Source organism: Doryrhamphus excisus, chromosome 3, assembly GCF_030265055.1.
Source record: "Doryrhamphus excisus isolate RoL2022-K1 chromosome 3, RoL_Dexc_1.0, whole genome shotgun sequence".
Lineage (NCBI taxonomy): Eukaryota > Metazoa > Chordata > Actinopteri > Syngnathiformes > Syngnathidae > Doryrhamphus > Doryrhamphus excisus.
In genome coordinates this window covers 8,323,413-8,467,591 of record NC_080468.1, presented here as the reverse complement: position 1 = coordinate 8,467,591, position 144,179 = coordinate 8,323,413, and the positions used below count along the sequence as shown (strand labels likewise).

At 40.5% G+C, this 144,179-nt stretch overlaps 8 protein-coding genes across 15 annotated transcripts in view; 3 read left to right on the top strand and 5 right to left on the bottom strand.

Annotated features, from left to right (window-relative positions):
- The window catches only part of LOC131126485 (receptor-type tyrosine-protein phosphatase S-like), a 90,428-nt gene extending 76,761 nt beyond the window's left edge, over positions 1-13,667 (bottom strand). The window contains exon 1 of the mRNA XM_058069090.1: positions 13,370-13,667. The gene's annotated coding sequence lies outside the window, so the exon portion shown is untranslated. The remainder of the gene's footprint in view (positions 1-13,369) is intronic.
- Positions 13,668-18,017: 4,350 nt separating this feature from the next.
- Positions 18,018-20,727, bottom strand: fem1a (fem-1 homolog a). Its single transcript, XM_058068822.1, has one exon. It carries the CDS (start codon positions 20,484-20,486, stop codon positions 18,633-18,635), a length of 1,854 nt encoding a protein of 617 aa, XP_057924805.1. The 5' UTR covers positions 20,487-20,727; the 3' UTR covers positions 18,018-18,632.
- Positions 20,728-22,520: 1,793 nt separating this feature from the next.
- On the bottom strand, positions 22,521-27,409 carry LOC131125746 (C2 calcium-dependent domain-containing protein 4C-like). The gene is made up of 3 exons (XM_058067583.1): positions 27,132-27,409; positions 25,273-26,039; positions 22,521-23,490 (listed from the first exon to the last, which is right to left on the bottom strand). Exons 2-3 carry the CDS (start codon positions 26,008-26,010, stop codon positions 22,939-22,941), a joined length of 1,290 nt encoding a protein of 429 aa, XP_057923566.1. The 5' UTR covers positions 26,011-26,039; positions 27,132-27,409; the 3' UTR covers positions 22,521-22,938.
- A 19,823-nt stretch (positions 27,410-47,232) lies between these two features.
- LOC131125728 (phospholipid hydroperoxide glutathione peroxidase-like) lies at positions 47,233-51,362 on the top strand. The gene is made up of 7 exons (XM_058067550.1): positions 47,233-47,357; positions 47,912-48,006; positions 48,309-48,453; positions 48,644-48,795; positions 50,481-50,505; positions 50,596-50,655; positions 50,774-51,362. Exons 1-7 carry the CDS (start codon positions 47,292-47,294, stop codon positions 50,804-50,806), a joined length of 576 nt encoding a protein of 191 aa, XP_057923533.1. The 5' UTR covers positions 47,233-47,291; the 3' UTR covers positions 50,807-51,362.
- A 162-nt stretch (positions 51,363-51,524) lies between these two features.
- Positions 51,525-68,629, top strand: LOC131125727 (phosphatidylinositol 4-phosphate 5-kinase type-1 gamma-like). 8 transcript variants are annotated; one of them, XR_009129055.1, is made up of 18 exons: positions 51,525-52,541; positions 56,514-56,539; positions 57,986-58,075; positions 58,249-58,379; positions 58,464-58,581; positions 59,378-59,530; positions 59,890-60,189; positions 60,294-60,502; positions 60,573-60,656; positions 60,816-60,864; positions 60,980-61,064; positions 61,179-61,355; positions 62,965-63,112; positions 63,192-63,260; positions 63,348-63,852; positions 65,998-66,032; positions 67,363-67,430; positions 67,501-68,629. XR_009129055.1 is itself a non-coding variant. In XM_058067546.1 (18 exons), exons 1-17 carry the CDS (start codon positions 52,454-52,456, stop codon positions 67,413-67,415), a joined length of 2,331 nt encoding a protein of 776 aa, XP_057923529.1. In that variant the 5' UTR covers positions 51,525-52,453; the 3' UTR covers positions 67,416-67,430; positions 67,501-68,629. The 8 variants fall into 8 exon arrangements, 6 of the variants coding, with proteins under 6 accessions (XP_057923529.1, XP_057923528.1, XP_057923527.1 ...); XR_009129056.1 differs by having other exon boundaries at positions 67,360-67,430; XM_058067546.1 differs by lacking the exon at positions 65,998-66,032 and adding an exon at positions 66,340-66,385.
- Positions 68,630-78,982: 10,353 nt separating this feature from the next.
- LOC131125658 (ephrin type-A receptor 4-like) lies at positions 78,983-112,685 on the bottom strand. Its single transcript, XM_058067402.1, has 19 exons — positions 112,506-112,685; positions 111,369-111,436; positions 107,234-107,431; positions 106,897-107,007; positions 105,244-105,598; positions 93,263-93,418; positions 91,835-92,341; positions 87,123-87,247; positions 86,848-87,007; positions 86,659-86,770; positions 85,770-85,828; positions 85,526-85,639; positions 85,271-85,456; positions 85,133-85,194; positions 84,847-85,056; positions 84,337-84,513; positions 82,211-82,398; positions 81,937-82,116; positions 78,983-80,100 (listed from the first exon to the last, which is right to left on the bottom strand). The coding sequence occupies exons 1-19, from the start codon at positions 112,660-112,662 to the stop codon at positions 79,983-79,985; spliced, it is 3,243 nt and encodes a 1,080-aa protein (XP_057923385.1). The 5' UTR covers positions 112,663-112,685; the 3' UTR covers positions 78,983-79,982.
- An 18,281-nt stretch (positions 112,686-130,966) lies between these two features.
- Positions 130,967-131,994, top strand: LOC131126161 (eotaxin-like). The gene is made up of 3 exons (XM_058068405.1): positions 130,967-131,039; positions 131,115-131,223; positions 131,847-131,994. The coding sequence occupies exons 1-3, from the start codon at positions 130,973-130,975 to the stop codon at positions 131,956-131,958; spliced, it is 288 nt and encodes a 95-aa protein (XP_057924388.1). The 5' UTR covers positions 130,967-130,972; the 3' UTR covers positions 131,959-131,994.
- Positions 131,995-138,394: 6,400 nt separating this feature from the next.
- LOC131126554 (eotaxin-like) lies at positions 138,395-139,711 on the bottom strand. Its single transcript, XM_058069212.1, has 3 exons — positions 139,563-139,711; positions 139,362-139,476; positions 138,395-138,617 (listed from the first exon to the last, which is right to left on the bottom strand). The coding sequence occupies exons 1-3, from the start codon at positions 139,618-139,620 to the stop codon at positions 138,395-138,397; spliced, it is 396 nt and encodes a 131-aa protein (XP_057925195.1). The 5' UTR covers positions 139,621-139,711.
- Positions 139,712-144,179: the final 4,468 nt, after the last annotated feature.

Sequence of the window (144,179 nt, the reverse complement as noted above, 5' to 3'; positions counted from 1 at the left end):
ACGCTTCCTGTGACCCTGCAACCTCTAGGCGAGTGACACTTGCAAATGCACGCACACCCACAGGGGCACACACACACGCGCCAAAAAATAAAACTAAAAAACACACACATAAACATAGCAGATGGCAAAGCATCATGGGGGAGATTGGCAGCCTCTCTCTGTCGTACTTTTCTCTCTTTTAAAACACACAAACTTGAAGATGCACACATACACACACACACACATACACATGAATGCACACAGTGAGGATCAGAGACACAGGATGAAGTACGGCTTACTGCAGGCACGAGCCGTGTAGCCTCGGTTACATTTTTAGGAGTGAAAATAAAATATCTAAGACTCCTCTCTAACAAGAAAACACACCTGTCACTCAAATATGGAGAATTTTTGCCCTGCATATAAATGAATGTGGATGCCTCAAGCACACTCCTGTCTTTCGTAATGTTGTAAAATTCCTATATGAGGGCCATAAATTCTTAATTTGCATATAACATTTGTTTCAGTACACCTGAACAATCTAATAAAATACATCATATAAGAGCTCTATCACAAATCTGCCATTAAAAATTATGGATTATGGATTATTATTCCTGATTCTCTCGTAAATTTTGAATGCTAATTAAGAATCTCATTCATTGTCTGTGATCACTCTCCAATACATGCCATTTTTGTGCAGTACTTTTTACCATTTTTACATGTATTTATTGCAATACATTATTTTAAAAGTTTATATTCCATAACAGGGGTGACACTACTTAATGCCAAATAAGCCCCTCTACCTGCCCACACGCACAACCAAAACTTTAAATTATTGTTATTTATTCTAAATTATTCAAATTATTTGTACAAATTACTGTTTTCGCTGTACATTGTTGTTCATATTTGACGTAATCTATTTATTATTTATTATTTATTATATATTATATATTATATATTATATATTATATATTATATATTATTTATTATTTATTATTTATTATTTATTATTTATTATTTATTATTTATTATTTATTATTTATTATTTATTATTTATTATTTATTATTTATTATTTAATTTACTGCTGTGTTATTGTGCAATGACAATAAAGAAACTCTATATCTAGGGGTATCCAAACTACAGCCTGTGGGCCAAATGTGGCCCACCATCCAATTTTAACTGACCCGAATCCAAGTATAAAAATATAATTGACTATGGCCCGCTCATTAAACACTATGGAACGACTGTAATGGTGAAATGGTGAATATGCGTGGATATGCTTCCTTGAGGCTGAATCGGTGGGCAACGTTACTTCCCGTCGCAGCACCTTCCTCTTTTCTTCTTCATGTCCACGGCAAAATAATTGTTGACTGCGGTTGCACAAAATCCTTGAACTGCCACAAACGTACAAAGAGAGACATGTTTGCTTCCGCAAACACATACTGTAAAACATGCCAACACTTGCCTACTCTGCAGTAGTTGTACCTGTAGTAATACTGTAATAGTCATACTAGTAGCAGTAACAAGTGGCAAGTTGCATGCAAAAGCAACACAGTTTTCTTTATATATATATAAAATAAAATTATATATATATATATATATATATATATATATATATATATATATATATATATATATATATATATAATGCAAATCAATCAATAATTCATACATTAATATGCAGTGCATGGATTCTTAACACCAATGGACTAATGGTTTTTATTGGACCACATTTCGTCATTCTTCATTTAGAATATCCATCCATCCATCTTCTATAACGCTTATCCTCATGAGGGTCGCGAGGAATGCTGGAGCCTATCCCAGCTGTCTTTGGGCTAAAGACGAGTAAACCCTGGACTGGTTGCCAGCCAATCACAGGGCACATATAGACAAACAACCATTCACACTCACATTCATACCTATGGATGATATGATATGTCACCAATTAACCTAGCATGTTTTTAGAATGTGGGAGGAAACCGGAGTACCCGGAGAAACCCCACACATGCACAGGGAGAACATGCAAACTCCACACAGAGATGCCCGAGCATGGCCTGTGTGTGGCCTGCACACTAACCACTCACAGCACATGGTATAAATATAAATAACAATTTCCATCAAAAATGTGCAAAATAAATCTTAAAGCAATATAAGGCTATGTAAAGAGAAAAAACATTAACATTGATTTATCTGTATTGTGTTTGAGGATACAGTAAATTGGTATATTCTGAATTATGAAGCTTTCATTTTCATTGTTGTCATCATGAACAAGCAGATTGTTTTTGTTGTTAATAAAGTGAATCATGAGAACAACATATATTTTTACGAGGCATATCCTCTGAGGCGTTCTAGTTTTTACAGCAAGTGTTTTTTTAATGACGTTACTTCTTAATTCACCATTAAGGCGTGACTAACTAGCTGGAAGATATTCAAAGTGATGGATTTATTGGGGCACTTTGCTTCATTTTAGCTACATTAAAAGTGGCATCGCTTGCTTTTTGGTGCTATTGCTTGCTTGGAGTGGCAATTGAAGATGCTATTAACCTTTCCCAATGCACAACACCAGCACGTCATTAAAATTACACACCGGCGCCGTGATTGCTTCGGACCATTTTAGCTGCTGGATTCCTTTTTCCTCCCATAAAAAAAAGCTGTGGATGTGCTTCAGCTGTTGCTCATCACAATTTCATAGCAGTGCCGACACAAAGAATTGAGCGTGAAGTCTGTCTAAGACTTCACGTTATAAAATAACACAAAATAACTCCCTTCTGCATAGCTGTTTCGCAGCCCAGCAATGAGGCAATGAAATGTACACACACTCCACTTATTGGGGTTCCAAGGTCAAAATTCACCAACACCGCAATCCCATAATGGAGGCGCCAGATGAGCTGGGCAGCAGATGGAGAGCAATAAATGTATCACCAAATGGCATAAAAGTACATATAGATAGAGAAGATTATCACAGGGGATAAGAGCAAAGCGGACACTCTAGTCTGGGAGTGTTTGTGGAAGTGAAGCTGTACTCTCCACATAAGCACAAGTGTGCAAGAATAAGTCAGATACACTAAATTTAATCATCGAGGAAGATAACATCTAATTGAAGATGCATTCTAATTAGATTATATTAGAGAAATAGGCTTCAAAATGTCTTATTTGTGGGGGTGCTGCTTTTGTACATGTTTCACTACATCATACTGAAGACATAAAGTATGATGCCTTTCATTCATGTTGTCCTGCTTTGCTCGCTACTGTTAAGCCAAGAATGAATATAAAGTGAAATTGTACGTGTTGTTGCGGGATTTCCTGGCTGGAAATGACAAAATATGTAACTTCATGTGTTGTTTTTTGTTGTTGTTTCGTTGCAGTTACTTTACTGACAACTGGTACATTTTTATATCTATCATTTATTATTGTTTCATTTGGATTGACTGTAGTGGTTAGTGCGCAAGACCTGATTTCGGAGTTTGCATGTTCTCCCCGTGCATGCGTGGCTTTTCTCCAAAAACATGCTAGTTTAATTGGCGACTCCAAATTGTCCATAGGTATGAATGTGAGTGTGAATGGTTGTTTGTCTATATGTGCCCTGTGATTGGCTGGCGACCAGTCCAGGGTGTACCCCGCCTCTCTCCCGAAGACAGCTGGGATAGGCTCCAGCAAGCCCACAATATAGATAGATAGATAGATAGATAGATAGATAGATAGATAGATAGATAGATAGATAGATAGATAGATAGATAGATAGATAGATAGATAGATAGATAGATAGATAGATAGATAGATAGATAGATAGATAGATAGATAGATAGATAGATAGATAGATAGATAGATAGATAGATAGATAGATAGATAGATAGATAGATAGATAGATAGATAGATAGATAGATAGATAGATAGATAGATAGATAGATAGATAATAATAATAATAATAATAATAATAATAATAATAATAATAATAATAATAATAATAATAATAATAATAATAATAATAATAATAATAATAATAATAATAATAATAATAATAATAATAATAATAATAATAATAATAATAATAATAATTTGGGGCCTAACTGTACATGAGTGAGGCTGGCTATGTTGTTGTTATCCATTCATTTTCATTCATTTTCTGTGCCGCTTATCCTCACTTGGATCGCGGAGGTGCTGGAGCCTATCCCAGCTGTTTTCGGGTGAGAGGCGGGGAACACCCTGGACTGGTCACCAGCCAATCACAGGGCACATATAGACAAACAACCATTCACACTCACATTCATACCTATGGACAATTTGGAGTCGCTAATTGACCTAGCATGTTTTTGGAATGTGGGAGGAAACCGGAGTACCCGGAGAAAACCCACGCATGCACGGGGAGAACATGCAAACTCCACACAGAGATGCCCGAGGGTGGAATCGAACTTGGGTTGTTGTTATATTCATTCATTTTCTACCGCTTATCCTCACAAGGGTCGCAGGGGTGCTGGAGCCTATCCCAGCTGTCTTTGGACGACAGGCGGGATACACCCTGGACTGGTCGCCAGCCAATCACAGGGCACATATAGACAAACAACCATTCACACTCACATTCATACCTATGGACAATTTGGAGTGGCCAATTAACCTAGCATGTTTTTGGAATGTGAGAGGAAACTGGAGTACCCGGAGAAAACCCACGCATGCACGGGGAGAACATGCAAACACAGTGATGGCCGAGGGTGGAATTGAACCCTGCTCTCCTAGCTGTGAGGTCTGTGCGCTAACCACTCGACCGCCGTGCAGCCTGTTGTTGTTATATTGATTCTTTATTTAGTTTATCTCAAACATGCTTCCCAATGTCACACTTGCACAATTCAACATGTCTGAAAGAGAGAAGGAAGAAGCATATCTTGTGCAACCCAACCCCCTTATGTTTGCAGGTGCTGCTCAAAACATGAAATATTTATTTTGCAACACAAGCATTGCCGTGTTTCTATGAAATATCGGCGCAAATAAAAACATTTCTGCACACGGAGTGATCACATGACAACATAATGACATTAAGATGACACATGCACGTCCACACGATGCTCATCCACCAGTAACAAAAAGACAGGGCTTGCAAACACAGTGGTTCATATAATATTCTTTCAAATGTCTTTCAGCGAGCCGTCACTACTTATTTCTCTGTCACTGCTTTCTCGTCAGAAGCACATACCATTTATGTGCAGACAGCTGCTCATTTGATGATGGTTGAGTACCTGACAAGTCTTGTCATATTCGCTTTTTCAAGGCCTGCAGAATGTGCTTAGAGACATACTATATGTACATACTAATGTCCATCTACAGTCATGATGAAGTTTTATGTTAATATCTACCTATCTAGTGTATATCTCTATGTATAGTTCTCTTCATCCTTTTTCAGAAAAATGAATGGTTGAAAGTCTATTGAGAAAACACCTCCTACACACACACACATATACTGGACAAACACCTCTAACCATGACACACTGCAGCCAATTAGTGAGCTCCTCCAGGAGCAGAACTGGACACCCTGACAACACAGAACACCTTCATCTCCCAGGACGTCATTGTCATCCTCCATACACCATCATCATACTCCCTGTGACTGCACTTCATTAACAAGGCACGCAAAACACGTATTTATTTTTTTTATATGATCTGATAGCTTGTTAAAATAATCATCTGAGTTCACAACAGTAGCCTGAAGAAATGCTGTCCACTTTTATGAACTCTAATTGGTTCATCATTCCATAAAAATCCTTGTTGGGTGGCGTTAATGTGAGCTGACATCAAGTCTTCACAGTGACTGGGATAAGAATGTTATTTCCTACAAGGATGTTAAATACAGACAAGCACCTGGCAACAAAAACTCACTACGTGATGTAATTATACAGTACATGGCATACAGTGCTGACGATTACTTTTTACCTCCTCCTGTGCTGCAATCTAGAAGCAATGATTTATTCATACGGTTTTTAAGTAAAAGATCTGCAGCAACATCAGGAGGTGCTTATTAATTTTATGTACATGTGATCTCATTCTCTCTTGTGTATTTGCGCATCCATGGTACCACCTGACAGACTTTGTCACGTGACCTGTTGCCCTATGGGAGCTCATTATCTCACCGTGACAACGCCACCGAAATCATCCATGGAACTTGACTTTGCTTTATGGTACAGACGTTCCTCACCACTTCGTACTTTGAATGTCTCCACTTTACTCCATCAAGGTTTTTCTTTAAAAAATATATTCATTTATATATTTATTCATGCTGTTATGTGGTTGTATACAGCCTATTATTATTATTATTAAATTTTACAAAGTTTTGGGCCTAAATTAAGCATTTTCATGCATAAAAATGGCTAAATTAACTAAAATACTTATAATGCCTTCAAAAGACACATTTAAAACATGAACAAACACGAGTCTAGCTTTTATATGCTAATACTGTATGATACAAGTGTAAAAGTGACTATAGGGTGTTATTTCATGTCTAGGGGGCTCTAATAAAGAATAAAAAAAACAGGTTTTCCATGCTCATATTTGATTTATAAATAAAATTTTTACTTATCAGAGTCAGGTCTGGAACCAATTAACAAGGAACTTTGTATTGGTTTAAGTTAAGATGGAGCAGAGCTATAGAATGGATAGAATAGAACGGATCCAAACGCACTACTGATGGATGGCTTTCATTCTGGCCAGGCAGAAAATGCTGGGGAAAAAAACCTGCTTAAATGCTGCACACGCAGCTTGGCCATGATGTTTTGTCACTAAGTAGCCATTGCATGACTTTCTGATGAGATTTTTGATTTTTTTTTTCTTGAGGAACGATCAAGTGGTGAATCGAATCGAAAAGTGGAGTAATGGGCTAGAAAAAATGCATTTGTCCTCAGTCTTGCTCAGATCGGATGGGAGCGCGTCCCCCTAAGTGAAATGCAGACTTCTGCTCGGATGCGTTCCACCGACGACTGCCCGTTATTTTCAGCATGTTCAAATAAATTCTTCTTCCAGCTTGTCATCCCTCAGAAGCAAGGGGAGACAGAAAAATCAGGAAATGCCACAAATAAACAGTGAGTCACATCAATTAAGTCCGCCACAGGAACGTGTGCATTAAGGCCACAAAAGGCTAAATCAGGGGTCTCAAACGTGGGCCAGATGTGGCCCGCAGGACACTAGTTTGAGGCCCCCGCCTTGATATGAAAGTTTAATGTTTAATGATATGGATGCTGTATGGTATCATGTACCCAGAAAAAAAATATTACATTTGATTAATGTTCATGTTAAAGGTTAAATAACTGTTAATAGTTATCCTCCCTATCCGTGTGGAAGTGGTAAGTTTTTGGCTATTTAAGTTTAAAGGAAATAACTTGGATGCTACCGTTTAGGTCGCTAGCTCTCTAGTTTGCGAGTTAGCATGTGTCTCAAGACCCTGCAGTTGCGCAATATGTTGTAAATAAAAAGAGTATAAATGTGACTATAGTCGTGTTTTGTCATGTCTACAGGGCTCTAATAATGCTTTGTTTATTTTAATCTGAAAAAAATAATTTGTCTACCCACCAACTATATGTGGTTTCTTAATTTTTAATTATTTGCCGTTTTATTATTATTATATTTATTTATTGCTGGTTGATTGATTTTTTTTTTATTCTTGATGTTATTTTGTGTAGAAAAATAAAAATTAAGATATTTGAGAACAGTGGAATGTTTTATTGGAGCTTTTCTTGTAGAAAATCGGAACCAAAGCAAAGTTTATTCATTTTTCTGTTTTTAATAAATGCATTTTTTTTTTTTTTTTGGAAAACCTGATGCGGCCCAGCCTTGCCCAGATCCTAGCTCCAGTGGCCCCCAGGTAAATTGAGTTTGAGACCCCTGTGCTAAATCCATTTTTTTCACAATATCGAGTGATGCATGTACTAACTCTTTTCAATTGGAGGCCCGAGTGCCAACTGCGGCCCACAGATGATACCAGACTGGCCAGAAAAAATTGCAGCATCTTTTTGTAGTCTTTAAATCAGAGAGACCACACTTCCTTCATGACTATATTGGTTTCTCTGTTTAATAGACAATCTATGGTCATGAGCAGGACAATCAATCACTCATCCACACTTTTTACCAAGCATGAGCCTTAGTAAAGAGCCCTCCGTATAAACATGCATACATTACGGATAATGCATTTTTGCCGGATACATCTCATCACTATCCGTATTCATGTTTAAGGAAAATGCTCATTATGTATTCACACTTCATACTCGGTGATTGGGCAGTCGGACACAGCGGCCGCCTCTCCCTGGACCGACTCTGCCAGCAGTGCCTCATTAATGTACATACACACTGCAATGAGTTGAAAAAAGCTATAGCCTCCCCTTTGTTAGGTTTTCTTCAGCTTGCCTCTATTTTGACACAAAATAACTCAATTGGGGTAGCATGACCGCATTTTCTCTTTGAAATGTGTTTTTGTCTTATTCCATGAAGTCATTATAAAACAGTTGTGCTACCAACAACATAAGAATTTTGTTAACTTAGCAGGACACAGACAGTGGTAACGGTAACCTGCATTGACTGACCACAAAATTAGGTGCACTTGCACAGTAGCACAAAAGCAGCATCAAGCATTCTGCATATATGGCTGACATAAGCTTGCTAAAATATTACATCCCTCTCAATATGTTGCAGTATGCACCTTGCAATCTTAAACTTGTTTCATAATGTACATGATGCATTCACAAGACAGCGGGCACGATCATGCATCAGTCATTGACAGTGTTTTTTTGTCTGATTGCTTCGGCTGGTGATATACAGTCACTTGGAAAACTGCTTATAGTATTGGATGTGGTGTTTTTGTCATGAATCATCAATCATCATAAATCATCAACTTCACAGCTCATTAAAAAGAAAGAATAAAGTCACAGTACATATATAGCTGAATAATAAACAATACATATAGCAAATTCTGATCAATCCATGTCAATTTCAGACTAAAAATAACAGATCTAAGCCACTCCATTGTCTGCTTAAACCACACCCACTTTTGGTTTATGCCCCGCCCACTCTTGAGTACAGATACGGATAGAAATAATTTAGATGGTTGAAGAAATACATACACAGATAATGGTGTACTTGCTCGTCCCTATTTTTTTTTTTTACCAACAAGTGATCTTCCTCATACATAAACAATCTTTGACTGTTGGCATTGCTAGGTTGCAACCACATCACCAAGTGGCAGTTTGCCTCACTTCCTGTGTTCAGATGGTATGCTGGAGCCTATCCCAGCTGACTTTGGGCAAGAGGCAGGGTACACCCTGGACTGGTCGTCATCCAATCACACCTCAATTCCTTGTGGCGCCTCAGTTTAACAGCACAATGTGACTCAATGCTCAATGTTAAAGCCAACACAGTAAAATGTGACCATGAAGCTTGGCGGGTGCAGCAGGTGCTCGTGAGGTAAAAGTGTCCTTGAGCAAGACACAAAACACTGAGCAGCTCCCTGTAGAATAATGAAGGCCACCTCCATCAATGCCTGCTCCGGTCGGCCCTCAGAATTGAGTGGGAAATTGTACAAAGGTTTAAGAGTATATAAAGCCCTGCAAGCATGCACATCAAGGAGTAACACGCACTATATTTCTGCAACAATCATTTCACCATGGTTAGAAGATTGGGGGATATTATATTGAGAATAATCATTTTTTTACATGTATGTATATTATTAGTTGTCTAATGGGTCACTTTCTCTGCTTCCACAAAGTCCAAGCTATTTATTTAGGGGGTCGTTGTCGTTGTGTAGAGTCGGCCCCGGTTGGCATCATACTTTCAGCTGATTCAGGTTCATTTTGAAGCTCCACTTAGAACCCCCTTAAGATCCAACAGTGCAAAATGTAAATTCTTGCAATTTTTACCAGGAGGGTATATAATTGGTGAGTGATTGTGTCCCAATTGGAGGCAGGAAGGCTAAGCCTATCCCAGCTAACTTAAGGTGAAAGGACTGGTCAATCAATTAATCATTAATTGTGAAGATGACATTGAGCCGAAACCAAACCCCAGCCAGCTGTAAGTGTCATCTAGTATGTGAACTACTACACAAGCACAATGTGTAACATACAGAGACACGCAGCCCAGAGCCAGTTCCTCATTTTAAGAGATGAAATGGCCCTCGGTGAGCTAATGCTGGCGTTTCAACCATTGGACGTCAAAAGACTAGACTTCAAAGCGGATGATGCCAGGTCTTTGTACAAGTTCTGATGAGGCATTTTGTCTTGTGCGCTGTCAGCCATCTTGTCAGTCAAGCCTAATGACTCCTGTCACTCAGGGATGTAAGTGTCAAACCCAGTCAATGGCTGCACCCAGTCGTCGTCCCATGATTGAATAATAACCACAGTAGACTACAAATGTAGCCATTTTTGCACAGAAATAACACTAAAGTTCAGCCAAAAGGTGGCAAAATCTACAGCCACTACATACTGCATGGACATAACATCCTTTTCTTTGTTTTGCGTAAGAGAAAAGATGGCGGAGGAGGAGAATGAAGATGTCTTCATATGTGTCAGCTGTGATGAAAGGAAGGGCGAATGACTGAAGACAAGAGGTGGACAGGAGAGGAGGAGATAAGAGGTTGTGAAAGAGTGTGCATAATTCATCCCATGCTGACACATCACAACCTGTGATTCATCTGGAGAAGGGCATCAAGTCAAGTCACCGTCTCCGCATCTCTCAGCCTTCACTCTTGTGCGCACGTGTGTCTGAACACACACACACGCAACCATCATGGCAAACGGCCACCTGGATTTAAAAATGGATGCTCGTGTGTCTGGAGGCCAGGAAAAAAAAAATCTTTGGTTGCAATATTAAACACCTACGTAAGCTACCTACGTAAGCTAGGTGACAAGATGTGGTGTTTATTATTGTAGTTGTAGTTTGCAGTGCTATTAATAATTATATTTTGATTATAATGACTTCAATCTTTCTTTACTTTGTCTTTCTTAATTGATTTCAGACATGCATACAATGTTACATTAATGTGCATCACATATACACATATACAATATACACTTCATTGCTACACATGTCTGAAAGGGAGCAGGAAGAAGCAAAGCTTATTAAATCATAATATTACAAATTATTTTAATATGTATTTATTTATTATTATTCATTATTATAATTTTGTTTGTGATGTGATATTTTAACTTTTTCCCTCCAAACTAATTTTGCAAAAATTACAACTTTATTCTTTAATATTTAACAAAATTAAGTATTGTTTTCTCCATTTCTGTTTTTTTGATTTTCCAACCACATTATAGAACTTATTTTACTTTTGTTTTCCTTGAAAAATGTTTCTTGTGATTATGATTTTATTTTCTCCTAATATTTTAACCTTGGAACAATATAACCTTTTCAGCAACCATTTTTTTAATTACAACTTTATTCAATGCTTCGTTTTTGTTTGAAATATTTATCTTAATATTTTGACTTTATTTTTGTAAAACTACTGCCAATTTTCCTTCATTTTTATGTTCTTGTTAAATTATATGTTTAGAATGGCCCGCATGCCAGGCTTTGGACACCCCTGCTTTAGAGTGTTGAGTCAAATCACCACAAAATCTTGTACATGTCTGTAGAATTTGAGCAATGTTGGTTGAAAAACATGGCTCCCATTTTGCCACAATATTATTAATAATCTGCACCATAACAGGGTTCATTGTGAATGCCATCTGCATTGTTTTGAGGGAAGGACGAGCAGAGCACACATAAGCACACACTTTCAAATATCCCGTGAAGGTCAATTAACATCGAGCCTTTGACACCAACCGGTTTCCTGTCTTCGTGCCGTACAGGTGACTATGCTCTTAGCATCAATGTTTTCATTCCTTTCAGGCAGAGGTTATGACAAAACGCCAGATTGGGCACGATACAGTATGTAAGACACAAGACACAGGAGAAGCAAGCAATGCTATCCAGTGAGAATGTGGGTAATAAGACTTCAATGAGGGCCTTTTCACGTGAAACCAAAGCGGCTCCGCTGGGAGTGCGTGTCATTTGGCATATTCAAGACTGGATGGATCTTAAAGTGGTGTATGCTTGAGAGAGGCGGGAAAACCACTAAGGCCCACAGTTGAACCCTGTGAAATGCTATTTGAAGGAATACACGCCATGAGTGATTTCATAGCGCTCCTGACACAATATCTGTGAGACCCAGCATCTCTGAGCTCTTGGAGGAGGCATTTCCCGACTAAAGAAGTCCTTTTGTTTCCACATAATAGACCAGGGGTGCCCAAACTTTTCCACCAAGGGCTGCATAATGGTAACATTTAAACAGAAGAATTGAACATGAACTGCTGAAATATAAAACATGGGTAGAGGATCCTACTCCTTTTCAAAAGGTGCTGAATTGTGATGTTAAATAAATGCAAATATCCACATCTCAGTCTCTCTTATTAGAAGGCAGTTGTTAGAGGAGCTGGAGTGAGGAAGGAAAAACAACCTAAAGAAAATAATTCATGTGTAAAAAATGACAGATTAAAATAATTAGATGTGGAAATGGTCTGGAACAATAACCAGCAAACACACAATGCCTGGGGTAAACTGTCCCATCTGTATGTCGGAAAAGACTCCCTTGGGTTCACCAGGATAGCACGATTCAGTCTGCTGTACACATAAAGCAGAACCACAAAAAAAAAACAAAAAACACAATAGGCACACTAAAGTTGCATAAAAAAGAAGTGAGGTAAAATATTTACTGGATATAGAAATCATGAAGTGACACTCAGCAGCTTGCATGTGTGTGTGTGTGTGTGTGTGTTGGCTGAAAACACAAGTGTGTGTAATTATAGACGTACAGGAGTTCCGTGGACACGACACCGGTATTATACACGCAGGTGGTCTTATTTTAAGCACACCCTGACAGCAGCAGATGCAGCAGCTAGTCTATTGTCTAGAAAACAGTCTGCTTAAATAAGTCCATCCACTTTGCCACCTGGTGCCAAACACACACACACACACACACACACCACACATATTAATCACTTCATTATGAGCACAATAGCACAAATGGATTAATAATAGACATGCCTCTTGAAAAGTGTTGCCATTAAAATAACTTAAATTCCACATTCTTAAATGTATATAAATATACTGTTTTTAATATGTAAATGATGTAAGAATGGTCATAAAAGGAGGTTGTCTTGCACAAATGAACAAAGGATGCTCCTGTGTGCACCGTCCCTCGTGCAGCCCAGCCAACAATAAGCACAGTGGGGAGAATGGGGGTGGGATGGAGAGGGACGAGCTCCACAGTGCCATCCAGTCTCACCCAGACTGGGAAGACCACCATGCATACAGTGCATAACATCATCCTCCGCTGGTAACACTGCAAACCATGAATAAAGAAAGCATTTGGGTGGGGGCGCTCACCTTGGTAGGAAGTGTGCCGTCTTCTTCTTCTATGCCGTCTGCGAGATTCATGTGGGTGGATTTGCAGCTGGAAGCTTCCACGGCTGGAGTGTAATCCAGTGGCAGCAGAGCTCCACTCAAAAAGGAGGGTCTGCCTTAAAAAGGTGGATGCATGTCACGCCGTCCTGCGTGTCCTCCTCTTACGCTCCTGCTGTGCCTCACCGATGCCTTCTGTGGGCAGAGGGTGGCCGGTCGGGCGGCTTCGGATACTGAAGCTGGTTGATGTCATTGATAGCTGTCTTCTCCCTTAATGCCCTCCTCCTCGTCCTCCTCCTCCTCCCCCTCCCAACTGTCTTCTTCCTCTCACACACAGGAGCTCTTCCCCTCCCCCTTACGTATGACGTGATGCACGAGAGGTCTCCAATAGCAACCGTATCCCCCATCACACCCATTACCAGCTGGCTCCCCATCGCCTCCTCTATACTGGACTGACCCTGACTCTTTTTTTCCCACAAAAGAGGGAGAATTTCTCTGCACTTTTCTCTGGGCAAAACCTGCAGAAAAACATATCGGAGCACATGGTATGATATAGTGTAATATAGTGTGATAAGAACGCTCAATATCAGGAATTAGCAGGAAACAGGAAACAAATTAGAATATTACAAAAGGATATTTTTAAAAAGCAATGTAGACTTCTCAATATCATCATTTCTATGCACTCGATATAAATAGTTTCTTTTTGCATGAATTACGGCATAATTACGGCATGACATGGATGGCTGTGGCATTGCTCAGGTGTAACAAAAGCCCTCGTTGCTTTGATAGCGGGCGTTAGGTCATCTGCAATGCTGGGTCTGGTGTCCTTATCTTCCTCTTGACAATAACATATCAGGCCAGTTTGTTGACCAGTCAAGCACAGTAACACCGTGGTCACTGAACCACATTTCTGTACCTTTGGCAGTGTGAGCATGTGCCAAGACCTGCTGGAAAATTAAATCCATATCTCCACAGAGCATGAAGTCGTAGGTTTGACCGTGGACTTCAGAAAACAGTGAACCGACGCCAGTAAATGCCATGACAGTAGTAATCATCACTAACTGTGAAAACTTCACAGTGTAGATTCTGTGCCTCTCCACTCTTCTTCCAGACACTCGGACCATGATTTCCAAATGAAATGATGACTTTGGAGCACTCAGCAACAGTCCGGTTCTTTTTCTCCACAGCACAGTTGCAATGCTTCTAATGTTCTCTGCTTCAGGCGTGACTTAAGAAATGTGACATTTGTAGGTATTGCTTGACAATCCTTTCAAGGTTGCAATTATTTATCCTTTTGGTGCACTTTAACCCGCCACTTAACTTTTGATGCTTGGATACAACACTTTGAACAACCAGATTCTGCTGCAATGACCTTTTGTAGCTTACTCTCCTTGCGGAGGGTTCCAATGAATTCTGGACATCTGTCAAATCAGCAGTCTTCTCTGTGATTTTGTAGCCTACTGACCCAGACTGAGAAACAATGTATATATAAAGTATTGTTTTGTATATAAAAGTACACCAATGACTGAGCCTGCAGGGGGGTGTTAAGCCCCAAACCAAAAGTATTTTTTATAGTATCATATTGATAGTTTAAAATGCACTGAAAATATGTTTTGTTGAATGAATATCATTTTATTGTTGTAAGTGGTTGCACGAAAATATTCTATTTGAAACTAGATACTTTTATTATGTTGACTGAACTCATAATTTTTAAGCATAGTCAAAAATTATATTATGTAACTGCTCAATTAGTAGGTTTTACAAACATTTTAATTAATTCAAACCCATGTTAAATGTACTTAAATACACTAAGTATGCTTTTTAAAATGTTTTGTGCACTTTCAAATCAATTAAATTCTCTAAATACCATCCATTTTTATTAAGTTGATTAGAATTGAAAATTTTCAGCTAATATACATCATATAGAAGCACAAAATGTGTATGCATAAAACAATTCCAAAGGCATCTTTGGTAACGACCATGCATTCAAAAAAGGTAACCATGAATATTAATTTATCATTTATATGCATTTCCAATTTCAGCATGTAAAATTAGAATTGTAAAACTATAAAAATGATTTTTGCACAAACTATTTTGGATTTTGCCATTGTTGTTACAGTCATTACATAAAAGACACACTACTATGTTGGGCTGTGTATGATGTTTTACCACATCATTTAGGAAATCATTACTTCTAATTTAACCAAGCAGCTGCTGTTTAGAAAATACTGATTTCAAAAATAATACATTTGGAAGAGCTGTTGTAGCACCATATAATTTTATTAGTTTTTAATTAAACACAAACGCATTAATTGTTAATGGTTTAGCCTAAAATATAATTTCGGGGTGACAAAAAAAGCTATCTCTGCTTATTTGAGGGTGAGGGTTGAATATAGGTCACCAGAAAAAAAGCTACAGACAAGTTGTGACAATCAGTATTAAAGGCTTTGTACATCACAGTCACGTCTAAATACAGACAAAAATCATACTCTAGTACAAGTGATTGTTCTGTTTAAAAAAACACGTCATCTTGCTTTGAGTGAGGAAAAATATTAACTGAGCCAATTGTAATGTGATATACTGTATGATGAGCCTATTGTTTGGAATAAGGCATGGCTAAGTATAATGCTTTGATGAGTGCGACATCTAGTGGACAAATGTTATACCTACATTTCACTGACACTTAAATTACAATGTTTCATAGAAGGGGTGTAATTAATATTTTAACACTGTCTAAATGTCATGATGAGCACAACCACCTGGTATTCACTCCAGGGAGTGTCAGAGGTCATGTGTTTTAACAAAAGCGTGTACACCATCTGGTGCCAACAGGACACACGGACTATTTACCTGAACAACCACGATGGCAATTTATTAAAAAAAAAGATTAACACGCTTTTTAACTTTCTGGACCAAATGAGTTGACAGTGTTGTTCATCCTTAGTCAGTAATAGGCATCTACGTCACCAGTCAACCCGTGACCTGCCTGAGTGACAAGTGTGACACTATTCCCATTTTCAGAGTTGATTCGAGGGCAAAAGATCCCTAAAATTAGAAGAGCAAACACCCCGTCTCTCCAGCTACCCTGCAGCAGTGAAACTCTTTCCACTCTATTTATACTGTGAGCACACGACTTACAAAGATCATGTTTCTGTTATTCTTTATTTCTGTATGCCCACAGTTTAAGTGAGCAGGCTGAAGCTTTTTGGTAAAGCTATGACACGCACTTGAAATGAGTTTCTAATGTTCTGATAAGCCAAACATTTTGGCCATATGATGTTGTCCTACGGATAAGTGGTTAGTGCACAGGCCACACAGCTAGGAGACCCGAGTTCAATTCCACCATCTGCCATCTCTGTGCGGAGTTTGCATGCGTGGGTTTTCTCCGGGTACTCCTGTTTCCTACCACATTTCCAAAAACCTGCATGTTAGGTTAATTGGCGACTCATGTGAGTGTGAAAGGTTGTTTGTCTATTTGTGCCCTGTGATTGGCTGGCGACCAGTCCAGGGTGTACCCCGCTTATCACCCGAAAACAGCTGGGATAGGCTTCAGCACGCCCGCAACCCTCATGAGTTTAAGCGGTAGAAAATGAATGAATGAATGTTGTGCGACGAGCACAACCATTTTCCTGCTGCCACACACACACACACAAAATGAAAAAAAAACAGCTGAAACAAACCAGCAGAGAAAGTGGAAGACAATGACACTTCAAAGCCTGAATGTAAGTTGTCCATTTCAAGCATCTGTATTTAATGTGGTGGTGCTTACAACATAAACACATAGCAAATATTCAACACCACACAAAAGAGAAACTATCTAAAGTAAGACTAAGATGCGAGTGGCCACGAAGCCATCAATTCCAAAAGTGGATTTTGAGAAGAAGTTGTAAAATGTCTTCGTGTTTTTGGATGGCCACATGTATGATTTGGACGTTAAGGCATTTCAGAGAAACATTTGGAATCAGAAGATGTAAATTAATTGTCTACAAAGCATCTCCGATGTCAAAGAAGCAAATGAGAAGTAACATTAAGTCCAATTTGTTCACAGTGATACTTTGCTTCAGTAACTTGACAGCCTGATATCAGTGTAAAAATTTAAATGTAGTCTCTCAAAATAACCTGAGGAATCCCCTGTCTCAAAAGTAACTTTGAAGCTTTGGGTCTATATCAAAGTTAGAATAGTGGCTTCTCATCACAAAGGAAACAAAAAGTCCTTTTGTTGATATTTGGCACAGTACCCTTAACCAATTCCCAAGCAGACAAAACATGTCAACCAACCAGCAACAAGAAATACAAGCAAGCAGGGCTGGTTGGGTTTGTTGAATCATCCATGGTGAATGCTTTGGACAAGCAATCACATCAAATTGTGTTTTTCATGCATCATATATGACCTGATGTTGTTGGTTACTACATACAACTAAATACAAGCATACTGTAACTTTTGGAAGGTGTTGATTCTAAATGCTGAACTATGGTGGGATCAAAGTACAGTCAAACCTCAGTTTTCGAATGCCCCCGTTTTCTGCTAATATTTTTCCTTGGTGGTTCTTGGTTCATAGTCTCAATTATCGTACAATATTACATGTAGAATAGAAAATAATAGTCCTTTAACAAACTGTTGTATTTTTACGTATTGGTATGTTCAATCTTGTGGTTTTAATAAAGATTGCTTGCTTATTTAAACCACCTTGGATCACAGACCCAACATCAAATTTCGCAGTAATTACACAATACTAAGATATCCAGTAAGGCACACTCATTTGGAAGAATAAAATGAGTTGTTACACAAATCCGTTGGACATCCTGGCAAAAAAATATTCAAGGAAGCTGATATTGTGAAAGTGCGCAAGGTGTAATTGAAACTGATATCACCAACGAACAAAGATGTCGAGAAGCGGTTGTTGGTGTGCATTCCATCCATTCTCTCCCATCTCCTTCACCAGCTACAATCCTTGATGTTAAATGTTCATTTATCCACTACATTCATCATAATTTAAATTTTAATAGTTTTCTGAATGCAGAATTTTAATTATTCTTTTTTATGGTTAATATTTTGGTATGTGTAAAAGATTTACATTATTTCCTAAGGAAAAAATGACATTTTTTTTGCTGGACCTTTTGGAACGAAATAACGAAAACCGAGGTACCACTGTCATGGTTCCACGAGTGAAGCAAGCAGAGCTTAAAAGACAAAGCGACGTACGAGGTCAAGAGAAAGAGTAATATAGTCAGGGGTCAGTGATGGAGGTCAGTGCAGCTCAATGAAAGCTTCCATCTCCTCAGAGACGAGTCCCCTGTAAGGAAGCCTGTTCTTTTCGACTGCACGAGCTGCCAGGCACTGAAGAGTGATGTAGTTGAGAGGGAAGAGAGCCGGGTGTCCAATATTGTGCTCATCTAACAGCTCATAGGCCGTCTTCCTCTGTGCATTGGTGGCGTCAAAGTGAGCCCCGGCTTTCATGAGAAGCGCCATGATCTCTGGGCAGCCATTGCAGGCAGCGATGTGCAGTGGAGTGTTGTTCTCACAGTCCCTTGAGTCGACATCAGCGCCGCACTCCAGGAGCACTGATGCCACCACCTGAGAGGGGAAGCGGCCGACGGGGTAGCGTCCCACGGACGTGGTCTCCTTATCCACAGCCATGTGAAGCGGCGAGAAGCCGGAACGGCCGCGAGGATTCAGCTTCAATAGGCGGTAGACCGTGTGTTTCTTTTGGTGCTCCTGCTCGGGGTTGCACTCCAGCTTCTCCAGTAGAAAGATGAGGTGGAGGATGATGGCGAGTGCCTTGGTGAACTGAGGAGCCTCCGGTGGGTTGTCCCTCTGCGCCACAGCTCGCTCTACCTCTCGCACGCTTTTACCCAACACTGTCATCAAATCGTGGAAGGTGATGCGTGTGGACAGGGTGCCTTTTGCACGGTCTTGTAGGACAAAGGAGAAGAGCTCTGCAAAGGACAGGAAACTTGAGGCGGTCATGGGGCTGAGTGGGTCCAGGTTGCTCTGCTGCATATCTAAAGCGTATTTCCACAGGCTGATGCATCTTTCAAAATTCCCAGAGTCAGCGTACACAGCTCCTCTGTAGCGGATGTAATACGAGGTGTCTGGGTGAGATGGACCCAGGATGCGCTCACGAACCAACAAGGCCTGCATCCTCATCTCATCAGGGTCTGTGATCAGAGCCTCCAGTTCCTCTGCACTGTTCACCTCCTGTGCACAGCCATAGGCAGGAATGGGGGGCCCAGGTGGGGGCTTGGTCAAGCAGCCAGCTTTATCCCCTGGCTGCCTCAACTCCATAGCACGTCTCCAGTACTTCATCGCTCCCAACAGATCCCTCTTCTTGTCTACAAAGGTGGCCCCAAGGAGTTCAAGGGCATCGATTCGCTCTTCTCTGGAAGTACGGGGCTGGTGGGCGAGATACTCCACAATGTTGGTGTGTCCTGTAACACTTGCAGCTAGGAGTGGTGTCATTCCATAACCATCTCTCTCCATGCGGGCGTTGCACTTGAGCAACATCTTCATGATGTCCAGGCTCCCAGACTCTGCACAGTCATGGAGGGCGGTGTTCCCTTTGACACTCTTGCGGTTGACATCAGCCCCACGGTCCAGTAGGAACTTAGCTATCTCCTTGTGGCCCTTGTAGCAAGAAATCATAAGGCAGGTGTGGCCGTGCCTGTTGGCCACCTCCATGTCAGCTCTATGCTCCACCAGGTAGCGGACGATTTCCAAGTGACCATCGAAGCAGGCAGCCCGGAGCGGAGTGGAGTTAGTTAGTGTTGCATTGTTCACAGAGGCGCCATGTTTTAAAAGCGTTTTAACCACTAGGAGGTGGCCGGCTGCCGAAGCCGCCCACAGCGGCGGGGCTCCTTCGATAGTCTCGCCATCAAAGTTCACCGAGCCCCCGAGTTCAACATTGGCCTTACAGTGTACAAGGAGATAGTCTACAACCTCTAAATGTCCATATCTCGATGCAACCAAGAGAGGGGTGCCTCCCTGTGTTTTCTCCTCGGCTAAAGCTTCAAGCTCTTGGGGAGTTTTGTTGCTCAGCAACTTCTGGATAAGTTTCAGCTTACCATCTCTGGCCGCATTGAACACCGCCGTCGTTATATCCATTGTTAAAGGCTCCGTTTTGCCTCACTTGACATCAACCCCATAACAACTTGTTTACCACCTAACAGGTAAAGGTGGCTTTAACAAGCTCGGACAAGCGACCTTAGTTCGGGTTTGTGTTCTAGCGCTCATCTTTCTTCCATTTTGAGGGTGCTGTCAAGATGGCGTTTGTGTTGCATGACAGGTCTGTGTTTACGATAGATACAAGGCATTATGGGGGATGGAGTTGTACTCTTTAGCTTTGGTAGGCTTTTTCGTCGCTTTTAAACTACATATCCCATACTGCAGTGGAATTAAATGACCTACCAGCTGATGGCTTCGTTTGGTATTTATTTACAGCGCACCCCAACGAATGACGTCATGCCTGCAGCTTTAACAGTTTACAAACGCTTTGAAGTGCTCACTATGACTGTCAACACACGAATGTGCCTTTAAAGTATTTTTTTTTTAATTCTTTATGTGTATGTATGTATTATGTGTTGGCCTAATTTATGTGACCTGAATTTTGCATATCTTTATATAAAATAAATAAATAAGACATTGCATGTGACTGCTTAGTCAGAATGAAGAACTGAAGGAAAAACAGAAATGAACGGGAAAGGCATGAGTGTCGAAAATAGTATTAGTAATAGTATTTAGACCAAAAAAGCAAGCTAGCATTATTGATTGGTAGTGCGAGTGCACATGTTAATACTTGCTATTATGCTAATGTTAGCATGATAGCACTAACACCGAACATGATAGCACTAAGTGTTTATATAAATTTCTACTCATGAAACCAAATGGCTAAAATGTTACTATGCTAATGTCAGCATGCAGAGCCTAGCATGATAGCGCTGAGTGTTAATGAAAATGCATGAACATGCTGCTGTGCTAATGTTGGAAGTTAGTGTAATGGATGCCAGCCAGTGCGGCTGTGCAAGTGTATGTTGGTAACCTCACTCACACCTTAAAGAGCTGCACTGTATTTCCGACTGACAGTTTGGGTTCTGGCCGAGCAGTCAGCGTGCTCAACTCCCAAAGAGCCTGCGTTCGAGCCTCTGTGCGAGCAGTGTGAAACAGTCGGGTTACATTAGCATGCTGGCACTTATGATAATATGATAGCACAAAGTGTTTCTACTTATAAAAACAACTTAAAATGTTACTATGCCAACGTTAGCCTAAACTACTGATAAAAATGGCAGAGTGGCATGATTTCTTGGTGGAATGGTTGGAATTGGTTGAGAAATGTGTGAATGGGGGAAGGTTGAAAAAATTCCCATTTATTTTCAATGGGAAAAATGTAGATTTTTTTTGAAAATGCTTTAATCGACCTTATTAAATTTTAATTGGAGACCCCTCTTATAAGCATTCTCAATATTACCCTTAAAGGGTTCATTGCTTTCTATTTATTTTTCTAAACAATGCTTTGTTTTCTAATCTTTCGATTATTATTTAAGTGAATGTATTGTCTCCCCTTTCAGCGTCATGAAGCCACTGATGTCATACATGTTCAAGAGATGGTCAGTAATCACTGAACAGTGTTTACTATTTTTGTCTTCATGGTTATCAACGTATAGTTCTATCCATTGACCAGTAGAGGGTGATCAGATACTTTCTTTTCTTTGTGCCATAGTCTGAAGAGTTGTGATTCATATTTTTATTGACCTCCCTTGGGTCATATTAATATTGAACACGAAATGGAACAATGCATCCATACTTAACCTGAACACACTTATCCTCCTTGTGTTTTGGGAGAGCAGACAAACAGCAATTTTACTTCGTTCTGCCCTTCATAACCGCTATAGCTGGAGCTCATCGGTAGGCACAATTCAATCAAAAATGTCTTGGCTGGAATTAAACGGGGAGTTTGAATACACAGAGACAATATTGTGTGCAAATAAGCAAGATTAAGCCCCACAAATGACTTCCAGTCTGGTGTCTCATTGGGAACCTCAGCTAAAAATATTTGAGGAAATCAAATAATGCCAGTCAGTGAAGCAAAGCTGCACTATACCGGCCGTAAAAAAACAGTCAGCCTTAGAACATAGAGCATTTTATTGACTGATTGAACAGCAGCAAGTCACTTAACAGCAGCTTCATTCAGGAGGAAATAAAATCCTGATTACAAAACCAAACTGTATATTTCAAATGCACACCAAGGCCAGACATAAACATTATGCATCACTGTAGGAATTCAAATCCCAGTTAAACAAGACTATCACAACGCACTGGAAAGGACACTTTCCAAAAATATACAAACAAGGTTTCACTAAATTGCAACCTTTACAAACAAAGTAATGGAGCCTTGGATAGTATTACTGTACTGTTTTTTGGTTTTGCTTTTTGTGTGCAAGATACAACTCCACCAGGATTCCTTCCACCAGTACCTATCAAATCTGAGGAGTGGGGTGACTGCAGGTCACTGAAGATGTGGGGCTGGTTGTTTTTCACCAAAGTCTTGTCAGGGATTTCCCTACACGCCAGCCAGCAGCTCACTGAGCATAACTTGTCGTTCCCCGAGAAGCACGTCTCTCTTCAGACTGGTTCCCTTGTTCACTACTTTAATCTTCATGGCCAGACTCTTGACTTGTGCCTGAGGCAGCGAATCAAAGAAAAAGTCCTCGTTGAACACGGGATTTCTGCTATTCTTGATAATAGTGCTTCTCTGTTTCTGCTTCTTGCCGGGTTTCAGATAGAGTGCCACACAACAGTTGATGCTCTTAAGGTCTGTCTTCCGATCAAAAATGGCCTCTGCTGTCAGCACGCGCACCCTCAGGCGTGCTGCCTCTGGATCGTAATGAGTGCTCAGCCTGAGCGTCCCCCCCTTGTGAAGGTTGATGACATGCTCGCGCTGTAAGGGGTCAGATGCTGCACCTCTCAATATGCTGCTTTTGCATCTACGGAGGGCAGGAGAGGTAGGGCATCGCATGCGGCGGCGTTGCATGTTGGGGCTGTTGTCGGCTGAGCTGCATTCATCAGTGGAGAGCGAGCTGTGGCGGGCCAAGGAGCGTTTGGCACGAGATACCTAGAAACAGACGAGGATTGGTAAATTGTGAATACGACAGAAAACGCCTGACCTGACTGATGCTACAGCACCCAGCCTGATCCCAAACACTTGGGATCCGGGAATTGACTTTATGTTTTATAGAAGTGATTTTAGCCTTTTTTTTATTTCGAATTACCTTGCCATGTCTAAAAAGTTGACTAGCAAATCTATGACGACTTGTGGTCAAACATGTAATTATTGTACCTTTTCAGTGTATAATACAGTGGAACCTCAGTTTTTGTATGCCCCCGTTTGTATAATACCACATGGCGGGGAGAATTTTGCAGCTTCACTGCTTGCTGATTGCTTATTGTCACAAGAAAAGTGTGCATGCTTTACCAAAATCTATGTATTTTGGGCCCAAAGTAAGCATTTTCAAGCATAACGTGACTAAATGAACTATATAAATGAAATAAGGCACTCAAAAAATGCATTCAAACACATTGTAGTATGTAGTATTCTTACACTGGTCACTACATGTTAGTTATGTTACATCATCCTGTCACATTGATGAGACAATGGCCTCCGCAGCAAGTCCCCAAAATAAAAAAAAAATAAACAAAGAACTCTCCCAGTGCTAGCATGTATGACTCTATATTATGTCTTATTTTCTATTACATTTTCTACATTATTGAGTAAGTGAGTGTAAAGGCAACTATAGGGATGTCAAGAGGTCTGACAAAAAAAAATGTATTTTGAAGTTTCCTTCCTTCTGTTTTTCAAGTACTGCGCCATACGATGGTAAGGTATTCAAGCGCACAGTGTATTTCTGAGTGTTTGAGGTCTCCGGGTTTTTTTTGTTTGGTTTGGTTTTTAGGACAGCTGCAAAAAAGTTGTGCCACACCTTTGAAAAAGACGAGCACAAACTATTGATAAACTATTATTAAAAAAAGACCAAAGTAGAAAGTTACAATAGGATTCTGTCAATAGGATACAATCCTGTTACAATAGGATTGCATTGTTAAATTCTTAGTTAACGCAGGTTGAAGGGGGAATGGTTTAAGGGAGACACATAACTGATGATGATGATTGCACTGCTGACAACAAGTTCACCATCCAAGAAATGTGTTTTGTGTTAATATTATTTTATATATACTGCATGCATTGCATACATTTTCCGGTTAGCATGCAATATGGCTCGTTTCTTGTGTTATTAATTCACTACGTCAATTCAACTGTGTTCTTAATGTATTTTCATCACAAAATGTCCTGTTAGAATCCTTAGCTTGCTAACAAAATGTCAACTGGAACCGTTTTTACATGCATATGCGTTTACACGCATAAAACAATGAAAAAATGAAGAAAGAAAGGGATAAATGAACATTTAAGGTTACTTTCATTGAAGATGTAGCTGTTCCCAAAGACAAAATGTGGCCGATACACAGCACCACAGGGACACCATCTCACTGTTTTGTCATGAGATATTTCAATAATTTTATATACTTTCTCTGTGTCTTTATCAAAATACTAGCACTTGCAACTTTCTTTGGCTCCATTTTGGGTTATTCAGGTGAGAAACACGATTGAATTCAAGAAATGACACATGCCAAAACAAAAAGATGGTGTCTGTTTGGTGTCTCGCTGCCATCTTGTGTCTTTGTGAACAGTCATGTCAAGAATCGCGTCTTCAGTGAATGGAAAAGTAAACTTAAATGTTGAATGTGGGGATATATATATTCCTTTTGAATTTGAAATTCATATAAACGTTTTTTGTGTTAGCATTTTTGTGTTTCATTTCTGACAGTACAAAAAAGTCCTTACCTTGGTCTTTGTCTCCTGTGTGATGAAGCGCAGGACAGACGCCGAGCGGGACAGCAGAGGAGAGTTAAAGGGTGACGATTCTGCTGAGGAACAGGTATCACTTTCTCCACCACTAAAGTAACGGTAAAGATTCGTATCCGCCGGGGCCAGATGAGTCCCCGCTTGGGAGCGCCTTTGGGAGTTTGGGGAGGTAAGAGGGCTACCTGGGTTGCTGTGGAACAGGCTCTCCTTGCGACGGGTATGGGGGGATTCCATCAGGGTGGAAAAGCCGTAGGAGGTCTGAGCCTTGGGGACATAAGGCAGAGACATTGCGGTCTGCGACTGGGGGTCTGCGTTGGTGTTTAAACCATCCGAAACTCCCGTGGTTGGCTCGTCTGCACTCTCTATCTGGATGATGTGACGGTTGGCTGACTTTTGGAGACTGCGTGTGTCCCCTGACATACGGGAAAAGAGGCGAGGACTGCATGGGTTTTTGCTGCTGCGAGCTCTGGGGCTCTGGATGCAGATGACATGGTCAGAGGAGGACGGTCGCAAGGCGGAGCAGTATTGAGGGTCGGGGGTTTCCGACTCTTCTGGTGGGCAGCAGATAAGTTTTGGGGGGATGAAGAAATCGGGAATTTTTTCCGGAGTGAGCACATTAGCGTACACAGAAACAGGAATGGCCTCAGTGGTCTGTGGGGACTGCAAGTGTGTCCCACTGCTCTCCATTGAGCTGCGGAGCTTCTCCAGTAGCCACATGTCCACTCTGATGCCTCAACCCACTTGTTCTGCATTAACACAAGAATCAATAAACAGACACAGCCGTCTGAACCATATCAATCCATCTGTCATTCTTTTCTTTATCTATCAATTCTATTTCTCTATTTTTCTGTCTCAAATTCATGAATAAATAAACAATCTACTCAGGTGTCTGACTCATTGGTATAGCTGATATATACTACATATAAATATCAAATAAATGAATATAATTTATATCTTCAAAGTACATAAAACAAATAAAAGGAACAAAACAAACTATAGTAAAAAACGATATTGCAAACTACCAAAAGAAGACCTGTCTATGCTTAATGCATTAATGATTATTGATGCATATACAACTTATTTGTATTTATTTATGCATGTAGTAATCTATTAAGATGTCTTTCTCATTGTTGCACCTGCTATATACAAATAAATGCATATAATGAATAACCTCAAAATATGTAACAAATATGAGCAATAGAATTAAAGTATAATAAAAAAATATTGCAAATTAGCAAAAAAAGAACGTCCACTACATGTATTTACTGTATTTATGAATGTATTTACGTTTAATCATTCAATTATGTATCTATTATTTAACACAGGAAGTGAAAAAACTATTAGTAATTGATAAGACAAGAATAAAGGGTAGAATGAGACGAGCTTTGCTTCTTCATACTCCTCTTCAGATGTGAATTGTTAAATTGTAATGTCCTCCACTGTAATTAAAAACAAACACAGCCTAAACAAATAAACCATTACATTACCACGATGCAATCAGTTACATGTATATGCAATTAAATAATATTGTATGGTATGATTGCATATATTTGTTAGTTTGAAAGACACCATTGTGGACTTCACATGCTTCCAAAGTAGCAATTGTAGATGTAATCAAAAGGTAAACAAATACCAAACAACACAGACTTAACTACCACACACTCAAGCATCTGACAAAGACGTCATGGAATGTGCAAAGATATAGACATTCGTCCTCTGCATTTAGACAGATTCTGCGCAAAATATGTTCAAATGAACTCTGTACGCATTGTTTTTACACAAACTGCAACAAGTGACTCCAAAAATGTCGCCTTGCACATGCCATCAGATGCACCTACTTGTTGAATTCGCTCCTTCAGAAGTACCCCACAGTTGGTCCTTCTGTTTGCCTTAAGGTTCTGTTCCAATCAGTTTGAGTACAGAAGTGGTCCAGTGGTCCACGTCTCCAGCGTGGGGGGAAAAGGCAGTTCCGAGAGGAGCGGTCGCTTTATAAGAACAGCTCCGTGATTCCCTGAGCCAATGGGGGCGTAGTGCAATCTTCTGATATTTACAATGAAACTATTCCCATTGCGCGCTTAATTCAAAAGCAACTTTAAAATGCAAATTATCTCAGGACACGAACGGTATTTCAGTGTTGTTGTCAGGCAGTGCAACGCTCCATGCTCCTTAATTGGACTTCCTGATTATGATGATGATGATGAGAATGATCAGTGAAATTATGTTGCTTACACCCTTTTTGTGTTCCCATGAAGCATTTATCATGGAAAAGAAAACCTTTATAGCAATAACAGGACTTTCATCAGGTGAAATACGGGGGAGAAATGTAAAAAGTAATTCCTTGCCACATCATGGTTCTAATTTTCTGGCTTCACACTATCATGTTTTTTTCCAAATACATCACTCAAATCATAAATCATGCCTATTATTAGTCAAGTGCATATTTAAGAAAATTTTATGTATTTTCTTGCCTAAACTAAGCATAGTCAAGTACAAAATAATATGGTATGCTTTAATTTATTTCGAACATGCACTTAATTCACAACTCCACCTCTGAAAAGAAGTAGGAAGAAGCACAGCTTAATTCTACCCCCTGTCCATGGCTAATACATTTATTCACTTCCTATATTCAACATGAGGGTCGCAGGGTTATGCTGGAGCCTATCCCAGCTGTCTTCAGGCGAGGGGTACAACCTGGCACATATAGACAAAACAACAATTCACACCTATGCACAATAGGTGTCGCCGATTTACATTACATGCATGTTTTTGGAATGTGGGAGGAAACCGGAAAAATGGAGAAAACCCATGCACGCAGAGGGAGAACATGCAAACTGCACACAAAGATAACCAAGCAGAGACTCGAGCCCTGGTCCTCCTGATCTCCGGACTATGTGGAAGAAATAAATAGTGTATTTTGATTATTTGATATTTTATATTATTTATAATTTTCACTAGTGTGCCAGAGACGGAAGGCTTTGAGGGTCAAAACGTGTCAAGTGTTCCAATGTAGAAGTTGAAGTTATAACAATTTAGTGAGGCCATGAAATAACACGGATTAACACTCATCAGTAACATGACCACTTGAGTCAGCTGAGTCAATAGTGAATAATGGAAATTGTTCCAAAATGTTGGAATGGATTAGCTACAGTATGCCTTGTGTCTATCCATTGTAGTTGAGTTTGTGATGATGTTGAAAGCCAGAGAACGTGTCCAACACGCTGAGCATTTTTGCCAGGTGTAAAACATGGAGGTGGATCTGTCATCGTATTAGTAGCAATCTCGTAGGAGTCAACTGGACCGTTTGGTATTCTGCTGGGTTTCAAGGATGATATACTGATCTTAGATAAGTGGATAAACAAAGACAACCCTTTAATTTCTTATGTGAGAGGCAACAATATGTAGCTTCATCTTTACAAGAAGATCTACAATGTACATTTTTCTTTAATACATAAAGCGTATTTACTTTTCATAATAAAAAGGCAACAATAAAATGCTCTACAACCTAACTTGATTATAATCTAAATGTAGTTTTTGAAGACAAACATTCAATAGAAACTCAAATGTCTTATTGTTTGTGCAAAGACTGGAAGGAAAAGTAGGTTTATGTAAATTCAAAAGCGCTTTCAACCATGTTTTTTGCACCGAAAATAGAGTCCATTAGAGATTAGTGAAGCCTCATTAGATTGTGGGATGATTCACCAAGTGGGCTCTCAATGCATTTAGACAATGGAATAATTACTTCTTTCAAAACACATTTGAACTTCAGGATATATGCATTTGATGTTTTATTATATAGCTACAAAATTCAATAGACTTTGTAAGTCAAGTACAGTGCTTATTTTTCCAAGGACAGAGTAGGCAATCATACATAAAGCCATGAACTATGGTATGCTTTTTTGTCTTCATTTCAGAGTGGTTAGGGTTAAGATGTATTGATTTTATAAATTCCATCATTGAGAAAGATATAAAGAAAATTCAAAAATTGAAATTGAAATGTTTCATGTTACAATTCACAATTCCACATGAAAAGGAGTAGGAAGAAGCAAGTCTCATTTAAACCTACTCCCTCTTTTCACATCAATTGCTAAGACATCCCTTCCTATATTCGTCATGTACTATTTACATTCTTCCATTGAATAAAAGCAGTTGTTTGTGAACAAACTTGTCCAATCCAAATGTTTGTGGTCTGGATAGTTAAAGGTTTCCACTTCCTGGGCTTTCATGTCCTTCTGTCTTTCATGTTATACTGTGAGTGTCATTTAATGTAGTACATGGTTTCCTAATTCCTGTTTCAGCTGTGTTGTTTTGAAATCCCTATTGGTGAACTTAATGGTACAGTTGAATGCAAGTATCGTTTTTTCTTTAAACCTCAATTTCATCTGGTTCTCCTCTGTTGAGGACTAGCCTGGCTTTTGTCCTGGGTGTAATTCAGAGTCCAGTGAGGATCACATCGGTCATTCATGCATTTTGATCCATCTCATCAATTGTATTTTTCATTTGCTCAATTATATTTTATTTTTTCCTCTTCCTTCAGAGTGGTGAGCAAGGCATCATTATCATCCAATAGTACTTCTATGTCATCCTGTAGTACCTTGATATCATTGCGTAGTGAGTAGTTTTCCTCCATAGGGGTTTTTAACCTCCTTAATGGCAACATGCAAGGCAGTACTATCATGTTGTAGTACCCCCATGTCATCTTTCACTACCTTGGTATCCTTGGACGGTGCTCTATTTTCTTCCTTAAAGTTTATGACTTCATCACCGATCTCTGAGAATCTCTTGTTGAAGCTGTTATTCTGTGAATGTACGTTTCCAATCTGTTAGTGGGTCTCTCTGACAGATAAGGCTTATTATTAGTCAAAAAACATGCATATTAAACCAAATTGTACATATTTTTCCATCTAAAGTAAGCATTAAATAGCTAATTTAACTTAAATAAAAATATTAGGTATTCAGAAGACACATTCAAAAGTGCTTTGAATGCCATGTAGTATTCAGCACTGGTCACTAGGTGTCAGTAAAAGTCACTGTAGTGTTTGGTGAGACACATACATAAGCTTGCAGACTTGCACACCCAGCAAACTTGATCAACTGAACAACAGGCTTTTATTGGGGGTTTGAATAATCACAGATGCATTGATGCATTGATGATTCAATGCATTCAGTTTTTTGTAATTAATCATCAAAATAATGACTGTTCCATATAGGTATAAGAACCAAGGAGTAGGCTCATGTGACTCAAGTGTTTGTTTTAATTGGCTGCACGTTGCGAAGATGTTGATAAATGAGGACATCTGACTGGAAGTCATCCGATTCTTCCCACACACCCAACATACTGAATAAATCATGGCAATTATTTTTGCTCCATTTAAGTCTCTGTTGCAGTCAAAGAAAGTAGCTGCAATCTTTGGCCATGACCTGCAGCAGTTGACCAATAATTGCAATGTTAGTTTTATCTAAAATATACTCTGTATTCATCTATTCATGATATAATGTTTGTATCATTTTTACTCCTATGTACTCCTGTATGAATACTCCTGTACTCCACACACCCTGGACTCGTCGACATAAAATGTCCATTTTATTTTGTGAACTTGCAGCATTTATCTCATGTAGTTGTTTGGGTGTTTGTATGTGTTTTGGGCATTTGCAGAATTTTGTGGCATTTACCTGATTGCAACATTTTTGGATTTGCAGTTTTACCTTTGCTTGTGTTTTGTGGCGCTTGTGTGTTGGTTTTGGCCACCGTAAGTCCATTAACAATATTAACAAAAGATCAACAGTCCCAAAATGGTCATTATTCTTTACTCATGCAATATTCATAGGTCATTGCGACTTCCTATATGTTTAATCAGAAAACACAAAGTCACAATTATTATGGTTTGTACTCATCCCTAACACCATTACTAACTATTCAACATTTATTACAGCTGTTTTATTTTTACTGGTTACTACTGTTTCTGGGTGGTATACAATATTTTGAGTTTGTTGCTGTGTGTGTGAGATTTTGGTGAAATAAGTTGTGTGTGATAATAAATATGAATAAAGAAATAAGGAAAAGAGTGTAAAACAATTACAAAAAATTGTACAAATTATACATTTCTGCTCCCTTTTATCCTCCCCTGCTAGGTCAAATTGACATGAGCAGTACATATGTACAGCATCCCGCAGAAGCACGTTGGGGGCTGCAAATGTTTTATACTTACTAAAAAAACGTGTTTGAAAACTCAAAAGATGAGTTTAATCCATTATAATATAATATTCTTATATGTACGTATATTACCAAACCAACCAACAAGTATATTTGTATTGCAAATCCAGCTTCTGCCATCAAGTAAGATATTGATGTAAACTGTAAAAAAGATTTGACGATTGCTACATGTTAACAATGGGACACACTACCAATTCAAATAAAACATAAGCTGGACAAATGTTATTGTGGGCAAAGCAACAACATCATTTTTTTTTAGTCGTAGTTTTGTTCTGATTATTACTGCATTTACTGCAATATAATGTACACAAAAGGCAGAAATGTTTAAGTCCACCTACACATTTCTGTAGCGTAAGCCTTCATTAGTGACAATTCACTGAATGTTCCTTGACTGCTATTAAAAGCTCGATGGGCAAAAATACTCCCACATCAGTGTGATTGCAGCTCCATCTATGACAATATGTTATTACCTTTTTTCATGGTGTGCTCCAGAAATATAATTGGAGGAAGCAATGCTGTTGCCTTGGTAGTCAAGCTCTGGCTAGACAATATTTATTATACTGGGTACTATATAAAGACAGTATGTCCACTGACTGCTGAAAGGAAAAGGGAAATCTCATGAGTGCCAAGCGCGCACAGTGCGGCGCCATGAACAAGCCGACAAGAGAACCAACGGGCTCACTCACAAAAGCACAGTAGTGTTTACACCAGGTGAGCCTTGCACAAACCACCCCAAGTGCTGTCACGGGCACAACTCTCACGGACCCACCAGAGTAGAGAGGAACCAACAAAATTAACTACTTATATTACAATATTACAATTCATTACATCCCAGTGTGCTGCTGTGAATGACAGACAATACCTCAAATAACTGCAGTATCCATTATCGAGTTTAGCGCCTAAAGATCTGGTATAGAAGGTATCGATATTTCAGTACCCCTCTGCATATCACTACCCAACTCCAAATCTTAGCTCACACAATCCAATTCAGGAATATTCGTTTGCATGATCAATCCGTTCCAGAAGGTCCGACTCTATAACCAAAACGGACAACTGAATCAATTTTTCCATATCAAATAATGAACAATTATACAATTACAAAAATACAATTATACAGAATACGATGAATCCATTCCAGAAAGCCACATTTTTTTTTTATAGTTTTATAGTTATAGTTTCAGTTTCATATACATATAAATACATATTAGCAATGTAATGACTTGTTTTGATAATGATTCGATTTGTATCCTGATTTGTGGTTGCCCATATGATTCAAGGAAGACATTGATTCATTTAATACAATACAATCCGAAACTTCAAATCAATTCAGTAACTTTTTAGCCAAAAATTCAACCAGTTAATTATTAATAATGCTGTCCTACTTAAGAATAAAGAATAAAGAGTACAAAATATTAAAAAATGCAATACAAAATCAAGATGACCAAGGGGTTGTATGAATTATTTACTGGTACTTTAAATAGCGTAATCCAAACATGCACTTTGCACCCAAAGGTGATGGACATTATGCAAATTCCTCAACAAATGAATGTGGTATGGTATCTTCAATTAGGTGTTGGCAGCTATTTGAAAGAACGGTGCAGCAACTACCAAGTAATGTGGCCTCCTTGTACCTTTTGTCGCTGAGAGGGTCGGCATGGGTCCTCCATCTTGACGACACGCTTAACAGAGACACCGAACAGGATACCGTGGTGTGGTGGGTTAATGATAATACATTTTAATAATGATGAGACCAAACTGGTAAACCAAACAGATATTTTGCATGTGAAGTACGGACTCACCACAATCACCTATGAGTTTTACTATGAGAGCGACATAGTAAATAGTGACTCCCAGTTCTAGTTACCATGCTAACATGCTGTTGAAAGGGACATTTTATGATTTAAAAAATATGCTCCAAACACAGCTGGACTCACGCAGTGCATTCATTACACTACAAAACCCGTGCCATTGTTTGCTAACCGGGAAATGTTTGTGAAGTGAGGCAACATTTTTACATACATTTTCAACAATGAAGGATCCCCACGCTAACCGAGGTTCCACTGTATTTGTATATTTTCTGAATGGAAAAGTAATTGTTCCATACTGAAGGTATTTGGGGGGTTTCCGGAACAGATTCATTGGATTTACATTGTTTCCTATGGGAAATAAATAAGGAATCCTAAACTTTGCATAAATCCACTCATCATGTTCAAATCTGGAACCAATTGACTGCGTTAAACGAGGGATTACTGTAATTCAGTAACATCCTGTTGTATCCATAGGCTTGCCTAATGTTCATTTACATATTACCCGATTTTTCTCTTTGTGGGGGACATGATTCCCCGTCAATAGGCTGCAATAGCAACTCTAAAACAACTTTTAGTTCGGGAGTCAGATTGTGGTTTTGCACGTTTTGATGGTGGAAACGATACAGGTGTACGTTGGGGGTACTCTCGCACAGATGAGACCACATGGTTGTCTTACTGTACTCTTTGCATTTTAGGAGAACCTACTTTGAAATACTCATGAAGTTTCTACTAGAACAAATGATTCCAAATGAATTTGATTGAGATTTTTTTTTTTTTAATTAAGTACACAGTATTTGCCTTAGAGTTCTGTGTAGCAGTGTGACAGCATAACTAAAAAAAACAACAACCTTACAACGGTGTTTAAACAAATAACTATTATGGTGTCTTTCCCTCAGAGATCTTAAAACCTACGAAGAAAACAGAGTGTTATCAAAGCACATGCAGGGTGGCGCAAGACTCATTCGCCATCTGCACTAAAATCCTCTTTGAGGTTCCAAGTCCATCACACCATCTGGTTTGGGACCACCAGGCACCAAGGTAAACAAACAAGAAGCGTGCGCACCGCTAAAGAGAAAGTGATTTTTCTGTGTCTGCCTTCAAACTTGTGTTGATACACTTATTTGAGGATGAGCACATATGCGGACCAAAAGAGCAGATGATCGGAGAGTACATTGTACAAGTAAACATGGTGAACACAACAGTGGACAGATGGAGATGGGGTGAAGACAGTACAAGATGGATTATGCTCAAATGTAGCACGGACCTACTGTATACCATCTGCAAGACTGTTGGGAGAAACATAGCTAATTGACAAGGAGAGATGATGTTGTTTGATTTCTTGCTTTGCTTTGAACCCAGTGCATACATTCATTCATTCATTTTTACCGCTTATCCTAACAAGGGTTGTGGGGGTGCTGGAGCCTATCCCAGCTGTCTTCGGGAGAGACGCGGGGTACACCCTGGACTGGTCGCCAGCCAATCACAGGGCACATATAGACAAACAACCATTCACACTCACATTCATACCTATGGACAATTTGGAGTCGCCAATTAACCTAGCATGTTTTTGGAATGTGGGAGGAAACCGGAGTACCCGGAGAAAACCCACGCATGCACGGGGAGAAAATGCAAACTCCAGACAGAGATGGCCGAGGGTGGAATTGAACTCAGGCCTCCTTGCTGTGAGGCCTGCATGCTAACCACTTGTGACCCGTGCAGCCCAGTGCATACCAATAAAAATTGTTTGGAGACCCGACTTTGATAAGTGAATTTCCACAAAGTAAGATCCTTTATTTATAAATGGTATATTTATAACCTTCTAAATACATATTTAAACATTATTAGAGTCCTCTAGAATTAAAATAGCACCTATATACAGTAGTCACCTTTACTCTTGTATTACCCAATACAGTAGATACACTGTAATTAGAGAAAATAAGCAATTTCCATGCTCATGTGTGTTGCAATAAATATGCTCCAGATATGTGGAGGACAGAAAGCAATGTCAGGAGGATCAGAGTTGAGTTTTAGCTTGGCGTGGGTAGCCCATGTTGTTCCGGTGATCAAGTCTGGTATGTGTCACCAAACATTAATGTAACATTACTGATACCTAGTGTAGAATACATATCCAAATTTTAATGTGTCTTCTTAATGCCTTATGTTTGTATTTTAATTTGTTGTGCTTGAAAATGTTTAATTCAGACAAATAATCTGCAAAATGTTCTTAAATATGAATTTTTTAGGTCGTATTCAACCATAAACAGGATGATTTATTAATGAACATATATTCAGAAAAACCTTGATAGAGTGGAGCTGCAAAGTTTTAATCACAACACAGTAAGGGACAACTGTATTTCCAAACTATGAAAGAAGCTTAGCTTGCTGACAAAATGGCAACCAGAACTGGAAGTTGAAGCTCAGAAATGTTAACACAAAACACATTTTTAGAGTTTAACAATTATAGTTTTACATGCAGAAAACACTTCAATACTCATACAAATGCACTTGACCTTGACAGATGTCATGATTGTTGACAGAAATATGGCAGCCATTTAATTCAATGGTATAAACTTGTATAAAAAAAAATATATATATATAGTATATATATATATATATATATGTGATGATGATGTAGCCCTTTATTCTTGTCACTTATACAGAAGTACAAGCGGAATAGTGCAATTATCCGTCAACACTTATACAACATACTATGCAGTGAGACAAGGGGTGACAGGACGAGATGATTGGGCGATGAAGGGGGGGGGGGGGGGACAACACAAGAATAGAAACACAAGTATAGAACACAAGTCAGAAATGATATAAGCTGCTGTTCTTCAAGATGTTCTACTGGATAAGAGAAACTCCCACTTTTGTCCATCTACTTTGGATCACCTCCCATTTTGTTTATTTTATGTGCATTGTGTGTGACAGCTTTTTGACAGTCAAAACTGTTGTGCAAGAGCTGAGTGATGAGTCTTCACACAGTATGCTGGCTGTAAGCTCAGCGTGACAGACAAGAAAGAAGGGAAGCACGTATGCTACGCTGTAGCAGGCAAGCCATCATCCTCATCATCATCAATAGAATTCAATCAGTGAGTGAAGTATGACAGACGCTAAGATAAGAGGGGTAAATCGGAAACCCCCACTGCGCTAAACAGCGCTAATCGGGGGTAAATGTTGAGTTGGGTTTAGTCAACTGGGAAGGTAGTCGACAAAGAGATGCCTGTCATTGTTCTTCACTGCAATATATTTAATCTTGTATATCATTTTTAATTCTCATGCAGTCTTTCAGTTGACACCACAAGTGTCAACACAGAGCTTGAAGGGAGGAGGAGGCAATGTTCCACATATTGAAAGAGAGACTGGAACTTATAAAGGCCCCTCTGAGATGATTGCCTCTATCCATGAAGATATATATACATATATATATATGTTGTACATCAAATTTAAGATATTAAGGTATTTATGATCGCAGTCAGTGGTGGTTAAGAGTACAGTGAAAGGTCGACATGAAGCCATCTGATTTTCAAAATTATTTCCCATAGGAAATAATGAAACTAGAAATAACCCGCTCCAGGTCACACTGTCACCATCATAAAAACTTTAATAACTGCACAGGTGACAATTCTTTAAGTAACATTTTCACATTCTTCCGTTATACAAGTATAACAGTAAGTTAACCGGTGCTGTCACTATAGCACATGGGGTTGCAGCCGCTGAAAATTGCAATCAGGTTAATAACAGAGCCACTGCAGATTGGATTAATCACCATTTCTACCCATTCATTATTAAAGATGCCCCTTGCTTGGGTCAGGTACAGCATGGTGGGGGCTGGGCGCTAACCTTTCAATGTGTGTATTCTGCGCTCTTTCTGCTCCGACGTTGCAAGCCATGTCTCATGCAACACACACACACACACATAATGAATACATATAAACAAAAACTTAAAACAAGAACTTAAATATGCAACCTATACATCAATGGTGTCCAGCCATTGATTTAATATTATTAATAATAATAATTTATTAGTGGCACGGCGGTCTAGTGGTTAGCGCGCAGACCTCAAAGCTAGGAGACCAGGGTTCAATTCCTCCATCGGCCATCTCTGTGTGGAGTTTGCATGTTCTCCTCGTGCATGCGTGGATTTTCTCCGGGTACTCCGGTTTCCTCCCACATTCCAAAAACATGCTAGGTTAATTGGTGACTCCAAATTGTCCATAGGTATGAATGTGAGTGTGAATGGTTGTTTGTCTATATGTGCCCTGTGATTGGCTGGCGACCAGTCCAGGGTGTACACTGCCTCTCTCCCGAAGGATAAGCGGTAGAAGATGAATGAATGAATGACTATGTTGGTTGATGGATGAATCCTTGATCTTCCTCAAGGTGGTTCTTTAAACCTATTGAGATGGTTGTTCTATCCAATAGCAAACCTTTAGGCTTTCCAATAACGTCAAAAAATATGGCCAATGTACTAGATGTCAAATCCATACATGGTCCTTTGCAATGGACTTCCGTCAAATCCTTTGAAATCATTTTGTCCTATGTCAGAGACTGACTTCTAATAATATCCCACATAGGATGACTGTGGTAGCTGAGGTCTAAGGTCAGACCCATACATGTTACTTGTCACTGTTTTACTGACCCCAATTTTGAACTGAGCTAGTGTACCTCCAGTCCATTGATTTTCAAGCCTTCCATTCATTTCATTCAAGTACCGGCTGCAATTTTCAACAGACCTTCCTCACTCCTGTTTTATGTGGTTTCTATACATAAACAATGAGTTTTGTTTCATGGAGACACATGCATTCAAAAATCTCAAGTGATAGTACTACATAAAAACTTGAGAGAGGCTTCTTTGTATTTGTGAATGTATATACTGTGAGCTAAAAGTGAGACGTGTGACACTTTCCACCACACATACTTCCACGCATGATACTGTACAAATTAGCTGTCAGGTTTTTCTTTAGGATTTTAATTTCTCTCTCTGTCTTCTGACACCCACGGATTTCTCCACCTTCAAGTGGTTTATTACTGCACATGAATCACACACCGCTTGATTCGTGACATAAACAAATAACCCCACCAGTTAATGTGGCCCTGCTATTCTGTTGGTGGTGGTGTCATACAAAGGTTCACTGTCTTTTGGTTTTTTTTTGGTCTCTTGGACCACCCTTGGAGGTACACAATGGCAGCAGTGCAGTGAGGGTGTTTGGAATGGAGGAGGACCATTGGTGGTGGTGAGACAATAACACAACACGCTTAACACCACATAGCCGGTATTTATTTATATTGTTAACACTCCTACAACTACACTTGGACACCAATCAGCCTCCAACGAGCTGAATGCAGCCAGCAAACCCTAACCAGCACACCCTTGTTGTTATTTTTTATCATTTTTTTTAATGTTTGCTGTTAAGTAAACAAATCATACTAGCACGGGGGCACACATTTGTTACATTAAAACCAACATAATCGATACCAGTGAGATCCCTCTAAAGGGAGCATATAGGTAATTAAATTATATGAAATTTTCCATGTTGACTTTGTAGTTAGCGTGTCAATTCTCCATTTATGAATCAGAATCAGAATCAGAAAAGGTTTATTGCCATGTATGATCAAACACATACTAGAAATTTGTTTTGGTATAGTAGGTGCAGACACATCTATTAAAAAAGAATGAAAAATACAAAATATACAGAATAACAGTATAAATATATGTACACAGTCTGTTTTTTGTTTGTTATTCCAGAAGTGCAGTCTGATTGTTTTTCCTAAAAGTCCAAACTGGGCGTTAATGTATTAATGTTATGCATATGAGAATGCATATTTTCCCCCCGCCACATCCCCAAAACATGCATTGCTAAGCATAAATGGTTGTTTGTATATACAGGTTGTGTTCAAATCAGCTGGGATAGACTCCACCTCAACCAGATACTAATACAGAGAAGTATAATACAGGAAGTGCATGGATGGAACTACTTCCCAAGAATCATTTTCTTGTCAAATCGGATATTCGGTTTCATCGGTTTATCATTCCCAACCCTACTATTAGGATATTTTACCCTGTACAAAAAAGGGTTGAAGACTTTTTTTTCCTCTGTTGCTAAAGCAACAAGTAAATGTCATGACCATTTCAAGCGCACTGAAGTGAAACTAAGAAGGCAGGAGAAACTATCCGCTGCGAATGCTGCAGCCAACATCTCCGCTTGTTAGCGTGCTCCATCTGTCAAGGCTTTCATATAACTCCAGATGTTGAAAAGAAGAAATGAATTCAAATGTATTTCACCTGAGTTTATAACCACACTTTCCCAACTCTGACATAGAAGGACGACCTTATTTTAGTACATGCCTCACTTTGCGGTACAGTGTTCCTTTTGATGAAACCCCCCCGGCAAACAATTAATCCTTCACTCAAATGTTATTTATAGCATTGCTAATGTGCGCCTTTTTGCTTGGTTATGGTTCATAGCCACAGGAGTGTGTAATTAACACTGTCTCATGGTGCTTTTGCGCTAATGGCTTCCACAGTCTTCCTTTCAGACTGATGTGAGCTGATGCTAATTAAGCCTCTGAAATATATTTGCCATTAAATCTCATTTAGATAGGCAAAGAAGAACAAGCATGGCAATTATGTTTTGTTTGAGTTTTTTTTTCTGTGAACCAAAGTTTTTTTTGTTAGAGGGAGTTTTTCCTTACCTCTGTTGCAAGTGCTTGCTAATGTGGGATTTAATGTATGTTTTTTTGCACTTTGATGTAACTTTTGTTAAAACTTGAATTGCCTTATATGACACATTTTGCTTATTTCTACACGCCTGTGAATATACAAAATAGCCATCCATCCATTTTCTATACCACTTATTCTCACTAAGGTCACATGGATATGTTGGAGCCTATCCCAGCTGGGCGAGAGGCGGGGTACACCCTGGACTGGTCGCCAGCCAATCACCGAGCACATATAGACAAACAACCATTCACACTCACATTCATACCTATGGACAATTTGGAGTCTCCAATTAACTTGGCATGTTTTTGGAATGTGGGAGGAAACCGGAGTGGAGTACCCGCAGAAAAACATGCAAACTCCACACAGAGATGCCCAAGTTGAGAATTGAACCCAGGTCTGATTGTGGCCTACATGCTAACCACTTGGCAACCGTGCGGCCCATATATAGAACAATACAATTTTTAAAAAATGTTGACAGTCTGATCTGCTTTTGCCAATTTACTGCACCATTGAAACCAACATGATCAAGCACTTTGGTGACAAAGACAAAGACGACAAGAGACAAGGACTCGGTATGGGACAGACATCTGTCTTGATGAGGTAGGGAGACAGAGTAGAGGGACAGATGATAGAGGAAGGTAGATGATGCTATCAGTAGGAATGAAAATGAGATATTGGTTCATATCGGTGTTGTTTCTTTCTGCCAATATAGATATCAACGCACGAGTGATGATGTATTTTACAGGGCAACAAACTTGCTACCTCTGCGGTCTGCAATTATTTGCAAGTTGGATTATTTGCCTTTGGATTGTAAATATGCAATTTGCAATGAACATATAGCAAATTGCAATATTACAGTAAAATAAGTGAAATGTGTTTATTCATTACAAGAGATGGGACCTGGCATTAATTTAAGGGAATATAAGTAAGAAAGCCAATATTGGGCATCTACCTGTTGATGTCCTCCCGGGGTATTGAAAACACCTTTGGAAAATCAAACAACCAGAGGACCTTGAAGCATCTCATCAAAAAGGTCTTGTGGGGATTTTTTGATATTTACCAGGTTAGTGCATGTAGAAATATCAGAAGTAGTATTTCAATATTTGGATTTGAGAGGCAGATTGACTGAGGGACTGTTGAGATTACTTTCCTTGACGTCCATGCTGCTGTAGTGGTCGGAATCAGTGGGGGAGGAAGAAACACAGCAGGGTGAAGACGAGGGAATGGAGAGATGGAGGAGACGACAGAATGCAACAGGCAATATTACGATTTGCAAAAGAATAGGTGGACCGAGCAGCTGAGGCCAATCTTGCTGTGAGGCAGCAGGTGGACCCGAGTTTCTTCCTTTTACTTTTGTGATGGTTTTGATCAGAGAGTGGCGTTGTGGGTCGACAAGAAAGGCTGCGGCACATGATGCCATTTCACAGTCCACAAAGTACATTTCCACCACGTAGCTCTTGCATGACTCATGTCTTTGCTGTGTTTTTTTTAACAATCTGAACTTTGAGATGTGTTAAAAAGAATTGTACCTGGGCCAATTTTCGCTCTGCTTTTTGGAGCAAGGAAGCTAAAAGGAAGAATTTGAACCCCCCCACCCCAATTTGCAGTACTTGAAAAATGTTTTGAGGGCATGAGGTGTGTTGAAAGACTCAAAACTCACAAACTGATGTACTAGTAATCCCTTGTTTATTGCAGTTAATTGGTTCCAAATCTGATATTGAGTGAATTAGGATTCCTTATTTAAAAATTGAATATTTTCATAGTTATAGCATATAAAGCAATATAATGTCAAACATTATTTAAGCCCTGTAGACATTAATATAACACCGATACAGTCGCCTTTACACTCATATCAGGAGGAGGTAGAGGTCGAGTAGGTTGGCGGTTTTATCCTTGCTCCTTCCACCCAGTCAGTGTCGTTGTGTCTCTGGGCAAGACACTTCACCCACCTTGACTCCAGTCCTGCCCACACTGCTGCATGAATGTGAATGAATGAGGAGTGAGTGGAAAATAAACATAAAATCTAATCCACTATATTACCCAATGTAGTAGGTGTAATAAAATCAAATAAGCCATTTTAGACACTCATACTGTGTGTGGATATAAATATGTTCCTTATAGGGGAGCAGAGTGAGTGGCAGACAGCAAGTGACGTCAAGGGTTTGTTCAGCAGTAGTCCATGATTTTATTTTGAATTTTTATATAATGGATTTAAACCTGCAATAAAAGCCTGTTGTTCTGGCGATCAAATCTGAAGCTGAATAATAACAATAAATAACCAACTTCTGACCAATCCATGTCAATTTCAGGGTGAGAATAATGTACGACACTGCAAATGTATCTACTTGAGTCATGTTCTTTATATTGGATAAGATTACGGAAAGATGCAGAGGATGCATTGTGACATTGCCAACCACTGGTCTGGCATACGTATTACAACAATTTTAGTCTCTTTAGGCTTTCTTTTCACCACTACAGTCTGGTCCAGAGATCAAATCACTGCAGATATTTAAAGGACTCACTCCCAAACCGAAGAGTTCAATCCACTCTTGGATGCTGAGTCATCCTAGAAGCTTCACACTCACCTGCGAGCCGCCCTGGTAAACACTGAAGGTCACGGTCTAATGAGGCCACCAGGGCCACATCATCTGCAAATAACAGACATGAGAGCCAAAGGCCTCCAAAATGGTCTCAATCAACACCTTGGCTATGCCTACAAATTCTGTCCATAAAAATTATGAACAGAATTGGTGACAAAGGTCAGCCCTGGTGGAGAGTGGACAGTGTGTCGATGTGTCAGTGTGAACAGGCATGGCTTACTGGTGGCAATGCGAAGCAGACTCCTGCTCCGGTGGTAGCGTGCTACTAGAGCTCCTCCCACAGGACACCGTAAGGCAGGGGTCTCAAACACACGGCCCGCGGGCCAAATGTGGCCCGCAGGACACTAGTTTGAGGCCCCCGCCTTGATATGAAAGTTTAATGTTAGTGCGGCCCGCGCAAGTTTGATATGGCTGCTGTATGGTATCATGTACCCAGAAAAAATTATTACGTTTGATTAATGTTAATTAATTCATGTTAAAGGTTAAATAACTGTTAATAGTTATCCTCCCTATCCGTGTGGAAGTGGTAGGTTTTTGGCTATTTCAGTAGCGCAGTAACTATAGTTCAGTAACTATATCAGTTGCGCAATATGTTGTAAATAAAAAGAGTATAAATGTGACTATAGTCGTGTTTTGTCATGTCTACAGGGCTCTAATAATGCTTTGTTCATTTTAATCTGAAAAAAATAATTTGTCTACCCACCAACTATATGTGGTTTCTTAAGTTTTTATTATTTGCCGTTTTATTATTATTATTATTATATTTATTTATTACTGATTGATTGATTTTCTTTATTCCTGATTTGTTTATTTATTTTTCATCTTATTTTGTGCAGAAAAATAAAAATTAAGATCTTTGAGAACAGTGGAATGTTTTATCAGAGCTTTTATTGTAGAAAATGGGAACCAAAGCACAGAAAAAAGTTTGTATATTTTTCTGTTTTTAATAAATGGGTTTTTTTTTTTTGAAAACCTGATGCGGCCCAGCCTTGCCCAGACCCTAGCTCCAGTGGCCCCCAGGTAAATTGAGTTTGAGACCCCTGCCGTAAGGGATGTGGTCAAACACCTTTTCCCAGTCCACTAAGCATATGTGGACCACTTGGACAAACTCCTATATGCACGCACCCTTGCAAGGGTACAAAGCCGGCCAAGTGTTCCACGACCAGGATGAAGCTGAGGTTCGACTAATTGTTTGTACCCTTCTCTGCAATAGAAAAATCTCTGGAAGAGGTTTTTCCAGTGAGTGTGATCCCAATGTAGTTGGAATAGGGGGGGCTATACACTGGTCTGCCAATCCACATTTTGTTCTCAACTTCTACACAATGTTGAAGAGACAGATCAACCAATTGAAATTCACCAATTGAAATGAAATAGATACTGAACCTTTAGGCTTTTCTTATACATGGCTCAGGCAGCATAGCCAAGGCTGTTACTGTATTGATTTCAGCAAGGGATTTTAGCGATATGGCTTTGGGATAAAGCCAGTGGGCCAATTACCTGTCAGCTGAAACACTGAATCTGAAGGAAGGTGGAAGATAAGAAGGCTGATGTGGCCCATTGAGGCTCAGCCAGGGGGAAAAAACAGCACATTCTGTTGCCTTGCCAACCAAGCCCATCAGAGCGTGAGGGTTTAATGTAAAGGATTCTCTGCCAATGTAAATATAGGTTGCCATCTGCTTTTGTGACTTTCTTTGTTTCATGTCGAAGGCTGGTGCGATATGCTTTTTTTTCATTCTGAAAATATAATTCAAGACAAAATAAAGCAAAAATAATCCTTTCCGGTGTTACAACTCCCAGCAGACTACCTTGGACGATTTTAACTGTCAAATTAAGAATGTGCTCAGGAGAAATTCTGGTAATATTTTACAGTCAATTTAATAAAAAAATATATTTTCTGACAATTAATCGCCAGCAGATTAAAGAGCCATATGCGAAGGCAAACAGCAGACTTGTTGCTTAGGAACAGTGAGAAATAACCCAAACTTTTTCGAAAGCATCTGATCTAATCCCCTCTGGTGCTGCTTGTGTGTGTGTGTGTGTGTGTTGTGGGGGTTGGGGGTGGGGGAGTTAAGTTTAGCAGAGGTGGTTTCTAGGCAACTGTTTTGTTTTTAGATTTATACAAAGCTTGTTTGTTCTTCTGTGGTTTTGGTGTCTTTGTTTATACTCATTTATCTTCTTTGTGGTTTTGTATGTATGGTATTTTGTGTAGGTTCTTCATTGATATCAATGGGAATGGGACATAAATCACTATCTTATGCATTTTTTAGCAACTGGTCAGTGTTTTTTTAATTATTATTTATAATGAACCTTGTGTGATTCTTTGGAAAGTAAATATCCACACTCAGTGGTGCTCATTATTTTGTCTGCTTATTAGAAGCCAATAAGCGGGGACATGGTTGCTCTATATGACTGAAACAATTTTGCGAAGCCACACTTAAGTCAGTAAAGCAAAGACAATATAATAAGGCAGTAGAGAACTCCCATCTTGCACATTCTCACATCATCATATGTATAGTGTGTAACGAGAATATATTGACTGCGGTGTTATACACATTCATTAACATTGGCAGCTTTTCCACTACATAACGCATTCATGCAACAGCACTTTTGCCCCTTGAACACTGCACATACACATCTCTTGAGCCTGTGCCCATTTCAGTAGGACCCCTTTTTTCATTTGTGCTCTAATTGGCTATATGAAATAATTAATGCTTTGACGTGGATGTTTCAAGTGAGAAAGTGCTGTTTTGTCATCGTACCCTAATTAAAAATTTCTGCAGGCGATTACATGACCTCCACGCCATCCAATGCCAATAGTCATGCAATATATTCCACTGCTTCCACTAACAGGGATGCTCATTTGAAGGATGCCTTTTAATTATCCCAGGCAGTCATTTACCCTTGTGTTGTATGTCAGCCTGGTCAACCCTTTTAAAACGGCCACGATGGCAATATTGTGAAGTTTTAATTAAATACAAAACAATCTCATCCAAGTTGACATCATATACACGTGCGTACACCCCCTCACAGTTCAGGCATGCAGTCACGCATGGTGGTGGTAGTCATGGTTTGGGCTGCCTGCGTCCTGCACTGGGGAAATGCAGTTCACTGTTTTGACTCTAAATGTGTAAAGATCTAGAACTTGTTGTAACCATGTATACATAAGGTCTTTCTTTCCTAAATATTGTTCACAAATCAGTCTAAATCTGTGTTTGTCAGAATTCACCATTCATAATCCATCTACCTCACAGGTGTGGGCAATAAAGATGTTGATTAGAAAGCATGATTATTGCACAGTTATTCCTTGGCCACAATAAAAGGCCACTACAAAACTGGATTACATGTGTAAAATGCACCTGTGTTATGGTCAAGGGGCCACCGTTGTGTTATGGTACAGGCAGGTGTACGTATGTTATGGACAAGAAACACAGGTGCATTTTATTGATGGCATTTTGAATGCACAGAGATCCTCTGCATCAATGTATACGGTATTTGAGGTGTTGGAACCCCCTCGGACCATTCAAATTGGAAAACTGCAGATGTGCAAAATGTCTTAACATCCACCAGCTCGACAAGTAATGTCCTCCAAGAGGAGTCAAAGAGGATTCCAGAAACAAACTGTGCACCTCTGTTGAATTGCATTCCCAAGAGGCAATGCTCAATAAGGATATGTTGACACTGTGGACATAATTTGAATATGTTCACTGCAGTGTGGTATCTTGTTTTGACAGTTATTTATACAATGGCTGTGTATTGACTTATTTTCAGAGGAATGTAAATCTAGGCTGCTTTCAAAGGTGTACACTGGCTATTTTAAGTTATATCCAAATCCATGTATCACTGGTATTGTCTCTTGTGAAGATATAATGCTGAAATGTGAAGAATGTGCACTCACTTTTGTGAGCTCCTAAATGTCAATATCATTGACTGACTGACAAGTTGAACTTACACAAAAAGCTTATTGTGAGGCATTACTTTTTTTTTTTAAATCAAGTCCCAGTTCAATATTCTGTCAATTAAATGAGGCAAATTGTCTTTTTATGTGTCACTATGTGACATCAGGTCTATTTCAATACACTGTCCTAAAATAACGGCTGGAAAAGTAGTCCTTGACCCAGTTGAAATGCCAGGACTGTGAAAGCATCATATTTAACAGAAAGTGTTAATGTGGAAAAACAAATCCCTCATCTATAGCCATTTATTATGATTTATGCATTCCTAAATGTAGCTGTGCATATTGCGATAAGGAGATTGTGAATTTGAATCCTCTTACAGGGAGACTGCGCAGGATCTCTCTTTAAATTATTTGAATCTCTTGTCCTAGTAGCATTCAAGAAAAAGCAGCGATCCTTTCTACAATAAGATAGCGTCCTCTGCTGGACAAAATGCAGAACCACATGAAACCGTAATTTTTGAAAGATTCAGTGAATCATACAGGCTAGACAGAGTGAAATTTTCCAAATAATTCACATCCTTACGTTGGCATAGCTTTATATTTCACCTTAAATCCACGGTAAATGCTGTATTTGTTTAAAGAACATTAATGCGCTGTTTTCAATTGGACATGTAGCGCCGTTAGTTTGCACATGCGCGGTGCTTTGTGGTAGGCGGGGCTTATAAATGACGCAACAGCGGTCATAAGTGTCACCAGGAGCATGTGGCTCTGGCGGTCTTCCGTGTTTTTGGGCGTGCTGGGGTGTAGAGGAGTGGTAAGAACCATGGTACGTCATTTAAACGTGATGTCTGTCTTCTTCTTTAATATTTGTAGTCATGAACATGTGTTATTACCAATGTGTCTATCCGCTGTATTGATGCTGGAGTGCTTAACAACAACTACGTAAGATTGGCTTCTATTTTAAACCTGGTGCAACAAGGAAATGCGTCCGACGTCGATACAATGTATTTTGCGATCAGTGTTAGGCCGCTGAAATTACAAATATTCCGTCAGTTAAGCATAAGGTGTTGGCTTGACTGATTGTGCGGTTGAGGACTTACGCAAAATGAATACTAATCTCTCGCGTTTGTGTAACGCTTAAAGTCAAGATTTGTGTTTGTGATTTGCGTTAGCTTGTTATGCTAGCTGGCGCTGTATTCAAGTGTACTAAAGGGAAAAAAAGAGAAGCGATTACTGTGATGCTAGTATTTCCCCTACATTTTATAGCCGTCTTTACGCAACGGTCAATTAAATTTTACTGCGCGTACTTGAACTTTAGCCCCCGTCTTACTGAAACCCACACTTCTAATTTCTTATCTTATCTTATTTCTTCACATGCAGTGTGCACAGGCGAGCGACTGGAAAGCTGCTAAGTCAATCTATGAGTTCTCAGCCAAAGATATCGACGGCAATGAGGTGTCGCTGGATAAATACAGGTATAATGATGTCATTGTGTATGATGCAATCTGTGCTAATGCTCTGACACAGGCTTACCATTTATTTATTGGTTTACTGAACTCATTATGTACACACACGCACTGTCAAATAAGATCCAGCACAAGAACTGTATCAGAATTTCTGCCTTTAGAGAGTTTAGATTGGCACTGGAACATGCTTGCTAAGATACTGCATTACCCTCTAAGCTCCTGTGTTTCTTTTTAGAATAGTCCATGTAGTATTCTACGTTATTGCTTTTTAGCTTCTTGACCCCGATATGTCTGTGTGCTTTCTCTACCAGGGGTTATGTGTGCATCATTGTAAATGTGGCCTCCAAATGAGGAAAGACCAGAGTGAACTACACTCAGCTGGCGGAAATGCACGCTTCCCTGGCTGAGAAGGGTTTACGCATCCTCGGATTCCCATGTAACCAGTTTGGAGGCCAGGTAACTTGTCATCTCAGTGGTATTATTCAAATACAGGATCAACAACAGTTTGCTGTAAACTGACTATGTATAATAGCATAGTATAACATAAGATTATGCTGATCTTTTTGTGCTGTAACCAGAGTTACACATTACAGGTCAAAACTTGCAATAATGTGTATTTTCCATCCTGATGATGATGATTTTCTAGGAGCCTGGAACTGAGGCAGAGATTAAAGAGTTTGCCAAAGGATTCAATGCAGAGTTTGACCTCTTCAGTAAAATTGACGTGAATGGAGACGGCGCTCACCCTCTTTGGAAGTGGATGAAAGCTCAGCCGAAAGGAAAGGGAACCCTGGGAAAGTAAGTTGTTTTCTAACAAATAACACCAAATGAGTCACCAAATTAGGTGTCCTATGACCCAAACTTTTCCAGCACATACACCTTCAGACATCTGACTGGAAGTCTTGTATCCCCTACATCCCGCACACTTAAACATAAACCACAAATGAGACACCTTTTGATAAATTTTATGTGGGCGTACCTCGCCTCTCACCCCAATTTAACAAGTGGTGACAAGCTGTGGTAGCTTTAGTTTGCAACAACATGGAAATGATCAGTACAATGCAACTAATGTTACATGTAAACAGAATTATAAATAAATAAATTTCTTCATAATATTAGTTTTTGTATGTTAATTCAATGCGGGACTTATTTCTGAGCCAAATGGACATAGGAGCGAATATAGCTTGGAGGATGAGGTAAAAGGAAGAATAGACCATCTCATTTAGCACACCATAAATCAGGGGTGCTCACACTTTTTCAGCATGCGAGCTACTTTTAAAATGACAGAGTCAAAATGATCTACCCACTACAAAAATGCAAAACATCTATTTATTTTCAAATGTATTGAGGATTATTTGTACGTACAATGTATGTTGATGTACCTTACATAACCAAATGAGCCAATATTGCAAAACACACATAATTAACTATTAACATTTTTTGTAATTACCTGAGTTTACTTTGATGACTTGCACTGAATTGAATCAGCCAGGGATGCATAGTCCGGACAGTAGCTGCTGATAGCCAGGTTAGCCAGGCAAACGCACTTTGAAAAAGACATTGTGAAAAAAAAAAGTCCACCTCCCATTCCGTATGGAAGTGATATGTTTTTGCCTTTTTACTTGGTCCAGCTACTTCACTCATTTTAGTGACTATAAACTTTAGCGAGGGCTTAAAATCTGACGCAATTCGCCGACTAGCTTAGCACTTTGCATTGTTGTTTACGCATGAGCGGTGACCTAAAGGTCAAAATTCAGTTGTCATCTGACTGGTTGTCCTGTATGTCAATCAAGTAACGGGGATGGATGATATGCTGACATCGTAAGTTCTGCTGCACTTAGAGACGTTGTTTGATTTGATTGGTCACCCGAAGGGCAACATTCAGTTGTCATCTGAATGGCTGCCCTGTATATCAATCAAGTGACGGCATTGATGCTAGGATGATATTTTTTTAATGTCACGCCGCGATCGACCAGTACCACCTCCGCGATCGACCGGTAGATCGCGATCGACTTAATGAGCACCCCTGCCATAAATGATCTTGAAAAATCTTCAAGATTAAACACGTTTTGAATGCACAATGTAGTCATCTAGTTTGTTAAATCTTTTATTCATATACACTCTTTGGGAACCTAGGTCCTATGAGTATTTGTTACTATTGAGCCGCTACATTGTCACACTGATATGATGTCATTGTGAAACCTAGAGTGCAAAACCATAGAGTACCATGTGTAGTAACCATCCTGTTGCTTCATTGCATTTCAGCTTTCTTTGCCCACTGTTTTGACTTGGCTTTCCAAATGTGTCATTGTTCCCCTCTAGATTTGATACCTTTGTTGTCATTTCTTCAAATAATACAATTTGGATGTGATCTTAAAGTTTAATAAGCCAAAACATCTCTCTTTAAAGTCAGTGATGATGAGTTTATGGTGTAATCTTGTCATTATCGGCTTTATAAGTGTAAAATGTTTTTCTCTTCACAGCAACATCAAATGGAATTTCACAAAGGTAATGTACTTTCAGTTTGCAGTATTACTTTTTATTTTCAGAGCCATCAAATCCTTGACTACTCACCTTTTTTTTTCTTTTCCTTTACAGTTTCTTATAAGCCGAGAGGGACTCGTGGTGAAGCGGTACGGCCCAACAGATGATCCCAGTGTAAGTGGCTGCTTTCATTGTTGATACCTTTTTTTTATTGTCTTGGATTTGTGGGACATTGGAAACGTATGCTTTGCTTTGCCAACACACCTAATGTCTTTTGCTGGTTCTTTTGCAGGTGGTGGAGAAGGATCTGCCACAGTACCTGTAGTAAAAATCCAACCATCCTCTGTGTGCATGATCACACATGGATCTCTCATATAGACTTGAGGTTGTTGGTGTGTGTGGGTGTCTGGACCAATGACGACCTGTCTATAAACCCAAATATTGGGGAGGGCAGGCCTGATGACTCAGCGTGCAACTACCCTTCAGACTTCCTAACTACACCAACATCTTAAGACTATATAAATAAACATTGCTTAGTGATCTATAGCACAACTTTTTACAAAGCCATTCCTTCTTTGCAACAAATGCAATCTTTTGTTTAGTCTCATATGATCATGCATTATGACAGCTTTGTAGTAAGATGTCATAAACTGCACTGACGTCTCTAAACTCCTGACGATGTTTGCACTGAACTCGCAGATAGATTATTGTCACTCAGGTTATTTTGTCATAGACATTTAGCTGCACTTACAGTATCACACTCATTGTGTCAGTGTTGTATTACACAAAGTTACATCTAGTGAAAATGAATTGCATCTGTTGGTTTGTTGAACAGGTATTGCGCATTGTCCCAAAATAAAATCATAGTTAAAGCCTGCCTATTTGAAAGTGGATTTATCCAGGATGTTATTTCATGTACAGACTTGGACTAGCTATTCAACTTGTGGCCCATGGAACACATCTGGTCCATGAATGACACTATAGATAGATAGATAGACTCCCTTTATTGTCATTGCACAAAAACACAGTAGTGAAATTGCCAACGAAATGTCGTTGCCTGGCTCCCATATAATAACAGACACAAAACACTATACCACCCCAGAAGGGACAGTTCTGCAGCAGAACGCTTTTGACATATACAAAGTATTTGACAAACTAGAATGTCAGAGCAGTCATGTCATGTAGAAGATCTTTGACGTGTTTTACATTATGTCCTTGAATAGAGCACTCATGTCCTTTAGAGATTTGACTACTGTAAACATATAACCATACAATGACTCCAATTTGTCAGCTATTTTTCAGACTACTTTTGTGTAGTATGTTTCTACATAATATGCTATTATTATAGCATAATATGCTATTATGCTATAATATAGCATATTTTGAGCTGAGCGAAAATGTGGTTTCTGTTATTTGTAGTTGTTAAAAATACAGACTTGTGTCTGTACAAGCTCTTCTTTTAAACCACTATTGATAACGTGGTGGTCTTATTTTTTTGGTAAAAAAAAAAAAAGAGTTACTGTCTCTTTAACTAGCATGTAACACTTGCCTGCAAAAGGAACTTTATGAGGTACATTCATAGATCAATAAATGTTTTGTACCTTTAGCTGTACAAGAAGCACAACAGTTGTCTGATCTTTGATGTGAAAATGATACCTATGCAGTACGTTAGCGTGAGGTGATGACGTCACAGCCAACCCGTCTGTAGATGTGTAACGTACCTGCACGCGCATCCGTCGCGAATGAAATGACGCGCAGCAGCAGCAGGCGGCAGCAACTATGAGGGTCGCCTCGCTCACCGCCTAATAGCTCCATATTATTATTTCGTGTGCGTGTCACCCATATTAATATACGTTCGTGAAGCTATGTCGGTTGTGGTCTTGCTTGTAGCCACCGTGACGGTGATGTGACAGCATTTCTAGCCGCATCTGTCTCGGCCAAGGACCCCCGGCGGTGCGTGCGCGGAGCTGTCATGGAGATGGAAGGACTGACTGCGGAACCCAACCGGAGGTGTGAGGAGGAAGCTGGCATCGGTCTGCAGCTGGACCTCGCAGACACCGGTGTGTATGCTGGATTGATTTTATTTTGGGAGTATTTGTTTTAGCGGTAAATGTTCACATAGGCCGCCTTGTTTCAATATTGGGTGGCCGACGATCGAGTGACAGCAAGGTAGAAGCTGGACAGGAAGTTGTGAAGTAGTTTATTGTAAAATATGAGTTGTGCATAAGAAAATACCCATTCGAGGAACCCAAGACTTTGAGATGAATAATGCATCGGGTTGTTAGATAACATTAGTATCACAATTCAAGTCACTGCTGGTGTTCTGTTGCAAGTGGCACACAGTGTCTCCTCCATGCTGCTTTGTTTGGGATGCTGTCACTCAAGACTATGAAGTTAGGACGAAAATGAAACACTGTGGGATGGACGCTGCAGCAATACTGGTTATAATTTAACCATATAGTAATTGCAATCTCCACTTGACACCTTCCTACAAGATGTAATTCCCTCTTCCTCAGCTTCTAGTAATCTTTGCAAGTCTTTTTTCCTCATCCTGCCTGCTAGATCTGATGAGTGCCTTACGTAATGCGACATGGAATTATAACATAAACCAAACACACTAATCCCCTGGTATATCAGTTCCAAGAATGGCTGTTGATATCACAGTGGGGAAAAATACAAAATACATGCACAGTATGCATAACTATATGATATTTCGGTGCAAATATAAATTAAGTATTTGAGTTACATCAATTTATTAAAAGTGCAATGTCACTGTTAATGCATATATGGTGCATAATTTCAGAGAATAAAAACAGGTCCCTTTTACAAATGGGTTTGTGTTCTGCATGTGTTGCTTGTAGATCATGACACAAAATTCTGTCTTAACCTTAATCCCATACAGACTCAGACTTGTGTGTGTGTCTTTACTCCAGGACAATCCTCATTGTTTTGCTTGACAGGCTTTTTTTTCTGCAGCGGTAATCTGCAGGTTTAGACACGTCTGTGTAACCCTTTAAGAATACTGTATCGTCAATTAAGATCCAGGGACAAGTGCTTTTCAATATCCTATTATGCAGAAACAGGTGACAAAGACAACGCAGCCTGCAGTGCTTCAACACATGAAAAACACTCAGAGGGCTGGTGTCATTATATATATACAGAGCAGTGAAAACTTTGCATTGAAAATGAGGTGTGCTGTGTGTGAAAGTTTCTATCCACTAAATAGTACACATTACTGTCACCAACATGACCGCAGTGGAACAGTACTACCCTGTGGAGTGTGTGTGGGGAAATAGTTCCCCAGCAGACTCAATCGTGGCTGGAACGCCTTAAATCCCAAACTAAAGATGTCAAAGTGGTCGCCTGTTACACCGGCGAAAGTTGGCGAAAAACTCTTGAAACTCACCTCTTATTGAGTTGTAGGGGATACTGTGTGTTGGGAGTGTGTTGTGCCACTTGTTAATCGAAGCTAGCATTTTAGGATACCTGCTGACCAGTGATGTCAGTTACTCATCACAACATTAGCTTTTTTTCAGTAACGAGTAATCTGAGGTGTTAGTTAAACAAGTAATCTGATTTAAGTTACTTATCCACAATTACTCTGCATTACTACTATTGTAGCGGCGGCTGAATAACGGTAATCAGGATGGCTGTATTCAGCAGTACTTCCTTAGAACTCTTGTCCCTTTTCTTCCAAATGCACGCTCCAACGTGCGAGCTGAACCCAACTGCCCTCCAGTGTCCACACACACAACAGCATTTCTGAACAACACAACACACCCACCAGTACACAATTTTTCAGCAAATAGAAAGCCAACTTTCAACTTCCAAGTTCAACTTTAAAAACATTACTGATGTTGCAGGCAGCCACTGTTAAGTAACTGAAAAAGTAAGTAGTAATGTAACTTAGTTACTCTCAAAATAAAGTAATCTGTAAAATAACTAAGTTACTTTTTAATTCAGTAATCAGTAGTCAGTGATCGGATTACTTTTTCTCAGTAACTGTGACATCACTGCTGCTGATATGCGCGTTCCGAGTTAAGTAAGGATGGGAGGCTAGTTAATTCTTGCACCCAGCTCATCTTAACCGTCAAGAGACTGTCGACACACACACACACAAAACACTTTTGGCCTTCAAAATCAGAGTACTGTGTGCTACATACAGTCTAATTGTGTATTATCATAAGCTTACATTAATAACACAGTTGGAATTGCATTGGTGACTCCGTCTTCAAACACGAGGAATACAATTTTGTAGCAATGACATCCTATTAGAAAAGTTAGCAAAGCTACATTCGTTTCTGAAATACTGGGCTAAATTGTCCAATGATGTATTGCATCAACAAACATAAGGCTGTTTGCATTTAACGCATGGACATTTTATTCACTAACCCAAGAAGCACACACTCTGTGGTGGTGAAAATCAGTTTAAAAGGTAAAAAACGGAATTGTAAACAATTAAAATGGGGAACAGATTTCATACTAGTTGACTTTGTAAAGGCTGAACATATGGAACAGGAATCTAATTAGATTGTGCGGGCGTACTTAATGAAGTGTCCAGGGAGCACATCATTCCTTGAATGTTTTTTGAACCGTTGACCCTAATGTTTTCATTATAACAATGTACAGTTTTCTTTTAATCCCACTATTCTATGACCTCCTCTCTTCTCTAACAGAAGCGTATGTATCCCTCTCATTAAGGCAGGTGTTCCGTTTCATGTGTCCTCCATCAGCATTCTTCTGAATATTTATAGACATATCTAGATAATGATTGTGTGGACTTTTTTGATCTTGAAGAGTAGAAGCAGGTGGAGCTGACAGTTTTTCTCTCCAACAGAAGGATTTTGTTTGAATCTGCTAGCCATTAATGAAAAGTTATTTTTGTTTTGTCGATCCGCTATCGAGCCTTGACGATGAAACAACATCTGCTACGAGCACCGTTTGCTTCAACGTAGCTTAAAAGTTCATTATCCCTACTTTGGCCTTAATCTTCACCCTGGCTTGACCTAAAAAAAAATAGCATGACGATGCAAAACAATCACAAGTAGTGTACAATGATCGGTTTCATTTCCGTTTCACTTCCACCACTGATGCTCTCTTGGCTTCTACTAGTGGAAAAGCCAAGCACCAACACAACCGTCTTGTTGGCTGCAGAGAGATGTCACCTAATCCCCTTGTGTGGTTGGTTGGCAATGTGCTTTCCAGACACCATCCAATGACAGCACTCAGATTAGGGAGGAAGTCAATCCAATAGAGTTTTACCTCTTCAGTACAAATACGACTGTAACAAGAATAGAAAACTGCAGCGGTCTGATTAGTTTGGCCAGAAATTTAACTGCTTTGCTTTTCCGTTTTGGAATATCAAATATTTGAAAAGCACATGACACTGAACTCTTCTGCTTGGTGAGTTAACTTCAAATTTGTTAGGGGTCAAGTTGATGAGGAATTAGTCATAAAATACACTGTTTTTAATATATTAAATAAATACATTAATTGCATTCAATTTATTGATTACAGTTCAATTATTGTACAAAATTCAGTGCTAACATCTACACTAATAAGCCTAAGACGTCCACTGTATTACATAACTAAACCTCTTAAAACCAGTCATTGTTCATTGCAGCATAGTTGATTTTTACTATATTTTGTAGTGACTTTGCATGGTATGGAGAATCTTGTTGAACATGGAATACTAATAAACTACATCTAATGCAGTATATTGGCAAGCGATTAGGTTAGATCCCTCAGGTCTCCTTCAACTTCCGATTCCATTTTAATTCCTGTTGGTGTATTGACCAGCTGTTCAAATACCTTTGTCCAAACATCTGATAACATTGGGAATAGTTGTGCATTGGTGTTTATCATCTAGAAACTGTGAGGTGGAAAGCAGGTGAATAAATATTTAGTTTTTTTATGTGTACCAGTTGGGTCTGAACAAATGGATGCGTTATTCCCTGCTTAAGTATGAATCTAGATATACAAATGTGGAGTTAATGTTTCCCCCATGTCTTTCTCTCCCTGCTGTTCTACAGATACAGCCAAGAAGAGTCAAATAGAGGTGAGTTTGCTGGCTGTCCTCGGTCCTCTGTGGACAAAAACAGCTTTGTGGTTTGTGTTTATGTTTTTAAACTTTTAAAAACATTTTAAAAACAGAACATCAAAGTATTGACTTGTAGGTAGTGGCTTTCATATCCTGCAGCGGCAGACGTGCATGGATGTGCCCTATAAAAGCATGGAGGATTAAAAATAAACAAATCATTTATCATGTGTCCTAGTCTCCATGTAAGTGTGCACTGATTTGAAAAATACTGTACCTGTCATTCTACATGTAATACCTCAAAATATTAGAGCGGCAAGTCAGGCTGCTGGAGTAACCAGCATGCTTTGTATGCAGTTTTGCATGTGTGTGCCTTGCAATGCAGATGGGTGATTTAGAATGGATGACTTTAGAAACATCCATGTTTTAGCGCTTTTTTATTGTTACTCACATATAATGGTAGTTCATTGTTAACCTACCAATTAGGTGCTTATTTTTTGATTGACACAATGTAAAGACTGGACAGAGTAAAAACAACAAGCTGTTCATTCACATTTTATAATGTGAGAATGGGTGAGCAGATCATTATCGGCGCTAGGAGGACCAGGGTTCGATTCCACCCTCGGCCATCTCTGTGTGGAGTTTGCATGTGCATGCGTGGGTTTTCTCCGGGTACTCCGGTTTCCTCCCACATTCCAAAAACATGCTAGGTTAATTGGCGACTCGAATTGTCCATAGGTATGAATGTGAGTGTGAATGGTTGTTTGTCTATATGTGCCCTGTGATTGGCTGGTGACCAGTCCAGGGTGTACCCCGCCTCTCGTCCAAAGACAGCTGGGATAGGCTCCAGCACCCCCACGACCCTTGTGAGGAAAAAGCGGTAGAAAATGAATGAATGAATGAATCATTATCGGCGGGGCGGGGCTGCGTCGGGCTATGGATGACGTTTAACGGGCGTACCCTCTGCAACCACTTCTGACTCTGTGAGCATGCATGTGGTGGGTGCACAGTCAGTCTCAGCACTTCCCCAGTTTGACTGTCCAATGAGCGTGCACAGTTTGCATAGACCATGACATGGACAGTGAGCGTGTACACCATGCTTGAAAAGTGCGTTTCGCACGCTGATTTTAGAGGGGGTCGGCTGAAGGCAGCGGATGTGGCTGGAGGGGCCCAGCAGAGGTGGGCAAACCAGATTTTCATTCATTTAATAATGCGAGAAGATGAGAAATAAATGCATTGTGAAATACAAAACATGAGTTGTGGTAAAACAAGAATATTGGCTTTGATTGGCTTGAAGCTATGAAAATAAATGTTACAAAATGAGTACCTCTTGGGCATTTTCATTTTGTAAAAGTATTTCTCAGTAGAAAAAACTTTTGTGACCACAGTAGTACATTTAAACTGTGTGTGTAGTGTGTACTGACAAGCACTGACAAACTTCCATGCCTTTAACTGTGGTTTTGACAGATGCCATCCCCATTTGGAACAGGCCAAGCTCATGAGAAGAAGATTGGCCACAGAAGAGTAGATGCCTCCGGAGAAACAACCTACAAGAAGGTTGGCTATCCCTCCTCTCCTCCTTGTCTTGATTACACCGGTTGTCTTTTTTCTTACTGTGTGGGATTCTTTTTATGATTCTCAAGTACTAATCCTATGCAAGCTTGACACGCCGATTTCATCAGCTGCCCTCCACCTACATGTGACTGTGTTCTCTTATCCATCGCCCCCAGACCACCTCCTCCGCCTTAAAAGGGGCCATCCAATTGGGTATTGGATATACTGTTGGCAACCTCAGCTCCAAGCCCGAGAGAGATGTGCTCATGCAGGACTTCTATGTGGTGGAAAGCATCTTCTTCCCCAGGTACTCATATGCTGTATGTAGAGTGCATATGCTAGTGTTCACAGTATCTGATTCACGCTCTTGTTATTTCTCCTTTTGTTGCAGTGAGGGCAGTAACCTCACGCCAGCCCACCACTTCCCAGACTTCAGGTTTAAAACCTATGCCCCCGTGGCCTTTCGCTACTTCAGGGAGCTGTTTGGGATACGACCAGATGACTACCTGGTGATGTTTTGTTTTTGTACGATACAAGATGATCTTGGTTTCATACGTCCAAAAAATCTGATTCATGAACATGGGAGCCTTTTTGTCGGCCTGTCCTTGAATTTTGCACATTCCGCTAATATTTTCTTGAGTATTTCTGAATTTGTATTTAATTGCGCGGTTTGTTTTCTGCGCTGGATTGTTGTCATTTGGCTTAAACATCACATACTGTATTACTTTGTGCAAAACATCAAAACTGCAGAAATGACTACGCCTACAGGCAGCAATTAAGAGTGCTTAAACTAATCACACCACTCACTTCAGAGATCTAAGCATGATATACTTAATATGATATCTGTGTAATAGTGCGTGCTCGAAATGAGATAAATATAGATATGTCTTCCCTCTGATCACAGATGATTGAAGAGTAGAAGAGTTGTCAAAGACAAGACCCCCTGCAATGCTATGCACATACACAATCCCTATAATGCAACACAAACATAATAAACACATTACACACATTTTGCATGAGAGCACGCACATTTGCATGCATGCACAAGCAGATACTGGACTCGGCTGCAGTGTTTAAGCTCACGCTGACTGACTCCATGTGCCAGAGGAAGATTAGTCGGCTAAAGCCTCCTTTTTTAAACTCAACATGGAGCAACAACAGACAGTAGACACACCGTGTAACTGTCAGCATACACCATTTTGTCTGCTGAAGTGTCACATTAATTTCTAAGACATAATGTTATGAAGACGAAAAATCAGATGTTTGTTTAGGTTTTAACATGTGTGTCTGTGTGCCCCTTTACAGTATTCTCTCTGTAATGAGCCACTGATTGAGTTGACCAATCCAGGAGCGAGCGGCTCCATATTTTACGTAACACGAGATGATGAGTTCATTGTCAAAACTGTCCAACACAAGGAGGCAGAATTCCTACAGAAGTTGCTTCCTGGTTACTACATGGTAAGTAAGTCTCTGCAAAAAACATGTACCGAAGATTAAGGAAATTCATAGTCTTGTTTAATTGTAAATATGAATTGCAACATTTTTATTGTGGGCTCATGCACATAATCTGCTTGCTCTCTATCCTACCTCCTGGTGTTGGTCTTGGTCATAGCAATGACGCCAAGCAGCAGCTTTGTGATGGTCAAGGGGTAGTAGCTAAGTATACTGTACCTTAACAGGCTTAGAACACAGCAGCATGAGCCAAGACCTTGTGGTATGTCACGCTGTCTAGCAGGTGCAAGGCCCCTGGAATGACACAAAGTGTCCAAAAAATGTCCAAACAACTAAATACTGTTACCTAAAAATGTATGTTCCAGAACTTGAACCAGAACCCTCGGACGCTGCTGCCCAAGTTCTTTGGCCTCTACTGTGTCCAGTGCGGGGGGAAAAACATCCGGGTTGTCGTGATGAACAATATTCTTCCACGCTCTGTTCGTATGCACCTTAAATTTGACCTGAAGGGCTCCACTTATAAGAGACGAGCATCCAAGAAGGAACGAGAGAAGTCCAAACCCACTTTTAAAGATCTGGACTTTTTGAGTGATGTTCCTGAGGGCCTTAGTTTGGACCAGGATACATACAACGCTCTGGTCAAAACTCTGCAAAGAGACTGTCTGGTAAGAGAAAGACAAAGAAAATAATGTCAAAGTAAGTCAAGTAATGTGAAATATACAAAAACATAATTATTTCATCTGTATTCATTGTATGTGTTCCATGCCAGGTGCTGGAAAGTTTTAAGATTATGGACTACAGTTTACTCCTTGGTGTCCACAGCAAGACACAAGCAGAAAGAGAGCGTCAGTCCCAGGGTTCTCCAGCAGATGGCGCTGATGAAACGCGTCCTGTCGGCCAGAAAGCTCTGTACTCCACTGCAATGGAGTCTATACAGGGAGGGTCCAGATGCAGGGAAACTCTGGACCGTGATGACACGTACGTTGGCCTGTCACAATGCTCATTCTAATGTCTGCAAACCATGGTAGCGTTTTCACTCTGCTTACAGAATGGGGGGCATTCCAGCTGTGGGAGTTAAAGGAGAGCGCCTGCTCTTGTTTATCGGTATCATTGACATTCTGCAGTCTTATCGGTAGGAATCCCGCATTTTAATAACATTCTTGACTAATTTAAGTAGCTAAATCAATAATGTTAACTTACAAATACGTACAAATGGATATTTGCTATACTAACATAAAACATCTGTTGTAAGAAGTTTAATAATAAGCCATGAAACTCAATTATCACACAGGTTGATTAAGAAATTGGAGCACTCCTGGAAGTCTCTCATCCATGATGGGGTGAGTAGTTTCCCCTGATGGCATTGCAATGTGCTCATTTATTTTTATATGTCTACAAAGCACAGTGCACCTACCTCAAGACATTTCTTCCCCTGTACCACCTGCACACCCTCAGGACACAGTATCCGTTCACAGACCAGGTTTCTATGCTGAGCGCTTCTACAAATTTTGTAGCAACGTCGTCTTCAAGAAGAGTTGCTGTGAGTTCATACATGTTCATTTCACATACCAGACACAACATTAACATCCAGATCCGCACTTGTGTGGCCAGTAACGTGAGTGAAAGTTCATATGAGCATTATTTGCTTTCACAGCATTGAGACCGTCTCCTTCTAAACGAGGACGAGGAGCTCTTTCCATGTTCAAGTCCAGTGCTGGTGGATCTGAGCTAAGGAGCCAGCATCCCTCACAGAGTGATGAGAAGCAAGAAAACATGGACAACCTGGAGAGCCTGCGAGGACCTCATAGCTTTGTCGTGTTGGAGGACAGTGGTAGGGACTCTCATCAAAGCTATTATTCTAATAGATAACAACATATAGATAGAATAGATCAACAGAATTCCTGAGCACCTTGACGGCCGTCAGAAGAAATACAACTGAAAAGATGTGCTGTTTTTTTTTTTTTGTCTGTATTTTGCATTGTTTCTCTCTCAGAACTTTGGCACGCTATTAACTTTAACCGCCTGCACTTGAGTGTTCCATTTTCTGTTTAAATGGGATAAAGTCAACCATTATTGATCTTCTGGAGAAAGAACAGCTCAGCAGCAGAGCAACAGCACTGCCAACAAACTAAAGAAAAGTACAGCATAACTTTCCCCAACAAGAAGTGCACGCTTTAAAATCCAAACAAACTAAATTTTTTTAAAAATGTATGCAGATTTGTTTTTTTACATACAATTTGGCCTTGCGGTAGACTCCAACAACAAAAACCTCATCAATGGAGGTAACAACACTGTGTACAAACTAAATATTTTGTAACACACTTCAGTAAAGCCCTATTTTGAACATCCAGACAAATAGGCCATATTAAATTTGAACTAAATCTCCTACCTATAAGAAATGAGTATTCCTGTCAAATACTACATAGTCCTGCCATGCATTTTAATTTAATGAATTGCAACAATAACAAGTCAATGTTATTATTTTAGATCATGCACATCTATGTCTCTTATTTTAAGTACAATAACATTCATTCATTCATTAATTTTCTACTGCTTATCCTCACGAGGGTCGCAGGCGTGCTGGAGCCTATCCCAGCTGTCTTTGGGTGAGAGGCGGGGTACACCCTGGACTGGTGGCCAGCCAATCACAGGGCACATATAGACAAACAACCATTCACACTCACATTCATACCTATGGGCAATTTGGAGTCGCCAATTAACCTAGCATGTTTTGGGAATGTGGGAGGAAACTGGAGTACCGGAAAAAAACCACGCACACACGGGGAGAACATGCAAACTCCACACAGAAATGCCCGAGGGTGGAATCGAACTCAGGTCTGTGCAATAACATAAAATAGGCAAATAACAAAAGTGATAAGATTCTGAAAACACCTCCCTGTCCTGGAGTTATTTGTGATCCATCTTCCCTGAATCTGCTCAAACCTGAAATTCTTAAATCCTCATTAATCTCATCACATTCCCCTCCAGTGAGGCAGTTTCTTAGGGCTGTTTTTTACTGTAACAAGAATGCTGGACATGGCAATCCTTTCAAGTTTTTGCCCAGTCTGCATACATTTCCATGAATTCCAGAGCTGTCATCAGCACCACTGCAATTTCTCCAAGAATCTAAGCCGGAGAAATAAAAGACTGCACTGTGCTGGTGTCCGTATGCTTTAGTTGTGCCAAGATGATCCATCAGAGGTTTGACTACTCTTTCTGTAGTCTTGTTTGCTTGGCTTCCACTGCGGTACTTGTGGAAAAAAAATAGTAAAGGGACACATTTTAGCTGACATATATTTTAGATTTTTATTCAATAGGTTTCCATATTGATGAAGGAAGATTGCCACTCAAATGATAGTAATATTACACTTGTGTAGATGTAAAATATCTTAGTGTTTTTAAGCCATTCTCTAATTATACATGTGTTGTTTGCCAATTAGGGCGAGAGCCACCCTGCACACCTCCCTCCTTTGAAGACGCCACCACAGCATCAATCGCCACCACGCTCTCCTCTAACAACTCCTTACCCACCACCCCCTTCGATACACCCGAGCACCCACGCTGCAGGAAACAAATGCTCTCACCCAAGTGAGAAATAAAATATTGACTCTTTAAATAATATTTAAAGATTATTAATTTGATTATGTATCACATTGTGTAATTTAAGGTCCCACAAAGATGTAGTTGAGGTTCACGAGAAGAAGCAGGACACCATAACAGTTGAGGTGGAGCTCAGGTACATGTGCAATTTTGGTTTCTTTCATGATTTGGTCTTGTAGTGTACATTACTGTCTATTTATTAATAACACTCCATCTTTCACAGTAAAATTCCAGCCAGCACCGAGCTCACACAGAGGACAGAAGCAACCTCGCCAGCTGACAGTCAGCCCAGCTTCATTCCTCCATCCACTCCTCCGTCTTTCAGTCCTTCATCTGCACATTCCTCATCCACCCTTCCTCCCACCTTCATCTCTTCCTCCACCACTGCTCAGTCAGCTTGCCAGTCCTCCTCCACACTTTCCAGTTCCATCCGCCCATCCACCAAACCACTCACCTCTCCATCCTCCCCCCTCACCCACATCGTCCCTCACACACAAACCCCAGTGACCCGAAATGTTGCCACTCTGCCGCCCTCCTCAGCATTTACCCCCATCTGTCCCGCATCCTCTCAGTCTTCCATGCAGAGCTCCCCTCCTCATCTTTCTGAGACTCTCCCCACTGGCGAGCCAACAGGCTCTCTAGCTGTGCAAGACTCAAGCAATCAGCTGTCTGTCTCCAGCAGCCACGACTCGTTGGACGGGGAAGTGCAGGTTTCTGATATCTACTTTGTAAGTCCTTTTCGTAGGTTTGCTTTGTTGTTTTTGTGTTTTGACAGCACAACATAAGCACATGTAATTAAACCCAAAATAATTTATTTTCTAACCACATTTTTAATTTGTTGTTGGCTATCTTCTGACACCAAGGCGAAATGATTCATAATCTTGCTCAATAGTGACATATTACATTTTCTAAAAGTATATAACACATGTAGCGCTCGTGTTTGCATGGCAGTCAAAGGTCTACTGGGCGCCACACATGCACAACTGCGACCAGTGAAACCCATCGCCACACCAGCCAGCGCCACACCCACATCCAGAGCATATTGTACGAGTCTGGCATGATTTAGATTGGTTGTCAGAAGTGGAGGGAATTTGGGGATATCAAAGTAGTTCAGAGGAGGAAAAGCGTCCATGGATTTGAATGCATCGGGCCACAGGCGCCCGCTGCCTCCCATGCACACGGCTCACCATGTCGAGCGATGAGACACATCAACCGTGGCTGCCCATCACCGTTTGTGTGTGGCACCCATAAGAGGGAAAGCCCGAAAACTGGTTGGATTCGTCAAACTGCCTGAAGGGAGCTGATCTCACATCCAAATTCTCTTTAAACAAAGTGCCTGACGCTCTAAATTTCACCAGTGATTTTCAAAAAGTGAGTCAAATAATTTTTTTTGTATTGTTTGGTTCCCCTTTCATATCATATAACCCAAGGGTCACCAGCATGCATGGTGTCCGTGGGCACTAGGAAGGTCCCCACAACCACGAGGCATCTGCAAACTTGCTTTTTATTCAGGTTTTCAGTTAATAATGTGAGAACATTAGAAAGAAATGCATTGTGAAATACAAAATGTGAGTTGAGGATACCAGTATTTTGTTAACGTTCTGGTAACGCAAGCATATTCACTTTGGTTGGCTTGAAATAAGCTATGAAAATAAATGTTGCACAAATGAGTAGCTTTTGGCAATTTTCATTTTGTAAAAGTAGGTATCACAAGAAAAAACGTTGGTGAGCATGCATAGTTATAATCGGTTTAGGGTTGGGTTAAGTTCAGGTTAGAGGTCATAGTAGGGTTAGGTTTGAGTAGGTTTAGGGTTAAGTTGGCTTTGCCTCGGGATGGGGGTTAATACAGCTTGGATAGGGGTGAGTGTTTAGAGTTTTAGTGTTTGATTTTAGGCCAGGTTAGGGTAATACCAGGCTTGTCCAAACTTTATACTTTCCCCAAAAGTTTACCTCTGTGTACAATATTGCACAAAACAAGCTTCTCTTGAGCTTGTATTGTTCCACAAAATTGCTTCTCCAAGCAAAGCACCTTACACTCACCTTGTGTAGATTTTTTATTGAGTGTGACTATAACAACCCACAATGGGGCCAAGAAAGTTACGAGTACCAGAAATTTGACAAAAAAGGTGAGAAATTTAATCTTGCCAAGATGACCTGGAAGTCCACATGCGTCTGGAAATGATTACATTGACTTACATAGTTTCCTATGGGATATATTGCAACACTTTTTATACATTTTGTTTTTTGTCTGGCCTTTTAGTAAAAATTTTGGTACAAACAAAAAAAAAAAAAAACGAGGTACCCAAGTTATTGTTATATTATGTTATTTGTTATATTATATTTGCTCTTTTTTCAACTTTACTGTTGTTTTTTCACTTATCTTGTTAAATTGTACTGTGATTAGCTAGTGACCAGTCCAGAGTGTACAGGCTCCGGCATACCTGTGATCCTAGTGAGGACAAGCGGGACAGAAAATGGATGGATCGATGTTTAATTGTATTTTTAGAATGTGCTGTCCTGGACACTCGTGGGTTAAACCCTTTATAATGGTGAATTGGGTTTCCTCAAAATGTCCATTAAGATTAAAAAGGCAAATATTTCTGAATATCCGCAATACAGCTTCTTAAAAAATCCTTATTATTCCCAGCAAGAAGATGCCCATTCAACAAATTAAAATTGACTCGAACTCAAACGTTGTCCAGGGTATGAATCATTTGAAGCTTATCTATATGTATCTGAAAAGCAGTGTATAGGTGATAATGGACAATGATTTTCAGTGTGTCAGCTGTTATTTTAATTAGTGTGCACACTGCAGTGAGTGAGTGAAAATCCATCTTTGTTGTTTTTCTTTGCTCTGCTGGGTCTCCTTGCAGTGGCCCAGTCAGGACAGCGTGATAGAGTTATGATGGTGAGATGGAGGGGGGGAGGGCGGGAGGGGTCCTGGTACGGTATGCACGCACTTAGGGGAGTTTCTCAAGCATGAGGCTGCCAGCGGTTGTCGTTTTGAATGCATCAGCAGAAAACAAAAAAAACCCCAGAAGGTTCTCTTTCCCAGCACAGCATGATGTGTTTATATCTGCCAACCTGCAGTCGTACACACAGTCAACATCACGCAGAGCTCACCATCTTTCCACCATTTGTGCTATCATGTAATTCATACAGTTTCTCTCATAAAACTGCTTTTATCACCTCATTTGTGTGTGTCCATCCATCAGTATGCAGACGGACGATATTGGGTGTACTCTCCTGTTCTTGGCCGTCGTAAGCTAAACTCTTGCTCGAGTTACACTGTAAGTCACCAGCATGTTAGTCTCATTAGTCATTAGCAGAGGTGCGGACTGGAGTCACATTTTGATGACTTTGGACTCGACAATCTCATGCAACTTGACGTGGACTTTGACATCAGTGACTCAGGACTTGACTCGGACTTTCATGTGATGACTTGAAAATACTCAGATGACTTTTTTCTTGACTTGAGACTGACTTAGACATCTTTACTTGAGACTTACATGCTTGAGACTTGCAAAAAACACTGACTTGCTTCCACCTCTGGCTATTTAGGAGGGCTTATGGGTCTTCAGAAGTGCTTAGTATGCAAAATAAACTTTTACATGTTAATGGTGTGAATGCTGAGAGACAAGCATTCAAGATAAAGCCGTGATGTCATTCACTATGCTGCACATATTTGCATGATATCTGTGAATGACTGTGATACGGTGTGATGTACTATCCTTTTATGTTCAGTATGTAGTGACAGCATCTCTCAGCATTTACACACACACTTTAAAAGGCATCTTCTGAAGGACCATCATTTGTGTGCATCATTCCAACATTTAAGATGCATTGTTAGTCTTATGTGTTATGGATGTTTGCACAGTATTGGCTTCTGTAGCGCTTTAGTGGCTTTTTTAGCACAGAGGAGCTGACTAAGCTCATTAGTGCAAGAATTAGACTTGACTCCTCGGCTCCAATGTTGACAACATAATAAAAGCTGCACACTGGCTTGTCTTTAATCCCACATGAAAGCCTCCAAATTATGACATGAAATTCAAATTGAACATAAAGAATGAGTGAACTGTGAGGTGACATATCACACACGTGCAACACGTTAATTAAAGGGAGCGGCTTTACAATATAACCTTATGTTTAGAAATCGTTTTCTAAGTCTCATTTCCTCTCATCACTCTCTTCCTCTCTCCTCAATGCTGCATTCTGCTGGCCAAATGTGGTGCCAGCAGACTCAGGAGGACCGGAGCTGTATGCATTCTCCTCACTATGGCTCAGAGAATGACTTGCCATGAGGAAGGTAAGTTTTTACTGCATTCACGCTGTGTTATTCCTTTGTGTTTATTGTCTTGTGTTTTTTTTTCTTTCAGGAGGCAGCGGATTTAATGATATTTTAATGCTGGTAACTTAAGCTGCATGTGGACTTCTTGCAGCTGTGAAACCCATCAGTTAAAAATGTAACATAACAGCATTTAGATTCATCCTTTCATGCAAATACATACATACTATATCCGTATATATGCAAGCAAAACAAGTATCCTCAAGCTTTGCTTTTGAACAATCTGAAAGAACACTGTGATTGAGTGTTGATGGCTCTGTCAGCAGTGGCTATGCAATATGGACACATATTCTGTGTGTTTATTTTTAGTAAAAGGCACAGGATGTATCATTTATTTATTTGCGCTTTTTTAAGGCACTTTTAAAATGAACATTTTACATTATTGTCATTTATATTTGTCAGAGACATATTGTCCTGTGCATTGTTTATGCACACTGTACTGTCATGTCATATTTGTCATGCCTTAGTGTCATGCATTTATATCCACATTATTATGAATGTTTATTGGGAGATATTCCCGTTTGAGCAGCAGTAGCAGCCACGGATATACTAATTTTCAAGTTAAGGGAAAAATATGCATTGTACATACAGTATAATGTACATTTATGTATGCCTGTTGATCTGTAAATAACATCATCCGAATACTGTTGGAAGAAGTAGCATTGTTGACATCATATCGTCAACTTTATTTTAGACACATACAGTACATGGTCCATAAAACATAAAAACAAGACGCAATAAAAATGTATGTAATGTGTAAGTAAAGATGCCAGTGTTTCCACAGCCTGGAGAAAAACCTGACGGAACTTTGTACAGAGTTGGTCAGACTATATTCGTATGATGCTGTTAACAGAGCATGTTAGCTCAACCCTACTAGTGATTTTATACTAATTTGCATTAACTTTCTCATGAACTCATGCAAAATTCTCCCAATAATACAGTAAACTATTTGTGCATGATCTGTATGTGCATGTATGGGTAATTGTGAGACATTTTTGTTCTGGTTGGTGTCCAAACGTTGTCGATATATTGATGTGGGACACCATCTATCAGCATGTTGACTGTGTCTGAAGTCTCACATATTGTACCTGGATGTTTGTAGTGTTAATTCAGTTGATTCAGAGAAGTTGTGTACCGAATAAAGGGCATGTTCATGGTAAGATGCTATGATCATTTTGTAGCAGGAGACACACAATTTGAACACATCAATGGAGCATAGAAATTGGCATCGGAATGATCAGTTCCAGTGTCAAACCATGACCACCATAAAACATGTATCAAGTGTCCAGACAAAGTTGTTACGTATAAATGCCATACAAGTGTAAAAAGAAGTTAAACATAATAAAATGTATAGAAAAAAATTATTTGCCTCAACTGACAACATGCATGGTCTAGTTCAGGGGTCAGCAACCCACGGCTCCAGAGCCGCATGTGGCTCTTCAGCCTCTTTGTTGTGGCTCCCTTTGCATTCATTCATTCATTTTCTACCGCTTTTCCTCACAAGGGTCGCGGGGGTGCTGGAGCCTATCCCAGCTGTCTTTGGGCGAGAGGCGGGGTACACCCTGGACTGGTGGCCAGCCAATCACAGGGCACATATAGACAAACAACCATTCACACTCACATTCATACCTATGGACAATTTGGAGTGGCCAATTAACCTAGCATGTTTTTGGAATGTGGGAGGAAACCGGAGTACCCGGAGAAAACCCACGCATGCGCAGGGAGAACATGCAAACTCCACACAGAGATGGCCGAGGGTGGGATTGAACTCGGGTCTCCTCGCTGTGAGGTCTGCGCACTAAACACTCGCCCCCCGTGCAGCCGCTTTGCAATGCTTGAAGATTTTTAAACACCCGAGTGGGGAAAATGCATGTCTTTGTAATCCAACTTTGTGTGAGACCATGAATGCATCCGAGTTCTGACTGGTGATTGGATGAACAGACAGGATGCTATTCAGTTCTCTCTCACACAGGTAAACATGAAGGAAAATAAGTAATACTTTCCCAGAGCTATTTGACAATTCTAAAAAATAAATTTGAGATAATTTAAAAAAACTGCTGCATGGGAACCTGTTTGCGGCAGAGTAAACAAATCAAGTAAGTTCACACGTACATTTATGTAAGTTTATCTCCAATACTAGCAAGAGTACTACAACTCGTCTTTTCTTATCTGAACTACTTTGATTCCCCCAAATTCCCTCCAATGTTGTTTTAAACATACTATGTTTTGCGGCTCCAGGCTATTTTTCTTTAGTGGGCAAGGGTTAAAATGGCTCTTTTCATAGTAAAGGTTGCCGACCCCTGGTCTAGTTGGACACCATGGATGGTCACTCTAGACAAAAGTATTGGGACACACTGTACAGTAAACTCTAAACCAGGAGTGCCCAAAGTGCGGCCTAGGAATAGAATCATTAATTGGAGAGGCTAATAATTTTGTGGGTTCTAAAGATATAAAAACTGATAAAAAAAGATGAAAATCATGCACACTGACACTTCGCCACACCACTTTTTCTATGTCAAATCAATGCACTGAGGAAGGAAGTTCGGGGACTGTTTAAAAGGACCAAAATACTGTATGCATTACATGTTTACATGAATGTACCTGCATGTATATAAAACCATAAAACCTTGTTGGAGGCTTTTGGAGGCGCTTTAATAGTCGTTTATATTGGTGGCATAGCTGTATCCTATTACATGCAATAGTGAGCTGTCTGTTTTTATCTATTTTTATATTTTTATAATGCACAGAAAACAGAAAAAACGTGTTGAAGTCTCACATGTAAAGGATTGTATATGATGGGCATTTTTTTTTAAAGTGCAGTTTTCCTTTAAGACTTAATGAAGGAAAAGAAGGATTACAGAACCCCGGCTTGTGCACCTGTTTGGAAACGGGCCGTCACAAAGCCGAGCTTTGATCGGCGGGAACCGCAAATAAATGCCTTTGTTCTTTCAAAGGGGACAGACACCCAACAAATAAGAGACTGTGTGTGTGTGTGTGTGTGTGAGAGCGAGACAGAGGGAGGGAGGAGACAAAAGGCGAGAGAGGCAAGCAGGCTCACATCAAGGGTTGTTCCTAGAATCTGTGAGTGGGAGATGGAGGCTCACCTACCCACAATGCCTTGCCTTCCCTCTTACAGCCCACTCAGGTTTTTCGGGAGCATCTGTCTCCTCTTTGCAGGAAGTCATCAGTCATCCGCAGCTATTCTCAGAGAGCGTCAGGAGCCAACTTGGAGTGAACCTGTAGTCAGTCTCCCTCTCATCTGATCTCCCACTTACGTACATTCACATTGTGCTTAGTAAAGTGTCACATTCTCCATGGCCTCTCTCTATGACACACACACACACACACACCGTTGTCAGAAGTCTATCACTGTCTTAAGGCACTATTTATCTTTGGCAGGCTGAAGAAAACAAAGCCATCGATTTCTAATCCTAATCCCCTCTCTACTGCCTCGCCACTATTGATCATCTATCCATCCATTAATGAGATGGAAAAAAAAAGAGTGGAGGGCTGATGAAGGACAAAGCCAACATGTCGCTGTGCGCCTCGTCTTTTGTTTCCATCCAAGCGTCTCCCTGTCACTTTCACTCACCGTGTGATGGAAAATACATGCAGGAGTAGACTTTTGAAGAGGTTTAGCAAACACAGAGCCGGGCTGCCGTGCCTAAATATTGAAAGTGGATGATATGGATGAATGCGTTCAATACACACACACTAACAGAGGATTAAATTCCAGTGCAAACAACAGTGACGGTATGTGAGGTATACTCTCTGATAATGACCCATTTCCCCTCTGCGGTGCTTCTACACCACCTCGGGATCATTTTCTCAACAACCTGATCCTAAAACAACTGCAGTGAAGCAGTGCAGTTAGAAGGTAATTGCATATAATGTGTGCCGGTCCTCGGTAGTCTGTGTCTTGCTGTGATCACTTAAAGTTAACTTTGAGCCCTTCGGGCACAAATGTAAGCACTCAGTATCTGATTCGGCCATCTTCAATCTGGAATTAATTCCCTGTTAAAATTTATCCTATCTTATAGCAATTTGAAATGAAATAGAGTGCACTACTGGCTGCAACCAGCAAAGGCGCTATCGAGTCAATGTAGCATACCATGCACTGTTGTCGGATTACGGTCATGTGTCACATGCAGCTAAATAACATGCAAAAAAGACTGAAAATAAGTCTTACTCTAAATTGTCCTATTGTTGATTGCAGGCATGAAGAAATGCACTTCATCATTCTGCGGATCTCCAAATTTTGCCCACATTTTTGCAAGTAGACAACACACACTTGCAAGTACGGCAGGTTTTGACCACGGCTTCACTGTCACACACGGACACAACACAGACTGAATTGTCAGAGGCACCGCTGGTGCTGTGGAGCTCAGGAGAATCGTGATGCGAGGATGCTGCGACCACTTTGCCTGACCGAGGAGGGGCACTCATTGTCGGACACTCTTTGTCAGAGTGGAGCTCAGAAGCCGGATGTGAGAGTGCAGCCTTTACTAACCTTGACACAACATTGGTCGTGGAAATATGGTCATTACAGGTTTTTTGTGGGACTACCGCATTCCAGACAGTGAGCACTGTGGTTCATGCCCAGTGTGTCAAAAATTAATGCTCCTTTCCCGGTGAGAGCACGCTGTTGGCGGATAACAGTTTGGCGGATATTTCACATTCATGTACACAAAAACAGTCCCGTGTGAAATGCCGTTGACAGATGAAAATATTTTCCTCTTGCTGGGAATCACCAACTCCAATATCTTCTGCCTGGGCTTGTTTCGTAAATGGACAAGCAGAATTTGGTGGAGGCCTGAGAGCCCATATAAGGAAATCCGCTCCTCTGTGACATCACAAAAGAACAGTTTTGCAACACCCTCTAAAACCGAGCTTTTTGAGCCATGCCAAACCTCTTTCAGGGTTCACTTCCAAATGTGAGAATACAACATTCTAACTACATTTATAGGTCAGAAAAAGGTCCCCTTTAACACATAATGCCACAGCTGTCACGTCCGGGTTTGCGAGTTTTGCAGTGCGACCCCAGGATGCAGAGAGCAGGACCAAAAGTGCAGATAAAAGGCTGTTTTTTAATGAAGTAATGGCAGCATCAGGATAACAAACAGCAACTACCAAACCAAAGACAATTCGTAATGAAGCCACAACGGAAAGAGCACGCACCTGAACTAAATAGGGATAATTAAATTAGAAGCAGGTGCGTGAAAAGAGCAGGAGCCAGGTAAACGGAAGGGAACAACAAAGGAAGTGGTTACCAAAATAAGGGCATGGAAACCGGAACAGAGGCAAAGAAGGAAACTAAGAGAGCTGTTGTCACAATGGGGGTGAAGCCCGCTCCTGTCTGGAAGGGCATGGATAATGTATAATTTGTATAATTTAAAATGTAGAATTTGCTTAAATATGCATTTTTATTAACTACTATTACACCATGTTCAAGCATAAAAAACGGATCATTTATTAATCCATTTGAAAAGAGTGAGGATGCATCGTTGCACCTTTGTCCCTCTGTCCATCTTTGCAACAAAATGTTTTTCTGTTCATAAAGTACAGTAAAAAAGGGCATATTTCAGACAACTGAATGTGATGAATTAATTTGAAAGCTGTGGTTATTCTGATTGGAAGTTGTCATCATTTGACAGCCCTAATACTTGCGCGAAGACACAGTTTACAGTCCAGCTCTCACCAGAGGCCACAAGCTTTGGGTAGAAACACAAAGAATTAGATCATTGATTTCCTCCATGGGGGTGGCTGATCCTTTATGCTGCTCAGCTTTGGAGCTCTGCGGGGCATCGTGCATCATCTCGTTTTCACAGCCACGACCTCCCTCCAGAAGACCTCCACGCCTTGGTGACCTGTCACCTCGTGAGGAACAAAGCATTATTCTCACTAATTTATCCAGCCTTTTTGTTTGTTTTTTTTTTAATACAGAACTCAACATAAGCAATTTCTATTATTCTGCACATTTTATACCACCATTTTTCCTGTCGCTATACAATCAGCAGACTTTCAAGCGGACAAGCAGAGCGTTGGATTTATGCAGGTAGAAATTGGGTGGAGGTCGAAATAGAGGTGGAATGAGAGTAAATATTGGATTTGTGTTTCCAAATTCATGCTAATGTTGCTAGCTGCCCGTCCGCATGTGTAAACAGGCCAGATGCTTTGTTCGCAAATGACAAGCTCATGAGGTGATAATGTGTCAATGTTGTGTTTGCACATTTTCCCCATGCAGCTTAATTGACTAGAAGAATACTGGATTACTTTCATTGAACATTGTTGTCATTTAAATACATTTTAAACCTCCATGCTCCGGCATTTACCAAACCATCCAGTTTGTTAGCATTTTCGCATGAAGGACACCTTGACAGCCCTTCACATTTAGTCAACAGAATTTATGTTGATTAATGTTGCATACATTATAGGCAACTAGGAACAGATGCCAGATACTGTAGCAACAGCAGCCATGTTATTTTAACTAAGGGTTTAGTTCAGTCCATTTGTTATGACTATTCCACTGCCTTCCACTTTCAAACAGTGACATTCAAACAAGAGTGGCATTATTTACATATTTAAGAGGTTGTCATTAGACAACATCTTCCACTGTAGGCGTGCATAAACAAATATATCCTATTTTTCTATTCAGGTTGTATAATTCATATGTATGTTAAAGGGGACCTATTATGCCCATTTTTGTCCCTTTGTATTGAGTTGTGGGCTCTTATAGTTCAGCTACGCACCATAACTCTTACAGAAAGCTTTCTAGATATTCCAGAAACTGCACCTATTCCAGCTGTATTTCCTTGGATTTTCCAAAAGGGTCTGTTTTAATTCATTCCACCCACGGCCCGCCTCCTCCATCCTCGCTCCTGCCAGTTTGAGCTTATGCAGTCTGGGAGGCGCAATTATGATTTATAAAATATTTTATACCAAATGCCAATGCCATCCTTAACAAAATTGACAATCCACATGTACCGCCTGAACTGCTCTACGTCTGTGTTTTATGTGTACTACTACTGCGCTTCTGGTTTTATTGTGTCTCTTACATGTTGAGAATGTTTGCATTTCACTGTTGTCTGTTTCTTGTGCTGGTGAGCACCTTCGTTGATTCTATTCTAGTCTATTCCACGTGTATATTCCATGTGTCATACTGCAACCAACTCTCAACCAAGCCTATCCTGATTTTCTCTGTTCAGGTTAAAGATAGATCATTTTTTTTGTTTGTTTTTGCAGCATGCCATGCCCTGTTGGTACTATTCAACCCTTTCCACTGCAAGCAATCCATAAACAAATATTTCACACTTTTCTAGTCAGGTTGTATTTCTCAAATCTTACAGATAGGTCCTTTTCAATTTGTAGACATTGCAGCATACTATGCCCTGTTATTACTACTTACTGCTAAATTTGTGTAAATTTCTATTTACTTTTTATATGTCAGTTTAAGTTATGGGTAGCCCCTATTTTTTAATTGTGGCGGGATAACAACAATGCACTGTGAATATTCCAAAGCATCATACTGCAATGCACTCTCATGATCTTTGCAATACATTGCATTGCATTGTATTAAAAACGGGTCCTGGAGGCACAGCAGCATGTCATGCACTAGTAAGACTATTTCTACACATTTTACCCTCACTTAGCCAATTTTTTTCATATGATGATTTACACTTCTTGGATTTTAATGCATTGCGTGAAAATCCCAATGCATCATATAAAAAAGTATCCTCAACCGGCAACGCAGCATACAATGCATTCTTGTTGCTAGTTCAACACACTTGGCTGTCAGTCAAGCCTATATTGATTTTTTTAGTGACACTGACAACTCACTGTTCAGGTTTTGGATAAGTCATTTTTTGTTTGAAAGATATCACTGATGTGACTATTCAATGAGTGCCTTGATAGAAAGAGTAGTAAACTCTCATGACATTCTCATGACATTATTTGGCCTCTAATCCAAACAATTGTCAATAGCATGATTTAAAAGACATATCTGATTGAGGCTCAATCCGGCTATGAAAATGTCTGTGACCCTTGTAGGAGTGATTCAAACCTTTAGCCTGAATGGACACAATGTCAGCACTAAAAAAAACTTGCGGGGAAACACCTGCTATCTGTGCTGGAGATTCCAAGCTGCCATCTGCAGTGTTTGCTCACGGACTTGTAGGATTAATGTTAATCGCAGTGGTATTCCTTTTGGGATCATGGGTAAACAATCCATGTGATGTGGAAGAGCTGGTAGCCACAACCCATATTGTTGAAATTTTCTTCTCAGTGATATCTTCACATGACTCATGCTCTGTGGACGTGATTTTAAGATCTATTAAACAAGCCTTCTGAGGGCTGAAATACTAAAATGACTAACTAAACTCTTTGCGTTTTGCATGATTTTCTAGGCCGAAATGTCAAGACCATCAGCTTTAAAATGCATTTTGCTGCAAAAACTGGCACCCTGGGGTTGTTTTTCTCCAAGTGTGTGTGATAATGACTGCAGCAGAAGAAGTCATTACTACTAGGCTAATGCGCGTCAGATGCTACCTGTCCACAGCAGCAGCAGCAGGGGAGAGCGAGCCAGGACTTGTGCGACTGGCCAGCATAATGAGAGCGACATGGCCTGTCGTCTCGGACAGCTGCTTTGCAACATAGACTGTGTGCATCTGGCTGTGTGTGTTTGTGTGTAACTTCTGATGCTGCTAGTTTGGAGGAATACACACACAGCCTTGTCAGGGCTGCCGTGGGAATGCCTGCGGCATTATGTCCGTCTTTGAGGGTGATGCTTTTAATCCTGAAACAAATCTCGAATTTGCGCTTGTGTGTCTGCGGCTGTGTGAGCGCGCCCGTGTACAAAACTCAATCTCACAGCCATTAAGTTACGGCTGGCTGTGCAGCAAAGACGCCCCGCTGCCACTCCCACATGGAAGAGCAGGCAGGATTAGCCGGATCCATACGAGTCTTAATCTGGGGACAAAAACCCACAATGGCCTCCCACTGAGACATGGAGACAGAAAGATTCAATTTGATCGTCCCTCCTCAAGACCACAAGAGTGTCTTTTGGGGTTAACATTACTACTGCTCATTCTTGCAGCGGTCAATGTGGCTTCGGGGCCTGCACGATTATCCAATTGATCGATTCCTTTTATCACAATTCGAAACACATGCAGGCACGATTTGTCACAGTGAATGCAAATGTAGACTTCAAATTAAGGGAAAACAAGAGATCACAAAACAGAATTACTATATTACCTCTCTATTTTTTTAATAGAGCACCAGGCCTCTTAAAGGTTTTTATTAACTCATTCGCTACCAAAGACTTATTTATATGATTTTTCAACTGACCACTGACCGCTCCCAGACGTATTTAGTTGTCGTTTTTTGCATGAAGAGCTGTTGATACAACTCTACGATAGAAGACAGCAGTTTTAAGCGAAGAAAAACATCCTCAGGGTGGCAGAAGTGGATTTTCTAAGAACTTGCCGTGCATCTCTTCCATTGAAATAAATGCTGCACAGCAACCAGTACGTGAAGAGGCATCTAACCTTGTTGCAGGTTACGCATTGAACGCGTGCACACACATAGTTGCATATTTTTTTTAGGATCGTGTATTTTTATCTGCTAGATTAAGTAAAATAATAACAAATTCATCATGCTTATTCTATATAATATAAAATAAATATACTTAGTGAATAATAGCTTACAAAAAAAATAATGTATGATCAATAAAAATAAGAAAAAAAATTAATAATATCAAATAAAATATATTATATATGAGTAGAGTATAAAAATGGAGGCACACAAAACTATAAAGTGTGCACAGACACAAGTTAACGTGCCATATCACAGTATCATTTTAAACACTCTGCATGGATCTTTTTTTTTTTTTAAGATCACCTTAATGAGATAACTAATTTGTCCAAACAGCTACCACCTTTTTTGTATTTTGGGAGCAGCACAGTTTGCTAAGGCAATTAATCAAGACACGGCGTCTATCAGAGCGGAGGCTACTATTTGAGGAAATATGCTGATAGAAAAAAAAAGCAATATGATTTATTTTTGCAAAACCCACCGTGCATCTGTTAATGTGCATTTAAGAGTCGAGCACAGTATGTGATGCATCATCACAAAAGGTGGCCTTTGGTCATGTGACCACATGACTATCTCATTATTGGAGAGGAGCAGTCAGTTTCCCTGCCTGGAGCCAAACGAACTCCTTCTTCTCTCTTTCTCTGTCTCTTATTTAGGCGGCATCTGCCTCATTAACCACCATCAGCATTTTGTTTCTGGAGTCATTGGGAGTGAGTCATGGGGGAGGCATGTGTGTATGTGTGTGTGTGTGTGTGTGCATGTGTGTGCATGTGTGTTTGTGCAGCCAAGTCTCATTAGGCTGGAGAAACATTGGCATATTTGCCAGACTGAAGATTCTATCATCCCTTCCTTTATGTATCAAAAGTATCCTCCAATCAGCTCCCCTGTGTGTGTGTGTGTGTGTGTGTGTGTGTGTGTGTGTGCGTAAGAATATGTGCATGGCATCATATTAGAGGACAGATGTGTGCTGATAGGACAAGTTTGCGCAGTGAACTCAGCCCAATTTATCGGGCAAAAACGTGATGCCACATGGAGACAACCCACTGCGTTTTCTTCTCCTTTTGATTGCAAGATATTTCTTTCTCTTTCTCTTTCTATCCTCGCTTTTTTCTGCCTGTCCTCTCATTCACACACAACACCAAGCGTAGCTTTAATGTTGATTGTTTTTCTTACCGTGCTGCGCTTTCATAAATAATGGTTGCTTCTACCAAAGATGAGCACTTAAGACTTAATTTGATGTATTTTTGTACACTTGTATCATAAATGTATGTATGCAAAATACTTTGTTTTTCCCTGTGCACTTAATAATAATAATAATTTCAGTACAAATAAGTGACTTAGTTTATCCCATTTTAGGTTTTGGTCCAAATTATTATTTTTTTGTTTTGGAGGCATGGCAGCATGTCATGCACTGTCGTGACGATTCCATCATGTTTCCCTGCTAACAAACCTCAACCAAATCTATCCTAATTTGCTACTGATGCTGCATATCTCAAGTCACGTTGAGGATGAGTTCTTGTTTATTTTGGAGGCAGCGTATCATGCACTGTTGTCACAACTCCAAGGTTTCACTGCAAACAACCATCCAAATATCTTTGTTCAAATTTTATACTGATATTATACATCTCAATTCAGTGGGAAAGCATGGCAGCATGTCATGCACTGTCATGACAATTGCAACGTGTTTCACTGCAAAGAACCATTCAAATAATTTTAAGTGAATTTTATACATCTTGATTCAGGGGAATCTGTCATATTTTGTTTTGGAGGCATGGCAGCATGTCATGCACTGTCGTGACAATTCCATAATGTTTCCCTTCTAACTAAGTTATGTTGACGATGAGTTCTTTTTCATTTTGGAGGCAGCGTATCATGCACTGTTGTGGTAACTCCGTTTCACTGCAAACAACCATCCAAATCTTTTTAATTTAATTTTATACTGATATTATACATCTTAATACAGGGGGACAAATAGGTGCTTTTTGTTTTGGAGGCATGGCAGCATGGCATGCACTGTCGTGATTATTCTGACACCTTGATGATTTGAATACAGATTCTATGCAATTAATATGAAAACTCTCATACTGTACAAGAATGGATTTTGGCATTTATTGCAATGCAATATGGCAGTCAATACAATTCTTCTTCACTTGGCTTCTAATTTACAATATAGAAACTACATAAAAAAAGACCATAAATAAAGAAAATATTTCATGTAGCTAATGAGAGACAAGACTTGACTTGATTCTAATGAACATGTCTAATGAAAAAAGGTTAAACCAACAGAGCTATAGAAACAAAAGCAAAAAACATTCAGTCTGTTAGTATGTAACTGGAGAGATATTCGCCTTGACTCCTCCCACTTTCACTTTGCATAATCAGAAAGTTCAAACAAACGTGTGACATTTAGACACGGGGGAGTCCATTATGTGTGAGTTTACACTGCACACACTGCACACACACGCACACACACGCACACACACTTGAATTTCCTGCAGTCTTAGCCTAATCACTTCTTCTGCACATTTATGTTCCCACAGCATGAGTAACACTAACACACACATACAATAACACACACGCACACACACATTTTCTTCAAGTCAAGCCCAAAGCAGCAAAAAAAAATAAAACTGGAAGTCGTTCTGCTTTCATGTCAGCCTTCACAAACAGATAATAAAATAATGCAAAAGAGAAGTGAATAAGAGGATGTGGCTTCAGTCTCAGTAGCAATCAGTGGCCACGACCACATCATGTTCTTAGAAAACTCCACAGGATGGAAGTCGACAAAAAAGTGCTGCTTTCTCTCTTCTTCTCGCATACTTTCATTACGCTCCTTGTACTGGTCCACTGGTGAATGTCTCCCTAAAGTGCATGGATGAGGTAAATGGAATTGTTTTGCACACAGGTGTGTATCCATCCTGTCACTCAGACGGGAACCATTGTGTGTTGCATGTGCTGCATTTGAGACAACATTTCTTGCTGCACACTGGCAAGGAGTATGTCCTGGTGGGATGGTGTGAGGATTCCCAGTCTGTCCAGTTCCCTGTAAAATAAAAGTCGAAGCACAAATCATGAGGAAAAACATTAGTGGGGCACCAATCACGTAGATTGTTGATACACTAATCCCTCGTTTATCAGTTTATTGGTCCCAGATCCGACCTTTAAAAGTGAATTTCCATGGAGTAGGATTGCACACACAAAATGTTCACAATCTTCTAAATAAAGTTTTTAACATTATTAGAACTCTAGCAATTTTAGCAACTGTTTCAGTTTGTGACTTAATTGTTACTCTGTATTAAATATTAAAGAATGAAATACTACAGCACCATCTGCTGGGTCTGTAGGGTCGTGTCCAACTCATTCAACACTCTTTTGTGGAAGAGGCAAAAAGAGGTGAGGACGCAAGTGCACGCTAAAAAACGGGCACAAGGTGGCAGAAGTGCATTTAATAAGAGCTCGGCATGCACCTTTTGCATGTAAAAACATGCTCGCCAGCAAGGAGGAAGTGAAAGAGCGTGGAGGAGTGTAGCATGCAGAAGGTTATGTATTGCATGCACACACACCTACCCGTGTGCACACTTTGGTTCCAAATTGTAGTAGTTTAGTGTTTAGTGTTAGTGTATAGTGTTATATTTATAAATAAATTGCAATTGAGAAGTAAAATAACCCTTTTTATTGTTTATGTTGTTGTTTAGATATCTGAGCTGTCAAGAAAACAAAAAAAAATGTGTCAAAGTGAAAGTTGTGCTTCTTATCTTCTCACTAAAAACTGTTTTCTCCCTTTTGAAACTCACCTATGTTGTACGGCTGACTACAAAAAAATCCGGAAAAAGGTAGAAACAAGCGTTTTTTCCTGATGAAAAAGGAGAGTCCAATCTTTTAGGTTGTATGCTAACATAGCCAGAGAACACAATATTCTGTGCCTCGAAAAATCAGTCAAAATCATCTAAAATGGCCGGTAGTGAAGGGGTTGAATTTTGTAAAATGGCTGGGATTGAATGAGTGAATGGATATTTTTGCTATATCTAGGTATTATATTTCTTCATATTGTGTCTCCAGCTATACAAGCGCCACACCCCAATTAATCGCCAAGTGCACTATCCACTTAAACTAGTGGTGTCCAAACTGCATACTAAAAATCAAAAGAAACGGGGGCCACTTGTGTTCATTCATTCATTCATTTTCTACCGCTTTTTCCTCACGAGGGGTGCTGGAGCCTATCCCAGCTGTCTTCGGGCGTGAGGCTGGGTACACCCTGGACTGGTCGCCAGCCAATCACAGAGCACATATAGACAAACAACCATTCACACTCACATTCATACCTATTGACAATTTGGAGTCGCCAATTAACCTAGCATGTTTTTGGAATGTGGGAGGAAACCGGAGTACCCGGAGAAAACCCACGCATGCACGGGGAGAACATGCAAACTCCACACAGAGATGGCCGAGGGTGATATTGAACCCTGGTCTCCTAGCTGTGAGGTCTGCGTGCTGCCTGCCACTTGTGTTATTGTTAGTTATTAGTATCAACATTTCAGCTTCTTCAGTTTACAATTTGCCTTTTTGCACATTTTTTTCTCCATATTTTTTGGTTTAATTTTATTTCTACAATGTGCCGGAGGCCAATAAAAAACATTCAAAATGGCTGCCGGGCCGCACCTTGGATAGCCCTGGTTTAAACCAATCTTTTTTCAATTTAAACCATCTTCTATGCTGTATGTACCATGGGGCAATCTGACAAGTTGGACCAATTAACAGATGCGCTCTCAATTTGTTTGTGTTCCATAAGAGATGCCTGTTGCTCTGCAGTTTATTCCCCCCCCCAGCCATTATTTGAGGAAATTCTATGAACTAAAAGATGTCCTGAAGGTGCACTTACTGGTGTGTGAGTGCCAATAGGCTGTCAAGAGTGGAGTATCCTGCTGCCACCAGGATCTCTGTATACATCTCCAAACCGATGGACTGCAACCACTCACACAGCGACCACTTGGCCACGCACATCTCTGGTAGGACCGAAACACACACCTCCGGACCCACTCCTGACTCCAATATGGTGGGTCTGTGGGTATTAGTATTAGCTATTAGTCACAATGGGGGTGTCAAGTGTGGGAATGTATTACGACAGTATGTGTTATTTCCACAAATGTGTTTACCTTTCCCCTCCGGTCCTTCGCAGAGTCCCGGGGTTGCGAATAAGTTTGTCCAGCATGTTCAAGATCTGGCTGAACGTGGGTCTCTCGGCTCGCTCTCGTTCCCAGCAGTCCAACATAAGCTGGTGCAGGACCACAGGACAGTCCATGGGAGCAGGCAGGCGGTAGCCTTCCTCTATGGCTTTTATCACCTACAGGTGGAGAATTTACACATTTATTGACTGGAAATCACAAATTGACTGAATGAATGCTAACTGCAGAGACAAAGAACATCAGTCATGTTCATGGCATTGTCGTGTTTGGACTGTTTTGCTGTAGTTTGTATAGATACGACATAACATAAGTCATAAGACATAACCATTACACAGTCAAACCTTGGGTTTCAAATTCCCCAATTTTCATATGATTCGGTTTTCAACCAAAATTGTTGCCTTGGTTATCATACACTGTCTCGATTATTGAACACTCATGCCAGTACGAGAAATATTACCTCATAATACCTGGCAGTGCTTGCTTTTACCAACATAAAAGCATCAATAGCAAGTAGAGTAAAAGTGAAATTACGACATCACTAGGCAGTACTTTCAGTAGTTTCAGCACAGACCAGAACGGTGAACAAAAGCATTGTCCATCCGGTTTGCATATCAATGAGCAACACATTAGCTATGGAGTTGTTACCATATATAGAAATTGCGCTTTCAAAAAATGAGCTTCACAAAGGATTTTTTTGAACGTTTTAGAGCTCCCTCAGAAGTGCTTTCATCAGCTCAATCACCTTGTATATAATCTCATAGCGCGTAAAAGTATATTACAGCACTGTGCCTGCACCACGTCAATGTGTGTTGGCCTTGATTTGAAGGCAAATGCAGCAAAATCTCTGTGAAGGACCAGAGGTTAAACACACACTCTTTATGCTTTGTTTGTCCACTCCTAAAATATCACAGACATGGTGCCTGTTTCATGTATTCTTCAACATCAAGGGGCTTCATTGAAGTTCACATAATTGGTCTCTGTAGGAATAAACGTTTGAACACAAACCAGTTGCACATAAATCTGGATTTGTCTGAGCAAACGGCCTGTGAGTTCTGAGTTTGTTCTATTAGTACTTTGGCTAGGAAACTATTACACTGTCAATCCAACAAGAAGCTCTAAAAGAAAAAGTTAATTCCCAGGCACGCCTTCCTGTCCCAAATACTATTAGGAACCGGTATCATGTATTGATGTATTTATATTAGGGATCGACCGATATGTATTTTTTGGGGCCGATGCCAATACCGATTTTTTTCCATCACCCTCAGCCGATGGCCGATTTTGCTTGGGCCGATATTTGTGATGGGCTTGGTAAAGTGTTAAAAGCAAGCTCACTCTATTACTTGTGAAAACGCGCTCTTGATGTGATTCAACAGTGGGGGTGGGGTACCGCGATGACGTGTGTTGCGGGGTCCTCTGCCTGACTGTAAATCATGCGGTGGAAAAATACATCGGCGAACCCACGCGCGTACCGGCCGATACCGATACAAGGAAAAAACGCAAATATCGGCCCGATATATCGGTTAATTATATATCTGAATGAAGACACTAACAGAACTTCCAACCTTGAAGAAATTATAGTATATACTGGGGCTGTCAATCGATTCAAATATTTAATCGTGATTAATCACATTTTTTGTCCACAGTTAACTCATAATTAATCACATTTTATCACAGATAGAAATCAGTATTTATCTATAGTAAGTAGGGATGTGAATCTCTTTGGTATGCGATGTGATCCGCAACTCCATGATAACTACATCAAAACACCCGGGCTTAGGTACAGTTACTGCTGTACCTGTTTTCAATCAAAAATTACTTAAATAAGGTCGGAAACGTATAAGTGGGACAAACATGCATAAGAAAAAGACATCAGCAAACACTGTATCTTATACACAAGGTACAGCCAGAGTCCATTCATGTGCCTAAAGGTACAGAGTACTCTAAAACTACCCTATGGCGGTACACCAGTACATACCACACCAGTGCTGACATATTATGGCCTTATGTACTACTATGATGTTGTTGTGTAGCATAGATTTTGCTGCTTCTTCTGCTCGTGAGAAATCTTGAAGGTTAAAGGAGCTAAAAATACTCACATCCTGGTTGTTCATGTCCCAGTAGGGTCTCTCGCCGTAAGAAATGACCTCCCACATCACGATGCCGTAACTCCACACATCACTGGCCGTGGTGAACTTCCTGTAGGCGATGGCCTCTGGAGCTGTCCACCTGATGGGGATCTTTCCTCCAGGAGAGAGGTAAGTCCCAATGGCCTCCTGGATCAATGATACAGATGCAGTGTTATTCAGTGTACTGTACATGCACTGCAACATATCTTTGACTCATGTCGGCTGGTTGGTTAGTTGGTTTGTTTGAAGTCAATTAATTCAGCCAATTAATTCATCAATTAGTGAGGGAGTGCATCTGTCAGTAAGATTTCTAGTTAGTCAGTCAGTTACTCAATTAGTTAATTGGTCATGCAGTTATTCAATTTGTTATACTGTCAGTTAGTCAGACAGTGAGTAAGCAGTTTATATATGGAGTTAACTAACCAGTCATAGTTAGATTATCAGTTATTTAGTTGGACATTTGGTCAAACCCTGTCTTACCCTGGTTGTGTATGCAGCCTCAGGGTCGTCCTCCAGAACCCGACTGAGGCCAAAGTCAGACACCTTACACACCAGGTTGCTGTTGACCAGGATGTTTCGTGCTGCGAGGTCTCTGTGAACGTAGCTCATGTCTGACAGGTACTTCATGCCTGAGGCGATGCCACGCAGCATGCCGACCAGCTGGATCACGGTGAATTGGCCGTCGTGTTTCTAAACGGTGACAGGATAAATGATGATGCTTCGACTTTGCCAATGAAAAATGTCGACATAAAGGGAATTAATGTACCCGAAGAAAAGCATCCAAGGATCCATTTTCCATGTATTCTGTAATGATCATTAGTGGTTTACCTAAAAAAAAAACCACAAAATAGTCATTAGAAGTCATTATGGTCTTACATTGTTGACGCAATTTGTAGCAACTCACATCTGGTGACAACACCCTCCAGCCTGATGATGTTGGGGTGGTCAAATTGTCCCATGATGGACGCCTCAGACAGGAAGTCACGCCTCTGTTTATCCGAGTACCCCGCCTTCAGACTCTTGATAGCCACGTACACTTCTCGCTTTCCTTGCACACGTAACCGCCCGCTGCACACCTCCCCGAATTCTCCTACACAGCAAACAGCAAACGTCAGCGCCAAGTAAGCATTTGTGTGTAGGTTTATGCGTATGTGCTAACCCATGCCGATAACTCTCTCGATGTGAATACAGCTGACGTCAATCTCCTTGGCAAACTCATGGATGGCCTGATCTGGGTCCTCGTAGGTGAACGGGTCCACATAGATCTTCACTCCTACCGAGGAGGATGATACATGTAAATTGTGTAACGGTTGCATACGTTATATAAATGTCTTTGTTGGGAGAATAGTGTGAAGTGTGCAGGTGTGGTGCAGAGCATCCATCTGTTGTGTGTGTGTGTGTACCTGGATTAAGATGCTTTTCTTCCTCCGAGTCTTGCTTGGTTTTACTGTACTTGCTCCTCCTGATAAATTAGTTACATTTAGCACACAAACAAAAAACAAATATTGTCATTTGTGCATGTTTGTGTTGACACTTTTACACAGTTCTTCTACAAAGTGATGACAATGAGAAGAGAGAGCAGCAAGGACGCGGGGCGTGAGCACATGAAAGCGTTGTGGGAAGTGGAAGGGGAGGAGAAGTAAGGGGTAGTGGGAAGGCAGGGGCAGGCCTCAAGTAGTGGGAGATAAAAGGCATTTTCCACTAAACAAAGAAACTGTAAAAAAAAAACAAACTCTTTGTGGCTGAACAGGAACAGGTGTGTATATGAATGTGCATCTGTGGGCACCTGCTCCAGCTTTGTGTGCCAGTGTGTGTGTGTGTGGGGGGGGGGGGGGGGGGGGGGCACAGAAATAGGAGGGACAGTGATGACAAATCAGGGACAAAGGGATTATCACTGTCTCCACTCTAATCCCCTTTAAAAGAGCTGCAGGTAACACACACACCCCTTATTTCACCACACAATAGCAGGATGTCTCAGAGTGATAGTGATGGATTGATCATATACATTATTCATTAAGTATAAAACCCAATGGTCACTTTATTAGACACATCTGCAGAGCAGCTGTTTAAAAATGTGGCTTTTGCAGGGACAATAATATGACACTAAATTGAGAACAGACCTCCACCATGATATGAATTAACAGCAAATTGAATGTAATTATTATGCATTTTTTTGACATTTTTATATAATTTTCCACTGAGAAAACATACAAAAATCCTTTTTGGATTGGTTTCACAGAAAAAAATCAATCATGCACATGCCTATGCATGCTTGTGTGTTTGCATGTATACCTGCGACTAATAATGAAGATGGCTGCCGATATGAGCAACAAAATTCCAACCCCGCTCACAGACAGCAGCAGGAAGGCAGAGTTGACTCCTTCTCCAATCAAAGGGAAGGGATCTGAACAGGTACAAACACACCATTTCATATTCCTTCCTAAAAACTTTTAGGCGATTCACCAAAAACGAATGTTGTACCTGAGTTGGTGGAAAATTCAAAGGGGGTGCTGAACTCCCCATATCCGGCAGCGGTGCGAGCTCGCACATGAAACACATACACAGTAAGTGGGTTGAGGCCTGTGACATCCACACTCCGAGAGAAGGTCCTCATTATGCGGTAGGACCTCTCCTTCTGATCCTGATTGGATTGGACAAAAGGACCCGCTTTTGAATGCCTGACAACAAATCCATCTGATGAAAATATTGGCATTCCAGACAACTAGCTGGACTGCATTAACCTGCCGACTGCTCACCTTCTCATAGAACTTGACCTCATATTCCAGGATGACCCCGTTGGGTTGATCGGGTTGTTGCCATGACAATGACAAAGTATGCCTGGTGACGTCAGTGACTTGGATGGACGACACTGGAGAGGGAGCTAAGACGGAGGAAGACATTAGGACTCACTGGAGTTTTCAAAATGGACTTCAATTGGAATCATTGATTCTCTCACGCAATCAAAAAGGAAAACGAGAATGAAGACCTATACATGGCACATTATGACAATGGTACTGTATCACATTATTCAAGTAACAATACCTAATGCCTATTAGTATGGCCATTAATTTCGAGTAGGAGAGATAATAACTGAGTAATTCATTTAGAATTCAATCAATTGTGTGGTATTGATTTTTGATTGATCATGTCTTGAAGGACAGTTTGCAACCAGCAGGAGCGCTGCTGATTTAGTCTCAATTAAAGAAGAACATTACGTCAACTATAGCACTCCCCCAGGCAGTAGTGTTCTACAACATTGGCATTGAAACAGGACTTCAGAACATTCAGAACTAATTATACTGTAACTTACAGTCATCCCTTGCCACATTGTGATTCCAATTTTTTGGCTTCACCCTATCATGATTTTTCAAAAATATAATAATTAATAAATAATGATGTTTCGTGGTTGATTTGTCAAAGAAATATAAGTGAATTATATGCATTTTTTGCTTTTTAGCTTCAAACTGGCTAAATATAAGATATAAGGCATAAGATATGCCTTAAGATTAAGATATGCCTTTATTCGTCCCTCAGTGGGGAAATTTGCATTCAGAAGATGCATTCAAAGCCGCAGTGAATGATATGTAATATTCTACACTGGTCAGTAGGTGTCAGTAATGTTACTTTGATATTCAATGAGACACAAAACCGCTTGACTTAATCACCTAAACAACAGGTTTTTATTGCAGGTTTGATTTATCTCACAACAGGCACAATATACCTGAACTACTACTACTACTGTTGCAGCCATAACCCACACCAAGCTAAAACTCAACTCTGAACCCCCAACATCACTTCCTGTCCACAAGATACACACACAAGCAGGAGTATTATTTATGCCTTAGATGGGTTATTTTCTATCTACAATATTGGGTGATATTATATGAGTGTAAAGGTGACTGTAGGGGTGTTATTTAGAAGGTCTTAACAGGTTGCCTACAAAAAGATTCCATTTATAAAGAAGGAATCGTACTTTGCGGATGGTCGACTCTGGAACCAATTAACTACAATAAACGAGAGATTACTGTTCTTCACTTTGCCCCATAATTGATCAAGGAAATGAAATGAGACAAACGCCCATTCCTAATCGTGAGTTAATGACAACTAAATACATAGCTAAATGTATGGTGAACCTTTCCCTACACTCCCTTTGACCCAACTCCTGGGAGTTGACCTCAATCTTATTCAGTCCTATTCCATAGAGGCAAAACACCTCACTCAATCTATAGTTCAACATCGTTCCATTTTTTTTTTTTAAACCCATCCGTCCCTTCCGCTGTTTGTCCTCTTTTGAGGCTGGTCACATGACACGCAGCCATATGGTGGTGCGGGTTGGACTTGACACATCCCAGGCATACGCTCATGTGGAGCACTCCCAGCTAGAACTTATTTCCCCGGGGCACCTCAAACTTAGCAGGTGTGCCACTTTTCAAATGCCACCGCAAAGTGAAGCCAGTTGAGATGTAATGACATGCAAAAAAGTAATGAAGGGCATGTGTGGGAAAACGCCACAAAGCCTCAGCCAACACCCTCACAACTGAAATGAAACACGCCATAAAATCTGGGTGACTGGAAGAAGTCATTTATACATACATTTATAGCTTCCTGTCGCTATTTTGCATTGCGTTTTACCATTGTGAATACAAAGCTCTTTCTATTTGTATTTAAGTCATTGATGTACAGAATATCTCCCAGAATGCTTTCTGACATCCGCTTGAGAAGACCCCTATAATTAATTCAGCTGTTGAGTGTAGGAGGACAGCGTAATAACGATGGCAACGATAACAGTGCGAGTAAAGCAAAGCAGCTCCCTTCCACAGAATGCAAAGCAACTGTTTGCACTTTTGTTCACAGTGAAATTATAATAAACAGTTTTATTTATCAGAAGATGTGGACAATAAGTCATACTCTAGCAGACAAAATCTTTCCGAAATAATTTTGCTTTAGCCATTAATTCCATTAATCAACTGTTTCGCATACTATACCATATTATACCATTTATACATATAAAAAAATGACATTTAGAATTAATGGCACCAGCCATGATGAACTCACAGCTCAGCCCAATTTACAAAAGTGACATCATCGGGGTGCTGAAGCACAGTAAATAAACACTTCTTGAGGTAGATCATCGACCTGGTTCAGTATATTATTCATCAAAATAGTAGTCATGCCAAAACTATGTGTTGCTGCTGGATGTTTGTTTTTCTTTTCCAACAGACCAAGATTTAAGACAACAATGACCGAAGTGCAAAAATCGAGAGACAGAAGGACGCCCACTCCGAGTTCTGTTTTTTTTGCAGTGATCATTTCACTGACAACTGCTTCAAAGGAACACCATAACAAGAAGCATTTGGCTTGAAAGTGCGATATAACTGCTATTAAAAAAGCAAGACAACAAAGAAGAACACAAAAGTAAGCCATGCCTTGTTTACATAATGTCTATAAACACTATTTCACAATAGCGACAAGGCTGCAAAGCATTACACATGTTATATAAACATCTTTTGACAGTGATATGTTTACTCTGGGGCGGCGGTGGCAACAGCGGCGAGCATTCTTCCCCGACATACGACCACATATTCGTACAATCAAAGAGGCTATAAAACCCCTTTATGCTCATTAAGAAGTTGATTTAAAACAACAATTGAAGGATAAGCAACTCCAGAGTCACACTTCAGGCTTAAGTTCATGTTTTACAAGTTCTCTATTTCACCGCCAAATGTTTCTTCCTCCTTGAAAACTATTGACACATCTCTCAAATCACTATAGTCACTGTAATCATCCTCTGTTCTGTACGTCACCATGTTTCTTTACCTGAGCCATAGCGACTTCCGGAAATGATGCTGACTGTGAGAGCTAGCTCCAAAAAAAGTAATTTCTGCGGATATACCGTTTGATTTAAAAAAATCTAACAACGTAGAACATACTTACAAACAACATATTTAAGCAAAGTTGATGGATCATGGCAGTGACCCTTTAAAGGCCCTATGCAGATAAGAGCACCTACAGTCTATACAGGGTGGGCCAATCGTGCAGATCGGAATTTGCAATGTTCAAGGAGGACATTTGAAGCATTTCCAAGATCAAATTGTACTTCATTCATTCATTTTCTAACACTTTTTCCTCACAAGGGTTGCGGGGGGTGCTGGAACCTATCCCAGGTGTCTATAGGCGAGAGGCGGGGTACACCCCGGACTGGTCGCCAGCCAATCACAGGGTACATATAGACCAGGGGTGCTCATTAAGTCGATCGCGATCTACCGGTCGATCGCGGAGGTGGTACTGGTCGATCGCTGGTCGATCGCGGCGTGACATTAAAAAAATATCATCCCAGCATCAATGCCGTCACTTGATTGACATACAGGGCAGCCATTCAGATGACAACTGAATGTTGCCCTTCGGGCGACCAATCAGATCAAAGAACGTCTCTAAGTGCAGCAGAACTTACGATGTCAGCCTATCATCCATCCCCGTTACTTGATTGACATACAGGACAACCAGTCAGATGACAACTGAATTTTGACCTTTAGGTCACCGCTCATGCGTAAACAACGATGCAAAGTGCTAAGCTAGTCGGCGAATTGCGAGATTTTAAGCCCTCGCTAAAGTTTATGGTCACTAAAATGAGTGAAGGAGCTGGACCAAGTAAAAAGGCAAAAACTGGACCAAGTAAAAAGGCAAAAAACATATCACTTCCATACGGATATGGAATATTATACGGATATTATGATACGGATATTATCCATGACTGATAAACATTTGGAAGTGTGCTTGAGGCTGGCTATCAGCAGCTACTGTCCGGACTATGCATCCCTGGCTGGTTCAATTCAGTGCAAGTCATCAAAGTAAACTCAGGTAATTACAAAAAATGTTAATAGTTAATTATGTGTGTTTTGCAATATTGGCTCATTTGGTTATGTAAGGTACATCAACATACATTGTACGTACAAATAATCCTCAATACATTTGAAAATAAATAGATGTTTTGCATTTTTGTAGTGGGTAGATCATTTTGACTCGGTCATTTTAAAAGTAGCTCGCACGCTGAAAAAGTGTGAGCACCCCTGATATAGACAAACAACCATTCACACTCACATTCATACCTATGGACAATTTGGAGTCACCAATTAACCTAGCATGTTTTTGGAATGTGGGAGGAAACCGGAGTACCGGGAGAAAACCCACGCATGCACGGGGAGAACATGCAAACTCCACACAGAGATGGCCGAGGGTGGAATTGAAACCTGGTCTCCTAGCTGTGAGGTCTGCGCGCTAACCACTCGACCGCCGTGCCACCCATCAAACTGTACTAATAATTGTAATTGAATAAGTCACTGTAAATGTAATAACACCTAAAAAAAATGTAAAACTTTATTTAGTACTATATCTGACACACTTCTGCATACTTTCTATAGATTAACACTTTGTTATTGCAATCTTGATGAAAGAAGTGCATATGTCCTACCTGCTTGATTAGTGGTTACAGAGACAGACACACTCTGGGTGGCCCCTTCAGCACCAGCCTGGGAGACTCCGTTGCGTGCTTGCACGATGAAGGTGTAGTGAGTGTGGGCCCTGAGCTCGCTCACCACCACCCGGGTGCCCCTCAGACCGGTCTGGCCGGGAGAGAACAGCACGTCTGAGCTGCAGGTTTGGCACAACTGAGAGCCTGAAGCTGGTCTAGTGGATTCTCTCTGATAGACGCCTCTGCCTGACTGGACTTCAGGTCCCACAATCCCTTGGTCTGACTGCATGCCCTGGCCGATGTGCTGAGCATCCGGCTGGGTGACGCTGTGATTCCAAGAGACGCCTTTGCTACTTGTCTTAGCCTGATTGCCAGTCTGACAGACGAGACACTCCAGGTTGTAGCTGATGTCACTTCGACCTCCCAGCCGGCGAGGGGGGCTCCACTCCAGAACGACAGAGGTCTCATTCACCACTGAAATCAGCTGCTGTGGAGCTGATGGAGGCTCTGAGGAGGAGGAGAGAGTAGCTTATTTAACAGAATGCAGTGAAAACTGTATGCGCCGACATCCGGCGTATTTATAGGTCTTTTTTAAACGTGTCATTTTAAAATCTTTACTAACACAAATGAGGCTGAATTTCTATAAAAAATAGGCTATTTATAACAACAATGAAGATATTCTATGTAAAAATGTATGCTCAAGCAGCTGTAAGCACCCCCATATAGTCAGAATGGTACAATCTTGATCACATGACAATGTCATATAATTCAACTACGACTATTCAAATCCTCGAATAGTCGACTATTCTCAGACACCCCTAGTTGAGACAGGAGCAGCTTTGGCATTGTGCCACCATAATTCAACTTTCTTACTTTTATTTACATTTTCTGTAAATACAGGTTTTATGAGTTGAAATGTTGTACGTGGGGGGTGAGGCTTCTGCGCGTTTATGGCATCAGACAAAAATGTTTATTGTTCAGTTTCTTTTTTGATGGGCCAACATTCTTTTCTGTGGTGTTTCTTTTTTGTGTTTGTCATTTTTCCCAAGCCAAGAGAACCATGTGCTCCATATAGGCATAATTAAGTTTTACGACTGAGGTCTCAAAGGTCTCCAACGCAGGACCTTACTGAGAGGCTTCAACAAGCAGACAAGGAAAAAGAGGACATTTATTCACATGTCAGAGATCCTTAACAGGATGTGGATGGTGGTTTAGTCATAAGTAACAGAATCACCAAACAAGAGCTCCATTTAGACAAGTGCGTGTCTGCTGCCTTTGTTTTGACGGAGGGGTGGGTGAGGGGTTAGGAGGAGGGATGCCAATTGCTTGCTTTTCTCTGCAAGAACCATGCGTTGTCTGTTTTCACAAGGGCATTGCCTCACCAGTGTGTTTTCCCATTATGACAAGTGTACCAGCGTGCGTTCTTACGGGAGCAAGCCATGGAGGGACTGTCGCTGTCAGCTCTGAAAAATCCGGAGTGGCAGTCACACACCGTCGCCCCCTCTCGGAGCGAGTAACTGTGTGGAGGACACTTGGAGCATCCTGCATCAGAGGCCCTGGACTTGTAGAAACCAGCCATACACGCTGCAGAAGACACAGATAAACATTAGTCACAACATAATAATAAAAGCCACGGGTCGTACTGAGTGACACACAAAATCATCCACATCGGTTTAATACGTGTCTCAGTGTACCGTACTGTGGTGGGTTCTAACCACAAATAAATATGCCGCATTTGTCCATCCCAAGCTGGAGCAGCACTGATGTGCCAGCAGTTTTCCTGCAGCTAATCAGCACCGATCATCAGTGAAGCTGTTAATACAGAAGGAAAGGCAGCAATGCCTCGGCTAAATCAAGCGGAAAAAGAAGACCGCAGGCCACCTACTTGATCATGTTGAAAGTGAGAAAATATTAATGAAATGAAAATATTGCAAATGGTTATTGGGTGGTGGGGATTGTGGGGGTTAGTAAACACAAAAGTAAAGACTAACTCAACCCATCCATTTTCTATACTCCCTGTCCTCATTAGGGTCATAAGTAAGCAGAAGCCTCCACTATGTCAATAACATTCAATTCAAAATCATTATATTTCATTTTGTGTGTATTTTCTTTATCCTCTCCCTCCATCTTTGCAAAACAATGTAAAGGAGTTATTACGTTATATATTATATTAATGTCTATAAAATGTCCTTTGTGTTAATATTTTTGGTTTTCTGGAACAGATTAATTGGATTTACATTAATTCCTATGGGATTAAAATTAGCTTTGGTTAGAGTCTGTTATGGTTTGAGTCAGACCTTCTGGAACGGATTAATGACATTAACTCCACTGGTCCACTGTATATCAAAACACCATCCACCTGTTTGTGTGAACATTGCAGTTCTTTCAGAAATTTTGCCAAATTAAATACCTTTACCTTTTTTCTTAATAACTTATTTTGTAAAAAGATGGATGGATTTAAAATAGATCTTTTGTGATGCCAGTCCTGGAACTTTTCTGACACACCTTTTAGGCATCATTTTCACATGATGTCTCTGTACGAATATATATGCCTGTTTACCGTCCAAGTGTTTGACTGACGTCATGTATAGCCCAGCCTACTCTTCCACTCTCTCGCAGGTACCAAAACATTCACTCATTCATTCGTTTTCTAGGAAACATTTGTATAGAATTCCTTTAACATATTGTTCTTCCTCTACAATTTGTCAATCAAAAATACAATTTCACTTTAAATTTGGCTTTGATGACAATCATTTTTGGTTGAAATGTATGTCCTGTATGAGTTCAATAATCAGCATGGAGAAGATAATATCTTGATGGAGGACAAAACTGACTCCAACTATGCAATAACATTCTTGTTGCATGAAAATCAAGTCTTCACTTGATTATTAGACTCCAACATAGCTGCTTATAGGTTTCCACAGTCAAAAAGGCACATGTATCTGCCCCAGCTGTAAGGGACAAGGGGTAAAAAACAGCATTTTACAAAAGCCATTATAATCCCAAAGGTAATCATTGTGGTGTTTTTTGTAGTATTAAGAAGCAACCTGTTGGCTTCTGGTTCTGGTTCTGTTACATTGGTTTAGTTAGAGGACAGCTCCACTGGACATCTCAAATATATCACTAGGGTGTGTTGTCAGTCTCCCGGGGCAATGACAGTCCACCCTGAAGGCAATATAATCAAAAGTGACTCAGGTCAAGTGACCCTTAACCCTATATACAGTCCCCTTTGTCTTCCATATTGAGCAGTCAGAAAGGGCAGACAATAAGATAACTGACACAAGGGAAACATCATTGCACTGCTGGATTTAAAGGACCGCATCAGAGAATGATGAAGCTTTAAAAAAAAAGAGACATTTTGAAGATGCTTTTAGTGAACACTATTGAAATGCATTAAAATCCAAAGGCAGTGCCGGCAGCCCACACGAACATAGTAAGTGACATTTACGGAAGAGAAGATATGCATAAAGAGAGGAGGGTCTCCCTCCTGTGTACTGGAGTTTGCACATTGACAATGCAACAATGCAATAAATGAGAGCGTAATTATTCTACTTGACATCCACTGGTGAAGCCAAAGAGATAGGCGAGCACGGATGCAAAGGGGCAATCTTCCTCTCTTTAATTCCTGAAGGAAAATCCTCCATTTGTTTCCCTTGCAATCATTCACCTTCTTTTTCATCATCACTCCGTATTCATCTCTCCTGGTGCTCGACTCCCTCACAATTCCAAAAGACATGGAGACATCCCGGTGGGAGTGGGAAGAGATGTGTGGAGAATGTGTGTGTTGGAGTGTTTCAATGTGCTTTATGACATGCACATGAGTGGATGAGAGGGAGGAAGTCTCCTCTGTAATCTACTCACACCGACCATCCTGTCCCATCTGTGCGAGCCTCCATAGATTTGCCCTTTCACACACTCACTCGCCCTCCCCTTCAGACTTTTCACGAGCTCCTCATTCACTTCCTGCACGCTTCCTCTACGTCCTCCACTTATTCCGCCTTGTATCGCTGAGTGGATCTAAACGTATCGCTGCTCTGTCCGTACACCAAACAACGACGGAATCACCTCCAGATTTAAACAAGCCGATAGCAAATCAGAAGAATGCAGAATACAAGACAAGTAATGAGAGAAAGGAAATGAGGAACGAATCTGCGCTGTAAAGGATTTGAGGTTTGATTACAGTGGGGGTAGCCCACAGCACGGTGCCTTTGTCTCTGTGCCACCCAATCACATATCCTCTTCTCCAGCACTGAGGTCAGAATGAGGGAAGAAGGGAAAGAAAAGAAAGCATTTGGATCCGTAAACTTCCTTCGGCACCCTCTCATGTCTACATTCTCTCTGTTGTCTGGCGGCTTTTGTTGTGGCGTTAGCAGCACTTTCAAAGTGTTTCAGGGGAGGGGGAGAAGGGAGGGGGCTTGACCTGGAATAAGAGCTCATGTGGACGTCGTTAACCCAATGTGAACCCTTTGCTACTGAGAGCTGCTGTACAACCTGCATACTAAACTGATATATGGTGATCACAATGGCTTGTAACTAGGGGTGTCGCATGGCCAGACGATGGTCATTTATGCTGATGTGTAGTTATGTAAAGACACATGCAAAATGTATTGCAGTAGAAAAGTTTTATTTAAAGAACTACAGTTCCTATAATTGTACCAAGTGCAAGTTGGATTGCAAGGTTTACAGTGTACGCAAATCACTTAATGTGTGGTTCCAATCCTGCCATTTCCTGCCACTTCTATATTACGTGTATTATCATTCACAGTGACGATGCCATAGTTCATAGTCCAGTACATCCTGTGCCTGCAAAACAGCTTTTCTCCTAAAAGAGACATATCGTAAATTTTGTGACATCTCTACTTTTAACTTGGTGATATGGTCAAAAGTACTACTTTTGGACCCTTGACAGTGGGGTTATAGAACCTTAGGAACATACATTATAGAGGTTGGATAGGGCTAAGGTCAGGGTTCTCAGGTTTTCCCATACCAAACGCCAACATGCCTTTATGCTTTGTGTTATACGCACTTGGGCAGTCATGTTAAAACAGAAACATGTTTTCCCCAAACTATCAGCTATCAGCAAACCACAGCTATCGAACAAAAAGCTATTAGACTGGTTTTCGTGACTCAACCTCTGTGATGAATGGACAGTGAGATGGGATCTACCTGTCTGTACCAATGTCCTTCCTTTCTCTAATAAGCACAGTGCGCCGTATGCTGGTGAGGCCTTCAAGGGCACTGCATATTTCTGAATATAATCTGAATCTGTGCTTATTTAAATTAAATACAAAAGTTGCAAGTTTTAGAAACTTCATAAAGAGGGTGAGAAACACTATTGAAGTAAGCATTGAGCAAGGATATGCAGTATTGTATCATAAGTAATTGGGTCCCATTGGGATACATTGTGGTGTACTACCATACATTTATAGTTTTCATGAGTGTACCTAGCACTGTAACAGAACCAACCGCAACAGAAAGAGACCGCTAGTATAGTCTTCTTTTTTCCCTTCTTTTTAAATACTAATTTTAAAATATATTTTTCATGTAACCCAAGCAGTTGTTTGGTGCTTTAGACAAATTGAGGAACGCAGTAAAGGCTTCCGTTCATTCTGGTCATGATAAAATTTGGAATAAAGCAAAGATTTCCCAGATTAAAAAAAGGTGAGAACGACAGGGATGGGGGGAGTTTGGAGAGATGAAGACATACAGGAGAAGGTGCCCTTTGATTACTATCAGCATTGTTCACATTTGCATATGCATTCTTCCTGCTAAAGTGCAAATGCAGCTTGTTACAAATTCGACTAAAAGCCTCATCTGCACATTGTATGCATGGATGTGTGTATGTGTGTGTATGTGTGTGTCTGCGTGTTTTCTCCTTGAACCCATGTTATCTGTCAACAAAGCCTTGTTCCCACCCAGCAGAGGGTTTTGGTGTAGGAAGTACCCCACGCTGCTGTGTCTGACACCTGTCTGTGTGATGGATGGATGGACGGACGCATGGAGGGACATACTGATGGATGGATGGACAGACAGATTGATAGACCCTCACTTTAGAGGGAGGGACACTGTTAATCACAGGGGTCATGCCCTGTTAATTAAAACCTACAGAATGCCGGAGGAAGGACATGATTGTTATCATTTCTCTACTTTGTGCTTTCATTTAAATTAAAAAAAATGAGCCTGTCTTCCACAGATTGGTGATAAATCTAACTCATATCTTATGTTAAAGCCTGAGGAATGCTTTCCCAGCATGTGGGAGTTTTCTAAATTTAAACACGGTAAACTGCTAGTTTAAAGAAAAATGTGTGTGTTGCCCAATGCCCACAGTGCCAACATTAGCATGTGAAAGCAAGCCCTACAACAATGACCCACCCCACCACAAAAATACCTCCCTCTCACCCGTCACAAAAAGATCACCCTCCACCTCCCCATGACCATGGATCAGGGAGTTGGGAAAGGGAAAAGGGATAATGAGAGGATGGAGCGAGTGCAGCTTGTTTGCGATGCCAGAGAGCTATAGAAGGACTGGCAACACTCCTCCACATTAACCTGGGATAGTGACACAATAGGACACACACACCCGAGTGGACACACACACATTGATTGTTATGGAAGAATCCAAGCAATTACCCCCATCTGGCTTGCTATTAACAATCACCGGTGCCATCCCAGTTTCTCCTTACTGCTTTGGCATGTGACATACTGTATGTACACACCAACTTACACACTGTTCTCATACCACACTTATGCAAGTATCAGTGGGCAGTCATCCAGATTGTGTGCACACAGACAGCAAATCAGTAATCCAACACCATCTTGAGGCCATAACGCAATGCGATAATTAAAAGTATGCCACTAAATACCGCATTCTTTTCACTCCGGCCCCTTTTAGAGGAACCTTACACGGTGCAATTGCTGCTAACTCTGATATCAACGCACAAGCGGACCTTTTCCTGTGTCCCTGCTATATATGTCATCAACACCGACACAATAGACAAACTTCTCTTCTGCCACCCGTTGTGATGAAACCAATTGTCTCTGTCTGTGAAGTACTGTATAAGTGGCACCATATGCTGTCACGCACATCAGTTGACCTCAAATGATCTAACAGCAGAATTCTGTGCCCTTGTTTGAACACTTGGTTCCGTGTGATCGGCTGATATGTCTCTGATGCATCAATTTTGTGGTATATACTCTGTAGTATGACAAGCACATCATGATGCTGACTTGCTGTGTGAAATATTTGCAAAGTTCCATGTAAAAGGCAAAGGCAGCTTATGGCCTGATCTTCTGTGAGATGTCTGATGCTGCTATTTTGCGAGATCTCTGTGTAAAAACAGGCTCCTGTCATTCTGTCGTCTCACTCCCTTTTCTCTGTGCTTGTCCAAATGCTTTCTGCTGTCAATGAGACACTGCAGGTGCGCTGGAAAGAAGCGCAAGCATGAAATCTGTCCCGATGCCGAGGATTGGGAATGCAGACTGTACACAAAGAAGCATTCCAAGCCTCCCAGGCAGTGAGCGGCCCCGGGCAGCATCAGAAAGCCAAAAGCGAGGAGGTGGAGGGGAACACACACAAGAGTAAGACAAAAAGCGGTGGGCTCCGCTTTCACACTTCAGCCATTCCCATTTCCAATTCTCTCTGTTGTTTCTCCTGCGCTCGCCTCGCGTCTCTCCGCCTTCGTTTCCGATCATTCCAGACGGATCGCAGCTGTCAAACTTTTGACGACTTCATCTAGCTCGGTCGTGACCCTGCGCTCTGTTTGTATGGGAGTGTGTGTGCTGCTGTCAGTCAAGAACGTTTGACGTCTTCATCGGGCTCAGTCGTGACCTCGGTCTTAACCAGGGGTGTAGAAAAGAGGGGGAGTTCCTGCACTCTTGTGTTTCTCAACTCGCCCCCTTTGCACCCGATGACGACCCCGGACGCCCCCTTCGGCGGGGGAGGGGCAGCTCTGCCTTCTGCTGTCACTGGCCCTTTTTCAATCCCCATATCTCTCCATTCAACATCTAATCCCTTCTTCCTTTCCACAGCTCCTCTTCTTCTACCTCCCCTATGCACGTCACCTGTGTCAACAGTGAAAATGAGCGTTTAGCATTTCACCACATTGGTTGGGGCTCCTCTTGTTTCAGGAATCAAGGCTGGGAATAGGAGGTTTGGAATTGCTTGTTGCATTAGCATCCCATAAGCATAAATCCGGAGAATCCAACCTTGGCGATTGTACTACAGAGTCTACTGAATGCTGTAAAATCTACAAAATACATCTAATGCTTTAAAAAATGGTATTATACGCATGAGTGATAAACACAAAGCTTCAGTGGTGAAGTTATTAGCTTCGAATTGCATGACAGCAACAAAGGATTTGTTTACGTATCAGCATTTTTCTCAGGGTAAAAATCCTGCAAATGTGTTATACTAAATACTGTTGCAAATGTTTTTCTACTTGATTGTCCATAACGTTGCATAATGTAAACTTTTTACCATGCTCATAATTGGCCTCCGTCACCTGCTTAAACAGGCACAATACCCCCAGTATATGTAATAGTGAGTCCTGCCACAACACATGGTGTAGTGCTAAAAATGTTATATTTTTAATGTCATATATTTTGTCACGGCTGTACATTGACCGAGTGGTTAGCGCGCAGGCCTCACAGCTAGGAGACCCGAGTTCAACTCCACCCTCGGACATCTCTGTGTGGAGTTTGCATGTTCTCCCTGGGTTTTCTCCGGGTACTCCAGTTTCCTCCCACATTCCAAAAACATGCAACCAGTCCAGGGTGTACCCCGCCTCTCACCCAAAGACAGCTGGGATAGGCTCCAGCACCCCCGCGACCCTCATGAGGATAAGCGGTAGAAAATTAATGAATGAATATTTTGTCACTAAAGCATTACAATACCAAAGCTGATAATAGTAATTTATTTACTACAAAATAAATGTGACAACAGGTTTCATATAGTAATACGCGTCTAATGTGTGTCAATGCAATATGTGTAATATGTGCTTGGCAAATACTGTGATACTGTGACATACTGGCATTGAAGCTATAGAGTAATACCTGGAGATACAAAATTAATACATTTATTGAACTTGTTGGCGGAGGAGGAGCAGAGTTTGACAGACGGCAGTAATCATACATAAGTTTACATAACTTAAAATTTCTACTTTAAGTTACCTAAGACTAAAAATTATCTTCACTTTTTTAGGACCCTTTGGTTATTTTCCCTCGAAACTCACAGCACAAAAACTCAAGACAATGAATGAGAGCTTTTCGGTACGCTATTCCATTTTGTATTTTTATTGTATTTCTGTAAAATGGGACAGAAATATTCAAAGCCTCTTTTCTATTCGTATTATGAATTTATTGTAAGTTGAGGCTTTACTGTATTTACACAGCAACAATCTAGTTATTAATTTTTGATTGTGGTTATTAAAAGTGTGCAATCTTACAAAAAGTCCATTCAGGGTTTTATGCTACCGATCTCGATACTGATCATACAAGAGAGTGAGATCGGCCGATCACTGCCGATACTAATCACATGGATTAACTGTATATTCGGTCATTTCATCAAAGTGTATGCACTATGCATAACTTGAATACAGTATATTTAAGCCCGCTTGCTTACCAAAATGGCGGTCGTTCTGCTCCATTGTACAGTATGCTCTGTTTCATGTACTTTCGGGTGAGTAGGCAGAACCTGCGCATTGCGCTCTGAAATCTTTGGTGACAGCTATTGGCATGTATCATTCTCTACCTCTATCCACAAACAGAAATGACCACAATCGCCCCCAAGCGTTTGATGGAATGTAATCGGAGACTTCCCATAGAAGTGTGTAAAATGGAGACTGAGTCACACAAAGCGGATCGCCAATATTCCACCTGAGTTGGTAGTAACATAGCCTGCATTTGGGGAATATTCTGCCTTTGCTGAGTTCCGTATGAAAGGCACAGGAATAACCACTTTATCCACTGTTAACTTTCACCTTTGACCTCTGTGTGAAAGCTTTTTTCAGTGTTTACCTCCACTTTCTACAACCCAGAATTGTATGGCGTTCAGAAGAGCCAAAACAAAACTGTTTTCCATTTTCAGTTAAAAAGTGTTGTTTTGCCAAGTTGGGTAACTACAAAACAAACCACTCCAACTCGGTGTGCTTTGAGAAAGCTCGTACAGCAGCTTGTAAAAGAAGTGGTGGATCGGTGTCACACAACACGCTGTGCTAGAAGTACACTTCAAGTAGCAGGTGTCTTTCAGCCTGTCTCTTACTCTGACAAAGTGCAGGCGCGTGAGTGGAGCAAATCCAGAAACCTTTTGACCTTGACGACGGGTGGGAAGAGAGAATGTCTAAACGTCTTCTCCAAGCTCCCGCCCCTCCCTCTGCTCTCCTCCCCTTATTCCCTCTCCGCATCATTTCAAACTTAAAATGGGAGAAAGGCGCCCGTCAGGCACTGCGAGGTCATAGGCTTCACTGCGGCGCCATTTGCTATTCACACGCACTTTGATGGATTTCCAGCGAGGCGAGCTGAGGCCGGCTAGCAAGTTGACAGGCGGCGTGAGGGGAAAAAGGCAGGAAGAGAGACGAGCGCGGCCGTCAGATAGATGGCACTTCACATCTGCTCCAGGTTCAACAGAGTCAAGGGTCTCCTCTAAATCTCGTTGAGGAGAAACATCTTTCAGACCTCAAGCTCCACCCTGCAAACCTCTTCCCTCCTTTGAGAGGAAACAAGCGGGGTGAAGGTCTTAAAGAACATTTGTCACACACACAAATTCGGCTACTTCTCATCTTATTGTGAGGAGAGAAAAAAAGCAGTTTCCACTCCATGCATTGCCAACTGGCACCAACTGCAATTCTCCCTTTATGTCCTTGTTTTTCTCTCACTCTTTCTCTCTTCTTTTAAACTATAAATTATGGCTCTGTTTGTTATACAATTAGCCTTCTGGGATAGGCTCCATAAATAAAATAGAGGGAGCTCCCCCATAGCCCTCCATTGGTCTGCGTCCATCTGTGTGCCAATAGTAAGGGGAGGGACACCAAGTTGTATAAATGTCTCCACATAAGACATATTTCGTCCAACGAACACAAACACATGCATTTAAGTCGGCGTCACCATCCCAGTCCCTTCCACGTCATCCACGCCTCATTTATGCTGGTGAGGTGTGAACAGCTTGCATATTTGCTACTGTAAAGTTCGGAGCACACTTGTATGTGACAGTTTTTGTCCAGATGGCCGGACACAATGAAACCTAACAACTCGGACTGTGCAGGGAATTCAGTATTTAGAGCTATTCTTTCTCCAGGCACAAATTAGAACTAGCAACTAGGATTTTGGGAAAAGTTACTACAAGATAGACATCATAAAAGGACAACATTTCAGAAAAAAAAGTAATACAACGCAAAGAAAAGCGGCTGCTGAACTCCTGATCTCTCGTTCAGTGATGAATATTCTGGAGTTTGATTGAGAATGAGCAAAATTTTAACTACAACCAAAGTTAAAATATTTACAAACTTGAAAATGCTCATGAAAATGGGAAAAATAGCAACAAAATGACTTAACAACAAAAACTATAGATTTGTCATTTGCTTCTATTGTTTCATCTAAATGCTCCAACTGTATAGGTGCCCAATTACAGTGGAACCTTGGTTAACATCTGCGTCTTGGTTTGCATGCACTCTAGCTACGTTGTCTGTCTATGATGTCATCAGCGGCTGACTCTAAAAACACTATACTTAGAGTTGTACATGCATAAGACAATCTTGAATACATTCATTCATTTTCTACCGCTTATCCTCCCCAGGGTCGCGGGTATGCTGGAGCCTATCCCAGCTGTCTTTGGGCGTGGTGAGGTGGGGTACACCCTGGACTGGTCGCCAGCCAATCACAGGGCACATATAGACACACAACCATTCACACTCACATTCATACCTATGGACAATTTGGAGTTGCCAATTACTAACATGTTTCAAACTCCACACAAAGATGGCCAAAGGTGGAATCGAACTCAGGTCTCCTAGCTGTGTGGCCAACTTGAATTCATATGAATGACAAATGAAATTAATTCGATACGACTCGGACTTTCTGTAACAAATTAATGACGCTAGCCAAGGTTCCACTGCATTCAACAAATAATAAATATACCAACAAGATTACAACACCTGCTCTGTTGCAAGAAATAAGATGGAAAAAATAACATATAAAAGAGGGGAGAAAAGTCTACATCAGCCATATTCAAGTATTAAAGTTACACCCACAAGGCTACCGTCATTAACACGAGACTACAAAAACACACACCTTTATCTGTTGGAAACAAATATGTCTAGAAATAAAGTGGTGTTCTGGCACAGCAATATAGTCTATTAGCCAATATAGATCGCCTAGTTGAACTGTGGGCTACTGTGAATCAACATAACAGGTTTACAACAAAGTATTGATTATTATTATATTGGTGAAATTATTAAAAACAGCACAGCAAAGTCCACATACAAGAATGTGTTCTGATTTGAATATGTTATGGACAAGATATATACTATATTACATACAATGTTATATTTAAGGGCTAATTTTATTGATTTGTATGTTTTTAAACTGTGCTTATCACAGAATTGCTAAAAAATATGATCCCAAAAATCCAGAAAAAAAGTTTACTGAAGCGTAGGAGAGCCGATTCTCTGAGTAGAGCCTCACCTCGCCTCATTTGATAACCCATCATTGAAAGATACTAATATTTTAGAGAAGAGAAAAGCTTTAGCGCAATGTTTGTTCAGTAAATATACAGTTACAGCCGGAGAACAGTTGCTTTATTGGCCCATTTCTTTCAACCATGAAAAAGCGTTGCAATGAATTCAAATTAATTTGATTCTATTTCCTTTTGTAGGGGATGAGATAAGACTTGCAGTAAACGTGCAGTACACAAAGCAAACTTTGTGTAGTAAACATGATACTACAGCTGGAAAATGGTTGAAACTATGTAAAAGCAGTGCAACAGCAATTAAATAATTCATTTGTTGAAGGGGATGAACGATGTGTTGTTATGCTTGCGTAATACACATAAAATACTTGGTTTAAACTGGGAGAAAGAAAGAAAAAGAGTGGGAGAAATGTGTTGGGAAATGTGTTAATCATGCACAGTAATATAGACAGTATGTACTGTATATCGTTATTAACATGTAGAAGTTAAAATGTGTCAAAGTGAGTGCCCAGCTGGCTGTTTACAGTAATTATGTCAAATATGTTTTACGATCAACTTGTAAACAGTGGAGTAATAATCATTGCTGTCATTTGTGATTCATTGAAATGTAGACTTGTCAGTTTACTGGGTAATGAAAGTGTGAAAAGAACAGCTGAATTAATGCGCCTTATTTGCCTCCTGCCTCTAGAATGACTCAGACCATAACCATAAAAACAAACAAGCCACTTACCTTTGCAAGCACTGCCCTTTACTTCGTATCCCGGGTTACAAAGGCATCCGCCAATAGGAACCAGCCACTCTCCATCAGCACCGCAGTACATTTTAGGTTCTTCTCTTTCCTCTGATTGGTCGACACAGGACCCCCTGACCTCCACTAGGGATGAAGTGTCAGCTCCTGTCACTGTGTCTGGAAAGGTTGCCAGGTTTCGTATCGTCAGGGGGCAGGTTTTGTAGAAAACTCGAACAGACACCAACGCAATGCAGGCGCCCACATCCTGGAACGCCAAGTAGAAGCCCTTTCTGTTGGTCACTTTTACGTCCCGCACCTCAGTGTTCAGTTTCATGATGCGGTCTCCAACATCCACCTGAATTGACAAAGTAATGATGTTCAACCACAACAACTTGGACAACAGGGCACATATAGACAAACAACCATGCACACTCACATTCATACCTATGGACAATTTTGAGTCACCAATTAACCTAACATGTTTTCGGAATGTGGGAGGAAAACATGCAAACTCCACACAGAGATGTGTAGCTGTGCGACCTGCGTGCTAACCACTCACACACTGTGCAGCCTCTGTGAGGATCATGCAGCTCTTTATTTGACAGGAGCCAATCATGAGCTATGAAAAAAAAACCTCACAATGGCTTGTCAACCCATTATAAATTGCAGGGGGTCATTACTTAGTATAACAGTCTCACCCAAGGTGCTATATAACACAGAACACAAAACTCATCACACAGCAACTTAACACTCAACATGTATACCTAATAAATACACAAACATGTACCAAAACAAGTTGAAAATGGGAAATGATAATGTCTAGTTGGTATACATTTTAAGTGTGAAGTCGCTGTGTGATGAATTTTGTCAGACAGTTGTATTGTTATTCTGTTATAATGACCCCTGCAATTTCCAATGGTTTGACAGGCTTGCCATGAGTTCACTGATAGCTTGCGCTCCACAACTCAAGGCTAAGGCCCAAGGCCAGGTTAGACACCCCCTGGGGGAGGCCCAGAATGCAGATATGGGCCACCCCGCCCTTGCATCCATAGAGCAAATCCCCCCCAACTCACCTCTAAAAATAACTGGGTAAACATAACGGGACATTTGCATTCCTGGACAAAATGTAATAGGTTCCTTGATATATGTGCCACCCTTCTATTCAGTTCGGTGGAACGTGTTTTTTGACACAGCCTCCTCACAGTGGGCCCTTTCCCATCAAAAATGATTTTCCTTTGCCCCTGATGTAAGTTAAGTTAGCTTAGCCGATTTGACAAAGGCATTTTTCATTTTTATAAAGCTGCTGTGCCTCTAATCAATCCTTCTAGGTAAAAAGGTGAAAAAAAGGTCCTAAATCTGCACAAAAATATGTTGCAACTTTCTGGACCCATGCCCCACCCCTGTACAGAATCTATGGAAATCATTCCACAATTACTGTGTAATCCTACCAACCAAAGATATAAAACAAAAACAAAACGCCACTGGCGGAGATAATTAGCAAAGACCTAGAAATATTCCTACATGTTCCATCTGAGATAAGAATGCTTGTACCACAAATAAAAACATTACAGCTAAGTGCCGCAGGAGGGTTTTCTCTGAGATAAGAGCAATTTAAAGTGAGCGTAGGCGGGAAATGAAGAACTCGCTCGTTACCTGAGTGAAGCTCTCGTCGGCCGCCACCGTGTCCACCTTAATGAAGCTGCTCTCTTTGATGAAGTTCTCCTTGTCTTCGTTGGACTCGTGGTAGTACAGATTGAATGTCTCCTGCGAGACAAAAGGGATTTAAGAAAGAGAGAGAGTTCTATTTATCTCTGTCAGTGCTCATCTTGCCTCTTTATATGATAATGAGGCACACCGAGGTAGTAAAATAGCATAAATATACATCAGCAGCAAAGAAATCCCGTATATCTTTTCATCTAATGCCTTGTCGATTTTATTTAAAGGTGCCACTCAAACCATACAATTAGAGTTCTTCAGTCTTCATCCATACCTTACAAGTGCCAGTCACTCCAGGCAGGCTGTTGCAGTCTCTCAGAGTGAACTTGACCTCCACGTAGACACGCTGAGCACCAGATCTGGGGATCCAGTCCGTCCTCAGCCAGTTGTTTTGATTGGGTTCTAAGACGTTACACACCTGGTATGTCCTGATGGGGATGTTCTTCTCGTCCATGATGCTCACCTCCTCCCACTGCCAATGAACATTCACACATTTATCACAAACTCTGCAGAACCACACACCGCGTATAGATACAGGGAAATATGCCTCTAAAGTTAGATTAGATTGCATTAAATACAACTTTATTGACCCCTTTGGCATGTGCCTTCAGGGAAATTAGGGCTCCAGTAGCAGCAAAACCGTATTCAGTCAAGTTCCAAGAACTTTGACAAGTTCTATTAAGTGAGTGGTCTCACATTCAATTACATTCCACACGCATCGCCACTTGTTATCTATATAAATTAATTTACTTAGGTTGACTTCATTCTTACAGGTGCATGACTGTTACTACTACTACTACTACTACAAGTAGTACCATTACTACTTAAAAGATTACCAGTACAGTATTGGTGAAACTAAATCTTAGCAAGGTTTTCAAATATAAGAAAATTATACAGTATAAAACATTTGTATAAAAAGTATGTTAATTAAAATGTCTAAAAATAATGATAATCAACAAAATCAGTATTAAATATTTTTATGCATTATGCATTTTTGGCCTTGTGCAAATTATACTCTGGAGCGACTTATAGTCCAGAAAATACGGTATTTTAATTTAAATAAACACATAACATGAATGAACATATATAATCAAGGTCACAAATATTTCTCTTTGACTAACAAGATATTTTTTCGTACCATGCACTAAATTCTGAGATATACAACTCGGAAAATTTGAGTTGCCACGACATGGGATTTTACTGTCCACAATTATTGGCAAATTATTGTGTTTATATGAACTAATGTAGCTCAGATTTTAGTACATATTAAAGTGGAAAAAAGTGGAAAAAAAGTATGTCCGAAACTACAGACATTATGATTAATCACTTTATTTTGTCCAAAGCATCTGCTGCCAAGTTGAGATGCTTTGAAATGATGCTGCCAGGAGGAAGGAAACCCAGGAGGAAAACAATGAAATGTGTTTAAAAATAAACCTTGTGAGCATGAAATTGTCTTTTGTAGAGTTTCAGATGCCGGCCTCTAACAGTTAATCATTTTACAAAACAGTCCACAACAGTGCCATCTGGAAAGTAGTTATATTTTCTACATTGGTGAACATAGGTCAAATGACTTAAGTAGTGATTTTAAACAAAGCCTAAAAGAATCTGCACTGCTTCCTCGTGCTGTATGGTGCTCATAGCTTCATTGACTGCAGCCATTCATTGTTGCATCGATATTCTGCAGCGGTTGCCATGCCAGTTTTTTTTTGGTCTTTTTTACAGTCACATTTCCATGCAAGTGAAGCAGGCCCAGCCTTCACTGCACCATCCATCTCAATAGAGGCGGCCACTTGCCTTGTACTGCGACCCCTCGAATGACCGCCGAGGCTACCAACTCCAAATTGGCTTTTTATTGCCACTGAATAATAATCTGCTCTCTGCCTACAACTGAGAGCCACACACACTTAAATGTGCCATGTCCAATGAGGGACAACGCGAGGGAGGGTGCATGAATGACGGAAGGCGCATGCACACTGGTGGGAAGGTGGGGGTGAAGCGAGGGCGGTGTGCATGGACATGTGTGCAGTGAACCTTGATCGATATGTCATCAGTACTGATTATGACACTTAGCGAATCATGGCTTATAGCGCACATCCGTTAATGAATTCATCAGATCAGCGTGTGTGTCTGTGTGTGGAGTCACACTACAAAATGACAATTTAATTCTTAAACATTAGCTGACATTTTTTATTGGACTCACCATTATAGCATGAGCCCAGCTTGTTAGTGTGAGTATGTCATCTCTTCCATTAGGATGCCTGTGGGTCAGTCTGGAGGTGCTAGATTGATCCCTGGTGCCTTTAAGCAAAGCAGTGAAGGGATTTTTTTTTTTTGGTGCATTTACATTTCTTGTCAATTTTCTATCCCGTTTATCCTTATTAAGGTCGCTGGAGTATGCTGGAGCCTATCCCAGCTGACTTTGGGTACACCCTGGACTGGTCGCCAGCCAATCATAGGGCACATATAGACAAACAACCATTCACACTCACATTCATATGGACAATTTGGAGTCGCCAATTAACCTAGCATGTTTTTGGAATGTGGGAGGAAATCGGAGTACCTAGAGAAAACCCACGCACACACAGGGAGAACATGCAAACTCCACACAGAGATGCCCAAGTGGTGATTCGAACCCAGATCCCAGCCAACATGCAAACCACTCATCCTCAATGTAGCATGTTCATGTAAAGTATATACAGTCGCAGGGCTTTTCCACTCATTTAACGTGGTCATGAATAAATGCAAGTAACAAAGTTAGAAATTAAAACAGAAGTATGTTAACTCTTCCCAAAAATACCTGATATATCAGCAGTGCTGTTGTTTTTAAGAACCTATTAAGATTAAGATTAAGATATGCCTTTATTCGTCCCTCAGTGGGGAAATTTGTATTGCACAGCAGCAAGAGTACAGAATCAGTTAAGCATGGTATGGTAAAAACACTGACTCGGCTGTTTCAACCTACTGCATAAGAACTATTCAAAGATCATTTATTTGACAGGAGTACTGTGCTGTTTTTAGGGATGCAATGCAAAAAAAACTATAGTTAAAGATCTTCTACATGACTGGAGTGCTCGGGTGTTTTTGAGGACCTACTGGAAAAACAGTAGTCAAATATTATTTAAATGACAATAGTGCTCTGTAAACACCATGTATATCACAGGAGCGCTCTGCTTTTTTTGTTTTTAGGGATGCACTGTAAAAAAGCTAGTCAAAAATATTCTATATGGCAGGAAGACTCTTCTGTAGACCTACTGCAAAAACACTAGTCAAAGATCCTTGACAGGTCCTTGCCCCTTTACATGACAGAAGTGTGCTTTTTCTTTTTTGAATTGAATGCAAAAACCCTAATCGAACATATTTTATAAATAAGGTGCTTACTATGATGCTAGTAAAACATTGTCTGCATAAAAGGAGCGCTTTGCTGTTTTTAGGAATTGGCTGCCATGTCGCTACCTTTTCTTCCTAATTTACAGCCAGTATAACATGCCATATGTCCTCATCACTTAAAGCCGTTGTAGACAATATTACACATCATCCACAGATTTTCTATCTCATCAAAAGGTCCCATAAAGAGTTTATTTAGCGCCAAGAAATTAAAATTTCATAACCGATATACGATGGCTCATGCTCGGGAGGCTTCACATGCATCTTCAGAGCATGCGTGCGTGAACAAGGGCATGAGCACATGCTGCTGGTGCGGTATGCATGTTTTTATGCGTGTGGGTGTTTGGAAAGTGGGCTGTACAGGAAAATGAGGTGTGATGCCTCCCTGTCTCGTCTCATTTGGAGTCTTTGTTAACTGACTGAAAATTGCAGCTGCCAGCGGGAGAAAAGCTTTGCCCCGGCAAAGAGATCCCCTGTGATGTGTGTGTATGTGAAGCAAGGGGATGCAGAAAAGCGGCAGAAAGGGTGGGAGAGGGGTGGGGGTGGGGGGGCGTAATCAAAAGCTCAGTGCTCGCGGACCAGGACCCTGTCAATCAAGTCGTCTGTGAAAGAATGAGTGTATAAAGAGCCTAGAAACAGGAGTCAAGTTCACCAATAACTCTTAAACCAACAACTAAGTGAGAGAATCAATGCACTGTGAAAGTAAAGACAAGTTCATATTTTCACAATTCACTCTGGCTAATGCACAGTTGACAGTAAAAAAAAAAAAAAAAAAAAACACCCACCACCAGGCTGCTTTATGCCATTTAGTGTGCCAAACACAATGCCAACTAGCTCATGTTAGCACTTAGGCTGGGTGGACAGCTCATTTCCAAATCTGTGGGATGAATATGTAAAGTTTCCAGACTTGTGTGTGCATGTGCATGTGCATGCGTGTGTGTGTGTGATGTCCAAAAAGACAGCAGGTTGTCCACAGTGTTCAAAAATTAAAAGATAAATAAGAGAAATGGCCACATTCCACTCACCCCTCCTTCTGAGGGACTTGCTGCCCATTTCAGCTCTCCTGGCACTGTCCTGGTATCCAGCAGGGTCACTAAAAATGACACACACAAAGTACTCCATGCGTCAATTTCAAATATACGTATATATATACATATATACAGTATATACATTTATCAGTGTGGATCCATCATTATAGCAGCTTCTAGTGTGGATTTCAATGACAATATACCACAATTACGAGCATACAACTTATATAATGTGTAGAGAAATATAAATAGAGAAATAACTCGATCAAGGTGTTCACGTTCACAATATGGACAAAAATATTGGGACGCCTGGTAGCAAATGGAAGACAATTTGCTCCCACTCTTCGGCAGGGGTTTGTTGAGTATTTTCGTGTGTGTCTTTGGGATTTATTTATTTATTTTTGGCCATTTGAAAACTCGTCGGTCATTCATGAAGATGAGAAGGGTGCTCTGCCGCTGTGAAGATGTTGGCACAACTCCTAGTCAAAGATCATCTATGCAGCAGCAAGGATGCTGTGCCGTTTTTAGAGATATATAGTAAAAAGGATGATGCTTTTTTTAACCATCTACAGCAACAACACTTATCTGTGTGATAATAAATGTACTCTGCTGTTTTTAGGGATATACTGCAAAAATGCTAGTCAAAGATCCTCTATGTGCTATGTTTAATTGTCCACTGTAAAAATGCTAGTGAAAGATCATCTATTAGATAGGATAATTCATGTTAGACCTAATGAAGGCAAGGTGTTCCACACCAAACAAATCACTGTCCACTGGAACACATAAAAGTGCCTTGCTCAAAATATTCCCTCAAAGTTGGAAGTAAAGAATTACCCAACCGGTCTTGAGAAGATTCAAAAATCAAGTTTGTGGCATAGTGTGTCCCAAAACTTGGCTCAGGTAGAACTGTATGTTATGCATCATCAATAGGTTCTTCGGAAGAAAACAATTGAACCTACATGACATCTAACTGTGCTTAAATGAGCAACAGCACAACAGGAAAAAAGATGTCAAATGTCAACTTTTTAGCCTTCATATAAAAGCTAACAATCCGAGGACGCACACAAGCCAGGTCTTCCTCCCAGCGTAAAAACCCACATCGCGCACAGTCACGCAGTCTCCGTCTCTCTTTACCTTCATTTGCAGGGTAAATCCTCGTCCTGGAGCTGGAAACTATTCCTATTATCCATATAAACGCCGAGAATATTCGTCCGACATGAGCAGCCATGTGTTGCGAGGGGAAGCGTCCGTGTTGGCTACTGGCTGTGCGCGCTGGCTGCAGAAGATCCATCCCGGTGGGAAAAGTGTGTGTGAATGAAGACGCCAAGGGTGTGCGTATGTGTGTGTGTGTGTGTGTGTGGTGGAGTGAGTTGGATGCAGAGGATAGCGGGGAGGTCTCTTCCTCGGATGCTTCCCGTAATGGTCATTGAGACTGCATGAGGCAAATGACAAGCATCAATTGGGTCAATAAGAAATTATAACGTTTTTAGAAACCGTGAAAAAAGTATTATTTGATATTTTTATCATAACGTACGCGTGTAAAAATGTATTTTCTTTTCTCTGTAAGAGTGCACCCAATTTAACAATTTATTCCGCTTACACGATCTAGTAAAGTATGTTTACAACATATACAGTGTGCACAAACATTCACTGAAATATGCCATAATTTGCTTTGAAAGCTTTGAAGTGTTTCAATAATGTGGTCACCTCTGCTGTACTGCTTCAGGCACAATTGGAACAAACAGGACTAAAGCGCCCCCTGTTGGTGATTATTATTCATTGACGCTTCACAAATGCCAATTAGCTCTACTCGCACTTTTTTAATGCTGAGTTTTTCTCTGAAACCTTAATAGAGTTCATAAAAATGCTCATATTAGAATAATATCACTACAAGTGAGAGCAGTTGGGGAACAAAAAAAAGAAAGAATGAAAACATGGTGGGGTGAACAAAGACCAGCCTCGTGACCTGTCCTCCTACACTGTCCTCTGCTCTCAAAAGGCTGTGGAGAACTTTTGTGGAAGCACTGCATGAAGAAGTAAATGTTAAACTGCACTGATTTATGTTTTAGGTATTTAATTTTTCATCCCTGTGCATGTATATAATGGCAGGATTTGTTGAAAACTGATATATTTCAGTGGTCATGAAGAATATGTTTCATTATCATGTCATTTTTAACAAGATATATGTACATGTTTAACCACTTTCATGTGTCAAAAATATAAAATATTGTTATTTTGAGTCAAACTGTACATTATGTACACTTCCCCATCTTATTTTTGTCTTTGTTTTCACATTGAAACCATGTTGATTCGGTGTTAGGCATCCTAATGGAGCTGGGCTGAGCATCTGCCGCTTGGAGACGCTAAATTAAAAAGAAAAAAAAAGAACTTGTGCTTTCGATGTGTCACTCTCCCCCCCATCAACCATAATACCATTTTCACGTTTCTTTCTCCCTCAATGCCACGATTGACTGCGCAATCACAAAGGCCGAATTAGCCTTAGAGGGGAACGTGATTTGGCCACTTCGCCCAATGGCGTCCAGCGGCAGAAGTGGAAGGCCTATGGCGTGGTGGCGCAGGTGGGTGGGACTCGCGTGAGATGGATCCGTTGTTTCTGGTCATTCATGCCACCAAAGTTTTGATTGATGACCGTTGGGATGTTTTCCCATTCTCCTGTGAGATTCACAACTCTCTCGAGGAGAACGGGGGATCCCTAGCGGGCCCCCTACTTTAAGTCTGGCTCTTGACACTTCAACACACCAACGCGTCCACACACACAGACGTACACTTCTTTTGTTCCGATGGGCTCCCCAGATGGCCGCTGCCCACACATCTGTATTGTGGCACTCTAAATACAGATGGTGTGAATGTGTGTGTTTTTCTACACGCTAACACAGACGCATGCAGCATCTTCAAGTGACTCATGTGATCGAGATCCAGACAAAAAGACGGAACACGAGGAAATGAAACACAGTCGCCAAATGTAAACGTGTGAATGTGTGCGAGAGAAAAGCCCTAGGGATGCTAGGTGTGTGGGCGGCAAGAGAGACGAACAAAGGAAGCAGGGAAGAGTGAGCAGGGACAGCACACAGCCAGGAGTCGATTGGCTGGTTGGGTGTTGGTGGAGTATGTATGATGCTGGTGGTGCTGGAAGCGGGGAGGGAGTGGGGTGGTTGTTGGGTGTTTGAAAAAGGATCTTCCCTCAAAGGCTCACTAAGATATTCCTGGAGGGATTTCAGCTCGCAGTCCAACACAGAGCGCTGGCTTCTGCGAGAGCTCTGTGTTTACAAAGTAGCGCGATAAGTTGGGAAGGGTACCAAAATAACCAATCTGTACTACACTGTACCAACTGTGGACAAAGGCTGGAGCTAGACACACTGCTGTCCAATGATTGGTCAACAGAGAATCGTCACTGTTATACAACAAGGATATCCCCCCAAAATACAAAACTCCATGGATTGAATTATCTGCGCCTCACTCTGTATCTAGGGGTGGTGTGTGGAAAACTTAGACAGGTTTACTTACCTTGCTAGTGACATCCAGGCTTTTGGTGATTATGTTTGTGACTTGAATAAACATCTATTGTAAGCATGGGGAGTAATGGTCGACAGACAGTCACAACAAGGACATCCCCAAGAAAATCTCTGCACAACCCCTGGAGTTTCATTTGTGTTGTTTCACTGGAGGACCTGTCTAAGATTTTGAAGTGTACAAATCATAGACAGGCTTACTAACTGTACAATCGTAGTAACATTCAGTCGTCTGGAGATAATGCCTGTGAAGTCAACAGATCGATTGCAAGCACGCAGAATAATGGTCGTCACTACAAACCCTGGACAATGTTTTACCAAACAAACTGAAGTTTTGGACTGTGTGTCTTGGTTAACAGACCATCACACTACCACCACCATATTTTACTGTAGGTATGATGTTCTTTTTGTGAAATGCGGTGTTCCTTTTATGTCATATGTAATGGGACACACATCTTCCAAAAAGTTAAACCTTAGTCTCGTCAGATCACAGAATATTTTCCCAAAGGTCTTAGGGATGATCAAAATGTTTCTGGCAAAACTGAGACAAGACTTAATGTTCTTTTTGTTCAGCAGTGTTTTTTGTCTTAGAACTCTGCCATGCAGACAGTTTTTGCACAGTGTCTTTCTGAATCTTGAACACTGACACTAACTGAGTGGCTGGCCACTCCTGGGAAGGTTCACCACTGTTTCATGTTATTGCCATTTGAGGATAATGGCTCTCATTGTGGTTCACTGGAGTCCCAAAGCTTTAGAAATGGCTTTATGACCTTTTCCAGACTGATAGATCTCAATTGTTTGGTTATGTTATGTTTTAATAGGGAAAGCAAACACATTTCACACAGGGCTATGTACTGTAGGTTTGGATTTTCTTTCTCCCTTGATAATAAAATGTTTCTAAAAATGGTGATCTAAAATACGAAGAGAAATCATGAAGGGGTAGACACTTTTTTCACACCACTGTATGTGTGTGTGTGTGTGTGTGTGTGCATATGTGTATGCACTTACATAAACAGAGTCAAAATTCTCTCCCTCCATCTGTCCAGCTGGCGTTTCTGTCCTCAGAGGGATACAGTAGAGAGGGAGACAACACAAGAAAGATAAACAGTCTAGTAGAGTGACTCCACATATCATGTGTCCTTATTATGATCACAGATGAGCTGGAGCCTATCCCAGCTGACTTTTTGTGAGCGGCGGTATACATCCTGGACTGGTCGCCAGCAAATCGTAGGGCACATTCAGAATAACGACTAAGGATGTCCAGTATACAGAAGATGCCCAAATGCTCAAGATTCAGTATACCAGACGTTTGAGTTACACAGACGGGACAGTGACTGTAAAAATATATAGATATATCCAGATCTGAACCGAAATGTAATGGATCCTTTATTGGTTTAGGTAGGTTTTACACAAAATAAGTCAACAACTTCCATGTCTATTAAGCAGTGACGCTTGTGTTGTCTTATAAAACTATGCGTCTTTGTGGGGGTTCAAGTGTGTGTGAGGGCTTTTATTGTTCCACTCATCCTTATCTCTCCTTGGCGGAGAGCCTGGACCGTGCTCCCCCCTCAGCGATGTGACCCGAATCCTTAGATAAGAGACTACCCCTAAAAATACTCCTCTCCTGTGTTCTTCTCACCTCTCCTGGCATAGAGTATCCTCAAGAGTCTGGACGGGCCGAGGTGTTTGCTCTGCCAGACTAAAAAACACCTCCAGGCGCCTTCTGATGTCACAAAGGTTATTGCATTTCTGAAACCCCCACCATTTTTCTTCTGTTCGGGCTCCTTGAGTCGGCCTGAACAGCACAAGTGCAACTCAGATTGTTACATCACAAGTTTTCTTATCATTTTTTCCCCACAATAATTCCTCATCACCCCCGCAGCTCCTGCAGTCACCCACACTGTGGACACACAGGGCAGATGGGATGTAGGAGGAGATGGAGAGGACACAAGCTTCTGGGCTCACAAATAATTCCACAAGTCATTTACTATAACTCTTCACAATAAACCAGCGAGGAGCACGTTCTTGTACACGTTTGACTGTCAGAAGGAATTGGAATAAACATTTTTGAAGAGGATGCCAAATGTATTTTGAGAGCTTTTCAACTTCTCTGCGGTGAAGAGCTATTACACAGACAGACAGTGGTCTATTTTTTTTGGTAGTTTTCAGAAAGTTTCTTGCTGATTTGTTTTAACTCCAAACACTCTTGCCATTTTGGACATGTGGTGTTGCAAAGCTGGCTTTTTTTCTTTTTTCTGTGCCTGTGTATGTGTGCACCCTTGCCTTTCTTTCAACCCAAACCCACGCAGGTGACCAGAGGGGGTCTTATGTGGGTGGACATCTCAATGGTGATCCTTTCTCTTTACACCCCCCCCCCCAAAAAAAACAAATCCCCAACTGGCTTTTCTCACCCGGCCACTGGTGTTCAAAAAGAAGGGAGAGGCCCTCAGGAGCAGTGTTGCCAGATATAACAATGCTCAAAACAAAAACATTATACAGTACATCTTGGTACGTTGTGGTTCCAACATCGCGCCCTCAATCTACTGAGTTTTTTCAAAAATTACATAACATTATCACTGTTTTGTGGTTGAATATGGCCCGTTAGTAGTTAAAACATATGCATATTTCCCCACTGAGGGATGAATAAAGGTACATCTATATAATCAAATTGTACATATTATTTGCCCAAAGTAAGTATTTTCAATCATTGGCTAAATGAACACAAATATAAATATAAGGCCTTTAGAAGATGTTATAGAGTATGTACTGTGGTGTAATAACTGTGACATTGTGTGTGTCTTAAAGAGACGGAGCCTGGGAAGTAGAGTAGGTGAGTGTTAGTATGGTTAGCAATGTGGTGAGTGAGTGAGTTGTGGCTGACAGCAGCTCCCTAGTGAATGTTCACTGCACCATTGCAGTAGTATTCTACTACACCGCCCACAAGGTGTCAGGAACGATACACTGATGAAACAATGACCACGACTATCCTGTCAATGAATCTATGTAATGTCATATTTATTCTTTTCCATTATGTCAACTATATCAGGTAATACAAGTGGCTACAGAAGTGTCATTTAATGTCTAGAAGGCTCTTAAAACCACATTGTAAGGTGTGCTACAGTTGGATTGTAATGTAGCACTGCTACATGTTGGAATGTAGCAGTTCCTTAATGTCCACAGGTCATAGTGGGAACAGTTTAAGGGAGTATATGGAACATGGAAAACCAAGGAAGGTTTGCTTGTATTAGTAGCACAGGGCTGTCAACCACAAGGGAATGGGTCAAAACCCCTCCACTTTCTGGTATGTTAATATGTTCATATTAACATATTTTCAAAGTGTGGCACAGTGAATCTTCCCTCTGGGAATATATTACTGTTCAGGCCTCAATATTTCCCCACAAATATATTTTCCCGGAGCATATTCTGTGGTGTTTTATTTTCCCCTTGTTTACCCGACCACTGCAGGAACTAAACATCTATCCATTTTGCCTTAAAACAGAATTAGTTAGCTTAGCAGTTTTGAAAAATATGTTTCAAGCGGCTGCTTTAACAATATTTTGAAGAATAGGAACATTTAAGATGAAAAAAACAAAACAACAAAGCATTTCCAGCTAAAAATCTACATTAACTCAAAATGACCAGGGTATTAATTATTTTAATTGGTTACACAATAAAATCTGGGACAGGCATGATTAAAAAAACTTTTTCAAATTAACTTTTGCTTGCTGCTAATCATTTAACTTGAAATATGGTGACCTCTTAAAGAATAACATGGTCCAGATGAGACTAGTAGAGTTAAATATAGAGCATCAACATAACGACAAGGTGTTTTTCTCACCGAGGAGCAGCAAGCTGATGATAAGAGGCTGTGTTTCGCAGGCTCTGCGAGGATTAAGCTGTCAAAGCACACAATTGTCAAGTTTATCAAGTTACCTTTTCTTTTATCAGTAAACTTACACACACAAACACACGGGGGTGAAACTGAAGCCACGAGCTGCCCCACATATTGGCCCACACAATGCATGCATTTGACATTTAAGCAAATACACCTACCCCATTGTGTTACTGTTATGACGGATGTTTGCCATTTTCAACCTGCCTGGAGTGGATTTGCCCATGCATGCAGCGCCCCCCATAGGCCAGACAAAGTAAGCATGATTGACGTCATCAGCAATGTGGCAGGACAAGGAGGAAGGTGCGAATGTTGACGTGTGGAAGGGCAGAGGACAGCACAAGTCATAATGAGAACAACATGAGTCACCATCTCCCATACTGTCATCAAGTACAAAGAACTGACTACTGTTTGTTAATGGAGCTGAACAGAACTAAAGGCCATATAAAAAGACACACATACTCATACTAGGTACGCAATTAAATACAAGTATGAGAGTTTTGAGAGTACTGCTATTTTGGTTCCATTCATTTTGATTGCTGATCCACAAGCCGTTTTGCTCATTCTATGAATTTTTGCGAGTTTTCGAAGGGCAGGTTAAAAGGTCAGGTTTTATCTGCTCCAATGTGAAAATGCATATGTATATACATTGGCGTGGAAAAAAAAGTGTTTCTCCACATCCTGATTTTTTTGCATGTTTGTCACACTTAAACGTTTCAGATCCATCCATCCGTTTTCTATGCTGCTTATCCTCACTAAGGCAGTGGGGATATGCTGGAGCCTATACCAGCTGACTTCAGGCGAGAGGCGGGGTACACTCTGGACTGGTCGCCAGCCAATCACAGGGCACATATAGACAAACAACCATTCACACTCACATTCATACCTATGGACAATTTGGAGTTGCTAATTAACTTAGCATGTTTTTGGAATGTGGGAGGAAACCGGAGTACCTACCCCCATTAAAACATAGAGGCTTTATCCACAAATGGTAAAAACATGGAACGGTGGTGAACCTTCCCAGTCGTTGCCACCCAACCCAAATCACCCAAAGAGCGCCGCAAAGACTCATCCAAGAAGTCACAAAAGACCCCACACAAACATCCATACATATAATATATACAACATAAACCAAAACCAGTGCAGTGTTGCCTGTAAAGCATGTAACATGTTGAATGCAACATTGGAGTTGAAGATGTTGCTCCACATTTGGATTTCTGCAGATGAACTAGGCCATGTTGAGCCGGGGGTGGGGGTGGGGGGCAAAGTTTTTTATCACAGCTAAATAAATACATTTTCAGAAGCAAGATTGCTGATGAAGTAAAACACCCCTACCTGCACCCTGCGCTTTATAAAGGCACAGCATGAAATTATGACAGTGGATATTAGTCTTGTTCCCACTGGGAAAAGTATGGCGGTATGTGTAACAAATTAAATTAGAGCAATTATGCATGCATGGGTTCTAAATATTCCATAATCTGCGGTGAAAGTGGGGGATGTATCTATTGAGGGAGGAGTAGTGGAATGTATGAAGATGTTTATGGTTATGAACCCAGGAAGCGGGCATAGAAATAAATGCCACAGAGAATGAGATGTGCAGACCTACAGGAATATTATCAGCACTTTGAGCCCACATAAACACCTCATGGTTGCATAATGTCGCAGTGGAGGCTAAATGTGTAAATTGTCAAGTTTTGGGTGTCATTGTGTGATAATTGCCCTTCCTGTTCTCTGTTTGTAAACTACTGCAAGTGTTAAAACAAATACAGTGTTGTCTATAGTGTATTACGTACAGGACTGGGTTCTTCAGATGGTAATGTCAAGTGAGAGAGTTAGACAGATTTGCACATTCATTCATTCATTCATTTCCTACCGCTTTTTCTCACAAGGGTCGCGGGGGTGCTGGAGCCTATCCCAGCTGTCTTTGGGCGAGAGGCGGGGTACACCCTGGACTGGTCGCCAGCCAATCACAGGGCACATATAGACAAACAACCATTCACACTCACATTCATACCTATGGAAAATTTGGAGTCACCAATTAACCTAGCATGTTTTTGGAATGTGGGAGGAAACCGGAGTACCCGGAGAAAACCCACGCATGCACGTGGAGAACATGCAAACTCCACACAGAGATGCCCAAGTGGTGATTCGAACCCAGATCCCAGCCAACATGCAAACCACTCATCCTCATTGTAGCATGTTCATGTAAAGTATATAGAGTTTCCACTCATTTGATGTGGTCATGAATAAATGCAACTAACAAAGTCGGAAATTAAAATAGAAGTATTTTGATTTGCACATGAAGTATGCAAATCTTAAAAGAATGCTTAATCCATAGAATTCTTGTACGGAGGTTAAAATGCTAAAAACAACACACCCGATCACTTGTGCTGGGCCCCGTTTCACGAAGCAGGTTCAACCAACTCTGGAGTCTAACCCTGAACTCTGAGTTGATCTACTCTGAGACAGGAAACTCTGAGTTACGGGTTTCAGAACAGGTGATTTCAATTGGTTCAATCAACACAGAGTTTGTTCACTCTGAGTTAAGCGCGTGCACCACGACTTTAAAAAGCCCTGATCAATGGAGCCCCGTTCCCTCGATTCACCATAGCAACGAGTGATAAGAAAAGATAGTCATATTTCAGTCCTCTGGAACTGGATATATTAATGCGGTCATACGGCGAATTTGAAAGCGTTTTTAAAAAGAAAAGCAACACGGCTGCAGCAGCGAAAGAACGCGAGTCGGCGTGGGAGAAGATTAGTGCTCGAGTCAATGCGTAAGTTTAAATTTATTATATACATTTATGTAATCACAATAATATTAGGCTACAGATGCAAACAAGTAGAATGGTGTTATAGCTACAATTTATGTCACTTAGATGTAATCCCACCGGCGAAAAAAGAACGTGGAAGCAGCTGAAGATGAAATATAAAAACATTGTTCAAACAGGTAAGCCCTCAGCATAACAGTCAGGGTGCCTCTTTTTAATCATGTTTACCACTAAATATCATTCAGCGGCTGTTTCAGTGTGCATTATCTCCAACATAATATTGTTTTCACACACATAAATGTCCTCGCCTGTATACAGTTAAATCAGACATATGAAAAGCAACATCTAACTTCTACTCAGCCAACAGAAAGCGGGCATCTGCCCGCAAAACTGGCGGAGGACCACCCCCACCACGTCTGACCGAGGCACAGGAGCTGGCCATGAGTCAGACTGTCGGGAGGCCAGTCGCAGAGGGGATCCCTGGAGGAACCTCATCCTCGGACATGATTACACAGGAGCCACCAGCCTTGATAAGATGCAATAGGCCTCAAACTTTTTTGGGGCCTATAGTTCAATGTTAATTTCCCTTTCATGTGTTTTTCTTTTGTCTCAACAGATTCTGAAGGCGTACTTGGTCTAGTGCAGGGGTGCTCATTAAGTCGATCGCGAGCTACCGGTCGATCGCGGGGGTGGTACTGGTCGATCGCTGGTCGATCGCGGCGTGACATTAAAAAAATATCATCCCAGCATCAATGCAGTCACTTGATTGATATACAGGGCAGCCATTCAGATGACAACAGAATGTTGCCCTTCGGGTGACCAATCAAATCAAACAACGTCTCTAAGTGCAGCAGAACTTACGATGTCCGCCTATAATCCATCCCCGTTACTTGATTGACATACAGGACAACCAATCAGATGACAACTGAATTTTGACCTTTAGGTCACCGCTCATGCGTAAACAACGATGCAAAGTGCTAAGCTAGTCGGCGAATTGCGAGATTTTAAGCCCTCGCTAAAGTTTATGGTCACTAAAATGAGTGAAGGAGCTGGACCAAGTAAAAAGGCAAAAAACATATCACTTCCATACGGATATGGAATATTATACGGATATTGTGATACGGATATTATCCATGACTGATAAACATTTGGAAGTGTGCTTGAGGCTGGCTATCAGCAGCTACTGTCCGGACTATGCATCCCTGGCTGATTCAATTCAGTGCAAGTCATCAAAGTAAACTCAGGTAATTACAAAAAATGTTAATAGTTAATTATGTGTGTTTTGCAATATTGGCTCATTTGGTTACGTAAGGTACATCAACATACATTGTACGTACAAATAATCCTCAATACATTTGAAAATAAATAGATGTTTTGCATTTTTGTAGTGGGTAGATCATTTTGACTCGGTCATTTTAAAAGTAGCTCGCATGCTGAAAAAGTGTGAGCACCCCTGGTCTAGTGGATCCATGTGCCACTTTAACTGTAAGTAGCCAATAGTCCAGAGATTATGCCATATTTAAAGTATAGCATAGTGAAACACAACACTCTAAACAGGATGATGAAGATGATGGGACCACAATGTCTGCTGCCTTCTCTGTGGTGTCTGAGAGGGAGCCTGAGAGGCCTACAGAGGTAAAATCTTGATGTTACTGATTTCCTCTCCATTCACATGTCTTTACATGCTTTTTTGGATTATAGTGACTTTTAGCCTACACTGAAGTATTAACGGATTCTTATCCATTTTAACAGAGCATGGCTGGGCAGCAGGAAGAGGGTCCCTCAACCTCCACAGCACAGATTGACACAGTGAGATATTCAGTAAATTCCAGAGGTTAATTCAGTGGAATTCATGTGCAACTGTATAATGTCATCCTTATGTGTTCCCAGCTACCACTAAAAGAAATCTACAAAGTGCATTTATTAAAAACAGTACAAAAAACAGAAAAAGAAATGGTGCTGCTGGACCGCCAGATAACTAAAACGGATCTGGAAATTGAATTATTAAAACACAAGTTAGAGGTGGGTGCATGGTCATAGGTGAATTGTGTTGATGATTGTAACAATTAAAAAGTAAGAAACCATTTTTTCCCTTATTTGTTGGAAATAAAGAAGACCAAATAAATTTTTTTTTGTCTTTCTGTTTATTTTACTGCTGTTGGTGATGGTAATTATGAAAAACGACCAAACTGGCTTTAAACACGCGCGACAATGAATGAATCACACCGTGTGTAGCGTAAGAGGGCGGAGACAGAAAGAAACTCGAGGTTCATTGAAGAAAACCTGGTCCCGACCAGGTTATGTTCACAGAGTCTGTTGCCATAGTAACTGACACCGAGGTTAAGTTACCTCTCTCTGTGAAACAGGCTGGAGTTACTCCTCTGTCTCTGGTTTGACTTACCTCCCTTTTTGAAACGGAAAACTCAGAGTTTCCCTCATTTCAGGGTTAACATACTCAGAGTTTTCACTAAACCTGCTTCGTGAAACGGGGCCCTGAAATTACCAGTAGAGGTCAAAGGGTCAGCTGTAATGCAAAATTTAGTCATTTAAGCAGAAAATCTTTGCAATGGATGTACATGAGTTTTTTTTTTTAACTGCGTGGGCCCACTTCTGTCCTGCTAGCACAGTGGCGTGACACCTGCTTGTTAAATAAAACAACAACAACAACAACAAAAAGCCATGAAGCCTTCCCATTGGCTGGAGGGCGCCTTAAGATGTTTGATGAGTCGTCCTGCCCACTAGCTCATGCAAACTCATGCATGACAAGACTGTCAAGAAGGCTTTGTAGCTATTTCTGCTATGGAAGCCACAGGGGCTCTACATGCGTCAGTCACGCAAGATGACTCCCTCTATGACTCTGCACTGCAGTAACATAGAAACTCCACCAGGTGGCAAACGAGACCCGTGTAGTTGTTTCACTCATTTGACACCCTTGAACCTCATCAAGTTGGCCCAATGAAGTACAATTGACCAAGTGAAAACTTGTGAGAAGTCAAAACTATAAAGCCTCTTTAGTGAAGGGAACAACACAGCATAGTAATGAGGAATCTTTATTTAGTTTAGTATGAAATACATCTCTTACATTCAATGAACAGGCCACTGTAAATATATCAGACATATAAATATTTTTAAGAATAAATAATAAGTTAAAACAATTTTAAATATTTTAAATTAATTTCAGGCAGTTGTGTGTGTGTGTGTGTGTGTGTGTGTGTATCATCATCAGGTTCTTTTCATTAATTAGAGGGCACAGTGGTGTTCACACTGGCTTTGCGGGCTTCCCTGTGAAACATACAAAATTACGTTGAGTTACATTATGTGTGTAATTGTGATGTGTGAAAATGTTCAATAAATGCTCAGTTACTCACTCAAGTTCCATGAGCTTCTTAATGACCCAGTCCTGTTTCCAGTGGCTGCAAACCTCCCCCTCAGTGGTCTCAAATCTGGGTGGGAAATTAAAAAGAATAATTACTCACATTACAGTTTTATCATTATTAAGTATTGGAGGATCATAGTTTCTTACATGATAGCACGGACACAGGGAAGGTTCCTCCTCTGGATTCTGTAGCCAATGATTGGAGCGTTGATCTCTCCGATGCTGCTCTTGGTGCAGCATGTGGTTACCTTTATTCCTGTTTACATTAAATGCAAATTATGAGATCTTATACAGTATATAATTTTGTCCAATTCCAACCGAGATAAGCTGAGTAACTTACCAGGTCCTGCAGCAACCAGTGCCAGGTAGCCCATGAAAAGAGCCAAACAAGCCAGTCTTGTGGTGGACACTTGCATGGTTGTTGTCTGAGATGTTCCAGATGGTTTTGGACAAAGCTGACTGTATGATCTGGTCGGAGAAGGCTGATCTCCTCTGGCCAGACCTCCAGGTTTTATAGTACAAAAAAAAGAGGAACCAAACTGACCGGAAGCATCATCTTTCTTTATTTTGTGGTGTGTGTGTTTGGGAGGGGACACAGTTAGGTGACACACTCCTTTCCTGACATTTCAACATGACACTCGCTCAGAGGAATCAATGAATCTAACAAGTCCAGACACATTCATGTTGAAAAAATCTGGATAAGAAAACAAATAATACATCTTTGCTTATTGCACAGCAAAATATTCCCAAAATAATCCACAATAAGTGAAATCCGCAAAGTAGCCAACAGTATTTGTTTAATATCATTATATATGTTTTAACATATGCTGCACGGTGTGCAAGTGGTTAGCGTGCAGGCCACACAGCTAGGAGTTCACACCCCACCTCTGCCTCATCCTGCCACTTTGACACTTTCATTGTATACGTTACATTAACGCTCAGTTTGGACTCTTAGGAAAAACAATCAGACTGCACTTCCGGAATAACAAACAAAAACAGACTGTGTACATATATTTATACTGTTATTCTGTATATTTTGTATTTTCATATTTTGTATTTCATATTTTGTATTCTCATTCTTTTTTAATAGATGTGTATGCACCTACTACACCAAAACAAATTCCTAGTATGTGTTTGATCATACATGGCAATAAACCTTTTCTGATTCTGATTCTAGGAGATCCCGGTTTGATTCCCCCTTGGGCATCTCTGTGTGGAGTTGGCATGTTCTCCCTGTGCGTGGGTTTTCTCCATGCTAGGTTAATTGCCTACCCCAAATTGTCCATAGGTATGAATGTGAGTGTGAATGGTTGTTTGTCTATATGTGCCCTGTGATTGGCTGGCGACCAGTCCAGGGTGTACCCCGCATCTCGCTTGTGTCAGTTGCATTTGATATCTAAATGATATTATTATAATATCATTATATATAAATAAGTGTGTTAATAAGTGTGTGTTAGTCGTTACTAGTTCTCTTTCTTTTTGTACAATAGTCATAATCAATGTAATTAATTCATATATGTTACATTAAGATATGGTGTGTTTAGGTCACATTTCACTTTACCAACAGAATGTAGTGATCTAGATCCAATCTCCTTGGAAGGACTGACTCACTGACTTACTGGTGGACAGCAGTCTATCCAATTGTGCAATAGATGTTGCACCCTTGAAATAAAAAGTGGATATCTTGCAGATTGCGGCGGAATCACATCATGTGCTGATCACTTCTCCATGTGTCATATTCCTTTGCATCAAAAGAAAAAAGAGGAAGGAAGGAGATCCTGAGGCTTTCCACCGCAAACATTTCCAAACATCCGACAACCAAATTTGGTCATCAAGTCCCACAAGCTGTCACAAGTCTTAAATTGTTTATTGATTTCATTATACCGTGATTGGTTGGTGACCATTCCAGGATGTACCACGGAGAGGCTGCGGCATACCCCCGCGAACGTAATGAGAATAAGCAGCATAGAAAATGAATGGATTTCTTTGTAACATTGTACAAATTAATTATCATAAAGTTTGATGCCTCAGTTTTTATGATGGTAATTTGCATAGACTATGGAATTTTATGAAGAATGATACGATGAATGGCAATGAATTGTCAAGTCCCACTTTGTCATGAAAATGAACTTTTCCCACTGCATTTCAGCCCTGCAACAAAAGGACCACCTAACATAATTTTAGTGATTCTCTGGTTAACATTGGTGAGAGTACCGACAAGGACAAAAGCTGGCAATTACTCTGTCATTCTGATTGAGTGCGAAAAACAGACTGGAATCTTTAAAAAGGAGGGGTGGCACTTAACATTTTTTCTTTGTTTTTCCTCTGTTAACCATCATTACCTGCAAGGACACGAGTGCATTTGTCATTGCTTAGTACAAGTAAGATTGCACCTAAAGCAACCATTTCTCATTATCTTTATGTCTTTGCGAACAACATGGTAAAATCTGACAAAAATATGTAAAAACAATGAAGCAGCAAACTTGGTTCCTTCTCAAAACTTTTGTCTACGACTGTACATTATATCTTAAAGAAATTGTGATCCGGGGGAAGTGCAACTTTCCTAGAGTTTCTGAATGAAACAATACAAATCCTTGTTAGCGAAAAGCAGAAGTGAGAACCACAAGGAGGAAGGAAGCATTCACTAAGCCAAGGACACACGCGTGAATCATGTTTTGCAATTGAATGAAGATACTGTACTTTTCATTTAAAGACTGTTTTAGGTAAGATATACAGTAGTAAAACCTGGTGCAGAGAGACAGGTAGATATTGGCAAAATACTCCATAGATTACTCACTGGACTGCAAACCTCAGTAGAGATACGGTATGGGAATATTACTGACTCATAATAATAATAGCATCAATAATTTCCAGCTCTGTGTGGTGTATGTAGAAATCTTCTCATACGCTTGGATGGTTTGATATGAAAGTAACGCCCAACGCCATTTTATCTCCTGTAGGTGTAAAACACCAGGCGTCTGAATAATTTTGTATTGACACTAAAAAACAAAAAGATAAATTAATTCTGAAACAGATGAGTGTTTGAATCTATTTAGTTTGCATATCAAAAGCAAATTTGAGGGCATTGAGAACCTAGCAGCCTCTGGGGGACACTTGGCAAAATACAAAACAACTATTGTCACTTTTCTCTTTTCATGTTGATAATAATGCTAATTAATTTATGTTATTGATGTATTTCAAGAATTCAACAAAGAAAGCCACAGAACCAAACCATGTGATTGCACCATTTCCTCTCATGCAGGAAAGATCAAGTGACCACAAAGAAGGGGGGTTTTTAAGTGGAACATGGTTTCATGCAGGGGTGGGCAAACTTTTTGACTCAAAGGCCACATCGAGTACAACTATTTTGCAGGGGAGAAAACCATATCAACATACTGTATATGCAGTGTAACTTTAGCGTCATTTATCCGTTCCAGTAGGTCTGGTTCCAATTAATTTGTTACAGAAAGACTAAAATGTTAACACAAAACATACAAATAGACACAATGTGGTAACAAGATGATATCTGTTTTGTCATGATTTCTTGATTACTTCTCAACTTTATCAAAACGCTGGCACATGCAAGTTTCTTTGTCTCCATTTTGGGTTATTGAGGTGAGAAACACTTTGAAACACAAATAAATCAGGGCAAAACATGGTTATTTATTCCTTTCATTTGTCATTTATATCCATTTTGAATTGAGTACACCCTGGACTGGTCGCCAGCCAATCACAGGGCACATATAGACAAACAACCATTCACACTCACATTCATACCTATGGACAATTTGGTGTCGTCAATTAACCTAGCATGTTTTTTGAATGTGGGAGGAAACCGGAGTACCCGGAGAAAACCCACACATGCCAACAAGGAAATTTTGTGTTAAAAATACATTAAGAACACAGTTGGACTTGGGCAGTGTGCCATATTGTACGCAAACAGAGTCAACATTTTGGCGTAAATGTTCATTGTTCACCGAAAAACACACCCTCATCAAGGTTCCACTGTGTATTTATAAGTATTTATCACGTCCCAAAGGTGTGCAGGGCAAAATGGGGTGTAACAAAAGTGTAAAAGGAAAACCCCGGGCAAGGGAAAGGTAGCACACAAGCAGGTCAACGTAATTCAAGTATTAATTCCAGGAGCAACAGAAAACAATCCCCACAAAAACTGGGGAAGGAAACAAAGAGCAATCCTCAACACCAACACAAACTCAAACCAAAACTTGTCGACACAAAATGGCTGTACACATAGCAATGCAAGCGAGCACTGCTTGCTGCCTGCCTCTTATATGCCAGCTCCACCTGATTGGCAATCAGGCACACCTGGGATGCACCTTCCAGGTGTGTCACCACTCTGCAGAGGACAAGGGGGGAAGAGAAAAAAACAAACAAAAACACACATACAAAGTCAATCTGCTGCATAAAATTGCTTAGATTGCTGCATGCAGATTTTCCTGTTATTGTTGTAGCGGACAGTTGAGCTCAAACCATCTGTGCTTTGTCAGTTAAACCGCCGCTGTGATTGGTCCACTGGCATGATTATATGCTATTATTACATTTCCCATTCACTTTAATTAGCCAAGGGTCCATAAAGGGTCATCACTGGGTAAGTAATCCGGACTGAGGTCCGACTTTTGAGTATGGCTGCCATATACTGTAATGACCAGTATATCACGAGAAAACGAGTCTCACCTCTGAAACCATCTGACTAATTTTGTGGACAATTTAAAAATAACATTCCAAATGTTATTGCTGTGATAACACAGGTACAAAAAATATGTTCTTTTACATCATGACATCATTTATGCAGTCTAAAAACACAAATACTTGTTACTGATGTTTATGCTAGGAACTGTTTTGACAATGTTGTCAGTACATTCATTCATTTTCTACTGCTTTTTCCTCACGAGGGTCGCGGGGGTGCTGGGGCCTATCCCAGCTGTCTTCGGCCGAGAGGCGGGGTACACCCTGGAATGGTCGCCAGCCAATCACAGGGCACATATAGACAAACAACCATTCACACTCACATTCATACCTATGGACAATTTGGAGTCAATTAACCTAGCATGTTTTTGGAATGTGGGATGAAACCGGAGTACCCGGAGAAAACCCACGCATGCACGGGGAGAACATGCAAACTCCACACAGAGAGGGGCGAGGGTGGGATTGAACCCTGGTTTCTTAGCTGTGAGGTCTGCGCGCTAACCACTCAACCGCCGTGCAGCTTGTCGGTAAATTAAAATTTTCAAAAACAAAAATTACTTAAATCACACACAAGCTAAAACATTACTTCCTTGGCTTGCATGATGATTGGTTATTTCTCATAAGACTCAGTCCAAGACGTATTCCAGTGTTGTCCAGTCAAGGCCAGCAAGGCCTTCTCTGCTGGCCTAAGCATTGCCAGAAGCACTGATCTACATTTCTAACATTAATTGTAGATAACTGTATGAAGTTGGAGTTGTCTGAACCTTTTTATCACCAAGCTGTTCTAAGCGACAACTTTAAAAACACCATTCTACTGCTGGTCATGGTAGAAATTAGTCACTGACTCAAAATGACCAGCAGTAATGTACTACGTAAGTCAGACGTATGAGGACGTATGGACTAATACTGGTTAAATATTGTAGTCATGGCAATCTTATGGATACTCAATCTTACTGTGTGTTGTAGTGTTTTTTTGATACTAGCTGTCATGGAGTCTGGCAAAAAAAAATCAGTTCTGCCCACCGAAGGCCACGGTACCAAATGCATCGCTCATCACCGGTGCAGTCTAATTACAAAAGAATGAGCAGTGACGTTTTGCCACTGCAACAGAAAAGTAGGCCACTGTCATGAGCGGAAAGAAGGCCATGAGTTGTGCTGGTTTATTCTGTGGGAGGAACAAGGTTTTCATTATTTCCAGGTGTTTGTGCAACTCTCAGGACAAGCATGCTTGACTTGCAAGTGACATACATTTTTGCTTTGTACCGGCTTTAAAAGGCCCGCAGCGCAAACATCCACTTCACACCTGATTAGGTCCGACGCGTGTGATGGCGGCTGTTAACTTTGTCTCCCTTTTTTTGCTTGCTGTCATGGTCTCCGGTGCCTTAGCCCGAGGTAAGCGCCATGTCAAGTTTGGTCACTTTTGATATGATGTGTTATTTTATACTATGTTGGTGTGCCTTTTATCAGGAAGGCTCGCAGATTGTTGTCGTAGAATCAAACACACGCAAATCCATCGAGACCTGCTGACAAAGTACTACGTTCAAGAGCCGCCGTCTTGTTCTCTGCGGGCTGTGGTGTAAGTCACATTTCTTTTATGTTGCAACTGTTGCAATATACAGACACCATAATTAAATCAGAATTATTTCAGTGAAACTAGCATCGGAAATGCTTGCATGCAGCTTTGTGTGCAACATTGAAGAAACTCACTCCATCCAATAAAATTGAGTCATGATGTTACACGCCCCTCCCCTTCAGAACAAATTCATAGCAACACACATAACCACACTTATAATTTTTTTAATGGCTTATTTATTACTTTATATAATATATTGGGTGATACAAATGTAAAGGTGACTAAAGAGGTGTTAGTTCATATCTCGAGGGCTCTAATATTATTAACAAAATATTTAGAAAGTGATAAACTAAGTACAAAAAGATTCAATTTATGACGAAGGAATGCTACTTCATAGAAATTCACATATTACAATTGGGTTTGGAACCAATTAACCAGGATTAACCAATTAACCACTGATTACATTTTGAGACCCAAAGGTCAGGTTCCATTGCATCTCATACCTCGCCATGTCAAGCATTGTTTTTTTGGTAAAGCTTAAAAAATGAAGGGTTTTTGAGAAGTTTTCTAATACTAATATTACTCCATAACGTACAAGTCATTGACTGTTGTGTGATTTTTGGCAGTTTCACCACAGTGCAAGGCAAGAAAATCTGTGCTGACCCTGACAAGTTGTGGACACGGACCAGCATGGCTTACCTCGATGAAAAGCGCAGTCATGTTCCTCATCCACTTTAGTAATCGATTCATGTTTTCTACAAAAAATGCCTAAACCACTGGTTGTATATGTTTAAATATGTAACGCTTTTAGTTAGTTTAGATATTTCTTAATAAAATGATTTTAGATGGAGCAGCTGGGTTTGCTGTGTCTTTATATCTATTTTTCTTACTTATTTCATCTCATGTTTTCCTTCTATATAGCAAGTGAAAGAACGACTTTTCCTTCTCGAGTAGTTCACAAAAATAGACAAACACAGTGGAACCTTGGTTAGCGTCATTAATCCATTCCGGAAGGCCCAGAAAAAAACAAATTTCTCTTGTAAAAAATTGTGAAAACCTAATTAATTTGTTCCAGACACCCAAAAATGTTAACACAAAATACTTTTACATACGACAATTATAGTTGTACATGTAGAAAAAAATTCTAAATGCATATAAATACATATAAAGGATGAATGAAAAGGATAAATTAACATTTAATGTCCCTTGTTTTGAGGACAAAGTGGTTATTGTGAGGATCTACAGACATAGCTTGAACATCATATTCTACTAAGCCAAGGTTATGTGTATGCATTCTAAACGAGTTAATCTATATTCATGGTTAATACTACTAATAGAACATATGAGTTTGCCACCACAAGACCTTTGGTGACAATAGGAACATTTTGAAAACAAAAAAACGTGGGGTGCAAGGAGGTTCAAGGTCACAAAATGTATTCAAAATACAATCCACACTATGAAATCTGCACAAAATGAATTAGCAAAACCTTCCAGAGACAATAATACGCAAGTCCATCCATCCATTTTCTATGGCGCTTATCCTCATGAGGGTTGAGAGGGTGCTGGAGCCTATCCCAGCTGCCTTTGGGTGAGAGGTGGTGTACACCCTGGACTAGTCGCCAGCCAATCACAGGGCACATATAGACAAACAACCATTCACACTTACATTCATACCTATGGACAATTAACCGGCAAACTCCCCACAGAGATGCCCAAGAGGAGAATCTAATTGAGGTCTTCCCAATCTCCTGACTGTGTGCTAACCACTCGGCCACCAAAACTATATTATTATTATTCATTTATTTATTTCTAAAACTATGATTAACTATATTAATTAATAAATCATGCTGTTTTGTGGTTGAATACATCCTCTTATGTTATTTTACGCCTACATTAACCATTTTCAAGCATAAAAATGGCAAAATAAACAAAAATATCAATATAAGAAATTCAAAAGACACAGAGACCAAGACAGCAGTAGGTAGACAGCAGAATTCATTTATCACACCAAGTCTTCCTTGTATTGAAGCAGCACAACAGCCCCAAACCATCACACTACCACCACCATATTTTACTGTTGCTATGATGTTCTTTTTAAGAAATGCGGTGTAACTATGGCTAACAACTGTGCCAAGGAGAAGCCAGAGGTTGTAAACAGTCTTTTGTCTTTGAATTCTCTTGTCAGGAATGGACAAAGACAAGTGGATAAGATAAAGCAGTGTGCCATCAATGCTCAAAAATGTGCTCTGCACTTCAGTTTAATATGCTCATTTATTGTATATTATAATGGTTGATGCAATGTTATTAAAAAAAAGCCTAAAATCATCGCAACTTTGCTGCAACTTTGTGAAAAACCTGTCGTGGATCAGTCATTTTAGGCTGCAACAATTACAAAGAAAAAAGGCCAGCAAAAACCAGAAGGGTCTGCTGTTTTAAGCATTAAAGTTTGCAATGCACTGAAAAGTTGGAAAGCAGCAAACATTTGAAGGAGATACTGTACTTAATTAAAGGAAAGACTTTAAAAGTAAGAGTCACCAGTTATTTCGACATCTTGACTCTCATGAAGCGTTATTATTTTTTGAGCTTATGACTCAGTAGTTTGATATTCCGACGTTACACCTCCCATCGCTGGGAAGAATGTGAGTCAGGGAGGGGTCAGGCTGACCAGAAGGAAATTTTGGGGGCTTCCAATTTCCACTTTCCATCACAGTGGCAACAAAGTCAAATCAAACGTTTGCTTGTTATGAGTGGGCAGAGAGAGAAGTTACAGCTCTCTCTCAGTGGAGTTTTTAGGAGGTGAGATGGGACTATATTTAGACTGATGCACATTTGACTCAACCACATGATGATGATTTAGACTCCCCCCACCCACTGGGTCATGGTGCAGTAATGCTGCTGCTTGAATACTTCAGTGAATATATCACATCATTTGTGGACACAAAGCTATAGAAAGTTCAACCTGTATTAAATTGTCCACATTTACACAAATCCACTCAGGGATATAAAAATAAATTTGACACTGCACAATATTTCAGTTTACCCAACATGAACCTCTCTTAAATAATCTGGTGAGCCGCCCTCCCCAAATGTCACAGATTTTGAAAATCACTGATATAGTGCAGTGTAGTATCATCATCATTACATCAGCACCCCATCATCTATTACAGTCGTCGTTGATTTTTAATGAAATCCCTCCATTGCTTGTGCATTACACCATCAAATAATCATCAAATCATTAATAGGAGGGGTGCACGATAATTATCGGGCTGATATCGACGTCAATTTTTCAGTTATTTTTGCACAAAAGGGTCAGTGCGAGCTGGCTGCAATAGTGCTAGCCACAGGTGATTGGTAACACTTTACAATAAGGTACACAAAATTACATTAGTTAATGAGATACAAACCTAACCACTACTACTACTACTGTTTTTTGTGTACTTCATTGTAAAGGCATTCATTGGCATATGCCAATTGGCATAAGCCGATCACATGATTTTTCAATAGAAATTGGCTGATAATAACACTGGGGAACACTCAAAATGTTGCATTTAAAGTAAGACTTGTTTTTAGTCAATTTAAGTGTGCTGAGTTCAAATCTGAAGTTAGTTTTTTTCTGCAAGCTACAGATTTTATGCAATCTTTAATTTTTATTAAAAATAGAAAAAAATCGAGCATTATTATAGGATATTGCAATGTCAGCCACAAATCAGTATATTTAACAAGGCAAAAGAAACAGAACATTAAAATGTGATTTTAGATTAAAGTACACCATTGTTAGAAGTGCCATATGTTTTTCTGGAAGCATTTCTCAGAAAACAGTCTTTATCGCAACGTGAAATAAGCATAATTTACAACGTTCTTCAGATAAGAGTCAATCACAGCTAATAACGCTTATCACTTTCTGTCAGTACAGTATTTTAGTCTGGCAGGAATTTGCGTTTGTAACTTTTGCGTTTGTACACTTCATCTGGGCAATCTCGTTTAATACTCCAGCAGTAGTCGGCCATCATACATAGCGACCTTGGTAGCGTTCTTCCATGATCTTTAGGTCTTGGTGGAACCGCTCTCCTTGTTCGTCACTCACAGCCCCCAGGTTTTCAGGGAACTGGTCAAGGTGGCTGTTCAAGAAATGAAGCTTGATGCTCATGTTGCACCTGAGAGCACGAAAAGCGAGGAGCATTCTGTTCACAAGTTCATTGTAGTTCTCTGCCTTGTTGTTTCCAAGGAAGTTCTAAGCGACTGCCACAAAGGATAACCATGCTGCCCTCTCCAAGGCGGTCATCTTGGCAACAAACTGATCATCACGAATGAGGGTTCGAATCTGTGGGCCATCAAACACACCTGCTTTGATCTTGTCGAACGACAACATTCACCTTCGGTATCCAGTGCCTTGACAAATTGTTTCATCAAACCTAGTTTGATGTGCAGAGGAGGAAAGATGATCCTATCTCTGTCAACAATTGGGTCATGTGTGATATTTGGCATGCCTGCTTCAAGGGTTTCACGAACAGGCCAGTCCTTCTGGACCCAGTGTCTGTCTCGTGCTCGACTGTCCCACATGCAGAGGAAACATGGAAACTTGGTGAAACCTTTCTGTTGACCAAGAAGGAAGTTTACCATTTTCAAGTCTACACAAATGATCCAGTTGTGCTCACGATATTTTAAGAATTCCATGACCATTCTGATGTCATCATAGTCTTCCCGCAGATGAACTGAATGACCTACAGGCACTGCCCCGTAAACATTGCCATTATGCAAAAGAACACACTTGAGACTGCGTTTAGAACTGTCTATAAAGAGCCGCCATTCAGTTGGATCATAGTGAGGAACACCCAGTTCTTTGAGAAGACCTGGGATATCATGGCAGTAAACAAACTGTCTGTCTTCAGAAAAGAAGGTCACAAAAAGCTGGTCGCGCTTTCTGTAATATGACACTTTAACAGTGTGATCAACAAGATTTTTGCCTTGTAATCTTGATGCCAAAAGCTCAGCTGCTTTCTTTGAAAGACCTAAATCCCGAACTAAGTCATTCAGTTCAGTTTGGTGAAGAGGCTTGGGGACTGGGGGAGATTCAGTCTCTGAAGAACATTCCTCGGATTGTTCCCACTCAGTTTCTGGCAATGCATTGTCACAACTGTCTTCCTCGTTCGTATCATGTCCAATGTCTTTATCGTTTAATGAAGGCAAACCTTTGAAAACTGGAACAGGAATGGAATCTATGTATATAATCTCAAAACGCATAGATTTGGGTTACGTAAGTTCATATATTTAGACTATTTCATCTATCTCAAATTGCATGAAAACTAGAGCTTATGGAGAAAAACTAATTTCAGATTTGAAATCAGCACCTAAAAATCATTCAGAATCAGTTAAAAAATCCAATGCAACAGAAAGTTGAAAAAATATTGTTCCCCAGTGTAATCGGTGGCCGATCAATTGGAACATCCCTATAAAGGTGGCCTTATCAGCCATCTGAAACGCCAGTGCCGTGGTGTTTGTATAGCACAATAAGTTTGCCAGAGACCTTTGTGGTGTCACACTGGCTGCTCGGAGCGTGTGCCCAAATACAATGCACCTTGCTGGGCCATGCAAGGTGACTCCTCCCGCTCTATACTCCGGCTCTCCCGACCTCTGTAGCGGCACACCGGCTGCTCAAAACATTTGTTTGGATGTAGTGCACTTTGCAGGGCCACAGCAAGAGGCTCCCCCCGCTCTATAATCTCCATAGTAGTGATGAGGTAGTACTAATATGATGATATCCTAATTTGTTCAAGTCCTTCTTGGAGTCATGCTATTTTGTTGAATATGGCTTATTATTCATAAAAAAAAGGAAAAAGCATTTTGAAGTAAAATTTTTGCATTCCGTGGCCCTCCACACACACACCGTGACAAAAATATAAATATAAGGCATATATACGTATATATATATATATATATATATATATATATATATATATATATATATATATATATATATATACTGTATATAAATATAAGACACATCAAGAGACCCTGTGAATGATATGTAGTATTCTGCACGGGCAACTCTGTGATGTTACTTTAAAGCAGGGGTGGGCAAACTACGGCCCGGGGGCCACATGCGGCCCACCAAGCGTTTGAATCCGGCCCGCCAGTTGCTTTCTAAGTAACTTCAACTTTTAACATACAAACTGGCAACATGACTTGCAAGTCGGATGTCTGATTTAGTAAAAAATAAACAACAAAACTGTAAAATTAAATGACATAGTTTGATGTGGTGTGATGTTTAAAGTGCTCCTAAAAAAGGGACATACAACTGATATAGGATAACACTTTTACAGATAAAATTAGACAAATAATTCAAGGAAAATGATAAGCATAAAATAGTGTGTGTGTGTGTTAAATATATGTTCTGGCCCCCCAGACAATTTTGTTAACTCAATGCGGCCCTCGAGTCCAAATATTTGCCCACCCCTGCTTTAAAGGGACCCATTATGCTAATTGTTTGCCCCTTTGTATTTTTGTAGTTGTGGACTCCTATAGAGCAATCACACACAATAACCCCCACAGAAAGCTTTCGCAATCTTCCAGAATCTACACCTATTCCTTGAAATTGTGCTTCCCGCCCACTCCACAGTGATTGGCCCAAAGTGCTTCCTATGAACGAACCCCACTTTCACTCACTTTAATATAGTGGGTATAGGAGTTGATAAATGAATGAAGTCTTTGGAGAACTAAGTGAAAAGTGTTTAGGAGCTACTGGTAGCTTATGAACGACAGGCTGGACACCCCTGACTTACCGTGTATGAGCAAGAAGCACTAGCGGTTACCGCTACGTAACTGCAGAAACCTGACACAACATCGGTAGTGGAAATGTGATCATTACACATTTTTTTGTGGGACCACCAGACATTGGTGAACACTTTGGGATTCTCCACCTCCGTAAATGCAGAGCATGTCTGACATTAATGCATCTTTCCCAGTGAGAGCGTGCTGCTTAGCAACATTTCTCAGCATCACAACACATTTTTGAAGGCATTTAATCTGTTTAGCTACTGTTTTTTTAACCACGCACTAATTGCATTGTGTAATATCTGGCAACACACAAGTCAAGACAATACAGATGCACAATAGATGTATTTTATTGTTTAAATGTGTACAAAATTGATACATACTTTTGTTACAGGACATTGGATTATTGCCTTTTACTATTTCTGAGAAACATTCTTAATTTGCGAGCTCTCCTCCGTAACTTTTGTGACTTGACGCGTGGTGCCGCTCTCACACAGCCACTTGCTGAACTGTTGTTATTCTGTCCACTTTGCGGTGAAACGCCTCCATCCACTTTTAACATAGCTTTCTGTGTCCAACATCTCTTGGGGTCTGCACAAATGTGGTTTCCTCTACGAGTGTAAAACCTGCAATTGATGATACGCTTTTAATGATAATACAGTGGATTGTGGGACTTTTGAAACTTGGACTTTTGTCGAATATTTTTGGCTACCAGGTTATATTTTTATTTATTTAAGTTATGAAAAAAAAATGACGATAAAACATGGTTAATACTACTGTATCTTTGTTTGCTCATGACACACCACAATTTTTTATGTAAAAAAATTCCATATATCCATGTCATTCTCATAAATTTTCCCCAATATTCCCCTTACCTAAACTTTCAATGGGAAGATCTATTCATCCACACTAGGTGTGTCCAAATCCTTTCCACCGAGGGCCATACACCGAAAAATGAAATGATGCAAGGGCCATTTTAAGGGCCATGTAGATATGCTTGGCTTAGTTATATATTTAAAATTATTTATATTTCAAGAAAAACCTGTATCTCAGGTGATATAGGGCTCTAATTTCGTGGCGCAGGGTGGCGCAGCGTGACGCACCCCACGCAGTGGTAATTTTGTCCAGTGCACCACTGTGAGTAGCCAATTTGATATTTTGGTAGACTGGGCTCTGCCTAGATGGGCGTGGAGGTGCACAAAAATAACCTTTTCTTGTTAGATTACAACTTTTTTTTCCTTAATATTTTGACTTTATTCTTGAGAAATTGCAATTTTTGCTGTTTTTTCTGTTGATAAATTATATATTTAGAATATACTGAGGGCCACCAGGCCACACTTTGAACACAATTACTGAACACAATTACTTACAAAACGGCTTTAATTGGACAGACGCCAAGAGACTGAATGGTGTAGTTCACAATCTTGTCCAGTCGCACCACAGTGTTGGACAATCCAGGACAACAGTTTGTCCCAGGCTTCCAAGCTGCAACAAGAGAAATGCATAGAGAGAACTATTACAGCACATGCACCGTACATGTACCCGACAAATTAATCCAACACAGCACTCACTTGAGAGGACGGAGGTCATCCAGGCGGTCAAGCAGAGAAGAATTAGGCTGAGTCTCATCTTGTTGTCAGGAGCAGCAAAAAGTAAATCAAACTTTTCTCATCTGAATTATGGCCGGAGTAGGTGTCATCAGTGTGTTCATTTAATCAAGTTTGGGATAGTGGCTCTTATAGAATATACACCCCCCCATTCCATTAAGTAGTGATGCTGTGGTTGCTCAGTAGCAAAAGGGGAGGGGAAATAGATGTGTGAGAAGGAGACCACATACCACAAGCTACCTGCAATGCAACAATCATATTAACACTCTTCATCACTTTCCCCAGGAAAACCACACACGTTGCTCTTCCAAATCAAATATATATATATATATATATATATATATATATATATATATATATATATATCAAAAATATATTCATATTACTACATTTAATTTGTTGTACAACCCAAGCATACACATACACAGGCGCATAGTGAGGGGGCTGGACTAACTCTGTATAAATAATGTGACGACAAATACCACGTCAACTCAACATATACATTAGCACAGGAAGTCATAGTTGATATTTCGTCAACTCTACTGTCACCCATCAACCGGAGCACAGTGTAGGGTATCACTTGGATTGGCTTCATTTTTACACCTTAAAAACTAAAAGGAAATGTGTAGATTGTGGCTGCACGCTGAGCTTCCTGTCGTACCGCCGCAATAAGTGACAATACAATGGGCTCCGTTTGAAAGGTTTAAATAAGAACAAGAGGAAAGGTGCGGTGAGAGACCAGAGTCTTCAGTGAAGCATTTAGCTCTTAATGTCGTTCTTTAAGAGTATATTTTAGAAGCTTTTCATGAAATTCATTCATTCATTTTCTACCGCTTTTCCTCACGAGGGTCACGGGGGTGCTGGAGCCTATCCCAGCTATCTTCGGGCGAGACAGCTGATCGCCAGCCAATCACAGGGCACTTATAGACAACCATTCACACTCTCATTCATTCCTATGGACAATTTGGAGTCGCCAATTAACCTAGCATGTTTTTGGAATGTGGGAGGAAACCGGAGTACCCGGAGAAAACCCACGCATGCACGGGGAGAACATGCAAACTCCACACAGAGATGGCCGAGGGTGGAATCGAACCATGGTCTCCTAGCCCTTCATGAAATTTGAGAATATAAAAATAACCAAAATATATAACATGAGAATATAAAAATAACCACCACACACACAAGCCAAGTAGTATTGGAATATTTGAGTTACATTGTTCAATATTTCAAGAAAGCTGCCCAATCATGTCCTTCATTTACGCTTATGTGTGACACGCGCCTGATGACAATCTGTTTTTTGTGTGTTTTGTTTTGGATGAAAACATATTGTAAATGTACAGTAGCCTAAGCAAATATTTTTGCCCAAAAATGAGTCTTGAAAAATAGGGGTTGTTTTACATTTAAGGTTGGAAAATACTAGCGATATGCTATTCTGATCCAATACTGAATAAGATACACGCTAGGATTGGTGATACAGAGCCGAAACCTGGCTGGCATTTTGTGCCTATGGCTTCTCCAACTACCACCAAACATTCATTCACGTTCATACGCCAATGTGATCAGCACTGGAGGCATGGGTGGCCTGTCTTGCCCAGGGACACAATGGCAGCGACTGGGTGGAGGTAGCAGAGATCAACCATCAACCATCAACGTGGACCACCTGATCTACCTCCTGAACTACTGCTACCCCAAATCAAGATAAAAGATACCACACCTCTGAAAATCTATTTAAATCTATCTATGAGTTGCAGTCAAAGTCGCCACGTAACTTACGTAACCCGTTTTTCCGAAGTAAGAGTTCCGTTTAATGTCTATTTCTAAGCCAGCCAATGCCATAGCAAGACGGTGGGATCCAAACAGACCTCAAGTCACCGTGAGTGGAGTAATGGGTGTTAATGGAATTATGTACAATTTTAAAATCCCAGCAGGTTGCAAAATGTAGACACAATAAAAATGCATTATCTCTAATGTTGCTATATTAGAATTGCTTTACAATATCCCAGCCACATTATTATCCCCTGGCAACCTCACTGGATTATTCATTCCTTTCTTATTCATTAGCCGTTGTCCCAGGCAGCAACCCTGACTGTCGGCAGGACGACAGCATCGATGATAGAAATTAGTCTCTTGATAAAGCAAGAGAGAGAATGTTGCATCACAGGAAATTACAATCAATACCAACTCTCATATCCTCATTGGATATCGACCGCACGTCGGACCAAGCAGCACACTGTCAGGCATGGATACGAGTGAGGGTAGTACATCCACACCTCCACACTCATAGTAAACACAACTAAGAGTCGCATATACTTACACATGGAAACAAGTATTGGGACATCTGGCTGTGGCTAATTTGCCTACTGCATTTTTTTGTCTATTTGTGAGTTCAGAGGTGAATACAATTAGTCTGTTCCAGGGTCAAACATGAACCCTTTAGCAACTGTAACACAGTGACATGCAGTGATGTTCATGGTGGTGACTCCTTTAAAGTTGTTTTTAATTTTAATACAGGTTGCTCATTTAGAGAATAACAAGGAAAACAAGAGAATAATTCACTTGCGTGAAAAACATTTTTTTTCAACTTGCAATTCGTGGTCTTCTTTATCTGTATACAAAGTATATTCACCCTATCCTTCATATGCTTTGTTGTAAAAGTCTGATCACCCTCTGGTGAGCTTAGATATATAATTCTCCATTTTGACAGTCAAATTAATTCATGAATTCAACACAACATAAACATATCTTGATTGCAATTGACTTTCTGCTCTCCAACTGGTGGTGCTGTCCAAAAAAAAATGTACCACCTCCACCCCTTCAGTATGAGGAGGGTACTGCAGCTCCGTCGCATATGATCTTTCTCTGTATTTTATTGCCAGTTAGCAACAATATTGATATTACACTTACATTAAAGACTTTATGCAGGACATAGAAATTCACGGTGTATAATAAAAGTTTCTGCAACATTATATGATTGGCAACATGCTGACAAACAGAAACTGGCAGGCACCATGCTTCAACGGGATGCAGGGTAGCGCTGACTCTTGACTCTCACGTCAATCTCATCTTAGGTTTCTGCCCTGTATTTGATTTGTATTTGAAATGTGTAAATGCAGAGATTTTCACTTAAAGGGGACCTATTATGCTCATTTTCTGGGTACAAACTGTTAGCCGTCCAAGCTGAGTAAGACCAATCACAGCGAAGTGAGCGTGCCCAAAGGCGGGTTGTAATTGGAATAAATTTAAACAGACCATTTAAAAAATCCAAGGAAATACAACTAGAATAGGTGCAGATTCTGGAAGATCTAGAAAGCTTTTGGTGCAGGTTATCGTGTGTCGCTGCTCTATAGGAGTCCACAACTCAATAAAAATGGTCGAAAATGAGCATGATAGGTACCCTGAGCACAACTGGTTCCTCAGAAAAAATGTGAATGTACTGATGTAGGTACAGTTCGCTACTACTACAAAGTTCGAACATCGCACCCTCACACGAGCTGGCAAGCTACCTTTTTTAACCCGAATCAGACGGTGTGAATAACAAACTAAACACTCTGATAAGTGAATGAAGCATTTGACGGGTGTCCATCATACACAGAGTCCAAAAATGTCTTCATTAAACCAAAAGGCATTAATCTGTGTGTATTCTTACTCAAAACCAAGGGATGAACACAATCTCTTTTGAGAAATGTAATTTTCCCTCCAATTAATATTTCATTTAGGAGAGTCATTTCCTAAAGGTGGTGGCGTCGAAATGAAAGTGACCTTCTGCCCCGGTGTCCATCTCATTGCTACTGACCCTTGGACCCAAAGCTTCAATTGTGGATCAAGCTTCCATTTAGAACAGGCGTCAATAATTGACATAAAGTGAGGCTTCTATTACCATACGCATTAGCATAGACATTGCTCTCGTGCCTCCGAGGCGCTTTAGATGTCTTGTGAGAGTGACTGACCCGCTTGGCGCCTCTGGCACACGGTCCAGAGGACACTAAAGTCTAATCAATAAGTGCTTTAATTATAACGGCGCACAGCCTGTGGTTCTTCACGCTTGGGCGGCGTGCAATGCCACAGCTGATCCAGAGCGATCATTTCAGAGGCACTGGCTTTTCACCGCCTCAGTAACTTGTCTCTTTCATGCCAGCGCCATTATAGACAGCAAATTGTCCTTAGATTGGTAAAAGGAGCCGATTAGTAGGAGGTGGAGAGCACTTTTTTATTCCCTTTGTAGCTTTTTATTTGTTCTGTCAGGCCACTGGGGCTCACGTTGTCATTGTTTGCTGCTCTATTTATGTTTAATGAAATGATATAAACGGCTTAAAGGGGAACTGCTCTTTTGGGGGAATTTTGCCCATCATTTGCAATCCTTATGTGAACCATGAACACATGTTTCCTTCCCTTTTCTGTGCATTCTAGTGCGAGAAAACAAGTTAATATGAGCTAGCTAACAATACATATTTTGATGCTAAATCCGTCACATACAAACTCAAAAAAATTCCAACAGTGGCCCATTTACATAACTGACTTGTATATAAACCAAGCTACAGCGATATTATTATTGGAGCAGCTAACATGGAAAACTATTTTTAT

Excerpts from the sequence above, each read along its gene's own strand:
- fem1a (XM_058068822.1), bottom strand. The coding sequence starts at position 20,486 with ATGGATATAACGACGGCGGTGTTCAATGCGGCCAGAGATGGTAAGCTG.
- LOC131125746 (XM_058067583.1), bottom strand. The coding sequence starts at position 26,010 with ATGTGGCTACTGGAGAAGCTCCGCAGCTCAATGGAGAGCAGTGGGACA. Across the intron at positions 23,491-25,272 it reads CACAGGAGACAAAGACCAAG|GTATCTCGTGCCAAACGCTC; the intron begins GTAAGGACTTTT and ends GTCTGTTTCTAG.
- LOC131125727 (XM_058067544.1), top strand. The coding sequence starts at position 52,454 with ATGGAGATGGAAGGACTGACTGCGGAACCCAACCGGAGGTGTGAGGAG. Across the intron at positions 58,076-58,248 it reads GAGAAACAACCTACAAGAAG|ACCACCTCCTCCGCCTTAAA; the intron begins GTTGGCTATCCC and ends CATCGCCCCCAG. Across the intron at positions 59,531-59,889 it reads TGCTTCCTGGTTACTACATG|AACTTGAACCAGAACCCTCG; the intron begins GTAAGTAAGTCT and ends TGTATGTTCCAG.
- LOC131125658 (XM_058067402.1), bottom strand. The coding sequence starts at position 112,662 with ATGGATCTTCTGCAGCCAGCGCGCACAGCCAGTAGCCAACACGGACGC. Across the intron at positions 111,437-112,505 it reads GATTTACCCTGCAAATGAAG|TGACCCTGCTGGATACCAGG; the intron begins GTAAAGAGAGAC and ends TGTCATTTTTAG. Across the intron at positions 93,419-105,243 it reads AAAGGGCAGTGCTTGCAAAG|CGTGTATGGCTGGTTTCTAC; the intron begins GTAAGTGGCTTG and ends TGTCTTCTGCAG.
- LOC131126161 (XM_058068405.1), top strand. The coding sequence starts at position 130,973 with ATGGCGGCTGTTAACTTTGTCTCCCTTTTTTTGCTTGCTGTCATGGTC. Across the intron at positions 131,040-131,114 it reads CTCCGGTGCCTTAGCCCGAG|GAAGGCTCGCAGATTGTTGT; the intron begins GTAAGCGCCATG and ends GCCTTTTATCAG. Across the intron at positions 131,224-131,846 it reads TGTTCTCTGCGGGCTGTGGT|TTTCACCACAGTGCAAGGCA; the intron begins GTAAGTCACATT and ends GATTTTTGGCAG.
- LOC131126554 (XM_058069212.1), bottom strand. The coding sequence starts at position 139,620 with ATGAGACTCAGCCTAATTCTTCTCTGCTTGACCGCCTGGATGACCTCC. Across the intron at positions 139,477-139,562 it reads GATGACCTCCGTCCTCTCAA|CTTGGAAGCCTGGGACAAAC; the intron begins GTGAGTGCTGTG and ends CTCTTGTTGCAG. Across the intron at positions 138,618-139,361 it reads TGTCCAATTAAAGCCGTTTT|GTTTTACACTCGTAGAGGAA; the intron begins GTAAGTAATTGT and ends CATCAATTGCAG.